This window comes from Gouania willdenowi, chromosome 11 (assembly GCF_900634775.1).
Source record: "Gouania willdenowi chromosome 11, fGouWil2.1, whole genome shotgun sequence".
NCBI lineage: Eukaryota > Metazoa > Chordata > Actinopteri > Blenniiformes > Gobiesocidae > Gouania > Gouania willdenowi.
This window is the reverse complement of record NC_041054.1, coordinates 12,474,380-12,598,409: the sequence shown is the minus strand read 5'-3', so window position 1 is coordinate 12,598,409 and position 124,030 is coordinate 12,474,380. Positions and strand designations below refer to the sequence as shown.

At 37.8% G+C, this 124,030-nt stretch overlaps 6 protein-coding genes across 18 annotated transcripts in view; 3 read left to right on the top strand and 3 right to left on the bottom strand.

Moving 5' to 3' along the window:
- The first annotated feature begins 2,945 nt into the window (after nt 1-2,945).
- LOC114472470 (zinc finger protein 385D-like) lies at nt 2,946-18,155 on the top strand. 8 transcript variants are annotated; one of them, XM_028461729.1, is made up of 9 exons: nt 2,946-3,070; nt 5,372-5,487; nt 9,373-9,429; nt 11,619-11,729; nt 12,749-12,917; nt 15,445-15,693; nt 15,775-15,956; nt 17,483-17,584; nt 17,799-18,155. In XM_028461729.1, the coding sequence occupies exons 1-9, from the start codon at nt 3,061-3,063 to the stop codon at nt 17,997-17,999; spliced, it is 1,197 nt and encodes a 398-aa protein (XP_028317530.1). In that variant the 5' UTR covers nt 2,946-3,060; the 3' UTR covers nt 18,000-18,155. The 8 variants fall into 8 exon arrangements, with proteins under 8 accessions (XP_028317530.1, XP_028317532.1, XP_028317529.1 ...); XM_028461728.1 differs by having other exon boundaries at nt 2,949-3,070; nt 5,379-5,487; XM_028461731.1 differs by lacking the exon at nt 9,373-9,429.
- Nucleotides 18,156-26,767: 8,612 nt separating this feature from the next.
- On the top strand, nt 26,768-35,364 carry sgo1 (shugoshin 1). 3 transcript variants are annotated; one of them, XM_028461015.1, is made up of 10 exons: nt 26,768-26,885; nt 27,054-27,212; nt 28,441-28,649; nt 28,742-28,794; nt 28,864-28,928; nt 29,039-29,878; nt 33,622-33,747; nt 34,115-34,270; nt 34,368-34,545; nt 34,620-35,363. In XM_028461015.1, the coding sequence occupies exons 2-10, from the start codon at nt 27,068-27,070 to the stop codon at nt 34,777-34,779; spliced, it is 1,932 nt and encodes a 643-aa protein (XP_028316816.1). In that variant the 5' UTR covers nt 26,768-26,885; nt 27,054-27,067; the 3' UTR covers nt 34,780-35,363. The 3 variants fall into 3 exon arrangements, with proteins under 3 accessions (XP_028316816.1, XP_028316819.1, XP_028316817.1); XM_028461018.1 differs by having other exon boundaries at nt 28,867-28,928; nt 34,620-35,362; XM_028461016.1 differs by having other exon boundaries at nt 26,777-27,212; nt 34,620-35,364.
- Nucleotides 35,365-35,581: 217 nt separating this feature from the next.
- Nucleotides 35,582-60,571, bottom strand: kat2b (K(lysine) acetyltransferase 2B). Its single transcript, XM_028461014.1, has 18 exons — nt 60,212-60,571; nt 57,884-58,010; nt 57,664-57,809; nt 57,490-57,576; nt 56,145-56,326; nt 55,882-56,073; nt 53,535-53,638; nt 53,305-53,430; nt 52,298-52,434; nt 49,189-49,397; nt 48,409-48,535; nt 48,200-48,310; nt 45,835-45,978; nt 45,640-45,754; nt 45,528-45,558; nt 45,371-45,434; nt 45,200-45,284; nt 35,582-36,816 (listed from the first exon to the last, which is right to left on the bottom strand). The coding sequence occupies exons 1-18, from the start codon at nt 60,410-60,412 to the stop codon at nt 36,623-36,625; spliced, it is 2,382 nt and encodes a 793-aa protein (XP_028316815.1). The 5' UTR covers nt 60,413-60,571; the 3' UTR covers nt 35,582-36,622.
- Nucleotides 60,572-62,903: 2,332 nt separating this feature from the next.
- On the bottom strand, nt 62,904-77,756 carry LOC114472100 (ras-related protein Rab-5A). The gene is made up of 6 exons (XM_028461201.1): nt 77,501-77,756; nt 66,782-67,002; nt 66,549-66,700; nt 65,460-65,582; nt 65,208-65,301; nt 62,904-65,101 (listed from the first exon to the last, which is right to left on the bottom strand). Exons 2-6 carry the CDS (start codon nt 66,945-66,947, stop codon nt 64,983-64,985), a joined length of 654 nt encoding a protein of 217 aa, XP_028317002.1. The 5' UTR covers nt 66,948-67,002; nt 77,501-77,756; the 3' UTR covers nt 62,904-64,982.
- Nucleotides 77,757-79,507: 1,751 nt separating this feature from the next.
- Nucleotides 79,508-85,623, top strand: otud6b (OTU deubiquitinase 6B). Its single transcript, XM_028461243.1, has 8 exons — nt 79,508-79,744; nt 80,867-81,015; nt 82,983-83,081; nt 83,152-83,352; nt 83,466-83,586; nt 84,803-84,864; nt 84,956-85,062; nt 85,190-85,623. Exons 1-8 carry the CDS (start codon nt 79,675-79,677, stop codon nt 85,269-85,271), a joined length of 891 nt encoding a protein of 296 aa, XP_028317044.1. The 5' UTR covers nt 79,508-79,674; the 3' UTR covers nt 85,272-85,623.
- A 30,729-nt stretch (nt 85,624-116,352) lies between these two features.
- runx1t1 (RUNX1 partner transcriptional co-repressor 1) overlaps nt 116,353-124,030 on the bottom strand; it is a 75,394-nt gene continuing 67,716 nt past the window's right edge. For 2 of the 4 annotated variants that reach the window (XM_028461150.1, XM_028461151.1), the window contains exons 10-11: nt 121,127-121,359; nt 116,353-119,879 (exon numbers count right to left, since the gene is read on the bottom strand). In XM_028461150.1, the coding sequence (XP_028316951.1) occupies nt 119,556-119,879; nt 121,127-121,359 (557 nt within the window). In that variant the 3' untranslated portion in view covers nt 116,353-119,555. The remainder of the gene's footprint in view (nt 119,880-121,126; nt 121,360-124,030) is intronic. The other 2 variants (XM_028461152.1, XM_028461153.1) reach the window with 1 other exon arrangement.

Below are 124,030 nucleotides of genomic sequence, written 5' to 3'. Positions count from 1 at the left end.
TGTAGAGCCCACAGGTGTTAGTTTTTATAAAAGGGGCGGGGCGAACAGAGCTTGTTTGCGACTCAAAATGGTCCCAAAACATCAAATGATCTTGTTCTCAGCCAATAGCAAAAAGCAATTGTAATAGTCAGGTTTCAACCCATAGAGGGCAGTGACTCTGACATTTTGGAACGAAATATGCCAAATTGAAATACTTTACCTATTTTAAAATCTTGGTTTGTATTTGATTGATCGTTATTATTACATTACATGATATTATTGTATCCTGTGTATCCATAATGTCATGTCGCAAGTGGAGTTGAATGAATAATATTGGGGGTTCCTTGCCAACATTTGAGTATCTAGAGTGCAAAAGCACACATTAGAAGTGTTTAGTGTGTGTGTCAGTGAGAAGTTGTTTGACTGAAGATTTCCTTTCGTTTAATCCTTGCAGAACTTTACATTATGGGAACACATGTTGTCCACTGCACAGATACTGAGATGAAGCATGTTTTGGCTTGAAATCAAGAAGGTTTAGACACAGTTACTCTGCCAAAGGCTGCATTATGTGTGAATCCTGTTGTTGTTGTTGTTGTTGTTGTTGTTGTGTGTGTGTGTGTGTGCGCGCGTGTGTGTGTGTGTGTGTGTGTGTGTGTGTGTGTGTGTGTGTGTGTGTGTGTGTGTGTGTGTGTGTGTGTGTGCGTGTGTGCGTGTGTGCGTGTGTGCGTGTGTGCGTGTGTGTGTGCGTGCGTGCGTGCGTGTTGAAGTCAGAAAGGTCAACAGGAGCATGCTTCCTTCCATATGAGACTACCTGAATGAATTGGATATAGCAATTTATCACTGTGCAGCCACTCAATATGATTTCTAGCCGGACTGAGGCTTTACTGTATGTGTTGTGTGTATTTTCCTCTCCTGGCTATGAAAGCGACAGGATGCATCTAAAAATATCTTGAGCCAAGAGGAAAGGGAACGTGGATGGGAAATCATTTAACAAAGAACTCAGGGATCCATTCTTCAAAAGCCGCCCAAAGACAAAGGGGTTGATTTTCTGTCAGACTTGTGATTTCTGATCTCAGTAATCCTCACACAGGTCAAGTCCTAATGCTCTCCTGCCAGCAAGAATTTAAGTCAAATGAATTACTTGCTCTTTATTATTAAAGCACTTTATTATTATTTATGGACCATATCAGAAACTTCTGGAATATTGGAATAATCCACTCATCAGTTGCTGAAAAAGAAATGTAACAAACCGAGGTGTAAAGCATAGATGAAACTGAATTATGTGAAGTCATATTTATATTTTGCAAACAGAATCAAGTGCTTAGAAATGCTTTGTTCGCAAAGACCAACATCCACTAGGAAAGTCCAGAGAAAGGAAAACATGCTGATCTGGGTCATGATGACTCACGGATGCTTGTAGGGAGTTTGGGGGAGATTGATGCTCTGATCAAGAAATGACAAACTGTAGCACATGTGTCAAACTAAAGGCCCGGGGGCCAAATCTGACTCATAAGAGCATAAAAAATTGGCTCGCAGATGAAAGTAAAAATTCTCAACAAATTCCGTTTTAGATATCTCAGCAGCACCTCCAAATACACAAATTCAAGCTCCACCATATTTGCAGGGCTCAGACTTTTCCCGTGCGTATGCGTCATGGCGGTGGTTTTTTTTTTTTTATCTCAAATTACCAAAAACCGGTCAGTTCTTCCGAAATCCTCCCATTTTCCTTAAATCATTCCACAAAATTTCACAAAATCAAGAACATTTAAGCGAAGTTCCCGTAGAGACTGATATCTGTCACTTATTGCTTGGATATTGCCTACATTCTTTGGTCCACTTTGGATCAAACTGTTCTTTTTTTGGCCTCTGACCTGAAATGAGTTTGACACCCTTTTTCCAGCAGAAATCTTTGAAGAAATGAATACAGGTTTTGGTGTTGTGTCAGTTAAGGTAACACAGTGAAGGGCAGCTCAGTCAGGATGCATATTCTGAACCTTGTCCATCCCTGAATGGAATAACAATAGAAACTGAAACACACAACCTAAAAGTTTTGGAATAAGGAAGATAAGGACTGGAGGCTTTGTCTGATAAAAGAGAATAAGTTTTCTTTTATGTATTGCATTGCATTCGGTTATAAAGTGAGTATGTGTGTGCATCGTTTGTCTGGGGAACATGTGCGATCAAGCTGCAGGATGTGATTCTACTCAATTCTATTTGATTTGATTTAAATCCCAGTTAGCATCTGTGTTGGCGTTACAAACAAACAAATCCATTGCAACAGCTGGTTGCAGATATCACAACACATCTTCAGCGGTCTGGGGAGAGAATTTTTCAAGTCGCCCCCTAATAATGCCCACGTCAATTAATCACAGTTTACTGTTTTTTGCAGCCCTGAAAGTGATATCATCTTTAGACTTAAATATTAAGAGTAGAAATCAACCTAAAGAGTCTACTAATACTAGCCTTTTGTATAACATAAAATATGTTAAATACATTACCAATAAACAAAATATGTGCACATTTATTTTAAAGATAATTAAAAATTGGGTACTTTTTTTTTTTTATATAACCATTGAGACAGTCTTTGCACTACTTTGTTTCATTGGTGCATTTTTTCTTCTTCTTCTCAGTTTTATACAGTTATTTCATTATAATATTTTCCGGCCCCCCTCCCAAGCTATGTCCTCGACTCCTCGGACCCCAGTTTGAGAAACACTGCTCCAAAAAAATTCCAAACTGTGTCAATAAACTGATAACCAGAGGAGTGTAACTTCATTTCTTAATATTAAAGGACCTATAGTGGTAAATTAAGGTAGAATAAAATTTTAAATAATATTAATTAAAAAAAGTATGATTCATGTAGCAAAAGCAGACTTTGACAGGTGGGGGAGGAGAAGGTAAAGGAGGAGGAGGAGGAGGAAGAGGAGGAGGAGGAGGAGGAGGAGGAGGAGCCCGTAGTGAGAGGGAGGCATCAGGCTGCAGGAGACAGTCACAGAGGGACCGGAGGAGAAGCCTGGTTGCTTTAGCCTGGAGATGTGAGAACCTTCCAGTTCACCCTGAGCTTCATGTCCTGGTGTCACCATGTATTTTGGTGAGTGAACCTTCAGTGCATGTCTGGATGTTGATAAGGAGTCACTTGTTGCTATGTTAGATTGGAGAGTTTAGTGCAGCTGTGGGCATCTAAATCACATTATGCCACCCACATCAGGTCATTTGTTATGTAAGACAGAAACTAATGAACTAACTAAACACTCTGAGATTACAGATTTAAGATGATTTTAATATCTTATTGTATGTGTTTTAATCATGCCATACTTCTTTATGGTCCAGTGATTTAGATAAAACGTGCTCTCACCCACTCCTGATATGATTGATGAGCCCCATTCATTTAAACATGAGCCAGATCAGATGAGGCTGCATACTTTCAGCTCCTCTGATCACGTGATCCAAAGTCTTTTCATTAAAAAACAAGAATAACCAGGCTAAGTGCGTGCAAGGCTGACTTACAGGCGATCAGACTAATGGCATAGTGGAAGGGTGTGTGGGGATTTTGATGATGATAATTATACAGGCGAGCTGCAATCAGACTCAGAGAACAGCAAGACTTCAGGATCAGGACTCAGACAACAATGCATCAGGGTATGTGTGTGTGTTTTTAGTCTGAGGCAAGTTAATGCTTACAGTAAAGCTATAATAAATCAGCAAAAAATCTTACATATTTATGTATGATTGTATTATAATGTATTTGTCTGTAACTAACTAACTAAAAACTGTTTAGTTTAATTTCACCAAACACCCCTGTGAGTCAAATACATCATGGGCATTTCGATTGATTGGATTTGAACCACCAACCTGTGTATATCTGTGTGTTTTTAGTTTGAGGCAAGTTGTTTGTTTATAGTGAAGCTCATTTTTTTCCTTTTTAAATTAAATATTAAATGACAAATATAAAATAAATAAATAAACATTCAGTTTATATTTGCAGTACATTTTGGACAGTTTGGATATTGGGATTGGAACCACCAACCTTTCATATCTGCACTCCCTCCCGAGTGAAAGAGGTAGAACGCAGAAAGGACAAAACACGAGCTATAAGAGAGAAATCCAATAAACAATAAAATGTATGCATGTATGCAAAGTGATCATTGAAGAGGCCAAAAACAAACCAACACAATATAGGAGATCAAACTTGAGCACAATGCGTTTAAAACTGCACCTGTGAACAGAGAATCAGTGTGAAGTGCTCCTGTTTCAGTCCCTTTATCTGGACCTGAGCTGCATTTTTTCGAGAAAGCTTCTTGGTTCTTACTTTGGGACCCCGACGAGGAAGGCTTCACAATGCTGTAGCTGCAGCTGCAAGCCTGGAACAATCAAGAAACACTGCCAGAAGTATCAACTAAACATGAAGAGTGGACTGATTCCAGGATAAGCTGGAAAAAGTTATGTGGGACGTCGCGTGCAGTGCTTAACGTGACTAATGAGAAATTCACCCTATAAACAACCTTTATGAATTGAGCTTATTTTAAAGATACAATATGGAGGAAATACATATTCTTTCCCTTCAATTCCATCCACTTCAATATGAAATTCAGCCCATGCAGGTATTTTCAAGCTGTATGTCAGCATTAATGTGTTCATGAGAAGGTGCAAAGTTATAGAAAACCTTAATACACTGCAATGTAATAACTTCTATTGTATCGAAAGGCCACAAAAATATACTTGTCTGATCTGAGGGCCACGTTATCATCATTTATGTCAGCATTTATAATATTAATAACCAATCTGAGCATCAAAATAAGAAAAAAAACAAAGGGTTTGTGGGTCTTTCTTGTCATTTAGTGTGTTTGTAGCCTTTTGTGTTTTTTTTAAATAATTTGTTGTTTATTTTTAACTCATTGTGTGAGTTTTTGACGTTTTTTGCTGTATTATTGAGTATTTTTAAAGTTATTTAGGGTGTTTGCTATGTTTTTAAAGTCATTTTGTACGTTTAGCTTGTTTTTTGTTGTTGTCATTTTCATTTTATTTTCAGTTTTTCAGTCATGTGTCAAATGAACTTGTTAATATACAATTTTTGAGGGAAATCAATTTGGGGCCTGCATGCAATAAAACCAAGGGCCACATGTGGTCCCCTGGCCTCCAGTTGCCTATGTCTGCCTTAATACATCTCTCCAGTTAAAGAGCACAAACTTTGTCCATCCAGGCTGAAACTGGGACCATTTCAAATGCACTGTGAAGATAAATTTGTTATATATACAAAAAAAAAAGGTTTGAAATAGATTCAGCCTGAGTGAGGTTTGAGCACAGATTTACACCATCGCCTTCATCCTGAGTGATAACCTTCATCCTGTGAGTCACTGCTGCATGTATTCATCTCTCTGTGTCTGTTTCTCAGGTAATAGGTGCCACAGTGTGTTGCTACCTCTGGCTCGCCCCACGCTGGGCAGAATGCAGCCCTCCCTCGAGCAGAAAGCCCTCCTCCCCATCCACCTGCTGCCGGCATTCTGTGACGTGAGTAAGCTACTTGTCAGTCATCGGCGTCGTCACGGCAGCAATCCCTTTTCATTAAGTTCAAATTGTTCACACTGGAGTTACACCCGTGGAGGAGTTAATGTCATGCCTGTGGGGAGGTACAATTTCAGCACAGAGACGTATAAGAGTGCAATGCCCACACCTTCCCAAATATATCACCTCTGATGCATCAAGCTGTGACATTTCCACTCTACCTCCGGGGGTGGAGCGGGTTCTTTGGTATTCCTCATGCAGAGCTGTTCTTCGAGCTGTCTGCTCTGCTGCTGGTGATGGGTGAGGGAGGAGAAACCTAAAGCTTTGCCAAATCTGTCGTGTGGGGAGCCGCGGTGGCGAGGCTGGACTGACGTGTAGTTTACAATGGAATCAGTGCGTTATGTCCTCAGTCCTGGCACTGCCATAAACAAATCATTTCTTATGTGTGTGTGCACATGTGTGTTTTGTTTCGTGCAACAAATCATGGTGTGTGTTTGTTTTTGTTTCCACACATAAATGATCCAAATGAGCCCAATAGAGAAGCTGAATAGACTCAAACAATGGCGCGAAAGCCTCCCACAGGCCTTTTGTTTAGCCTCAGACCAAATAACTACCTTCAAGCATAAAAGCCATTTTCCCCCTTTGTTGCTCTCTTTTTTTTTGCACTGATGACTCCTATAAAAAACAGTGATGGGCTTTTCAATGTGAGAGACACAGAAAGGCAAATTGCTGGTTCGAAAAAGAAAAAAAATTCAAAACAAAACAAACCATGTATGTCTTTCAAAAGTTGCCGACAGTACAAAGCGCACTGACCATGTGTGTGTGCCTTGTCATAAAGCCTATCAGCTGCCTCCAGTGTCCTCACACGCTCCTCTTCCTCATCTCTCCAACTTTCTCATCCACCCCTTGCACTTTCTCCTGCTCCATCTCTCTCGCCGCCTTTTCATTTTCACATTGTTCTCTCGCTGTCACCGATGCTCGGCCTCTTTTTGCACATTTTCTTTTCTCATCTCTTTGTCTGTCTGGCTGCCTTTCATTTTCAGTTTTCCTTTTATCCATACAAAGTCATAGTACTACCCGGTGTACAAAACGCCAGAGTGCTTATAACGTTACGACAAGCAGGAATTTTCCCTCCATCATCCCCCTCACAATACTAAGCCGTATCACCTCCCACCTATCTGTAGGTCTGCTCTCTCTCTCTCCTCTTTCATTTCATTTCATCACTTATTTCAACATTTTGACTTCAAACCCTTTAAAAAAGTAACTGGGCTTTTGTTGCCATGTAAGGGTTAGGATTAGTCTGCAATCTAACAGCTCTTTTTACCACGAGACATAACAAACAAAACACTTCCCACCACATGATTGAACTTTTTTTTTTTTTTTTATCTGAAGAAAAGATTTAGAGCTTTTGAGTTTCCCAATCTTTTTGGCTTTGTTGTGTTAATCGTACCATTCCAACATTGTAAGAGAGACTATTACTTCCTTTGATACCAATTTAAAACATTGAAATGAAATAATGAGTGTGAAATAGTGTCACAGGAGCACAGCTTTTCCTCAGGAAAACTCATCTTCGCTCCTAAAATTGAAGCTATGAGTGTGAAATGGTGTAAAAATGGGCACACGGCTGAACTCAGCTGCAGTGTGTTTCGTGTGTGTGTATGAAGGTTGATGTCATGAGTGTTGGCTTCTATAAAATGCTGTGCAGAAATTGGTTTGGTGCCTATGTGTGTGTTGTCATGGTTACAGGATTACACACACCACTCCTTCTCTCTCTCTCTCTGTGTGTGTGTGTGTGTGTGTGTGTGTGTGTGTGTGTGTGTGTGTGTGTGTGTGTGTGTGTGTGTGTGTGTGTGTGTGTGTGTGAGACAGCAAAATGCACAGAATGTCACAAAAAGTTACACAAAGTAAGAAAAAAAAAACACACACAAAAGATCCCAAAAATACACAAAATACAGAAAAGGGACACAAAATGATGGAAAAATACAGAAAAAAACAACCAAAATATAGAAAATTACTCCAGGAAAATGCACAAATCAACAACAAATACACACAAAATAATAATAAAAACACACATTTCCACACGAAAAGACAGAAAAATACATAAAATGAATCCAAAAACACGCAAGATAACTAAAAAAAAACCCTCACAAAACCACAAAAAAGACAACAAACAAAGAGTAAACCCTTTGTTCTTTCCTCTAGTATAATGCTCAGATTGGTCTTTATTCTAAATGCTGACATGAATGTTGTTAATGTGACCCTTGGATCAGACAATCACATTTTTGTGGCCCCAGCTGTGATTAAAGTTGCCCATCTCTGACGTAAACGCTGTAAACTGCTTTTTTCAAGCTCTGTTTTTGAAGGCATTGGAGTCAGAAGTGTGTCAGCGGGTTTGAGAAGAAGAAAGGTTGAGCAGTTGTAAGTAAGACTTTGCTACAGGTGCTGGTTGGTGGTAGAGGGCTGAGTGGGAGTAGAGAGAAGGAGTGAGCCCGGGGGGATGGAAGAAGCTGACTTTGATGAGATGGAGAAGAAGAGGGAAGGTGGAGACTTCAGAGGTAAGCAGATGGAGGGGTGAAGGGAGGAATGCACGATGGAAGTTGAGACGGTCATACAACAGCCTGAAGGCTGTGAGGACAGGGATGATAGATAGGTGTGGTGGTACTGGTTGGAGAGTTGGTTGTTTACTGGGATGGCAGAAACAGAAGACGCATTCTTAGCCTGTTTTAACATAACAACGTGCTGTTTTACACGTGCAGCCTCTGATCATATTTTTCTGAAGCTTTTACGGTTCTCGTATACTCGACGTTTCCCAAAGCCCTGCTCCTGTTTTCATCAGGGCTTGTTTATGTGGTGCGTATACAAATAGCTGCAGGGAAACACAAAGAGAGATCAGAGACCAGTATATGCAGAGATGCTCCCCAGTAGCTGCACGTACACACATTCTGTTGCATTACTGACGTCTGAAGAGAAGTGATTTCAACTTTGCCAAGACAAAGAAAACTTCAGTGCAGGGCTGTGAACTCACAAACCCTGAACACACTTGGTCTACGGCCCACAACGATACATTTTTGGGAAATTATAGCTTTGGCAGCCATCATGGCCTCCATATAATTCACCTCAGGGTTTTTAGGAGTTTCTTTTGCTTTGCAGAGACGAGGTTGGATTTGGTGCATTGAATCATGTGATCTTTGACCTCTGAAAATAATGTCCTGCTTTAAAGGCAGGGTAGGCCATTTTCAAAAGCTTGCATGATTTTGAATGTAGCCTTCCCGATGGCTCCTCCTTTACCCCCCTTGCCCCTCCCCTCTGTGCTCTGTCTCACTCACATGCACTTGCACAGCTGTTGCAGAAGCAGACCTCAGCTCATCGCTTCTATTGTGTAGAAACTTTGTCGTCTCATGTCTCATTCAGCAGTGAGTAAAGAATAAACTTTATTATTATATATGTTAAAAAACTTGACCAAAAACTGTGTTTTAACTCTGTCAGTGTGAGCTTTAGCATGCGAGGGATCGAGAACGAGCAGGGAGACGTGATTGGTTAAAAAACCGGTTTGTTTTTCTTCCATTGGTCGAGGTTTTTACAGGTTTACAGCTGCTACAGATCATGGATTTTCTTCGTTCCTTTTTCAGAGCACATGAGATCTTAATTTCTGTCAGGACATAAAGACAATCTCAACCAAAAACTTAAAAAGTGTATCTGGAGAAAATTTCCTACCCTAGCTTTAAGTGGTAGTGTTGAAATGTACTACCAGGTTATTACGTTATAATAATAAAAAAAAAAACAAAGTCAAAGGTTGGTCATTCTACATTTATCAGGTAATACAAATACTCTTTGTAAGGGGCTGCAAAGCTGAAATTATGAGACAATGTTTCGTTTTTTTCCAATCCGCAGGGTCAATGTCGTGAAGTCATCTGGGAACAGAAAGCGTCCACCCTGCGGAGTTTAAAGGTTGCTGTAAAAAGTTTGTGGTTTTGTCTTTTATGGGAAACAGAGGCTGTGGTCGTTGGGTGTTTCCTGGTGGTCCGAAAGGACACTGACGAGGACGCGCAAAAAAACAGTAGCAGAAATAGCTTTGTAATACTTTGACTAAGTATGTATTAAAAAGCATTTGACACAGCCTCCTTACATCTCCAATGGGTCAGACGCTGAATGAATAAATTTAAGCAGCGTAATGTATGATAATTAAAGATTTAGACTTTCAACTATACTTTCACAGAGGTCTAATGCACCAGTTTTCACTTGTGGTGAAGGTGTTTCAGTACATCCAGCACTGCGTACCATCCTATTTGTCTCTCACTGACATTGCTTTGGCTTGAGTCTAGGCTGCTATGGATGTTTGCCACCTCTAAGGATTTATTTGCAGAACTGACTGATAGCAAACATTTGTATTTGCATATGAAGCAGTGCAGTAGTTAGATTTGCTGCAAAGTTACGAGTGTAAATGTTTACCCTGTGAATCCAAGCTCACCCCACTGTCATCTTTAAGGATGAACTGAACCGCATCATTTGACTCTTTATTTTCACGTGTGGAGGAGATTTAATTTATGACCAGGGAAATTAGTCACAGTCTCTACAGCATAAAGCTTGTCTTCCACATACTTAATACTTCCAACTCATATGATTCCAAGTTAAAGGCACTAGTTTTCTCTACTGCGTATGACTGAGAGGGAGATTTTCAATCGTATTATTGTTGATTTAATGTTTTTCCTGCTGATTTTAATATTGTTATTGTTTTTTAAACTGTTAAATGTTTTCCGTTGCACTTTTTACACTCGGCCTCGGCCGAAGGGTATTGTCATCAATTCGTCGTCAGTCTGTCCACCCATCCGTCTATCTGTCTGTGTGTGTGTGTGTAGAGTGGTGTAGGTCTTTTAATGCAATACCCACCAACCATTCTCACACCAAAACATTGTTAATAGTGGGGGGATTCCAGGTAATGAAAAAGAAATTCCAGTCGGTTAATTTTTGGTGAAAAAACTTCCGTTTTTGATGATTTTGAAAAAAACTTTGTCGTGGACTGATTTTAAAGAAGGAAAGGAGGTGGACCATGGATACCTTGCTGTAAGGTAACATGCACTCAGGGCTTTAATTTAGTGCAAAATTTTTCCGATCTGATCATTTTTGGCGAAAAAATGGCATTTTAAAAAAAAAGTCTATTTTTGGACTGATATTTTATGTAGGTGTAAATCTGAATTCATAACCCAGCAACAATTCATGCTACAAAACATTGGTACTCATATGGGGATTCTAGGTAATGAAGACATTTTTGACAATTTTTGGTAAAATCTTTGAGGATTTTTATCATGGACTGATACCTTGCTGTAAGGTGACATTCACTCAGGGCTCTTGATTAGTGGCAACATTTTTTAACTTTACTACGTAATAAAATTCTGTGCATAAACAGGTGATTAATCATATTTAATAATGTTTTATTCCCCTACCGGTATTATAAATGTAATGGACGAACCAATTTTCAACTATAAATAAAGTGACTATTTTGAGGATTTTTCAAATATCAGGCCGAGGGTTTTCAAGTGCGGGCACGTTATGTTTAATCATGTAAAGCAGTTTTCGTACTTATTTGGCTCAAGTGCCCCCTTTTCTCTTAGTTCTGAATCCAAGTATCCTCGAGCAACATTTTTTTCAGATTTCTATGAGACAACAACTATAGATCATAATGATAGATTGACTAAGTGATAACTCACATTTTTTTCAAAGTAATATAATTTTGTAAATAAGTGGAATGAAACAGTGTTTATGCAGTGGTTACAGCCTAATTTGGATCCTGACCACATTTTTATATAAAAAATCTCAGGCAACTCCGTTTAAATTCCAGGCATCCCCACATGGTGTCACGACCCAAAGGTTGAAAAACACAATGATTTAGTGCCTCCTGAGTAGATTTATCTCAATAAATCTGCCTTGCCGTTAGCTGGTTTGTTGTCTCTACGCCAGTGTGTGTGTGTGTGTGTGTTTAGCCCATATTTGATCTTTATTCAGCATCTTTTCATTGAATGATTTATTTCCACTAATAAAATACCCACACAATCTCAAAGAAGACGCTTGCTAACAATAAATGTTTTCTTACATTCCAGGCCCAGTTGTGTTCTGAACATTACACATGCTGTTTGTTGCAGATGGATCGCATCCAAAAAGCTCTGATCGGCCCAGCCTCTGGTCTAACCTCATTGCCTCTGAAGAGAAAGTACAGTTCCTGCAGAGTTTGTCGACTGAGATTCAACTCTGAGGTGTGTGGGGTGTCTTAATCGAAACTTATAATTGTTTTGTTTTTTTCATGCTGTTTGTGTTTTTCACACACACACGCCCTTCTTTGGCAGTTGAGGGAATGGGAATGAGTTTGTTTGCTTGTTTGGCTGCTCCACAGGTTCAGTAAGGTGAGGAACCTGTTCCGTTTAATAACAGGGAGGTGTTGCTCAATGTCTGACCTTTGCAGGAAAAAAAAACTGCTGCTGCAATAATGTACAGATTAGGTACCTTACATGACATTTGCTTGTTTGACTATGATTAAACTTTTCATTAATTCCAGATATGGTCATTTTAAAATCAAACAAAATGTGTTTGTATTAGGCTACTTGCACATTTTGTCTTGTTGAAGGTGCAGTCCGCGACTCTCAGATCACCCCCCCTCTTGCCCTGCCTCCAAACTTTCCAAAGTCCCTCCCTCAGAGGAGCTAACAAGCTAACGTTAGCCCAACAGCAACATCACAGTAATATAACATGCTCTGTTAAAAGCATAAGCGCTTCTCTCTCTCAATGTGCACACACCTCAGGAGCAGCAGCAACAACAACACAGTGTCACTTACAGCAGCCCACACAGAGGCTGCTGCGCGCACATGAACAACACATGCACCACAGAGTTCTAGTGTAACAATTACAAATCAAACATAATGTAAATCAAGCAGCAGTAATTACCTTTCAAGCATAAAAGTCACCAATTCCATCTTCTACTCCTCCAGACCATACACTGTAAAAAAAAAAAGACGGCGCTCCAGCCCAGGAAAGGGGCGGGGCCTGTGAGCAGCAGCTGTCAGACAGTCCATCAAACACAATCCTGGCTCTGATTGGTTCTTTTTGCTCGGTTGCGGTGCATTCTGGCACTCTGTCACTCTGCCACACAAACTACTAGTTTGTTGTAAAGCTGTCCTTACATAGTGACAGCTTTAGCAAATATGACTAAAAGTTTCTTTTATAAGAGTTGCAGACTGCACCTTTAAGGATTTTCTTTGCATTTGTTCTTGTCACCCAGGCTCAGGCTTCTTCCCATTTTAGCGGCACAAAGCATGAGAAAAGGCTAAAGGCCCTGGAGACCTCGGATTCAAAGATCAGGACCTCTGAAGGGGTCAACAAGGAAACCAAATCCCAGCTCGTCTCATCAGGCTGCTGGCAGCCCTGCAGCTCTGATACAACCCCAGGAGGTGTGTGTTTCTGCATGTTCACGACTCCCCTGTGTGTAACTGGGTGTGTGCTCACATCAAATGCATGACGGCGTTACATTTATGAAAACTTATTTCCCCAGTCACGTCTTTAAACTCTTTGATGTAACTTACGAGCCTCCTGCTGCTTTGGGTTGTCGAGTGAGGAGATTAAAGGTTGAGCTTTATCTTTGTGTCTATATTTTCAAACCTTTTTCTGCTGCTTCTAGAGATCAAAGGCACATTGAGGAGGCTTTGAATATGATCAGTGGGTAGCTGTAGTGTGCGTGTGTGCGTGCGTGTGTGCGTCATTTAAGGGCATTTAAGAGAGCTGTGTGTGGAGGCACAGCAGCGTAAGCGTGGAGGTGAGTCAAGGCACTCACTGCTTTCCAAAATATGTGCTTATTTCTTGTCCCACAATAATACGCTGCTTTTGATTGTGCGTGGGCATGAAAAATGAATGATTTCATTTCAGCGTAAAAGCAAAAATATGTGAATAATATTTTTCACATCACCATCGTAAAACGTATTTGTGAGAGCAGACATGTTTCAGTTTGGTGGAAGTAGAGCTTCAGGGTTAGAAGTTGGAAATTAGCAATAACAGTGAGCTCGACAAATCACTGTTATTAGCATTGAATGGATTCTTACATCAGCTTTTACTACGGTGAGAGGAAGACAGAAACACAAAAGATAACAGGACAGAAATTTTAGCATGCGGTCCAAGTGCTTGCAGATGGATCCCTGGGGAAATACCTGATTATTAAAGCAATTAAAGAGGTTGATAGAGCTCATAATCATTTGTGGCTTGGAAGGTTTTTATCTTTTCATTAAAAAACTAATGAACTTGATGCCTCTTAAAGTTGAGATGCTTACTTTTTTAGCATCTCAACTTTAAGAGGCATCAAGTTCATTAGTTTTTTTGCTCAGCTAGTTGCACCACTGCTTTCTTCATGAACTCCCTAATTTTCCGATACTTATATTTCTGTTATTAACGGTCCAGTATTATGCTAATTTTTGCTCATCTCCAATTGTTCTAGGAACCACAACAACATAGTATTTGAGGTTTATTTTCCCAAACTCACTTGTTTTCTGTTTTGCTTGAGCCCTCTGAAAAGTCACTTTCCTGACACTTCTAAAAACAGGCTGTTTTTTTATGCATATGTATGAGTAGGCGAATACACACACGCTGCTTCAGCGTGTGTGTTTATCGCAGCAACAGCAGCAGTAAATCATCAACAGTCTTCCTTCTCCTCCTTACCTTTGCTGACCCCCGGAAATAGTCTCTTTCAGACAATAGTCCATTGTTTTGTCCAACCGCTGCGTCGCATTTTGTCACAAACATGTCAGATAATCCCATAAAGGTGATGCAAGGCAGTATAACTGCTACTAAAAGTGAAACTGTTGTGAGAGCTTTTCGGTTATCTATATACTGAACGTAAAGATGTTAAAGCAGAACTAAGTAACTTCTCCACTTTAATAAATCCTTCTCATAGTCCCTGTGAGGATAATACAAATGTTTATGGGGTTATTGGGGGGTCTTTCATCTCCCCCTGCTGTCTCTGGCCAGAAAACCGTACTTGCAACTTTCCTGTCTCCGACCCGGTGGCAAGACGTACTGCCTTACAGCAGCCCAATACCAACGAATGCTAGATTATGATCAGCCCTGTGGCTGCACACGGTTGTCTACTAATTAACTTTTCTCAAACTTATATCATGGCGGAGCCAGCAAAAAAAAGGCAGAGAAGACCTTTGTCTGAGGAACGGAGCAACTCCATGCAGTGACAGCTCAGCAGCAACACACAGCAGTCACACACACTGTCGCGACGGCAACAGGCACACACACACACTCGCAACAAAGCACTCTATCAGGCAGGCCACATACAAATATCCATCCATCCATTTCCACACTTTCCATCCGTATTACTCCCACATCATTAATTTATTTTACTTGTCTCTCTTCCTCATACTGTTCATATGGTCACATGGGACTATAATGTGTGAAAGCACCCTTAGTGTCACTGTTGTATTAGGATTTTTCAGTGATCAGTTGCTTCCGTCTTGGTAGAGCAAAGGTGCGCATGTAGCTGTGGGGTGGGGCAGGCGGCGAGGGGTGCGGAGTGTTTACGACAGTGACATAACCAAAAGGGGCCTTTAGGGGGAGCGCTAAGTGCAAGTTATTTAGTTCTGCTTTAACTGTAATATCAACCTGCCTCCGCTATGTTTGTTTTATCTCTGAGGTAGTTTTAGAGGGAGGAGCTCACATTCTTATGTAAGGTAGGAGGAGCCAGGATTGTCAGTAGGAGGAGTTTACCCATTATGACGTATTAGTGGGGGGAAAATCAAACTCGCCCGTTTGGAGTTGATCTTTTACAAAATGTGGAATAACAAGGTAGGGATGGAGGGAAACAAACTTTTTCAAATTTGGCCCTTTGAATGACGCAAAAGGGAATGTCACTGTAGCAAAACCATCATAAAGTGAATTTTTCATAATACTGCCCCTTTAACACTTCTTTATTTGGTTTCATTTCAGACTCCTCAGCTCCAAGCCCGACCACTGAGATGACACTATCAAGCCAAGACTCAAGTGACACTTTAAATATAACTCCAGACCAGTCTTTGTCACCAAGTCCTGGAACTACAGAGAAGGAAACACTAAAAGATGGTGAGACTGAAGCTCCCGAGGAGGAGACGGAGGAGGAAAAGGCTGTGCGCCTCCTCTACTGCTCCCTCTGTAAGGTGTCTGTTAACTCTGCCTCCCAGCTCCAGGCACACAACAGTGGTGAGTGCTAATACTCACAACGCACACGCACACACACACCATGTGCTGCGCTCTGCTGATTTTAAGTTTTTGTCTGCTCAGGAACAAAGCACAAAACGATGCTGGAGGCGAGAAGTGGTGAGGGAGCCATCAAGTCCTTCCCCAGGACGGGGGTCAAAGCCAAGATGGCTCCACCGTCAGAGACATCAACCGGACTGCAGAACAAAACTTTCCACTGTGAGATCTGCGACGTGCACGTCAACTCAGAAACTCAGCTCAAGCAGGTCAGTCGGGGATCTGTTCTGTGTAAAGAATTTCAAGTTTTCCACACATTTCAGCCATCACACAAATGTCACATTTGGCTGGGAGGTGAGCTGGGCCGAAAAATCCCAGAAAATGTGTAATTAAATTATTGCGGCTGCTTTATTCAGTGCCACTCACAATCCTTCTCACACTGGGTCATTATGTCATATTTATAAGTATTTATTTTTCAACTGTTCATTTCTAGGTTCTCCCTGAAGAGAAATGAAGCTGTTTCTCATCTGACTTTTCTCAATCTTTGGCTGATCTCACTTTATTCTCTGGTGAAAATAAAGTTGCTAATAGTTTATTTTAGGGGTTAAAGGTTACATATTCCATTAAGAAAAAAAAAAATGTTACCTTATGCATGACATAGTCTAATTGTGTGTGTGCCTCAACATAAATGTATAAAATAACAAAAAAAAAAAATACACGCAATACACACAAGTTTCTCCCAAAACACAAATAAATTGTATAAAAATACACACAATGAATCCAAAAAGCATACAAAATTACACAAGGTGACGAACATGATACAAATATACAAAACAAAATGTGAGAAAAATAATACAAAATAACTCCTAAAAACACACAAAACAACAGAAACACAGACTAAACCCTTTGTTGTTTCCTGTGTTCATGTTCAGATTAGTCATTATTCTAAATGCTGACATGAATGTTGATAATGTGGCCCTTAGATCAGGCAATCCTATTTTTGTGGCCCTCGCAGTCAATGTGTTTTAAGCTCCTATTTACTTGTTTCCAAAATGAAATGAGGACTTACAAAAAGCCTACAAAAAGCAACAGCTGACCTTCCGATACAGTGCATTGGTCCATGTGTGCGCATTGACCGCTGCAATACATCGATTAAAAACAACTGTTCTTCCAAACTTCCTGATGAACACTTTATTTTGTTCACAAATAGCCACAAAAATCACCCCTTACACAGTTGTCATCATTAATCCATCCATCAGGCGTTGCCGACAGAAACCTTAGGTCCCTTCAAACTTGATTGGAAACATCAGCAGGACTCTCTCACACCTGTCTGAAGTAAAAGTCCCTGATTTTTCAAGTTAATGAGCCTTCACTTAGAGCTACTATTTCCACCTGATGCTAGCATCTGGAATCGTGACGTGAATTCACAGTGTTGGTCTTTCCTGTGTGACAGCTCAGAAGTTAACTCTGGCCAGGTGCTCATGAATACAGAGCAGCCTACTGCTGATTGTGCGCCGCACAGGCCGTAGCCATCTGTTTTGTTGCTCGTCAGCCAAATGAAAAGGCTTTCCAAACCTGCCCCTCATGAATATTTCTGATATTCAAAAGTCGTCGCCAACAAAAAAAAGTAATAGCACTCGACCAGCAAAGACACAAGACAAGGTTTGATTAAACCTTTCTTTAATTTCTTTTGGACTGATTGTCCAAGATACCAAACAACGCAGATTCCTCTTTATCCACATTTGTGTCTGTTTCAAGTTGGTTTGGCCACATGTTTGTCTCTCCACCACTTCAGCACATCAGCAGCAGGAGACACAAGGACCGAGCTGCAGGTAAACCGGCCAAGCCCAAGTTTAGCCCCTACAGTCCGACGCAGCGTCACCACAGTTTCCAGGCAGTGAGTACTCTTTTACCTTTCATTCACAAGTTCTCTACACTTATTTGACTTGACGTGTGACTCAGGTATAAGATCAGCTTTGGGCAACATTTGGACAACCTTCGATCTGTTTTTTTTTTCCTAAAATATACATTTTGACTTTTTTTTAAGGTGTTTTTTGTTTCATTTTTTGTTATAAGGAAAACAATTGTGTTTGCTTGATTTTGGCGCACAGATAAGGCTGACCCTACAGAAGAACCAGGACCTGAACAAACCTCTTGCCTCTTGCCTCCTGCAACGTCAGCTCTCCATAACCACTGCTGCCATGGCGACCATGCCTCCCTTTTCACTTCAAACTCTTCCACAGGCACTGCTGCGTCCAGCACCTGGACCCATCTGTTCAACACACACCTCGATGCTGTTCAGCCCCTACTGACACTGCTCCAGCACAGCTACATGCTGATTCATGATGTGATCCCGCACACAAAGCGGACTGGGACTAAAGCCTGGTGCACGGGTTAAAGGGGAAGTGAAACCCTTTGACAAATGAATATATTTTGATTAATTGGTAATAAAGCACTAATATTTCGTTGTTAGTTTTGGTGTTTTTTTTGTTAATTAGGAGCAATGAGAGCTTTTTGAAAGTTGCCATTTTTGATACTACAATCAGCCATTTTTAGTGTGACGTCAACAACCACAGCAACATGGCCTTCAACAAGTGCAAAGAAACACTGGTTTTAAGTGATTCAATGAGCCATTTGCAGTTTCACTTTACCAAACATGTGTACTTAGACTAGGGTGAACAGATGTTTTAAAACTCAAAACCGGGACAGTGATTTAACCAAAGAAGACAACAGATTTTCAAGAGAAACTATTTGCGTATGCTTTTATTTGTAATGAAAAAAGATGACATAAATTACACTTACTTTTTCTTCCTTTTGGATGAAATCTATTATTGCAACGGCTGAACCAAATCAGTAAAAAAAAAAAAGAAAAACATTTTAAGTTAACATAAAATTGTTTTGAATCATGAAAAAAACACGTTTTTCGTTTTTGGTATGTTTAAGGAGAAAGCATGAGAGGGAGCAAACAAATAATATTGTCAATGTCATCGACCAATCAGTATCAAGACTTTTGAGCTTTTTAATTGGTTTATATTGCAAGCGCTACTATGGCAACTGTTGTGATTGACAGCTCACAGTCCACAGAGATATCGTTTTTAAGCGAAAAGCAAAGCTGCTTTCAGGGTTTTTTCTGTCAATGGCAACAAACGTCCATTTCTTAATAAATGGACAAACGGGACTGAGTTTGTTAAAAACCAGGACAAATCAATGGTTTGGGGGAAATTGACCAGGACGTGGGATGTAACTCTAAAAACCAGGACTGTACTCGGTATATCGGGACGTCTGGTCACCCTAACTTAGACTTTCATTCATCTTTGAGACAAGCTGCTAAAGCTAAGCTATCAGGCTAAACAGGTGCTCGCTAACAGCCATAGACATAGCCTACCACCATCATGATAGTTCAGATGCTGCAGGTATACTTTAAAATTTGTGTGAAGCAGCACAAAAAAATGAGGAAATCGTGTTGGCACCAACGGGACAATAAGAGTCAAATACGTGACAGGGTCAAAAATCCCGTGAGACTGGGTTGTAGTAACAGTATACAGAGGTGTATGGTTTATATGCAGTAAAAGCAAGAAAGGAAATCATTGATATTTTTATATAAAGGAAATAATCTATCTATAAAGCAAGAAAGTTCTGTATGCATGTGTGTGTGTGAGTGCGTGTGTGTGTGTTTGAGGAGCGAATATCTCCCCAACGTGGTGTCTGTTCAACCTGACACTTTTTTAACAGCTTCCACATAGCCCGAGTGTGTGCATCGGTTATTTTGGACTCATTTGGTGATTTCAAAACATTTATTTTAATTTTATTTCGCCCGGATGGCACATTCATGTTCACCAAGAAGTAAAACCTATTCAGCTTTTGACCTCAGCTTTTGACTGTTCCTTATTTGGTGTCAAAACGTTTATTTTTATGTTTGTTGGCCGTTCGCTGTTTAAGTTATTGGCGGGCAATGGCCACGGCTGTGTTGAAAGCGAATGGCAAAAAATGCTAATATCTCGACGGATACGGCATTATAAACGCTGATATTTTCACCACGTGCTATATAACCAAATGCGCACCTTGGATGTACATGCTGAACAGACAGAGAGCCATTCAGAGAGAGTTGCGACAACGGAATAGTTCCCGGAAGTTTCAAATATTTCCCGCGGGTCCGTTTTTTATTTTTTTCTCGACACGCATTTGTACGCAGTATGTGCATGCGCGGCTGATGCTCGTGCGTGTGTGTGAGAGAGAACCCACGGAGGAGATGGAGGGAGTCCCACACGGTAACCAGGAGGACAGATAGCGAGACACACACACATCTCAAAACACGCCCTCACCACACATACGGTATTTAAAATAAAAATATACTAAATGAGCAAAATAAAACAAAAAACAATAATTATGCAAAAAGTACACAAAACTACAACAAAAATACAAAAATGGCTCCAAAAATACACAAAATCACTCAAAGAATACATACATTACAGAAAAATACAACAAACGACAACAAAAATATAAAAATGACTCAAAATACACAAAACTAAATATTTATACAAAAAATACACGAAATGACAACAGAAATGCACAAAACTACACCAAAAAAGATACAAAAATACACAAAATGACTCCAGAATCACACTACAATGGCAACAAAAAACAATAATTATACAAAAAATGCACAAAAACACAACAGAAAGATACAAAAGTACACATAATGACTCCAAAAAGCATACGTTAATAAAAAAAACACCAAACAAAAAAAGAAATATTAAAATGAGTAAAAAAACAACACATTTATCAAGCGCATGTCCCTTTAAACCATGGAAATCGCACACGCTATTTTACTTTGCACCCGCAAATAAACCCCTTTATAACACTACAGAGTACAGAGTATGTACACCTCTTTGTACATCCAACCTTCAAACACATTCTCATTTGGCCATAATTGACAACTCTAATTACGCTCCGACATGAATGAATACTTCTGACGGGCACTGTACTAGTTGTTATAATGCACATAATGTATAATAAAGACCCCAATGGACTTATTCACAGACTCTTGTTGGGAGTATTTCACTTCATCTTTCAAGTTGTGACTGCAGAATATTTTTTCAGATGCAAGAGTGTGTGAGTGGCATACACCGTTGTAACACTTTTCTCTATTTTAATTAATTGAGGATAAAAACATAAAAACATATTTTGTAGTTCCTGTGACAGTATTATGATGACCGTGCATAACTGTAAACCCATTTCATATGGACTCTGTGCAAATGTCTGAGATAAAGTGGAGAGAAGTATGATGACCACCTGAACTTTTCTTAATATTGTTTAATAATAATAGACAGATGGAGGGAATACTTTAATGCTAAGCGGGTAAAAACATCCATGTGGGGTCAAAAACATGTAGAAGTGCTCCAGCTCTGGTGCTAAATGACATCGTATAGTCTGAACATGATTACACAATGCACATTTACTACACTGCCACAATACAGTTCTATTCTGACCCTAACCCTGTTCTTTTTCCAGATGTTATGTAACAGATTGCCATTCTCTGATTGGTTTTCACATATCTACATTAGTAAAACAAAGCTAAAGGCTTACGTCTACACCTGTGGGACTTTGACTCTACTTTGATTGTGTTTGAATTCATGAAAACAGGACATTAGCAGGCGACCTACACTGCTGCCTTTTAGCACTAGGTCACATTCTAAAACCTTAGGGCAGGGGTCTGCAACCTGTGGCTCTGGAGCCTCATGTGGGTCTTTTAGTCTTTTGCAATGGCTCCCTATAGCTTTGAAAACATATTTAAACAATGAATTATTATTTCTTACAGATTGTATCGATGATTAATGACATTAAGTTCAAATAAAATTATGGCAAAAACAATTTGTTAACCTGAAAATAACTCGGCCACGTTCTTTCTTCACCTCCTGTAACCTCTACAGACCATTAACTTTCCTTGTACCTGTGGCTAACCTTAAGTTTTAAATCACTGGTAAGATAACTAAACTAACAAAAAGACTATTCTGGAAGAAAATAGGGACTTTATTTGTGTGGGGACAGATTTATTTAACTGTCAACATGCCGGTGTCACGTACTGAGTTTACCTCCGTATTGAGATTATAACCCCAACCCTAACCTTAACCTAATCCAATAAACAAATAAAACATGTCAGTTCACTTCGAAAACAAAAATAAACAAAAATGAATTCTTTTTTTTTTTTTTTAGCAAAAATTCATTTTCCAGGTGTGTGCATGTGCATATATGCGCATATACAATCTCAATAGTACTATGCAGTATGCACACTCAGTACATGACACCGTCTTAATGTGCACGCTTGACATGTTGCAAGAAATTAGCATGTGTTGACTGACATGATCACGTGTTCTCAAGTTCAAGGTATATTTTCTAGGTTTATTCATCTTCATTGAGAAGGTATTTTTTTCGGCTCCAGAAGGACTTTAATCCAGGAAAAATGGCTCCTTTGAGAGTAATGGTTGCAACTCTATCACAGCGAGGGCCACAAAAATGTGATTGTATCTGATCCCAGGGCCACATTATCAACATTAGAATAATGATCCATCTGAGCATTAATACAGGGGGGAAAAGGGTTTAGCTTTTTTTTATAATGTTTGTGGTTTTGTTGTTTTGTCAGTTTTTAGTCTTTTTGTGTGTTTTTTGACTAATTATGTGTTGTTGTAATTTTGTGTATTTTTCTGTCAATTTCTGAATTTTTGTTGTCAATTCGTGCGTTCTTGGTATTATTCAAATTATTCTCTCACTTCGTGTGTTTTTGGTGTCGTGTGGTAGTTTCTTTTATCGTTTTGTATGTTTCTCTGTTATTTTTGTGTATTTTATACTGATCTTTCTCTCATTTAGTGTCTCTTTGTTGTTGTTTTGTGTGTTGTTGTCACTGTCTGTATTATTGTCATTGTTTTCTGTGTTTTAAGTTTGTGAGTCAACATAATTGGAGCTATTCTGTAATGTGTTTGTGTGTGTTTTTGTGTACTTTGCTGTCGATTTGTGTGGGAGTTATTTTGTGTATTATGTCGGGCTTTTTGTTCCTTCCCACTTCTTGAAATACGTTTTTTGGGGATTTGTTTTGGGGGCGGCAAAAAAAATAGAACGAGGGCCACATACTGTATGGCCCCGGGCCACCAGGTGCCCACGTCAGCCTTAGAGGTATGGAGAAAATGTGTGTGTGTGTGCGTGTGTGTCTGCCACTGCTGATATTATCTAAATGATGGTACATTTCTCCTCTCGGGGTCGACAGCAGGTCAGAGGCTCCTTCGCTTACTTTCCATGACCCCATTTGCTTCTTGTTTTGGCTCCTCACCTGCCAGCTGACACCAGGCTGCTATCATTCATCAGATGTTTTATTCTTGTGTCTCTTGCGATCCTTCCAGAGTAAACAACTCATCAGCCAATTCAAATAATTATCACCTAATCAATCAGATGCCCGCCGATCCACTGAACTGCAACCGGAGTCATTATTCCAACAATTATTAATCATCAGGGGAGATGATTTAGAACATCTGCATGTTGGCTATACTCGACTCTCCACAGACTGCTGAACTCCTCTTGCCAAACCCTCCCAGCATTTACTTCTTCACCCTTTGACATCTTTCTTTGATTATCGTTCAACAAATTTATGGCATTTTCTATCTCATTCTTATCCATCACTTCACAGGAGGGCCTGAGTGCATGCACACATTACCACGTGTCAGCAAGACAAAGAATTGCCTCGGTTCTTTTATTCATCTTCTGTTATTTGGAGAGACTACAGAGGTGCAGGACGGAGCTCTGTATGCCATGTGCGGGTCACCGTCCATGCCAATGTCATAAATTAGAACTCTGCTTTTATTACAGGCTTACTAAGTGAATTATTAAATGATACACACTAGACCACTGGTTCCCAACTTCTTAGTCTTATCAAAAGTAGCTCTTATTACGTACACATCAGTAAAACTTTTTGATGTTTTTATGTGTCAGAAGGCTCCCGTTAACCTTCTTCAGCTCCGTACGCAAGAGGAACAGAAGATTTAAGCTTAATGTCGTTTTCACTTTTTCTTCTAATGTGTCTTCAAAGAGTTTGGCCATAATTTATTGATGTTGTTAGGAAGAAGCACATGTGCCTTGTTTAAAACGGGCCCTTAAAGTCACTGGGAACTTGTTTTGTTTTGTTCAATCAAACAAAGCAACAATCTTTACTAAGTAATATAAACTTAAAAGTAGAACTTTGGGGCCAAGTTTTTCAAAAACTTCATAATGATCACCTTGTGAAATATCTTTGTTAGCCTCATATTGGGGAGGAAACAAGATTGATTCTGGGGTTCCTGCAAATGGGAAGCTCATACTGGAAGAGAGCATTTGCTCGTACACTGGATATGAATACACAAGCAGTCTGTCTGTGTTTATGAATAATGGAAAACCAATATGTCCATCTATATTCTAATCCCGGCTAATTTTGGCACAAGGTGGCGCACTCCTGGGCTGGTCACGGGTCTGTCTCAAGGTCAACACTTAAACACAACTATAAGCACACACCTATTGTTTATACAGTGGGATTATAAAGAGCTAAGAGATAACCTAAGGTGAAAAAAGGCCTTAAAATATAGTTTTGGAAATTTCATCTCATGCTTGAACTGTAGCATTCTGACTCAGTAAATATTGGTGCGGCCAGCCTCTGCTGCCATATAGATAACCTGTCATTTCATTTGCACTCACCTTAGTCTATTTGATCAACTATCCTTGCATTTTAACCAAGGTCAGACTTCCAAAGCATCTCCAGCTCCTGTGGGCACAGACAAGGTGAGCTGGTCCGCACTCCTCCACATTATTATTTATAATAAAATGTTTGAGCACGTCTCTCCAACTTTCAACATTAGCCACAGATCCACACTCGTTTTGTTCAGCCACTTGAAGGCTTTCTATTCGGCAATCTATTGGAAAAACAGACCAGTAAAATGAAAAAGAGTGATGTAAATGTCTCAGTGGGGTTTTTAAGAGTGGGCTGTAAGTCATAATGGTTATCTGGCAACCTGTGGTGATGTGATTTTGAGTCTGGGCCTCAGCGCTGCTGCACTGCTTCTCTGGACAATGTTTGTTAGCAACGGGGAAAGGAAATGTCATTCTACAACCCATCCAAAATATTTGGATTCAAAACTTCAGCTGAAACTTTATGTAATGCTTCAGAAATAATATGAATGTGTATTTTCAGTAGAGTATGTTTGAAGCTAACAATCTGATTCACTTCTCACAACCTATGGTTAATTAGAATAGACTCAGTGTGGCTCCTACTTACACTTTCTATTTTAGAGTTTAAGGCTGAATATTTGAGGTGAGAACACAGACAGTTTATTTCTAGAAACGGCAAAAGGTTTTTTCTTTAATCTTCATGTTTTCCATATTTCTCCAGGTGCCACAAAGCACCTTCTCCCACCTTTTGTGCCCTTAATAATAAGTTTCTCTGCAGGAAGCAGACATGTGGAAGGTAAAGGGTGGCAGAAAATCACAACGAGACCAATTTGTGCAATAAGGCAAGCTGAGCAAAATGAATACATGTGGAGTTTCTCTGGCTGACTGTCTGACTTTAGAGACATATCCCATCTCTCGTTTCTTTGAATTTTTAATCAGACATACACAAAACTCAATATTTTTCTGTGAAGGAAACTCTGCGACTAGCATCACAGGCTGAGTTATGAGGGTTTTATTCAAGAAAGTGTCTATTTGTATGGTTGCCATAGGGTTAGGGTTAGGATTTAGGATTTAGGATTTAGGTTTAAGGTTTAAGGGTTAGGGTTTAGGTTTAAGGTTTAGGTTTAGGATTAGGTTTAGGGTTTAGGTTTAGGGTTAGGGTTAGGGTTAGGGTTTAGGTTATAACTCAATATCGCAACAATTTTTAGGGTTAGGGTTAGGTTTAGTTTTAGTTTTAATCTAAGTCTTAGTCACGCGACCTAAACTGGCCAATGACTGACTTATCACGTGACCTAAACTGGCCAAATAGGGGCACTGCGTACAAATAGAATGTTGGTATATTGATTCGGCAACTATGCGGCTAGCCACTGCCTTTATTCAAATCCCTACTCAGACTTTTGTCATTTTGTCAACAGTTGTGTATAACTACTCTCACGTAGCAGTTTCTACAGTGGCAGATTTGGGTTCCAGCCCTAGGGTGTACACTTGGGTCCTCTCTGTGTGGGGTTTGCATGTTCTCCCTGTGCTGCGTTTTCTCCGGGTACTCTGATTTCCTCCCATCATCCAAAAACAATGCCTGTTAGGTTGATTTGAGTCTCTATATTGCCTGTAGAAGTGAGTGTGAGTATCTTTCTGTGTGTAGGTTTGCCCTGTGATGGACTGGCGGCTGTGCCCAGGGTGTACCCCCGCCTAGCGCTTGTTGACAGCTGGGATAGGCACCAGCAGAACCCCATGGTCCTGAAAAAGGAAAAAGGACTTTTAACAGTGCCTTTCTTTTTTTACATAAGAGAAAAAGACAACCATCACCTCCCATGGGGCCTCACAGTCTTCAATCAACCTAATAGATGTTGTTTTGGAATGTAAGAGAAATCCAGAGCACTCTGAGAAATCTCACGCAGGCATGGGGAGAATATCCAAACTCCACAGGGGAAAATTCCATATTGTCCCCCACCAGGATTCAGACCGATGCACCACTGAGGGTTGTAAAAGTTTTGCAAGTACAGTTCATCCAATTAAATGGATTAACTGCAGAGTATATCCACAAATAAAGTCAAACTGTACATCTCAGACATCTTATACTTTTTTTTTTATTTTACTTTATTCATTTTTAAATTAAAAAAGACCTGGTGGAAAGCAGCTGCTGCAGAATTGCCTAGTTTATGTTAATCCAATATGTTTTTTCACTATAAAAGAAGATTTTGAACACTTCATTGCAAAAAGAATATAGGTATATAAAGTTAAACATTCCGTCATGATTTAGTAACAAAGTGCAGCTCTGTGATGCCTTGTTGCAGTTTTCTTTCTTTTTATTGTACCGTGTCGCCCTCTAGAGAATTTTATTTTTATTTACACACCGGAAGTGACGACATCTGAACTTCCACCAATCAGCAGCTGCGGCTCTGATTTTGAACGTTACGGAAGCAGCTGCAGCGGTTTGGTGATGTGTTGTTTTGTTGCCTAAATTATTCACGTCCTGTATTTCTGTGGTATTGAGGAACATTGCTTAGGATACTTCGGTAAGTTCTACTTTAGACGCTTTTTTTTTAGTGGCGGAGTCTCAGAAAGTTACACTGCTTATGAGAGAGTAAATAACGTTCACTACTAGCATGTTAGCTTAGCTTCGGTCAGCTGTCCGATTTCACCCTCACGCCGCTCTGCTTCAATAACTCATTGCTGGATTATAGTGGATTAGTGAGCCATGGTGAAAGAGCGAGCACAGAAGAAATGCATCCAGCAGAGTCTGGAGGACATTAAGGTGAGGATGAAGGAGAAGAGGAACAAGCGGCTGGCCAGCGCCTCAGCCCCGGGCCGAGGAAGGTCCAGGATTATGAGCCAATGCAGCGGTAAGACACAGATAGACGGGCTTTTACATATTTCCTCCTGTGTACTGTCTAACTGTCCATTAAATACCCCGCACCTCTCTCCAAGTAAGTAGGGAAGATGAAAAAAACAGAATATAAGGGACGCCGGTTGTAAAGTTGCGCATGCTAAAATAAATAGCAACTTTTTTGCATCATTTAGCAACAAACTTTACAAAACCTGTGATCTTTTTTCTAATAGTACTTTTGACCAGATTTACAGCAATATTTGTGTTGTTTCTTCTCTCTCGTAAAAATATAGTCAATGTTAAATTTAAATGTTAAATCTAAATGTTGCATTTAAATATAAATGTTAAGTCTAAATGTTTAGTCTGAATGTAAATGTTAAAAGCTAAATCGAAATGGTACATTTGCATATTAAATGAATATTTAGTTTTACCCGTGACATTTAGATTTAAATTTAACATTGACACTTTTTTTTTTTTTTTTTTAAAGAGAAAATAAATGTCAGAAATATTGCTGTATATCTGGTCAAAAGTAACATTAACATTTTTTTTTAGCATGCACAACTTCGGCACCCCATATGCTGTTTTCTTAATAAATAAATAGTCAGACATCACTTTACCTACAGTTTATCCATTATCTTGTTGTTAGTCGGTAGCTTTTGAAAAAAAAAAAAAAATCTACTGCTGTGTGAGTTCTCAGTTGTGATTAAAATGTAGGTTGACACCTGACAGAAACACACAAGCTCAGAGAGAACATGCAAACTCTTGAGATTAACAGGTTTTTAGTAAGTCAGTGTTGAGAACAGATTGGCCATTGTGTTAAAAAAAAAAACCAGAAAAAATATTCCACCCTTTCTTAAAAGTTTTAAATGATCAACTTTGTTAATTTTGGTAATTTTACAATATATATATATATATATATATATATATATATTTTATTTTTATTAAATTACTGTAAATGGTCTATGTGCCAAACAGGTCTTTAGAAACAATTGGTAAATAAGTGCAATTGCACAATAGCAATAGTTTTAGTCGACAAACAAAAAAAAATTACCTTTTGATCACAATAATTTAAACTAAGATTAATAAGTTTGTAGAGATAAAAAATGAGCATTATTTGCCACAGGTTGATAACAACAAAAACATTTTTTTTTGTTGTATAAAAGTTAATTTCATTATTTTCATTTGCCTTCTCTGACTCAAAAGGTTTGAATGTAAATCAGACAGACTTTTTTGATTTGTCCCAGGATCTAACTCCACCCACAGCATCCTGATGGGGGTCCAGCTGAACAACAAGGCCCTGGCTGTGGCGGTGCAAGCTGAAAAAGAGAAGGTGCGCCAAGCGTCTGCAGTGATCCTGCAGCTGAAGAGAGAGCAACAGGCCATGTTTCTGCACCTGCTGCTGCTCAAGAAGAAGCTAAAGGAGCAGAAAGCTCTGACTGCCTGTGCTTTAGAGGTAACGGGTGGAACCCAGGTGTAAAAATCATAGTTATCTCAACCTAGAGAATCAGCTTTATTAACCTAATACTAATGTCTTTGCTGATCTAGAGAAAATCCCCCAAAAGTTTTGATCAGCCTCAACAGCACATGCTGTCGGAGAGGTAAGTTTAAGAGAAGAAAAAAATGTCATTTGCTCCATTATGAAGAAGCTAATCGTTTCTTTTTGACAGTAGAAAGCGCAGTGGGGAGATGCTGGATGAGCTCCAGCTGTGCAAAGCTTCCCCAATTTATGCAGGTGAAAATATTTACTGTAAACTGAGCATCTCGTTTTATTGTTTTACCTTCAAAATACTGACCAAGGCTTATGTTATTGAACTCCTAAAACTCTTGTATTGCTCCTTGTAGACCATCAGCACTCTAAAATGAATGGGGAACTGGACAAACAGGTGCCCTTACCTTCTACAGTGGGGGTGAGGCATCGTAGGGCCGAGGCCAAAAGCAGGAGGAGGTCTGAGCGTGTGCGAGAGTCCATCCAGCAGAGTCACGTTGGCTTTGTGGCTTTAACGTCCAGTCCTATTTTCACTGACCCTGAAAGTCTGGCTCCAGCGTCACAGCAAGCAGAACCAGAAATGGCAGCTCCATGTGACACTGTGGAGCCCCAGCACTCCACTCCCGAACCAGCTCCACCACAAAAAACCCAGAGCAGAAAGCAAAACCAGCACCACACGCGCCCCAAACCAGAACCAGCTGCAAAGAAACCAGAGAGAGGCCGCAAGCCAGAGCGAGGTCCGCTGAAGAAACCATGGGAGAATCCTAAACCCAGAACCCGGTCAAAGAGTCGGGACCGCTCTGCTACAAGGGCCAAAGCAGCCCCTGCATCACAGGGAAACAAGCTCAACACCTCACTGGGATTTAACGACACATTTAACTTTGACTGTGAGGAGACGGTCCATGTGACGCCGTTCAGAGCCAAGGTTGATGACGGTCAGTCCTCCACACCTACCAGAGAAGAGCTTTCACAGGAAGAACATGAGCAGGCTGAAGCTGCACCTGCAGCTCTCAAAGTGAGCGAAACCGGAACAACATCACCATCGTCTGAATCAGAGGACAGTCTTTATGTCCCACAGAGGACCAAACACAGACGCTCCTCTCCAGACAGGATGAAGAGAGTCATCACCCGCAGACGCCGAGACTCCAGAGAAATCCAACCAACGCAGAGCAACGCTCCGAAACAAGGGTTTACAGGTGAGTAGATATGGAAGAATATTTGAATTTCAATTTATTTCGGCAGTCTTCAGAAAAACAAAACAGAACAAAAACTCAATTGTCTAATTCTTCAGACGAAATGGTGCAGGTTGAAGCAAGGCTTATACATACCTCCTCCATCACAACAGAACAAAGTGAGGTTCTCTAGATAATACACTTATATTACTATTGTTACATTATACGTTAAATATTATGGCTGGCTGAGACAATCACAATACCCTTTTGTCCTGATTCGATTTAAATTGCGTTTCTGATTTTACAAGTATTGCGATTTTACAGTGACGATTATCACGATTTATTCCTTATCCAAACACAAAAGTTGAATCTTAAACTATAAAATATGTCAGAGTTCTAAAAAACAATGCACATCACATCACATTCAGTCATTCACAAATTTATCATTATTTATTCAGTGATTTATTATTATTTTTACTGAATTAATTAAAACCTCCATCAGAAAAGAGGTAAACAACATGTACAAAAAAACAAATGTGTACATAACTTTTTGAAGTTAGTCAACTGAAACGTTTAAAGTTCATCATCAAGCTAGTGCTTGGGAGTGTCTAGTTTTTGTGTAGGAACAGGATCTGGTCAACATTAGGGTTGGACACCGAGAACCGGTTCCTATCGTCCGGTTCCAGAACCGTTACGAAGATGTTTGCATTTTTATTCTTTTTTTCGATTCCTAAATGCCCGCACTAGTTTGTTTCCGCGGCTTACTCTGTTTATGCGGGGTTTTTATAAGATGCGTTCAGAACGCGACTTTGGTGCGTGTGTGCGCGCGTCTGGCTACGGTTTCAGTTTGGTCTGGCGGAGCAGAAGGGAGATAGGAACTAATCACCGGTAAAACAACAGGTAAAATGATAAACTGGTGATATTACAGCCTGTGAATGCAGTACAGGGACGCATTTACTCCGACTCTGGGTCCTAGTGCCAGCCTCCCGGTGAAGCCTGTTCCATTTACCGAGGTCCGTGTGTGTTTAATAAATGTGTGTGTCCGTGTGAAAGTCTGCATGTTTATGCCTCTGTCCATCCACTCTTTTCATTATATCCATGTCTTTTACGGCTCTTGTTAAATAGTGTCGGCTGTAGTCCGGACCGGCGCCATCTTGGATTATGTCGTCACAGCGCGTCATCGCCGCAAGTCGTGAAAGCGCAGAATGACCCAAATAACTTTAAAGAGGTCTTATATTAGTCTATTTTCTTTAAGTGGTGTTTTTTTTTTTGTGGCTTTAGACTCCGATTACATTTATGTATATATTATCTTCCCTACAATATAAATAGGTTCACAATATAACTATTTTTATAGTTTCTGTTTCCACTGTATCTAGAATAACAATAATCTTTCTCAACAAGAACTGTTGATTGATTTTCACATGACTGTTCCAACGTTTGAGTTTGTTTTATTTAGTTTTATTCAGACTGCTGACAACTTGTTTGTAGTTTTATTTCAGCAAGTTTCACTGTTTACAGTTACAGTTGGGGACCTTTGTAACTGAATACCCTAGTTACATTACAGCAACCAAATTAAAGGGGACATATCATGCTAAATCCACTTTTTTAACCCTTAAATGCATTTTGATGTATATTTAGAGTGTTTAGAAGTACAGAAAAGTTCAAATGAGTCTCTTCAGGTGCTCCGTTGATATCTTTATATTCTGTTTTGGTCATATTTTTCAATCGGTTTCGATTTTTCTATTCTCTATTACGTTTTTTGAACAATAATGTCACAGTATTTGCAGCGGAACTGCCAAATTAGGACATCGACTCCAGGCCCAACACTTCGAGCAATCCGCCATTTTTATTTTTTGCTTTTATTTTGTAGTCCAAGCTCAAGGATGCCGAAGTTTCGAGAGGATGAGTAAAAATGTTCGGTTGTTGGATGTAGTAACCTATACGCTTCATTACACCGTCTCTCAGCATCAGAACCTTTTCAAAGTGCCTGGTTGAGTTTTATTTTTCACGAAATTGTACCCACATCTGTGGGTAAGGTCATTTTTGTGTGCGCGAAGCACTTCAAGGATGACTGCTTCGCCAGTATAAAGAAGGATTTGCCGAAAGACTTTGTCTGATCGAGGGGTCAATTCCTTCTATCTTTGGAGACGACGAACAGAGCACTTCGGTAAGCTGTAAATAACGCTAAAAAGTGTGATAAGACGTCCCTGTCATTGTTTTGTTAGCATTAGCAGTTGCACCGTCTTCATATGTTAGCGCTGTGTGCTCGTTTTAGATCCTTGACGATATGGCCTACGTGGTTTAATTTAAGTCTAAAGTTTTCATTAGTCATTTCATTTTGCCGTGTTTGTCTCCGAAAAGACTGTATTAAAATGCATTTCATGACGTTAGCTTGGGGCTAGCGTTAGTTCGGTGCTTGTGTTAGCGCACTTGTTAGGGTTCTGCAGGTTCATCATCTTCATTTTCATCTTGCTCCGCCAGGTCAGACTCTGGCTGTAACATGTAAGGCTGGATGGACAAGTCTTCCGTTGTTGACATTTTATAAATAATGTGTGAATAAACATTTTCTGCGCCGCTAAATAATCGTATCTCTTCTATCAAACTACAAAAATGGCCGAATAGGGTGGAGTTGAACCGAGTGTCACCTCTGCAACCTGGAGAGGGTGCGGGGTATGAAGTGTCTCATTTGCATTTAAAGAGACAGCACCAAAACTAGTTGCTCTCACAAGCACATCATAAAGGGGTAGAAAAGGGGCCTGTGGTGCTATAATCTGTTGACCTGCACAACTCAAAGAATCGGAATCGAGAATAGTTTAGAACAGGAATCAAAATTGAGTATCGGAATCAGAATGTTATTCTGTCAGAGTGACGACAGAATAACATTTGTGTGGAAAGTCTGATTTTATTAACTTCTTACATTCAGAAATGATCAGCGCACATTAGTCGTCATCATCATGATGTCATCAATGTTACACTTGTTATTTACTCTGTAGTGTGATCAAACTGTGGCTTTACATTGGACACAGTGTTAAAATAGTTGACCAGCGTGGCCATCATTGTGCTGTCTGTCAGAGTTTCATTTCACAAGCTGCAGCTGACGTGCGCACCGCGGCACACAGTGGATTTGCTCCACGACACAGCAGCCACCACCCTTCCAAGAAAAGGAGTCCGGAGCAGAGTTTAATACAGCTTTGGTTATGGCTAAATCCATTCGCCATGGAATCGATCATGATTTAAATCGTACATGTGCAGGTTTAATCACGGTTGTTGGTTTGTTTGCTAAAGGGAAATCCCACACTGCTGCAACTCTTCTTTGTGTTTGCACTCACTTGTTGGTGAATTACCGCCACCCAGTGGTTGCCCACGAAAATGTGAAAAAGACAATTTAAAAAGAATTCGATACTGGGAAGCAGAATCGATTATTAAAATCGGCACCCCAAAAAATCGCGAGAACTCACTCACACTTGCTGTCCCTCAGAGGAGAAAAAGACAGCTGCAGCTGTTTAACGGAGAATTTACCCTTGAATTGTATTTCTGGTAAGACTTTATTGAGTTAAAAATATCAAGATTTATATCGTACGTCGCTATTTTGAGGAAAAATATATATGAATTTTGGTCCATATTGCCCAGTGCTATGACAAAGTATTTTTAAAATTGTATTCTTACATTTATGTATACAAACATTTTTGGGTGATAAAATTACATGACGGCCTCAGTTTGGTCTGGGGATCTTATAAAGCTCATAAATAATATTGTTTTGTCGTTAGTTTTCACAGATGAAGCATCTGGTCCTATAACTGCTGAATGTAAAAGTGGAAAAGCTCATCTTCATCCATCAGCTGATTTCAGCTTTTCTAACAGTCCTAACAACACTGAACAGGAACAACCGATGGGTGAGTTTTTATTCATTCATTAGCCTTTATTTAGCCAGTAAAACCACATTGAGATTAATACTTTCTTTTACAAGTGTTACCTTTAGTTTTTTAAATCTGTCATTTTATAAAGCTTTGTGAAAATGTGTTATTTATGCTTGATTAGTGATAATTCAACTGAATAATGATGGAAAACAGATCACAGTGCAGTGCTAACATTTTTGATATTTGGAAGAAGTAAAATTACTTGTAGGAAAACCTCCACTCCAATGCATGGCTCCTTATTATGTCTATTCTCTTTGTGTTTCACTAACACCATTGCGTACAGGGCAGTTTCATCTTATTTCTGCAGATAAAATACATTTATTTGTGTTTTGTGGTTTTGCAGAGCCTGTAGGAGGAAATCTGGACAACTCTTTGCCTGCCGTCAGTCCTTTGGTGATGCATTTGGACGGCGTCCTGTCTAATTTTGGTGAGACTTCTTGTGAAGCTCCAGCCGTCTTAGCTCATCAAACACCCCAGAGGCGCAAAAAGAACAAGAAATGTAAGCCATCTTCTAAAGTTTCCCTGGTGTGCACTTTTTGATTTGAACTTAAACTCCTTCCTTCTCTCTTTTCACGTCTTCCTCCACATTCCTGCAGTTGGGCTCGGTGTGAGGTCAGCAGGGCGGGGCTTGAGTCTTTGTGATGTGACCAATCTGTCCCCCGCAGCCTATCGCAAGTTCTCTCGCCCGTCTGACGCCCGCTCTTCAACCCCCGTCCCTGCTCGCAAACGGCGCTGCACCATGACGGTCAACTACAAGGAACCATCGCTAAGCTCGTATGCTCCACACGTTCAGGCAGCTACTTTCAGTCTGTTTGTGTCCTGTGCTAAATGTTCTCGCATCTTTCCAGGAAACTAAGGCGAGGTGACAAGCACACTGACCTGCAGTTCCTCAGCTCTCCCATCTTTAAGCAGAAGTCTGACAGGAGATCTGTGCAGAAATCCAGGAGTTCACTGAGTGGCCAGCCACCTTTCAACAAGTACAACGAGTCCTTTGTTGGATGTCGCTAAAAGCAGCAACTTTTATCAACCCTGGAAAGCTGGTGTTAGCGTGAATCATCAGTGTTTGAAACGTCATCATTTGGTTTAGCTGAAGTGGTTTTATGAAGCGTAAACTTTACAAATTCCCTCCACCTGACTTATGATCTTTTATTTCCAATATCTTTTTTTGTATAAGCTGTGCAAGTGTCTATTAAATGTTTAATCACACTTTGAATTTTATGTTTGCAATCGAAGTATGCAATGCATGTTACTTATTTTAGATGCAACAAAAGCAGCCTATAAAGTCTAAAGTTCAAGTGCAGGTCAATCCAGTTCATTTCAATGTGTTAGTGTCCTTCACTATAGCAGCTAATGCTGTATCCTGGTGGTGACTTTAAGGCTGCTTTCACACCAGGATGGTCCCGACTCAGGCTGAAAAAGGTGGAAAGCTGCTGATAATTTTATCACATTAATTTGGCTCAGTTTATGTTCAGAGCAAATTTTTTGTTCCGCTCCAAAGTGACGAGGAAAATCACATAAATACAGTGAGGATGTGATTATCAGCAGTAGAAAGAAGAACAGGGTGAAGGTAAAGCTTCTCAGTGACTTTACAAAATGATCCAATCTCTGAACAGGATACTTTGTAAAACATTGTTTACAAACAATGCTAAAATGAAGTCCATTTACCATTTGTTTCATGTATTATTACTGTTTTGTGTATTAGTGGTGTCATTTTTGCATAATAAATAAATGTCACAATTGGATTAAGCCTTTTAAAAAAACCAATAGGAATTAGGTGTTAGATGTATAAAAAAAAATTTGATAAACCTCAGACGGATTAACCTGCGATTTATTCAGTCTAGAAAATAGGCTAATGCTACCTTATTAATACTATTGTACAAAGAGCGTGAGATAAATGTTCCAGACATTTTACAAAATCTTATTTCTCAAAAGTTTGAAAAGTACAAACACCTTTTTTTTTTTCCCCCAAAACAGCAAAACTACAGTGTATTGCACAGTCTTTTCCATTATCTCCAAAGTATAAAGTATCAATCTCCATCTGCAGGACAAAAATAAGAAAGAATAAATTAAGACTTTGTCTTAAGCGCTAAGCGTCCTAAAATTACATAAATAAGAATAAACTCTAGGTCATTAAATTAGTCCTTAGTCAACAGTGTAATCTCTTGAATAACAAAATCTGCAGAAGATGCTCTCAATGATTTGAACTAATACTTGGAAAAATAAAAGTGCATTTTGATAGTCAAACTGCCTCAGGTGGCATGATGGAAAAGAAAATATGTTATGTACACATTTATAATATACAATGGGTATAAGTGCATTAAAATTGTACAATTTAGAATTATACCTCTAGTTTTGGCAGCCTGAACTCGTCACAGAGAAACACTTGAGCTCATTTACATCGTGCATACATGTGGGGAACCTCAAACTCCTCACAGCTAAAACGTAATGACATCACCCGCCGCAGATGAAGTTTGACCTCATCACATCTCTACCTGAGTCTGCTAGGAGGAGCCAGCAGTGTGGAAACAGGAGATGGAGAACAAGTCCAGAGGAAGGAGAATCTCCAGTCAGCTGCCAGCATACAATCAGCAAACCTTCTGCACCCTGATTGTACTCAGGAGTCCTTCCTCTCTTCTTCTAACCTCATGGCCGTCTGGGAGCCATGAGGGAACACAAAGATGCAAGAGTCCTCTTTGAAATCAGTTTTACTGTCTCTGAGGATTCACCAACTGATTCAGAATCACCATCAGTGAACAGTCACTTCCTCATCTTCACATTCCCCCCAACTCAACTTTGATCATTCTGCATTTCAGGAGCATCATGTCCTTAATGTGGAGAAACTAAATCTCATCTACTTCTCCATGAGGCCAGCTTCTTTGATCTTGGTGTAGAAGAACTTCTCTAGTAGATTGGCACACTTGTAGTACTCGCTTTCTGGAGGGTTGTATTCCCGACAGTTGGTGAAGATGCGCTGCATGTCTGCCATGAACAACTTGCGCGTCGTGTAGTACCGGCTCTTCAGACGCTCACTCATTGTCTTCAGGTCTGTGGAGGAAAATAGTAAAAAGGAAAAATATTTTATTATATTTTTGAATATAGTGAAGCAAAAAAAATTGGAGGAAAACATTCACAATTTAAAAGCAAAGGCATAGAAAAGGCTATAAAATTTGAAAAAAAAAATAGATTGTCACAAAAAATGACAGAAATCAAAAAATCGCCCAAAATCGGAGGTAAGGCTAGAGTAAGGCATTTTTTTTTTTTTCAAAAAAAAAAAAAATTGAGTTAAGAACATCATTAGATCGTAGACACTACTGCATATATAGTGCACATATTTAAAATGGGCTAAAAACACAGTAAAGCACAAAAAATGATAAAAAATCAACAAAAATCGGAGGTAAGGCATTTTTTTCAAAAATTTCAAGAAATAAAAATTGAGTTAAGACCATCATTAGACCCTAGAAACTACTGCAAATATTGTGCACAAATTTAAAATGGGCTAAAAACGCAGTAAGGGACACAAAATGACAAAAAAAAAAAAAAAATCGACGAAAATCGGAGGTAAGGCTATAGTAATGCATTTTTTCCAAAAAATCAAAAAATAAAAATTGAGTTAAGACCATCATTAGACTCTAAAAACGAATGCAAATATAGTGCACATATTTAAAATGGGCTAAAAATGCAGTAAGGCACACAAAATCACAAAAATAAAAAAATCGACGAAAATCAGAGGTAAGGCTACAGTAAGGCATTTTTTTCAAAAAATAAAAATTGAGTTAAGACCATCTTTAGACCCTAAAAACTACTGCAAATATAATGCACATACTAAAACAGGGCTAAGAAAGCAGTAAGGCACAAAAAATGACAAAAAACTAAAATCACCCAAAATCAAAAGTAAGGCTATAAGGCATTTTTTTTAAAAATTAAAAAACAAAAAAATTTGAGTTAGGACCATCTTTAGACCCTAAAAACTACTGCAAATATAATGCACATACTAAAACAGGGCTAAGAAAGCAGTAAGGCACAAAAAATGACAAAAATAAAAAAATCACCCAAAATCGGAGGTAAGGTAAGACATTTTTTTCAAAAATTTCAAAAAAAAAAAAATTGAGTTAAGACCATCATTAGACCCTAGAAACTACTGCAAAAATCATGCATATATTTAAAATGGGCTAAAAACGCAGTAAGGCACACAAAATCACAAAAATCAAAAAATCGACGAAAATCGGAGGTAAGGTTATAGTAAGGCATTTTTTTTCAAAAATTTCAAAAAAAAAAAAATTGAGTTAAGACCATCATTAAACCCTAGAAACTACTGCAAATATAGTGCACATATTTAAAATGGGCTAAAAACGCAGTAGGGCACACAAAATGACAAAAATTTAAAAAATCGCCCAAAATCGGAAGTAAGGTTATAGTAAGGCATTTTTTTCAAAAATTTCAAAAAAACAAAAATTGAGTTAAGACCATCATTAGACCCTAGAAACTACTGGAAAAATAGTGCACATATTTAAAATGGGCTAAAAACGCAGTAAGGCACAAAAAATGACAAAAATCAAAAAATCACCCAAAATCAGAGGTAAGGCTATAGTAAGGCATTTTTTTTCAAAAATTTCAAAAAATAAAAATTGAGTTAAGACCATCATTAAACCCTTGAAACTACTGCAAATATAGTGCACATATTTAAAATGGGCTAAAAACGCAGTAAGGCACACAAAATGACAAAAATTAAAAAAAATCGCCCAAAATCGGAAGTAAGGTTATAGTAAGGCATTTTTTTCAAAAATTTCAAAAAAATAAAAATTGAGTTAAGACCATCATTAAACCCTAGAAACTACTGCAAATATAGTGCACATATTTAAAATGGGCTAAAAACGCAGTAAGGCACACAAAATGACAAAAATTTAAAAAATCGCCCAAAATCGGAAGTAAGGTTATAGTAAGACATTTTTTTCAAAAATTTCAAAAAAAAAAAAACTGAGTTAAGACCATCATTAGACCCTAGAAACTACTTGAAAAATAGTGCACATCATTAAAATGGGCAAAAAACGCAATAAGGCACAAAAAATGACAAAAATCAAAAAATCACCCAAAGTCGGAGGTAAGGTTATAGTAAGGCATTTTTTTCAAAAATTTCAAAAAAATAAAAACTGAGTTAAGACCATCATTAGACCCTAGAAACTACTGGAAAAATTGTGCACATATTTAAAATGGGCAAAAAACGCAGTAAGCCACAAAAAATGACAAAAATCAAAAAATCACCCAAAATCGGAGGTAAGGCTATAGTAAGGCATTTTTTTTCAAAAATTTCAAAAAATAAAAATTGAGTTAAGACCATTATTAAACCCTAGAAACTACTGCAAATATAGTGCACACATTTAAAATGGGCTAAAAACGCAGTAAGGCACACAAAATGACAAAAATTTAAAAAATCGCCCAAAATCGGAAGTAAGGTTATAGTAAGGCATTTTTTTCAAAAATTTCAAAAAAAAAAAAATTGAGTTAAGACCATCATTAGACCCTAGAAACTACTGCAAAAATCATGCACATATTTAAAATGGGCTAAAAACGCAGTAAGGCACACAAAATCACAAAAATCAAAAAATCGACGAAAATCGGAGGTAAGGTTATAGTAAGGCATTTTTTTCAAAAATTTCAAAAAAAAAAAAATTGAGTTAAGACCATCATTAACCCAAGAAACTACTGCAAATATAGTGCACATATTTAAAATGGGCTAAAAACGCAGTAGGGCACACAAAATGACAAAAATTAAAAAAATCGCCCCAAAATCGGAAGTAAGGTTATAGTAAGGCATTTTTTTCAAAAATTTTGAAAAAAAAAATTGAGTTAGGACCATCATTCGACCCTAAAAACTACTGCAAAAATAATGCACATACTAAAAACAGGGCTAAGAAAGCAGTAAGGCACAAAAAATGACAAAAAACTAAAATCACCCAAAATCAAAAGTAAGGCTATAACAAGGCATTTTTTTTTTAAAAATTAAAAAAAAAAAAAATTGAGTTAGGACCATCATTAGACCCTAAAAACTACTGCAAATATAATGCACATATTAAAACAGGGCTAAGAAAGCAGTAAGGCACAAAAAATGACAAAAAACTAAAATCACCCAAAATCAAAAGTAAGGCTATAACAAGGCAATTTTTTTTCAAAAATTTTGAAAAAAAAAAATTGAGTTAGGACCATCATTAGACCCTAAAAACTACTGCAAATATAATGCACATACTTAAACAGGGCTAAGACAGCAGTAAGGCACAAAAAACTAAAATCACCCAAAATCAAAAGTAAGGCTATAACAAGGCATTTTTTTTTAAAAATTAAAAAAAAAAAAAAAAATTGAGTTAGGACCATCTTTAGACCCTAAAAACTACTGCAAATATAATGCACATATTAAAACAGGGCTAAGAAAGCAGTAAGGCACAAAAAATGACAAAAAACTAAAATCACCCAAAATCAAAAGTAAGGCTATAACAAGGCAATTTTTTTTCAAAAATTAAAAAAAAAAAAAAATTGAGTTAGGACCATCATTCGACCCTAAAAACTACTGCAAATATAATGCACATACTAAAACAGGGCTAAGAAAGCAGTAAGGCACACAAAATGACAAAAATAAAAAAATCACCCAAAATCGGAGGTAAGGTTATAGTAAGACATTTTTTTCAAAAATTTCAAAAAAAAAAAAATTGAGTTAAGACCATCATTAGACCCTAGAAACTACTGCAAAAATCATGCATATATTTAAAATGGGCTAAAAACGCAGTAAGGCACACAAAATCACAAAAATCAAAAAATCGACGAAAATCGGAGGTAAGGTTATATAGTAAGGCATTTTTTTCAAAAATTTCAAAAAAAAAAAAATTGAGTTAAGACCATCATTAAACCCTAGAAACTACTGCAAATATAGTGCACATATTTAAAATGGGCTAAAAACGCAGTAGGGCACACAAAATGACAAAAATTTAAAAAATCGCCCAAAATCGGAAGTAAGGTTATAGTAAGGCATTTTTTTCAAAAATTTCAAAAAAACAAAAATTGAGTTAAGACCATCATTAGACCCTAGAAACTACTGGAAAAATAGTGCACATCATTAAAATGGGCAAAAAACGCAATAAGGCACAAAAAATGACAAAAATCAAAAAATCACCCAAAGTCGGAGGTAAGGTTATTGTAAGGCATTTTTTTCAAAAATTTCAAAAAAATAAAAACTGAGTTAAGACCATCATTAGACCCTAGAAACTACTGGAAAAATTGTGCACATATTTAAAATGGGCAAAAAACGCAGTAAGCCACAAAAAATGACAAAAATCAAAAAATCACCCAAAATCGGAGGTAAGGTTATAGTAAGGCATTTTTTTCAAAAATTTCAAAAAAAAAAAAATTGAGTTAAGACCATCATTAGACCCTAGAAACTACTGCAAAAATCATGCACATATTTAAAATGGGCTAAAAACGCAGTAAGGCACACAAAATCACAAAAATCAAAAAATCGACGAAAATCGGAGGTAAGGTTATAGTAAGGCATTTTTTTCAAAAATTTCAAAAAAAAAAAAATTGAGTTAAGACCATCATTAAACCCAAGAAACTACTGCAAATATAGTGCACATATTTAAAATGGGCTAAAAACGCAGTAGGGCACACAAAATGACAAAAATTAAAAAAATCGCCCCAAAATCGGAAGTAAGGTTATAGTAAGGCATTTTTTTCAAAAATTTTGAAAAAAAAAAATTGAGTTAGGACCATCATTCGACCCTAAAAACTACTGCAAATATAATGCACATACTAAAACAGGGCTAAGAAAGCAGTAAGGCACAAAAAATGACAAAAAACTAAAATCACCCAAAATCAAAAGTAAGGCTATAACAAGGCATTTTTTTTTTAAAAATTAAAAAAAAAAAAAAAATTGAGTTAGGACCATCATTAGACCCTAAAAACTACTGCAAATATAATGCACATATTAAAACAGGGCTAAGAAAGCAGTAAGGCACAAAAAATGACAAAAAACTAAAATCACCCAAAATCAAAAGTAAGGCTATAACAAGGCAATTTTTTTTCAAAAATTTTGAAAAAAAAAAATTGAGTTAGGACCATCATTAGACCCTAAAAACTACTGCAAATATAATGCACATACTTAAACAGGGCTAAGACAGCAGTAAGGCACAAAAAACTAAAATCACCCAAAATCAAAAGTAAGGCTATAACAAGGCATTTTTTTTTAAAAATTAAAAAAAAAAAAAAAATTGAGTTAGGACCATCTTTAGACCCTAAAAACTACTGCAAATATAATGCACATATTAAAACAGGGCTAAGAAAGCAGTAAGGCACAAAAAATGACAAAAAACTAAAATCACCCAAAATCAAAAGTAAGGCTATAACAAGGCAATTTTTTTTCAAAAATTTTGAAAAAAAAAAAATTGAGTTAGGACCATCATTAGACCCTAAAAACTACTGCAAATATAATGCACATACTTAAACAGGGCTAAGACAGCAGTAAGGCACAAAAAATGACTAAAAACTAAATTAACCCAACATCAAAAGTAAGGCAAGACAAGGCAATTTTTTTTCAAAAATTTTGAAAAAAAAAAATTGAGTTAAGACCATCATTAGACCCTAAAAACTACTGCAAATATAATGCACATACTAAAACAGGGCTAAGAAAGCAGTAAGGCACAAAAAATGACAAAAAACTAAAATCACCCAAAATCAAAAGTATGGCTATAACAAGGCATTTTTTTTCAAAAATTAAAAAAAAAAAAAAATTGAGTTAGGACCATCATTCGACCCTAAAAACTACTGCAAATATAATGCACATACTAAAACAGGGCTAAGAAAGCAGTAAGGCACACAAAATGACAAAAATAAAAAAATCACCCAAAATCGGAGGTAAGGTTATAGTAAGGCATTTTTTTCAAAAATTTCAAAAAAAAAAAATTGAGTTAAGACCATCATTAGACCCTAGAAACTACTGCAAAAATAGTGCACATATTTAAAATGGGCTAAAAACGCAGTAAGGCACAAAAAATCACAAAAATCAAAAAATCGACGAAAATCGGAGGTAAGGTTATAGTAAGGCATTTTTTTTCAAAAATTTCAAAAAATAAAAATTGAGTTAAGACCATCATTAAACCCTTGAAACTACTGCAAATATAGTGCACATATTTAAAATGGGCTAAAAACGCAGTAAGGCACACAAAATGACAAAAATTAAAAAAAATCGCCCAAAATCGGAAGTAAGGTTATAGTAAGGCATTTTTTTCAAAAATTTCAAAAAAATCAAAATTGAGTTAAGACCATCATTAAACCCTAGAAACTACTGCAAATATAGTGCACATATTTAAAATGGGCTAAAAACGCAGTAAGGCACACAAAATGACAAAAATTTAAAAAATCGCCCAAAATCGGAAGTAAGGTTATAGTAAGGCATTTTTTTCAAAAATTTCAAAAAAAAAAAAATTGAGTTAAGACCATCATTAAACCCTAGAAACTACTGCAAATATAGTGCACATATTTAAAATGGGCTAAAAACGCAGTAGGGCACACAAAATGACAAAAATTTAAAAAATCGCCCAAAATCGGAAGTAAGGCTATAGTAAGGCATTTTTTTCAAAAATTTCAAAAATTAAAAATTGAGTTAAGACCATCATTACACCCTAAAAACTACTGCAAATATAGTGCACATACTTAATATGGGCTAAAAAAGCAGTAAGGCACACAAAATGACAAAAATCAAAAAATCGCCCAAAATCGAAGGTAAGGCTATAGTAAGGCATTTTTTTAAAAAATTTCAAAAAAATTAAAATTTAGTTAAGACCATCATTTTACCCTAGAAACTACTGCAAATATCATGCACATATTTAAAATGGGCTAAAAATGCAGTAAGGCACACAAAATGACAAAAATAAAAAAATCGACGAAAATCGGAGGTAAGGCTACAGTAAGGCATTTTTTTCAAAAATTTCAAAAAAAAAAAATTGAGTTAAGACCATCATTAAACCCTAGAAACAACTGCAAATATAGTGCACATATTTAAAATGGGCTAAAAACGTAGTAAGGCACAAAAAATGACAAAAATCAAAAAATCGCCCAAAATCGGAGGTAAGGTTATAGTAAGGCATTTTTTTCAAAAATTTCAAAAAATAAAAATTGAGTTAAGACCATCATTAGACCCTAAAAACTACTGCAAATATCGTGCACAAATTTTAAAAAGGCTAAAAACACAGTAAGGCACAAAAAATGACAAAAATCAAAAAATCGCCCAAAGTCGGAGGTAAGGCTATAGTAGGGCATAAAAATTGAAAAAAACTTTTTTTTTTCTGAGAAAAGGCTATCACAAGACCCTGAAAACTAGTCTAAGTGTGATGTGCACACTTAAACTGGGATAAAAATCCAGTACAGCATGAAAAATGAGAAAAAGTAAAAAATGACAAAAACCCCAAATCAGAGGCAGAAAATTGAAAAATTTTCGATTTTTTTTTCTGAGATAAGGCTATCACAAGACCCTAAAAACTAGTCTAAATATGATGTGCACATTTAAACTAAGGAATAATAAGAAGGAAAAAAGTGACTAACACCCAAAATCAGAGGAAAGGCTATAGTAAGGCATAAAACTTTAAAACTTGGCCACAAATTAGTATTTTTTGGCCATAAATTAAGTTTTCCTTTACCATGTCATGCCTGGAGCTCCGTAACCATAACTTGCCAGGTTGAGAATGACTTCCACTGTGAATGTACTGCCATCTAACGGCAAACATGATCTATTATTGATAGTGAATATGGCATTTACACTATTGTAAAGCCATTTCAACATAAAGATTAAACATGACACAGTCACGAAACAAGTGTTTTTGATTTAGTTTTAGTCGGAGTCTGTTGACTAAAATGCAACTTAGTTTCACTCCAAATTTAGTGATCAGGACTTTCAGTTAAAGTCTTGTTTTAGTCAACTAAATGACATTAGGATTTTAGTCGACTAAATCTGTTACAGAAATAATCAATTTCAATATACTGCATAAGAGTTTATGCATTTTTTACAGATTAAATTACCACTGATCAACCTGATATGGGATTATTGTTTGTAAATACACACAGACAGATTTGATGTGATCAATGTATAAGTGCACATGTGTTTTAATTGGATTTAGTCCCATGTGATGAAATTAAGGTTGAGTTTTTATTAGTTGAGGAAAATAGTTTTAGTTTACATGTATTTTTTGAATTAGCCATAGTCTTGTTTTTGTCACTTAAAAATCAGTAAGTCAACAAAATGAACACTGCATGGAACAGATGCTTCTATAATCTGATAATCCGTTCCGAAAACTAGACGGTACAGTTTGAGACATGAGAGGAACTTGTTTAACTGCTAACTGCTCAGTGTGCTCCTCTAAAACCTATTTCCTGTGGTCACAATCATACATACCCATAGGAAAGCGGATGACTTGGTAGTACCCGGGGGCCTCTGTTTTCTTCACAGGTTCCATGAAAGGCCAGGCGTTCTGGTGACTCTGGGATGAACAGAGCACACTGGAATGTGACACGTGTGTGTTTGTGTCAGAGGAATGTAGGCCTTACAAGTGTGTTTGGCTCCTACCTTCACATGTTGCAGGATGGTTTTCAGGGTGCTGTACAGTTGATCTGGATCCTTGAGTTCCTTCCTGAAAATAATGTTGAATTAAGAACATGTCAAATCGTCTTTCGCCTTAAATAGGTGTTGACTTGTAACATATCAACAATGTGTGTGCACTCACCCCTTCGCCACAGGCTTCCAGCCAGTTTCACCTGTTGATTTAACACAAAGTCACACACATTACACTAAACCCACCCACACAAACAGAAACGTGACAACCTGAGGTAACTTACGTATACCAGGAATGCTCTCAATGGGAATCTGCCTGACACCGTCCTTAAAACAGGAGAGCCCCGGATAAACCTTTCGGATCTGCGCCTGCTTCCTCTCTATTAGCTTCTTAATAATCTGAGGTGAACAGATGAGGATAAAACAGTGAGAAGTCACTAAATGGAGAATATTTCATTAAAAAAAAAACTTAAACATACCTCCTTCTGCTTCTTGATGATGACAGAGAACTCTGTATACGGGATGCTAGGATTAAGTTCACAGCCCATGAGCGTGGCTCCTTCATAGTCCTTGATGTAGCCAACGTATTTGGCTTTAGGGACCTTGATATCTTTTGAAAAACCCTGAAAAAGAACTGATATGCATGTTTTCCTGCAACAAAGCAAATACTAGGAAAATCCACACGCTCACAAACAAATGTCTATATTATTTTGGGACTTTTAAGAAACATTTCCTACATATATTTTATATATAAGATATTAGACCACTGTTAATCATCTTAGTTTAGCTCTACTGATGATGTGTTGTTGTATTACTGACTTCATTTTTTTAAAGCAGCCAAATATATTTTCAACCTGTCGAGTGATTCAACTTGTGTTTGATTTGTTTAAAGTTTTGCTGAACAAAGAAATATTGACTGATAGCTGTGATGCTAACGCTACATGCTAAATCCCATTCATTTATGCTAGCTTGGGCAAAAAGAACAGTGAGCTGTCGAAAGCAACATGCAAGTCTTAAACGTTGTGCTTCTCCCTGTGTCTCACACAGGTTTCATCAACGCAATTCATCTAAAGACTGTTAGCTTAAGACAACTTAAAGGGCCCATGTTACGCTAAATTAACTTTTATGTGCTTTAAACATGATAAAAGTGCTATTAGGGCTTCATACACATGCCTAAAGTGTTTTTTTCATTGATTCCGTCAATCGTTAGTTAGAAGGTGATTTTCTCCTTTCTTACTGCAGGGTGAGCCCCAACACCTCACTCCAATTTGATGAAGCATTTCCGCTTTGATGACGAATTTGACGTGACACTGAACTGGAGAAGCCGCGCCTCCAGGAAGCTCTCTGCCGTGATTGACATGTAAACAGACACGCCCACAAAGGTGAGCATTTCAGCGTCCTTCGCGCAGTGCTATGTATGTATTTTCTACAGTCTATGTATGCACCGGCGAACGCCCCGCCCACACGCTCTGTCTCGTGTTTTTAAAGCAGCATGAGCTCGGCTATGAAGTGGGTGGGAGGAGGGCGGGTCGTCCACTGGCCCTACGTCACCGTATGCATAAGTAGGACGCAAATCAGCCTGTTTGTGTGAAGTTGCTCAAAACGTGACTCAGGAAAACAGGCGAGTTTGGGAAAATAAACCTCAAATACTATGTTTTTGGGGTTCTTAAAACAAATGAAGATGGGTGAATTATAGCATGAGATTATTCCCTCCTCTAGTAAAGAACCCCGGTTTAAAAGTCGCTAAATTTGGCTCCACAACTCAGAACTATCTAGAACCATAATGGTAATAGGTAATGTTTATTGGCTATGGTACGACAGCGTATTTCTTTTAGAATAAAAGAAATCTGGGCACTACGAGATTAAAGTGGTAATATTTCGAAAAAAAAGTTGTAGTTTTATGAGAATAAAGTTGTATCTTAATAACATTGTACTTTTATGAGACGATTAAAGTCACATTATTTCAAGATTAAAGTGAGATTAGAGTCGTAATATTTTGAAATTAAAATTGTAATATTTTGAAATTAAAATTGTAATATTTTGAGATTAGAGACATAATATTTTGAGATTAGAGAAGTAATACTTTGAGATTAGAGTCGTAAAATTTTGAAATTAAAATTGTAATATTTTGAGATTAGAGTCATAATATTTTGAGATTAAAGTTGTAATATTCTGAGATTAAAGTTGTAATATTTTGAGATTAGAGTCATAATATTTTGAGATTTAAATTGTAATATTTTGAGATTAGAGATGTAATATTTTGAGATTAGAGACAAAATATTTTGAGAATACAGTCATAATATTTTGAGATTAAAGAAGTAATATTTTGAGATTAGAGTCATAATATTTTGAGATTTAAATTGTGATATTTTGAGATTAGAGTGGTAATGTTTTGAGATGAAGTCATAATTTTTATGAGAGTAACATTGAAATACAAACAGGATCTTGTCTGCTTCTCTTTAGTGAGATTATATTTCGCTTTAGGTTTCACACATGGCAAAATACTGAGCATTTATGCCCATCATCACCACACTGTTATCAGTTTCAGCACTTTAAAGCAATTTTTCAGACGTTTGCGTTCGTTCCGACTAAAAAACAGACTGATTTGGAGCAAATAGCTTTTTTTGTGGAGGAGGAACTGTTTGGAAGTGGTCAATTTAAGGACTATCGGTGCTGCAAGTTTATTTAAGATCATTTTTAAATAAAACTACAACTTTATTCTCGAATTATTACGACTTTAATCTGGTAGTGCTCAGATTTCTTTCTAACTTTTTAATCCAAATTGAACAGTGAAATATTCCCCCCCCCCCCCGATATAAAACATCTGTGCAGTGACCTGTTTACCTGTTTCTTGAAATAACCAATTGCATATTCGTCAGCATAAGTGAGGAAGTTGAGGATTTCGTGCTTTATGTGATATTCCTTGAGATGGTTCATCAAATGTGTTCCATAACCCTGAAACAACCCAGATAAAGAATGATAAGAATGGCCATCTGGAGCGCGTTTGACACACACTGAGAAGGGAGACAAGCGGGGGGGGGGGGGTGTTTCACCTTCACTTGTTCGTTGGAGGTGACAGCACAAAAGACAATCTCTGTAAATCCTTGTGATGGAAACATCCGGAAACAGATCCCTCCGATCACACGGCCGTCCTTGATGAGAGACAGGGTTTTATGCTTCCTGTCAGGAAAAGAAAAAGAAACACATTGGTTGACGTGAACGTCGAGCAGGGTTGGGGTCAATTATAGTCGAAATTGCGGTAATTGACAATCAATTACAATTATGGCGTAATTATAATTGCTATTTTAAAAAATCTGTTGCTGTTAATTATAATTTCACAGAAAACTGGGGAACCATGTTACAGTTCTATGTACAGTTCTACACATATGTAGTTAACAATTATTAATACATGTTTCATATCACCACCAAAAATATTAAAACCTATATTTTCATTCACCAAGCAGCCTAATAATCAATAAATAGAAAAGAATATTAGTTTTTAATGTATTTTACAGCTGATTTAGGGTTAGAAAGCGAACACAAGAGGAAGCTTTGATTAGGTTATTTATTACAGGCTCAGTAATAAGTAAGTAATTGTAATGTAAGTAAGTAATTGTAATGAATTATAATTTAACTTTAGGCATTGAGAACATTATTGTAATTGACTTTCTGAGGATAAAAAACAACTGAAATTTAATTGTGATTGGAAATAATGCTGGTAACTGTTATCATAATTGAATTGTAATTGAACATGAGTAATTGAAAACGTAATTGTAACTGAAAAATGTAATTGACCCTGATGTTGAGTGAGAAAAAGCCACAGTTTGACTCACGGATCAAAGACCAGGCGTGTGATGTACTCCTTGGGCATACGGGGAAGCTGGTGGGAGAACACATTCTGAAGTCCAACGAGCCACATCAGGATCCGCTTGTTGGGTTTCTGATTTAGTGAGTTTCCAATGACGTGAAATTCAATCACCCCCCTGCGCTCCTCCAGGCGGGCCGCCTCGTCTCGTGCAGAGTGAGCTGACAGCAGACTGGTCTGCACAGGAGGGAGCAAAGAAATAATGAGGATCACCTTGTTTCCATCAACGCTGTCAGAAGACACAAGGGGACAAAGAGCTGGATGTACTGTCCAAAAAGGGAATTATGGCTCACCATATGGCCATTAGAGCCGTCCTTGCAGAGACACCACATACAACATGACCTTGTTTAAAGACACACATACTTTGATATTTCCCCGACTAGAAATCCAAGGGTCAAATAAAATGTTTTACAGGAAACAGGAAACAGATTCTGACGATGCATTTTCATTTTGACAGATGTTTGTTTCCTTTTAAAAATAATAATGATCTTTTTGTCAGAAGACTAAATCTAATACTGACTAAGAGATGATGAAGGGCAATGTTTTCTGACACTGTGAGCTACTTCATAGTAGGGCTGCCATATTAAGACAGGCTTGAAGCACAAGCATCCACTATTGAATCAATCCTTTTTCTGCACAAGAACATGGATTATCCTTATATTTGATATGTGGATTATCTAAATAGATCAACTGCTGTCTCTGGTGCCACGGTGCACACTGCGCACCTTTGTTTCCCCGTGCGCTGACCTGATGTTGACGTCAACAGTTTATTGAAGGCTTACCACTGAAACAAATGTAAATATGTCATTTGTATGAGGAAAAAATAGGGTTTTAATTGTGGGTTTCAGGTCTGGCACGGATATAAATACCTCATGTCTGTCGGACCTGTCGGTTTTGCTTTTGCTTTGTCGGGTTCTGATCAAAGCTTGAATAAGGTTCATATCATAAATGGTTTGTGTCTAAAAGCAAATCGGCACCGCAAAACGCCAAAACAAAACATTTGTCTCTCTTTTTCTTTCTCCTCGTCCTCCTCTGCACCTGCTCATTCATTTTAGGCAGTGGCTATCCATACGGTCGCCGTATCAATGTTAGCAACATTCTATCCATACGCAGCGCCCCTATTTGGCCAGTTTAGGTCACGTGATAGGTCAGTCATTGGTCAGTTTAGGTTGCTTGACTAAGACTAATCCTAACCCTAAGACGCTACGTACGTGTTCTTTCGGTAACCGTACCAATAGCACCAGGAGTTGTCCATACGACAACCGTACAAATAGACACTTTCTTCATTTTATGTTTTTTTTTCTTTGGTCAATTACTGCCATAATCTTGGTCGACCAACCATTTCCTTGGTTGACTACAGCCCTACTTCATAAGTACTGAATCGTCTGAATGGCTGCCAGATAGAAAAGCACAGTTTCACTTTGTAAGATAATAAGGAAGGCCAGCAGTAACTTAAAAAGGAAAGAAATGTTTCAACATGCAACACTTTATTTTTCCTAATTCATGCAATTGTTTAATTTTCATTACAAATCATCATCTTCCTATTTCACCAGCAACTAACAAACAACTTTTAGCTAATTTTCTTTTTTTCTTTTTTTTTTTACATCTGTTTCAATTACTCTACTAAGTATATTATCTTTGCAAGTTTGAATCCTGGAAAATAAATGAAGTTTCAGATGAAGCTCATTGGTGACTAGAGCTCCTGAGGGTCCATCACATGGTCCATGCGAGCGACCTGGTCCAATAAAATCTATAATGTAAAAATGACCAGTAGCTCCTCAAGTTTTAATCATGGGACTTTATCAAATGAACCTACACTGGATCAAATGTTGTTTTGTTTCAATAATTTTTTTTATCAGATTAATACATACTGTTGGCACGATAGATAATCAATCAAAGATCATTTGCTTAAAGAAGAAAACATGTAAAATGTTGAAATTGATGCTGAAAAATTTGTTTTGATCTCCACTTTAAACACTTTAAACACTTTAAACACTCCGTTTATTGACGTTTTTGAACAAGTTTGGGACATTGGCATTGTCGGACGTGGAGGCCTGTATACGGATGAATAGAAGTGTTCTTACTTTGTTCTTACCGTGATTTCAGTTCACATCAGATGTTATTAAAGATCTACGCACTTTGGTTTGATCAGGATTCTTAATGTCAAACTAAAGTGGAGCTTTGAAAGTGAAAAAGATCATTTTTATATACAGTATGTACAGGGCAAAAAATGACTTTGGCGAATAACATTGTAGTTCGTAGCCATTTTGGCTGGTGAAGAATGAAACAAATACCACTGCGTCTGTTTGAATCGACAGGCTGAAGAAACGATGTCGCAACATTGTTGCCAGATTGGGCTGTTTTCCGCCGAGAAATTTGAGGCTTTTTGAGTGTGTTTAGATTTTAAAATGTAATGTATATCTGGCAACACTGCTGGTTGTCCTAATCCTACATTTCCCATTAACACTATGTCGTGACAAGTCATACAACAATTGGTTACGTTAGCGTGACTGTTTTGGTTCGTTATCGGACTAGTCAGACGGAATAATGATGTCAAAAAAACAAACAAACGTGGAGATATTTATTGGGTGTTGAAAAACCTAAACTGCAAAAAAGGAGCCGACACAGGGGAAAATGAAGATAAAAGAAGTTAGTAGTTGATTCTTTCTAACTTCATACAGTGTTCCAGGGATCCAATTATCATCTGAGTTAAGTTTGTTTATTAAGTTATGAGAATATACTTTATAAAATATTTACTTCTCCGACACACCCAAAGTTCCATATTGCACCTTTTAGGCATTGTTACAACATTTTTTTTTTAAATAAATGTTTATATTTTTACCATTTGAATGTATTTCTGCAAATCAACTAAATTACAAACTATTAAAAAAAACAAAAAAACAAAAAAAAACAAACATGAACGCTTAAATCTATTCTGTGACACTCATAAGGAAAAAAAATTTAGCTGGTGGAAAATGTGGTTGGCTAGTAACTTCTCTACTAGCCATGCTGGCTGGTGATCTAAAAAGTTAATTTAAAGCCCTGGGTATATGTAAAAAGAGGACATAGATGCTTACCTCTGGAATAGCAGCTGGATCAGTGATTGTTGCCATAACCTCATTGACGAGATCCATTGGGATGTCCCCAACAACACGGGGTCGCTTGTTTTCTTCATGGTGAAGAGGCTCGGACGCTTTACGCTTCTCACCGACAACTGGAACAAACACAGGATGATCAGCACCTGAGAATGAACTAATGAATGCTTTTAAAAAATCACTGAGGTCCCTCCCTCTTCAATAAGTGATGGTAGCAGTTACCCATGTTCAATTACAATCCAATTATGATTACAGTGACCAGGATTTTTTTCCTGATTGCAATTAAATTACAATATTTTTTTTAATCTTCAAAAAGCCAATTACAATTACATTATTAATGCCTAAAGTTCAATTACAATTAATAACAATTATTGAGCCTTTAATAAATAACCTAATGAAAGTTCACCTTCCTGTTGTGTTAGCTTTCTGTTAGCACCTTAATCAGCAGTAAACACAGTAAACACAAATATCTATCAACTAATTTCTCCCGTATCTATTGGTGACCTAATTAAGCTTCCTAATCAATTAAAATATAGTTTTTAATATTTTTGATGTGGGCGTCTGTATACCCCCGATTTCATTTTTTTTTTTTTTTAAATGGTGAAATGTGGGAAAGCTTGATATGAAACATATTTGAATAATTTTAGCTGCATATATGTAGAACTGTACATAGAACTGTAACATGGTTCCCCAGTTTTGCCTTAAATTATAATTGACAAAGTTTTAAAAATAATTTTCATGGCAACTACAATTACAAAGTGAATGATCTGAACTCAATTCCAATTTAATTACGATGACGACAGCAAGAGAAACAGATTTTTCAAATTACAATTAAAATCACGCCATAATTGTAATTAATTATCAATCACGCAATTCCATTTACAATTTACCCTAGCCCTGTCTAAAAGTGTGTTAGACTTCAAACAGTCACATGGATTCTGATTGTTGACAGTCAGACGTTACATTAGATAACTTCATGTCTGCGTTACCAGGGTTTGGCTCCAACACTGAAGCTGTTTTCCTTGCTGGACTGACACTGCCACAGTTGGTAGAGTCCACAGACACTGGACTGGTGCTGTAGTACAGCTGTCGGGCCACAGGGGGAGCACTCACAACTGTAAAAGCAAAAATCACATTGTTGCTCTTTAGGCTGGCTTAAGATCAGAGGGTGTGTCTGTGTGTGTACGTGTGTGTAGAGACACAGGAGGGTGCGTGTTACCTGTGTGAATAGGAATCTGCCCTCCTGTAGCTCCTGCCAAGAATTCTTGGCTCCAGATTGGAGAGCTGTTACTGTAAACCTCCTCCTCCAGCATAGACAGGAACCTAAGCACAAACAAACAAACAAATAAATACAAACCTGCTGATAATTCTACCTACTCATGAGTAAGTAGAAGGGTATTGATATATCATACTCAAGTAGAAGTACTGTTACTTCATTGAAAATGTACTCAAGTACAAGTAAGTCATACATAAAACACTCCAGTACAAGTAAAAAGCAGCTCCATTAAACAGCACTCAAAGTAAAATTTACTAGTTATTTTCACGCCCACATTTATTTTTGGTAATAAATCTTGCCACGGTTCCCTTGCATACAGTAAACATCTCATTTATAAACTTGCACAATTGAAATTTCATTTATTTTCCACAAAGGCATCTGCATGAAATAAAAGTTTTGGCAAAATTCTTCTTCTTTTTTTTTTTTTAAATAAAATAACATCAATTAATTCAATTCAAAATTAAAAAAAAAAAAAGATCAGGCTCTAAGTATAGTTACATTTATTAACTCTGAAACTGAGAAAATAACATACATTCAATCCTGTTTTGTTGCCATGCGTTACGTTTAATCTGATTGGTCGGCTATGGTGTGATGCATTTGATTGTTGTCTGGTTATTTCATTTTTTGAAGTTTCACAATGTCCGTTGATCATTTTAAAACAAAAAATAATACTTTACTTCATGACGTTTGGGTGTAGGAATGTAATGAATTACTTTACTTCTTTTAAAAAGTACAGAAGTACAAGTGAAATTAAGGATTTAGAAATGTACTCAAAAAAAGTACGAGTACCCATAAAAGCAACTCCATTACAGTAACACGAGTACTTGTAATCAGTTATTTTCACCTCTGCTCATGGCTCGGTTTATGTTTACTCATAGGTTTATCAGAGGGGTATTTCATCAAACCCAGCTCAGGGTTAAGTCCAGGTTTAACCTCAGAGTCCGGCTCCGTTAAACCGGGTTCTAACTGGAACGGCGGTTTTATCAAAGAGAAAACACCTTAGTTACCATAGTAACACAGTCTGTGGATCAAACGTGCTTCTGACCAGGTTTAAGCAGCAGGCTTGGCTTAAGCTACAGATGCACTCTCATTATAAAAGAAGTCATTAAGTGATGCTTTAAAACACTCAATAAAGATCTACAAAGGAAAAAGGAGTCAAAAAGACTTCTGTATACTTTTTTTTCTAAATACCGCTTTAATACGGTATTTTAAAAGGAAATTAATCAGAATATCATGGTAAATGTTTATATATGATTTTAAATTAAAATGACGATAGAATCATTGTTACTTGTTTAATGTGTACCGTATTTTTAATTAGATGATCACAGTCTATGTTTTTAAACCATCAGTATAATTTGTCTATATAAGGATACGTGCGTGTGCATTGCCTCCTTTTATCGTACGGTACAAATGTCCATTTATTGATCGGAGATTAATAATGAGAAAGCTTTGAATACAGAGGGAGGGGCTGTTCAGGGTCAGTCACAGGGCAGAGTAAAGGCTCCCCAATGACTAAAATACACTATCGCTTTTCAGGTTGTTTGAGCAGTGCACGCTACGCAGTGCTCACCTGCACCTGAAGCGTCTGTAGTGTTGGGCACGTGACATCCAGCAGCGCACACAGCACTGCTGAGATGCTCCCTCTGTTCATTTAACGTTTAGTGCTGAGTTCAACAAACCATTCATCAAACACTCACAAGTCTCATAAATTACATATTATTTAACTGTGAGTTACAGCATCTCTTTTATTAAACACTGACAGGTGTTAAAAACTTATCAAACTCAAACGATCAGTGTGTGATCACATGCTTCAGTTGTTTTCTGTGATAAATTGACTAAAAAAAACACCATGTTTAACTTTACTACTTTTAAAATATTCAAACCTCAGAAACTTTTTTTTTTTTTTTTAACGTGTCCGTCCTTTATTTTCACTGCTCAGTAGCAGATGACGTCACATCCTGTTGGTCTCAGAATTGGTTTCTATTGGCTGCTTATTCATCGTAAAAGCTGCAGCGCATGTGCCCTCACTCTCTAATCATTAAACCTGCGATCGATCTTGTGGGTCTTATGAAGACGTGCACTTAAGCTAAACACGGTCAGCTGGCTTGGCTCAGCTGGGGAGCTCCAAGCTGAGAGAAGTTTGATGGACTGGGAAAAGCCAGCATGGTCACAGACGGCTTAGCTGAAGCAGGTTTAAACCGTAGGCCTGGCTCTACTAAGAACACTTCGATTAAATGCCCCCCCCCCCCGGTTGTTTCTACAGGTGTTGTGATTGTTTGTGCTCCCTTACTTTGGAAAGTGGGTGAGAATGAGGGTGCGTTTTTCAGGAGGAAGTTTGTCCTTCTCCTGTCTGGCCTGCTCCAGCAGCTGCTTCCTCATCACGGTAAACACAGAGCGTAACAGCGTCCGGCCGTAGATCTGAGTGGTTTCGTAGCGTGGCAGGCTGTCACAGAACTGAGGCACGTTGCAGTAGCAGAGCCATCTGTAACAAACAGCACAGGAATTGCTTTAGTTGAAGGACAAAAAAAAAGTTTTTGTTGTGTGTGCTGCTACCTAGTGTAGTTGGCTTTATAACCGGCTGCGTCATCGTTGGGCACCCGTTGGCGTCTCTGTGAGGGCGTTTCCAGCTGCCAGTAGTTGATCTGGTTGAGAAACATCTTAGCCAGCTCCATGATGGTCTGACGCTCCTTGGATGGCAGGTGGCTGAACTTGTATTGAACAAAATTGTTCACTCCCTGTACGCGGAACACATTGAATTTTTTTCATAATATGTTAAGGTTTCGTTTATTCAGACAACTTTTTTCTTTCTGGAAATTCGATCTCTGACATGTTTTCGACTGCCAACTGTAAGTCTTCCTTAGAGGTGATTGCTTTGATGTATCTCTACGGGTATGGAGGGAGATTTGTCTCTATTGTTCAATCGGAAAAAAAATTAAAAATCACCTCAATCAAAAAAAAGTTTACTTAATGAAAAGTAAATATTTTCAATCAACGAAAAAAGTGTTCAAACGCATTTTTTGAGGATCAATTGTTTTTATGCGTTCAAACACTTTTTTTCTTTAATTGAAAATATATTATTTCGATTGAAATGTTTTCTTTGAATGAAATGTTTTAAATTTTTTTATTGAATAATAAAGACACAAATGTACTACCCGCAATATGGCTCAAATACAAAAAAAGATTATTTCAAACTAAAAAATTTTTCTATATAAAAAAACCTTTTCAATAAAAAACAAAAAAACCAGTGTTAAAATGCAATTACTTGGGTCTCAATTTTTTTTTTGGTATTTGAACACTTTCTTTCTTTGATTGAAAATGTTTATTTTTGATTGTAAATGTTTTTTTGATTGAAAAAAGGTTTTTTGATTGAAAAAAGGTTTTTTGATTGAAAAAAGGTTTTTTGATTGAAAAAAGGTTTTTTGATTGAAGCTATTTTATTTTTAATTGAAAAATAAAGAGGCAAATCTACCAAATACGAGTTATTTCATAAGAAAAGCATCAAAGCATCTACTGACGGCTTTTGTGTGTCCTCATGAGTTTTTTCCTGCTGCCTGATGGTCTTTGGGGAAGAGAATTCCAGGTGTGGGAGAAAAAAAATGTTAAAAGCTCCGCTTCCTGATCTCGATGGCTTCTTAGATCCAGCGTTTGTGTTTGTTTGAAAGCATGAAAACATATGAAAGCCATCAGTAGATGCTTTGATGCTTTTCTTATGAAAAAACTTGTAGGGACTCATCAAAACAATCACCTCTGAGGAAGACTGATACTTGGCAGTCGAAACATGTCAGGAGATAAATTTTCCTGAAAAAATGTTGTCTGAATAAACAAAACCATAACATATTACTCCATTGAAAACACAAGAAAGTATTTGAAGTAATGTTCATTAACGATAAAGATGTACCTGCTCGATGCTGGGCTTTTCAAATGGGGGGCTCTCCTGTGCTTCTAACATTGGTTTGCCCATCTGTAGGATGGATTTCCTCAGCAACTGAAGAGTCAAAGAAAACAATAAGGGAATGTGATGCATGTTAAAAAGCTGCCTGTGCAGCCGATTGTGAAAAGGCAAAAGAGTTACTTTGAATAGTGAAAAGTAGACTTGTTTAGTGTCTGCATCCTCCTCCTTGTGAACACACGTGTAAAGATACTCCACATCCAGCACGATCCCCAGAAGTCTGTTCATTTCCTCCTCCGACACGTTTTCTAGATGGGTCACGTGATCACCTGGGAAACAAAGCCATCTAAACAGTGCATCCTATAACTGTAACGTAGCTTTTTCTGTTGCCATGCTTACGTACCCAGTGTGTGGGAGCAGCTCCGACAGGGCTCCTGCAGGTTGACTGTGTTGGACTGATGGTCAGTTTGAGGGGGGGTAGGGGGCGGGTTCTGACTTTTCCAGCCGTTGCACTTACAGGCTCCCTCCGCCTGTAAAGAACACAGTGGACATTAGTGTGAGCAGAAAGAGTGGATAAAAACACTAACTTTCCTCATTTTTCACTTGTGTGCATGTTTTCCTTTGATGTTGGTTAAGACGAGTTTCTAGTTCCAGTGAGATTCATTTCGTCTTCTTTTTTAATAGTATGTTAAGTTGAAACAAGGTTTTTCAGGAAATTTTTATCGCCTGACATGTTTCGATTGTCAACTGCAAGTCTTCGTCACAGGAGTTCTGCTGATCGCCTTTGATGGTTCCTTTGAAGGTTCACTTGACTTCCATGTAATAGTTTCAGCGAGATTCATTTTGTCTTCTTTTTGAACAGTATATTAAGTTGAGGTTTTGTTTATTCAGACAAGGTATTTCAGTAAATTCTTTATCTCCTGACATGTTTCGACTGTCAACTGCCAGTCTTTGTCAGAGGAGTTCTGCTGATCGCCTTTGATGATGAGAACTGAACAGAAATTTCCTGAAAATCCTTGTCTGAATAAACACAACCTCAACTTAATAAGACAAATTTAAATTTTTTTAAACTCATATTCTATATACAGCAGGTGAAATATGACCCAAAGGTAATAGATTGAATTTACTTTTGCAAAAAAACTGTAATGCATCAGTTTGCCCTGAATTTACATTTCTTGTCAGTTTTGTTCAGTTATAAGGTCTGTTTCCTTAACCTCGATCCCTGAGAATGTTTAAATGACAATTTGTCAAGTCTTTTGTGCACAAAAGCACCAAAATAATGTTGGTTTCAAAACTGGCATGACGTCAGTAAATATAAGATCCTTTTCTTAATTTCACTTTCAAGTGTCAAAAATATTCACTTTTATTCACTTGATACAAATTGTTGCCCAAACTCTGGGAATAGAAACATGTAACAACGAAAAGAATAAATTCATTTAACTATTCTGTACAACATACTTTTAATCACACAAACATTATGGCCTTTATTGTAAATAGTATCTTGGTCAGTCATGTTTTTTGACATGTTGCACCTTGTCAGTCTTCCTCAGAGGCATCTAATGATTGTTTTGATGTATCCCTACAAGTTATTTTTCTCTTGTAAAGGGACAGCACATGTGAGTGAGTTCTGCAGTGTGGCCTGTTTAGGGGAAGGTCTGAGTTAAGATGTACTTAGCAATCCACTTAATTGTGCTTTTCATGTTGTTCTGAAAAGTAACGAAAGCAACGACTCCTTAGACAAGTATTTTAATACAAAAATAAGCTATAAAAATGTGTATATCAATATAGGAGATATTGTCATTTTCTTTTATGTAGCCAAAATGGAAAACTATCAATATATCGCCCAGCTCTACCTGACAGTAATGTACTGTTACAAAGTAATACCTTGTTTATACTTCAAGTGAAAAGCATTTATTGTAACTAGTTTGTTTGTTAGACCTAACTGCATCATCATGTACAGTAGCACTTCCCCGAATAAGAGAATGTATTCACAAACAAATTCCCAACTAAGCATGAATGTTTTCCAGGAAACATAATCCTGGTGTTATTCCCTAATAACGACCACAGTAGTAATAACTCAATCAGGCCGGCCCCTCGGGTTATTGGAGATTTGTACAGACAAGTCTGTAGAAACTAAATGTTTGAGGGTGTTTTTTTTTTATTATTAGGAGCTGCAGAATAGCGCATGCGCAGAAAGCATCGACAAGCTCCGCCTCTCGGCAGCTGTCACCCTGTCAAAACAAAGACCCCTGATCAGCCGCTGCATGAACCCAGTGTTAGTGGCACACACACACACACACACACACACACACACACACACACACACACACACACACACACACACACACACACACACACGCACACACAGTGAGATAACCAAGCACCAAAGCTAGTGTTTACCTCCACCCACCCCCACCGTGTCAGAAAGACCAGAAAACACCAAAGCTGTGCCTGTCAGTGCTGCAGCTGGACACACACACACACACACACACACACACACACACACACACACACACACAGGTAATAACTGTGCTATATATGCTGTCTTATTGATCAGTGCATGTCACATTAAAACAATGAAGTGCGCCAATGGCTTCTGCGCTTTGCATTTTTTTTTTTTTTTTTTGGAAACTATTACAACCAAAGCCCAGGAAAAGGCGGTTCTACCACTAAAGAGCCCGAAAAGCTGGTCCCATGTTTGAAAAGCGTGCATTGTGCAGAGGCAGCATACTTTGCAGGAGGAGTACACTCCGAGTTTTTCCAGTTTCTTGGGCCGAGGAGATGAGCGGAGTTGCGCCTTCTTTACTGCGATACGTGCGGATCCTCCAGCAGCGCCGGAGCCCTCCGCCCCTCCGGCTCCGGGAGCGGCCGGAACCAAACCCGCGGCTCCGATGGCCGGTGAACCCTGCTGGATCCCAGCGCTGTCGGCCATGATCCACACCGAAAGCCGAAGGGACCAACCGGGCCGGGGGATTTTCGCTCTGCCGCCCGCTCTAGCCCCGCAGCAGCAGCAGCAGCAGCAGCAGCGGAGGATCAGACATGGCGCTCATCCTTATTATTTTCAGTTTGTCGGTGCAGGCTCGTTTTCCTCCGCTAGGGGGCGTAGGAGGGATGAGTTAGTTATGTTAGGCCTGGGCCAGGCCTGCTAGGGAGAGGTCACCAAATTCAAGCATTTTCAGCAACATTTCAAGGTCACGCATGGAAATCCGTTTTAACATTTAATCAATAGGGATTACTAGTGCCAATTTTAGTTTTTTACTAGTGGGAATTACATGTTGAAATGTTAATTTTCTATATCATTTTTGACATGTTACAAATATATTTTCACGTGTAGTAATTACATTTTGACGAGTTAAAACGTATTTACAGATATCATAGATTTGGAGGTAGATTTGTGTCTTTATTATTAATTCAAAAATATATATATTTTCAATCAAAAAAAAACCTCAATCAAAGAAAAAAAGTGTTCAAATGCAATTATTTGGGTCTCAAATATTTTTCGCATTTGAACACTTTTTCTTTTCTTTGATGGAAAATATTAATTTTGATTAAAGTAAACTTTTTTTAATTAAAGTGATATATTTTTGATTGAATATTAAAGACACAAATCTGCCTCCATAATATCAGTAATTATTTTTTCCACATGTAAGAATACCAATTATAGATACACTACCGGTCAAAAGTTTTAGAACACCACACTTTTTCCAGGTTTTTTTACTTAAAATTATTCAGTTTATTGTGGCATTGCACTCTGAAATGAAAGCATAGAACAAATAAGCAATTTGAGTTGAAAAAGAAACAATGGACTCCATGAACAATACTGTTCGCCTGATGCTCATGAGGGTCTGGTACCACAGTGTGTTCCAACACTGCTTTTATGCAGACAGAGGGGGTTGGAATTAACCAAGAAATGTTGGAACACCTGTAGGAATTAGTAGCACCAGCTTTCAAGGGTGATTCAACCTTTATTGCTGCAGAACTTTGTATAATTCTGAAATATACATTATTTTTCAGTTTTGGGTAACCAAACTTTTTTTTTTAACCTCATGCTGTTCACTATTTACCTCCATTTCAAGCTATTTATTGGACTTGCACGACGTTAATTGCAATAAATAACTGGAAAAATTAGGGAGTTCTAAAACCTTTGATCGGCAGTATCTCCAATTACATTTCCACATGTTAAAAAGCAATTGTCACTAGTGAAAATGTATTTTCTCATTTTATACATCAACAATTGCATTCTGGACATGTGGGACAACAATTATGGTTGGTTGTGTTCCACATCTGTGCACACACCGATGGAAGTGTTGCAGTCAATTTAACAGTGGTGAAAGTAATTGATTAAAAAATATTCACGTTACTGTAATTGAGTTGCTTTTATGGGTACTTTTGAGTATTTTTCTAAATCAGTAATTTGAGTAGTTTTCAAAAGAAGTGAAATAACTTGGTACATTTCTACACCCAACCGACAGCAGCCATGTTGAAAGTCTCATTTCAATCTGAGCCTGATTCGCAGAGATATTTAAGGAACACACAGACAGACGGACATTCCTTGCTTTATAGATAGATTCACTGGGGAAGTTGGTCGCATTATCAGGAAGTATAGTGAACCAAGGATTAAGGCATTATAAATTGCAAAATAACAATAATAAATTATAGTTGCTGCACAGCAATGGTTGAGGCCATACAACAGTATAGGCAAAACAGCAGCTGTCAGTGTTTAAAGGCAGATTTTAAACAGCTGGCAACAATTCAGATGTAAAGACAAAGATTTGAAAATACACTTATTGCTAGACAGGATTTTTAACAAGGCTTTATTGCTCCATATGTGGAGAAACTGATTAAAATGCCTTTTTTTGCAAAGATAATCTACCATGACTTCAGAGAGTTTTGTCATTTTTCTAATGAACATTGAGAATGTATTAAGTAATAATTCAGAAGTACATATATGTTTACATTACTGTTTACAGTCAAAACATTTTGATTATTTGTAGGCAAAACCTTTTGATTATTTACAATTTTAAAAATCTTTATGCATTGTTTGTGTAGGAGAGTCTGAAGATGTGCTGTAGCAAGTTTTTTTTTTTCTTTCACCATGTCACATCTGGGGCTAGGTACATACTACATACGATTGTTGGAAAATTTCAAGATGTTGAATTTTGAATCACTTTTAGTACTATTGGCCTGGTAATTACAGCCGAGGTAATCTGGGATGAGACTGTTCCTTTGTGTAAAATGTAGTGATTGAGCATGGTGAGTAGGATTTCCTCAGAAGAAGAAAAAGAAGATGCAGCAGAACAATTGAGTCCATCTCCTAATGATCAAATTTATTTCAGTATTTATTTGGTCATTACATAACAGTACCACAGTACTGTAAAATGCTTGCATTTAATATACCTTCACAGAGAAAAAAAAAAGACAAATTTTAAATCCCTATTACACATTTTTTTATTTTCCATTCATCATTGTGTCACCAAATAAGCTGTTTATTGTTCTTACAAATGTGTGTTACAAAGAAGCAGGGTAATGACATTCTGCTCTGGTGGCAAGACATGTTCACCTGTGGTCGATCAGAGACAGAAGGACTGGAAAATTCTGATACCAAAGTAAGAGGTGAAATGGAAGAGATCATGTTAATAAAACAGAAACACAATAATTTCATTTTTTTTTTTCTTTTAAGAAAAGGTGCCGGACTTACAACCTGATAAATGTATTTTCATTTAGCTGTTAATATCGACACAGACGTTCATAAAGACCACCGGTGATTATAACTTTACTATTTATGTGGAAAAACAAACAAACAAACAAAAAAAACCCAACAGGAATCATACAATCCAGATTCCTTCACTGTACAGTATTTTGGTGAGTGATTATCTCAATGACTCCCTAGCAAGCATTAGTCCTGTCACCTTTCAATTGAAAAAAGCTAGACTACACTGCAACACCATATTTACAGTATATTATTCATATATTTATAAATTTATATCTATTTATAACACGCATGGTTGAAATTATGACAAGATATCATGAGCATTATTAGTGCAAGGCATGAGAAAATCAAACCTGTTAAAAAAAAAAAAAAAACGGTTATTGACCAGAATTTCTCTAATGTGTACGTACGTGTGTGTGTGTACGTGTACAATGCAAAGTGTAAAAGTGAAACAGGAAAGAGTGTGTGCTCAACATGTGTGAATGAGATGTAACAGGCTGTGTGTACGTTGTGTATACGTGTGTTCTTGTGCAAATCTATTTCATCTTCTAAACATACACACACGCCAACTGTCCACGTGAGAGAGAAAAAAAAAAAACTACAAGGCGGATCCCAGGCCCCACACTGACACACAATGGTGTCTAAAGCACTAATCAAGAGATGTCTCTTTTCTTAAGATTTCAGTATAATTATACATCGACAACCACTGCCATCATCTTTGTTTTTATGACCTCGATCAACCCTCGCAGCAGACCAGCGACATTGACACGCACGCACACGCACACACAGGTGATCACATAAAACAGTCAATGAAAAGCAAAAATACACCAGACTGACCACAACTGGAAGGACAAAAAATAAACTGTGTGAATAGACTGAGCGAATAGTGACACTATTGTGTAACTCAGAACTTTTTGTGCCTCAACATAGAAAAAGTGTGAGGTGGGGTTTTTTTTTTTTTGTTGCTGTGCTGCATTGGTACTTGCAGTAACTTGACTCACAGCGTAAATACTGAGAATAATTGCACAATGCCACTAGACAGCTACAAGCAGGAAATGGCTCAGACTGGAGCCTATAGGTCACCTATAAGAACGTACATACGTGCCAGTTAAGGGTTAAATGGGCACATACGGATTGAAGAGTAAAATATGGAATTGATAAGCCTTCAACAGATCCTAAGTCTATTTTTTTTTGTCACCCCATCTCTCATGTTTTTTCTTTTTTTGTCATGATAATGCAAACAAATGGTAAAACAGATTTTGTTTGACTATTTGTGGCTTTGAAAATATACAACTATCTATATTATTAATTCTTAGGTCAAAAGTAAAAATTAAAAAAATGGACAAAAATAGAAGATCGGTGTAAGAATTCAGTAACAAAGTCCTAAAATAATATCCAAAAAGGGGATGTTGATCTCATTTTCTGAAGACACTTTAATTCACACATCTGAAAATAGATGGAAGGCAGAGTGCATTATTCATTCTAACATCTGTAACCCTTTATCTATCAATATAAATGGACAGATGCATGGCAGAATATAAGACAGACTGGTTAGAGCAGCAGAACCAGAACAAAAAACATAATAGACCCAGAATAACCAATCAGATCGGCTCTTGTCAATTAAAGATACAGACAAAAAAGCAAGGATGTTGAAGCCATGGAGAATCTTATTGTGTGTCATTAGTTGGGTGACATGTTTCCTCAATAACTGTAGTGGCCTTAGGGGCCACTGGCCACATGAGTTTCTGCTGTACTCTACAGGTCAATTTGGGGGGGGGATTAGTTCTTTGTGTTAGTTACTGCAGCAGGGAGCCTTCACTGGCTGGGCAGTTTCTGTCAGATCCACTCCTCGGTTTCTTCCACTGTTGGTGCTGCTTGCAGCCTGAGGCTCATTTTTTGGCAATCTCTTTGCTACATAGAGGAAAAAAACAACAAGCACACACAAAATGAATCAGTTACACCTAAAGCTGGTTACTATGACACTAATGAAAATGAATATAAATCCAGAATAACATACCGATAGCCATAAATATCTCATTCACGTTCATAGATGTTTTGGCTGATGTCTCCATGAAGATTAAGCTGTTGTCATCTGCGTATGACTGTGCATCCTACAAAACACAGCACACATCGATATTACAGCACGCTGATGGAATGTATTATCACTCTGTTTGCCATGTGTCCTCTGAGTAGAATCCTAATAAACCAAACCAAAGCAGAATCACTGCTGAGCCCCAAAGAAGGTACAAAAAGCGTGACGTGCACTGACCTGGAACTCCACAGCTCTCTTGTTGGCGAGGTCAGCTTTGTTGCCTGAAAAAGCAATAACTATATTGGGGCTCGCTTGTCTTTGGAGCTCCTTCACCCAATTCTTTGCCCGTGTAAACGACTCCTGCAAAAAAGAACAGTGTCATCATTCCAGTAAGTTCATTTTTGCAGGTGATAAAATTTCCTGAAAAACCATGTCTGCATAAACAAAACCTTAACATATAAAGAACAGTGTCCAATCTAAATTATAACACGTGTGTTAAGGCCTACCGTCTGCATCTTGTTAGTATCACCAATACAACTCAAAGTGGGGTACACATAAAGATAATCAGGTTGTTTTTGTCCTGATTTCCCTCCTTCCCAGGCCAAGGACTACCAATGCCAGATAATTTCATGTTTTATAAGATTATCTTGTGGTCTGAAGCTGGGTTAGGAGTGAATTGGTCTTGATAATCGGCTCTGAGATGAGTCAATGCCGACAATCGCAAATATATTTACGCCCAAAACTCCTTGTGTCTGTGGGGAAAGCCCACGACTCCTGACCCTATGATTTGTGACGTGGAATGGAATGTAGCCAACCAAGAAGCGAGCTAACAGAGAAACAAGTAATGCTGCGTTCAAGGCAACTCCGAACCCTGCATTTCTGACTTGAACATTCCAATCTGCGAGTTCAACGGCAGCATTTTGAAATATCTCAAACATGACTGGCCACTATAATATTCGATTTTTCCCCCAGACTTTACTGAGTAGGAGTTCTTACTTCAGGTGGCGTTCCAAGTCACTTTTTCCAAGTAGGAGGTCGGAAAATCTTGAGTTACATTAGCTCACGTTGCCAGATCTCGTTTGATTACGCAAGACTCTGGGCTTGAAGGAAGATCGGTGGTTTGACAGACTCATTATGAGTGTGGTGTTGAAATTATCGGAGCGCACACACGAATACAATCAAAACTGTTCAATGCTTGATCTTTTATCTTCATGTGTGGGGTCTGTAACCTATAAAATATCTCTTCAGATTTAGAAAATCCTTATGTGTGTTCCCAGCTTTAAGGCAACTAGGATTAGGGACCAATTTATTGTTTGATGAACTTGCCTCGTTTGTGATGTCATAGACCACAATGGCGGCTTGTGCTCCTCTGTAATACATGGGAGCCAAACTGTGGTAGCGCTCCTGACCCGCAGTGTCCCAGATTTCAAACTTCACTGTTGTGTCATCCAGACACACCGTCTGGGTGAGGAAGGCCGCTGGAAGGAAAACATATCCACGTTACACCCTCCGTACACACACGAGTAGGAAACATCCTGCTTTGATGATGTAACACTCACCTCCTATTGTGCTTTCCTGGAATTCATGGAATTGGCCCTTGACAAAGCGGAGAACCAAGCTCGACTTCCCGACAGCTGACTCTCCCAGCAGCACAAGTTTAAATTGGCAGATCTTGTTCCCAGAATTCGGTCCATTGGGTCTCGTTGCTCCACCTCGATTGGCCATCTTAACTGATTCCCTGCTTTTATGTTAGCCAAACCTCCCAACTGGAAATATAAACCTAGAAAAAGGCAAGAGAACAAACTTACAACACAAAATGTATCAGTATGTGAAAACATTACCTATTACCTAATAAAGCAAATGAGAGAAATCCTTTCTTGATGCTGAATTATATATATCAGAATCAGAATCAGAATCAACTTTATTGGCCAAGGGTGTATGAATACACACGAGGAATTTCTTTTGGTGACCTGTGCTCTCTCAGGTAGTGTAACAATTAAATAATAACAATCAACTAGAATAAAGAAAAATAAATAAAATAAAGAAAAATAAGTAAAAAAAGAAGTATAAACATAATTATAAGAGTAGTTAGACTAATATGTGCAAACTAAATAAAATAACAAGATAATAATAATAGTAATAATAATAATAATAATAATGAAATAAAATAAAAATACAATAATAATAATAATAAGATAATAGTGCAGTAGTGCATTGATGAGTAGTGCAGGTGAACATTTAAATGAAAAAATTATGTCCATGAACATTTCGCAGTGACAGGTTGTTCCAGGGTTGTTATGTTTAGTTCCAGGTTATTTCACAGTAACAGAAACAGGTCTGACACTCTATGACTGTTTAATGTTGATCAGAGTGACAGCCTGGGGGAAGAAACTGTTTTTATGGCGGGTAGTTTTGGCGTACAGTGATCTGTAGCATCTGCCGGAGGGGAGGAGTTTAAACAGATTGTGTGCAGGGTGTGAGGGGTCTGCAGTGATGCTACCTGTCCATTTCCTGACCCTGGACAGGTATAAGTCTTGGATGGAGGGCAGATCAACACCAATGATCTTTTCTGCAGTCCTGATTATCCTTTGTAGTCTGTGTCTGTCTAGTTTGGTTGTAGATCCAAACCAGACAGTGATGGAGTTGCACAGGACAGACTGAATGATGGAGGTGTAGAACATGATCAGCAGCTCCTGAGGCAGGTCGAACTTCCTCAGCTGTCGCAGGAAGTACATCCTCTGCTGTGCCTTTTTCCTGGTTGTGTCTATGTGGGAGGTCCACTTCAGGTCCTGTGAGATTGTGGATCCCAGGAACCTGAAGGAGTCCACGGTAGCCACTTTGCTATTCAGAATGGTAAGGGGGGTGAGTGGGGGGGGATTTCTCCTGAAGTCCACTGTCATCTCCACAGTCTTGAGCGGGTTCAGTTCCAGATGGTTCTGACTGCACCAGAGAGCCAGCTGTTCCACCTCCCGTCTGAAGGCAGACTCGTCCCCATCCCTGATGAGACCGATGACGGTGGTGTCATCTGCAAACTTCAGGAGTTTCACAGAGGGGTCCCCTGAGGTGCAGTCATTGGTGTAGAGGGAGAATAGAAGTGGGGAGAGAACACACCCCTGAGGGGCGCCAGTGCTGAGTGACCGGGTGCTGGATGTGATGCCTCCCAGCCTTACTTGCTGCTTCCTGTCAGTCAGGAAGTTGGTGATCCACTGACAGGTGGAGGCCGGCACTGTGAGCTGGGTGAGTTTCTGGTGAAGGATGTCCGGGATGATGGTGTTGAACGCAGAGCTGAAATCCACAAACAGGATCCTAGCGTAGGTCCCTGGGGAGTCGAGGTGATGCAGGATGTAGTTCAGTCCCATGTTGACTGCATCCTCGACAGACCTGTTTGCCCGATAGGCAAACTGCAGGGGGTCCAGCAGGGGCCTTGTGATGTCCTTCAGGTGGCTCAATACCAGCCTCTCAAAGGACTTCATGACTACGGACGTCAGGGCAATGGGTCGATAGTCATTAAGTCCTGTGATGGCAGGTTTCTTTGGGACTGGGATGATGCTGGAGCTTCACACAGCTCCAGTGATGTATTGAAGATCCGTGTGAAGTCTTTTGTTACCTGCAGGGTGGGGGGAGGGTTTCCTGTAGTTGGTAACCTCACGCAGGCCTTTCCACACTTCTGAAGGGACTTTGTTTGAGAAGCTTTGATTTAGCTTCTCAGTGTAGCACCTGTTGGCTACTCTGATCTCCTTGGTTAGTGTGTACTTAGTCTGCTTAAACAGGACCCAGTTCCCACTCGAGTAGGCTTCCTCCTTAGCCTGACGCAGCATCCTGAGTTGAGGTGTGAACCAGGGTTGTTTATTGTTGTATGTGCAGAAAGTCTTGGTCTGCACACACATGTCCTCACAGAAGCTGATGTAAGATGTCACAGTGTCAGTCAGTTCATCTAGGTTGTCTGATGCAGCTTCAAAAACACTCCAATCAGTGCAGTCAAAGCAGTCCTGTAACTCCTGCTTTGACTCCTCTGTCCACCTCTTAACAGTCCTTACCACAGGTTTAGCAGATTTAAACTTATGCCTGTAGGTCGGGATGAGGTGAATCGGACAGTGATCAGAGAGCCCCAAAGCTGCACGGGGAACAGAGTGATATGAATCCCTTATTGCAGTGTAACAGTGGTCCAGTGTGTTAGCAACCCTGGTGGGACACTTTATATGTTGTCTGTATTTAGCGAGTTCGTGGGTTAGATTTGCTCTGTTAAAATCCCCGAGAATGATAAGCAAAGAGTCTGGATGTTTTTTCTCCACGTCTGCTATCTGGTCGGCCAGGTGCTGTAACGAATACTTTGGCAAGAAAGCCATAGTAAATACATGACAGCCTTACGACATAGTCGATCTACATACTATTCCTCACTAATTGAAGAAAATAAAAATAATCCGAGGTACCTTTTCAGCACTGTAGCCAGGCTAACACAAAGTCAGAGCTCTATTGAGCCCATGATTCCTCTAGCCCTCAGCTGTGAGGACTTTATGACATTTTTTAACGATAAAATTCACAAGATTAGAGATAAAATTAGCCACTCCCTGCCTTCACCTGGGCCTGCTGTACCATTAAATGTAAATAGGCCTAACCTAAACTGTTTCACACATATAGGACTTCAGGAACTTAACTCTATTATTTCATCCTCCAAACCATCGACCTGCCTTTCAGATCCGATCCCAACTAAGCTGTTTAAAGAAGTTGTTCCCCTAGTCTGCCCATCTTTGTTGGAGACAATAAATATATCCCTATCAATAGGCTACGTGCCACAGTCCTTTAAAGTAGCTGTAATCAAACCCCTTCTCAAAAAACCTACTCTTGATTCCAGCACTTTAGCAAACTACAGGCCTATATCTAATCTTCCTTTTATTTCAAAGATTCTTGAGAAAGTTGTGGCAGCTCAGCTCTGTGAATTTCTTCAAAACAACAGCCTGTTCGAGGACTTCCAGTCAGGCTTTAGAGCTCAACACAGCACAGAGACTGCTTTAGTTAAAGTAACTAATGATCTACTCTGGGCTTCAGATGAAGGACGACTCTCAGTGCTGGTTTTATTAGATCTTAGTGCAGCTTTTGACACTATAGATCACTATATTCTACTAGAGAGATTAGAGAAATTACTTGGAATCACAGGGACTGCCCTAAACTGGTTTAAGTCCTACCTATCTGATAGGTACCAGTTTGTACACGTGAATAATAAGTCTTCTGTGTACACTAAAGTAAGCTACGGGGTTCCTCAGGGCTCTGTGCTAGGTCCAATCCTCTTCTGTATCTATATGATCCCCCTTGGTAATGTTATGAGAAAATACTCTGTTAACTTCCACTGCTATGCTGATGATACCCAACTGTATGTATCAATGAAGTCAGGTGAGACAAATCAGCTATCTAAACTTGAGGCCTGTCTAAAGGACATTAGGGCCTGGATGGACCAAAATTTTCTTCTTCTCAACTCAGACAAGACTGAGGTCATTGTACTGGGCCCGCGACACCTTAGAGAAACCTATGCTAGCCTAACTGCCCTAGATGGCATTACTCTGGCACAAAGCACAACTGTTAGAAACCTTGGGGTTCTATTTGATCAGGACTTATCCTTCAACTCTCACATAAAACAAACTTCAAGAACTGCCTTCTTTCATCTCCGTAACATTGCTAAAATCAGATCTATCCTGTCTCAGGGCGACGCCGAAAAACTAGTCCATGCTTTTGTTACCTCTAGACTGGATTATTGTAATTCTCTTTTAGCAGGCTGCCCGAGCAAGTCGCTTAAGACACTTCAGCTGGTTCAAAATGCTGCAGCACGTGTACTGACTAAAACTAGGAGAAGAGATCACATTACTCCTGTATTAGCCTCTCTGCATTGGCTTCCCATAAAATATAGAATAGAATTCAAGATTCTTCTTCTCACTTATAAAGCCCTAAATGGACAGGCACCAGTCTATCTCAAGGAGCTTGTAGTGCCATACAATCCCCCCAGAACACTACGCTCTCAAAATGCTGGACTACTCGTTGTTCCATTCATCTCTAAAAGTAGTATAGGAGGAAGAGCTTTCAGTTATCAGGCCCCACTTCTCTGGAACCATCTACCAACCACGGTTCGGGGGGCAGACACCCTCTCTACCTTTAAGGTTAGGCTCAAAACATTCCTCTTTGATAAAGCTTTTAGTTAGGAACCAGCTCATAGCTCATAATTAAGATGCAATAGGCATAGACTGCCGGGGGGGGGGGTCTGGCATGCTCGGTTGGAGAGAGGTTGGAGAGGGCGTTAAGAGAGAGGTCATTTAGGTTAGAGAGGGACCGGAGAGGGTCCCATTCCTCTTTCAAACACTCCCTCTATGTCTGCTTACTCCCTTGTGTGTTTGCTCCTGTACTCCTTCTGGCTTTTGTCTTGCAGGTCCGTGGGATCCTCAGTGTGGAGTTACAGAGACTCAGCGGCTCTGTCTCCACCCTTTCCTCTGCACACACCCAACACAGCATAACGTGGATGGCTGTTCATCATAGGAATGGGATCCACACAAGGTTCCTGCTGCTTAACAGAAGGTTTTCCTTGCCGCCATGATGAATTCATGTTGGGTGTGGGATACATATGTATGTGTATATACGTATATATGCATATGTGTGTATCCATAAAATGAAGAGTCCGTCCTTAAGACTGCTCTACTGTAAAGTGCCTTGAGATACCATTGGTTATGATTTGGCGCTATACAAATAAAGATTGATTGATTGATTGATTGATTGTAACGCCTCTGTTACACAAGCCTGAGGTGGGATGTAAACACCGACCATAACAAACGAGGAGAACTCCCGCGGAGAATAAAACGGTTTACAGTTTATGAAAAAACTCTCCAGATTAGGGCTACATGTCTGCTTCAACACTGTGACATCTGTACACCAACCTTGGTTAATGTAAAAGCATATTCCGCCGCCTCTCGTCTTCCCAGAGAGCTCTTTTACACGGTCCGCTCTGAGGAGCTGAAAGTCCGGTAGATGTAAAGAGCTGTCCAGGATGAGTTCACTGAGCCAGGTTTCAGTAAAAGACAGGGCGGCGGATCTGCAAAAGTCCGAGTTTCTAGTGTTTAGGAGCAGCAGTTCATCCATTTTATTTGCCAGAGAGCGGACATTCGCCAGGTGAATGGATGTAAGCGCAGTGCGTAATCCCCGCTGCCTCAGTTTGACGAGCGCGCCTGCTCGTTTACCCCGTCTGCGTCTGCGGCGTCTCCTGCAAATTCCATAGAGAGCTGCTGCTCCTCCGGTGAGAATCTCCGCATGACTTTCTGGTTCAATGAGAACCGGTGAAAAAAGATCAGCAGAGGACTGTCCAACGTTTATTAGTTCTTCTCTGGTGAAAGAGACCAGAGAAGGGGAGCAAGAAACTACAAAAAGAAGAAAACCGCAACAACTACGAGAGAGCGCAGTACCGAGGCAACCATCTGCGGCGCCATCTTGGTGATGGTGATATATATATAATATAATACATTACAATACATAAATATAAACACACACACACAGGTGCTGGTCAAAAAAATTGAATATCATGAAAAAGTTGATTTATTTCAGTATTCCCATTCAAAAAGTGAAACTTGTCTATTATATTCATTCATTACACACAGACTGATATATTTCAAATGTTTATTTCTTTTAATTTTGGTGATTATAACTGACAACTAATGAAAATCCCAAATTCAGTACCTCAGAAAATTAGAATATTACTTAAGACGATACAAAAAAAAAGATTTCTAAAAATGTTGGCCAACTGAAAAGTATGAGCATGTACAGCACTCAATACTTAGTTGGGGCTCCTTTTGCCTGAATCACTGCAGCAATGCGGCGTGGCATGGAGTCTATCAGCCTGTGGTACTGCTCAGGTGTTATGAGAGCCCAGTTTGCTCTGATAGTGGCCTTCAGCTCATCTGCATTGTTGGGTCTGGCATCTCGCATCTTCCTCTTCACAATACCCTATACAGTAGACTTTCTATGGGGTTAAGGTCAGGCGAGTTTGCTGGCCAATCAAGTAAAGGGATACCATGATCCTTAAACCAGGTACTGGGAGCTTTGGCACTGTGTGCAGGTGCCAAGTCTTGTTGGAAAATGAAATCCGCATCTCCATAAAGTTGGTCAGCAGCAGGAAGCATGAAGAGCTCTAAAATTTTCTGGTAGATGGCTGCGTTGACCTTGGACCTAAGGAAACACAGTGGACCAACACCAGCACATGACATGGCACGCCAAACCATCACTGACTGTAGAAACTTTACACTTGACCTCAAGTAACGTGGATTCTGTGCCTCTTGTCTCTTCCTCCAGACTCTGGTGCCTTGATTTCCAAAGGACATGCTAAAGGTACTTTTATCAGAGAACATAACTTTGAAGCACTCAGCAGCAGTCCAGTCCTTTTTGTGTTTAGCCCAGTCTCTTGTTCAAGAGTGGCTTGACAAGGAATGCGACGGATTAAACCCATGTCTTACGTCTGTCAGTGGTAGTTCTTGAAGCACTGACTCCAGCTGCAGTCCACTCTTTGTGAATCTCCCCCACATTTTTGAATGGGTTTTGCTTTACAATCCTCTCCAGGGTGCAGTTTTCCCTATTGTTTGTACACTTTGTTCTCCTACATCTTTTCCTTCCCTTAGCTTCTCTATTAATGTGCTTGGACACAGAGCTCTGTGAACAGCCAGCCTGTTTAGCGATGACCTTTTGTGTGTTGCCCTCCTTGTGCAAGGTGTCAATGGTCGTCTTTTGGACAACTGTCAGGTCAGCAGCCATTCCTCATGATTGTGTAGCCTACAGAACTAGACTGAGAAACCATTTAAAAATCTTTGCAGGTTCACCAGGTGTCTTCAATATTGAACCTCTCCACAATATTCTACTTTTCTGAGATACTCAAATTGGGGTTTTCATTAGTTGTCAGTTACAATCATCAACATTTGAAATATGTCAGTCTGTGTGAAATGAATGTATACATTAAACAAGTTTCACTTTTTGAACGGAATTACTGAAATAAATCAACTTTTTCATGATATTCTAATTTCATGACCAGCAACTGTATATAATTAGTCATAAACCAGTAAAAAAGTTGGAAGCAAAAGTCTTTATGTTGAATTGATTCAATGAGCCAGAACCAAAAGTCACTAAATTGAGAAACATCAGGGAACTCCATATCTTCACAATGACAATATATTTTGCTTACTGTGTTGAAGGGGTTAAATGACAATGATGGGCCAACATATGCAACATTAGGTTGGAAAAGTGGTGGAAAGGGTTTATACTGTATTAAAAAAAAAAAATCACAATAGTCGCCTTATACTTTAATATCGGGACATATCGTATCGTATTGTGACCTATGTATTGGGATACAAATCGTATTGCCAGATGCCAGGCTATACACAGCCCCAGTACATAGTGTTTTAGGGTTAGGGTTAGGTTATAACCCAATACTGCAACAATTTTTGGGGTTAGGTTTACGGTAAGGTTTAGTCTTAAGTCACGTGACCTAAACTGGCCAATTACTTACCTATCACGTGACCTAAACTGGCCAAATAGCGGCTCTGCGTACGGATAGAATGCCGGTATATTGATACGGCAACCGTACGAATAGCCACTGCCTAAAATCAATGTGCTGTGGCTCTGCAACAGTTGAAAAACACTGATCTTGATGATGAAAACAAGTAGACATGGTCATAACTGATTACTTGGAAAGACGTCTCTTTCTTAACAAGTGCAAATTGAGACTGCAAAATTAATTTTTCATTTTTCGTATACGATCACTTCTGTGCATCACAGCTTCACAACAATCCACCCACAACTCACAGATTTCCATTAGCTGTGCCGTTACTTTCATTTTCCACATCATTGTTAATGAAATTTGAAGCGCTAGCAAATAAATAATAAATCAAGGTTTAAAAAAAAAAATCATCTTTACATCTTTTCAATAATATCATTATCATACACTACTACAGTCACATTTGCATGTTTATTCTGCCCAACATAACCTCATTTCTGAACCCTGCAGCGTAGTCATGGACCACATGAGTGAAACTCAGTGGAAGATAAATTCTACAGTGTTAGGGGCTGTATTCATGCATTCCATGCATTTCTTACTAACCCATTTAGGAATCAGCTGCAGACCAATTACAATAAAAAAACAAATGGCTGTTGTCATGAGTACCACCAGCCTCAGTCTCAACACTGATGGTGGAATCCTTTGATTGACAACAAACAAAACCATTATAGCCCAGGTCAGAATTACATATGCTGTATAAAGCTAAATATGTGATTAACATTTAGCACATTTAGCTACGGTTAATTTGTTTTAAATGAATGAGGCTAATAATAATCCCAACTCTATTCTATAGGAGTTTCAAAAAATGGGATCAGACACAGCTGTAGCTTCAAATAAACAACACTCATCTCCAGTGGTGGCGTGACATTTTGTCAGACGTTGGTTTCACGCTGACTCAGAGCAGGTTACGCAGTGAGTTTTGGCAGTTTGAATCCCTCTATGTCACTGTCTTTTTGTCCATGGTTTTTTTTTTTTTTAAAAAAACCCTAGCTTCCATAGCCTGAATACAAATGGTTTATTACTGATAGTCAGAGGGGTGTCTGTTAGTAACCGTACCTTAGCATGACTGATGTGAAAGAATAAGGGTTTCTGTAAATCTCTAGGAGTGTGATGAAAGGTGCTAAAAGCATGATCAACATTCTACTAGCAATTAATAACAGGCTACAAATGGGGTGAAATACTGTAATAAAACATCTTAATAAAAACATTAAACAATCAAACCTCATTGGTTTGTTGATTCAGTCTAAATGTTTCATATCGGGATGCAATGAATATTCAGTAACCAAATATTGCAAAAAAAAAAAAAAAAAGCAATTATGTTTTCTTTCTTTATTTATTAGTATTTATTTTGTTTCCTCAGACAAGTTAAAAACTAATATTTTCTTTAAAAAAAAAAAAAGATAAATATTTCTTAAAAAAAAGGGAATTCAAAAAATTAAAGGATTTTATAGGACCCTAGGTTAACATTATTAGCCTATCTACTGCGGCTTGGACAATGATTCATTTGTTGTGGGTTTATCCATTTTAATGCATTTTAGTTTGTTTTGGAATGCATGTTTTGTGTAGTTTGAAGGGCTAATATAAATGAAAAACTGGAATACAGTATTTTAAAAAAAAATGTCAGAATATTCAATAAACAATTGCTTTCTTTAAAAAAAAAAAATGCCTAAAAATGTATTCTAGGCTATTTATGCACTATTTAAAAAAATTGTGAAAAACTTAACTGCATTTGATATTCAGCCAAGCGTTTATATTCTATTCGGCTTCGACCACAAATTTTCATTTCGGTGCATCCCAAAACTCACAATTCCAAGTTAAATCAGTTTAATAAAAGATAAATGACAATGATAATTTTAAATATGAATTTATACAAATTTTAATCGTTTTGAACAAACCAAAAAAATCTGCCAAGGCCTACATGTGTGTCCCAAAAGAATTTATAGCTATGTTTTGAAAAAATAAATAAATCACTTTTTATTTTTCCGATTACAAATGTGAATGCTATGATGAATCTTGCAGGGATCAGTACATCCAATAATGTTAAGAACCACTGCCATAGAAGTTCCTGTAAGATTATTAGCAATGCAGCTGGTAATAATCCCAGAGGCATGAGTGGATTACACATTTACTTTCTCACACTATAAATGGAAAAAAGTTTCAAAACACGAGTTTCTGGATACACAAAGATTTACTAAGACTCTTAATGCGGATTGTCAACAAACACTGGTTATGACTGACTGCTCCATGCCAGGATGCCACTTTAAGGATGTAAACACACACTCTGACGTCAACTAAAGCTGTTTTCACGTTGTTGTTTTCCTTTTGCCATCATAATCTGTGTTTGTTTAGTGAATATGACTAAGTTCTAAAGGTAGTTATGACGTTGTGTCCATGTTAAATGCCAATGTTGTTACCACAGACTAACTCACGAACACTGACATTACCAGTTAGCATGATTAGCTTTCGGCTAGCTACCATTACAGAACCGTTGACCTAATGTAACTGCATATAATGTCTATAATAACCGTATGGCCCAGTATAACATGGCATGGGCCTGGATATCACTAGCATTCGCACATCAACGACATTAGCTGATGTCGGCTAGCAAGAGCTATCAGTATCACGGATGACAACCCGAGCCGACGTTCCCGTCTGCCCCTCGCCCGCTGGGAACCACCGCCGGTGGGACGGAGCTCAGAGACGGTACCTGAGAGCCGGGGCGATGCTTCCTACAGCACAAACCGGCGAGGCGAGGCGGTGCTGGAGAACCTCGAAGATAATGTCTACAGCCCCGTCACGTCTCCTCCTTCCTTTCTTCTCGCAACTTCCACTTGAACCAAAACACAAAACAGGCTCTTCCGCTGCCCCGTGCCACGTCACGCAGCGCGTCTGCGCTCCGAAGTGAGGCTGACAACAAGACGAGAAGCTCCGATCAATTCCGAACATCTCCGACGATATCTGACCATCTCCGAGCGCTCCCGAACACATGTATGTGCCCTGTGACTATCAACGACGAGGGATGCTTTTATTAAACATGGAGCGTTGGTTGGCCGATATACAAAGTTCACGATATACGATATTAGGCTCACGATACGACACAATATTTTAAAAAGGGAGAGCAAACAGCAAAAATGTATTTGATTTTAATTGTGGATAATGTTTACATACTATGCAGGGCCGGTGTAGTGAAAAATAATCCTATGCGTGAAAGCCTCCTACAGGCGCATTTGTGCACTAATAGCGTTGTAAATATTTACGTACAATATTTTTCTACCTTAAAATTTATGATAAACACAAATTCTAACTCTAAAAATTCAAGGAAATATTCTTACTAAATAGTAAATGTTAAAAAAAAAAAATAGATAGCTTTAAATAGCACTTTTATGACAAAGTAGTTCCAAATTGCTTTACAATATCAGCTCATTCACACAGGATTATCACTGAATATGTAAATACATTTACAATATTATAAAACAAGTTGTATTTACGAACTTGATTTAGGAATATCACTGAATTAGTCATTAATGTTTACAATAATATTAGAAGAAACCCACTTTGGTCACAATCATTGCTCACTGCGGACATCTGCTGGTCAATATTTACGGGGTCTTTTAAGGATATTTATTCGTCCCACTTTTGTCGTTTCTGTCAGTCCTTCGTGCAGTCACTGTTAGATAGCTCTTATCTGCACCAAAAGAAAATGAAACGTCATTATTTAGAGATTAGCGTCCTTTATATCAGTGGTTCTCAAACTTTTTGGGGGCTTAACTGTTGCCCCTTTTCTCTTATTTCTCAATCCAAGTCCCACATTTGTCCATCTTTAATATTTTACTCAAAGTACTATGAAAAATCTACTGTTGAGTTTAATGATGAATGAATGCGTGATAACACACATTTGAAAGAACCTTATTTTGTAAATAAATGGAATGAAACAGTATTTAATACGGTGGCCGGTAGGTGCCAAACGCTCAGCCACTGATGAAATGACAAACATTTAGTGAAACGCGCAGCATATTCAGAAACGCTGCACATTCAAAAACGTTTGGCACCTACCGGCCACCGTAGTTTAGTGCCTCCTGAATAAATGCATTTCTATTGTTTTTTGTTTTTATCAAGATCTAATCAAGATACGTTCCATTACCCTGCACTACTCATCAATGCACTACTGCACTATTATCTTATTATTATTATTGTATTTTTATTTTATTTCATTATTATTATTATTATTACTATTATTATTATCTTGTTATTTTTTATTTAGTTTGCACATATTAGTCTAACTACTCTTATATTTATGTTTATACTTTTTTTTTTTAATTTATTTTTCTTTATTCTAGTTGATTGTTATTATTTAATGTTACACTACCTGAGAGAGCACAGGTCACCAAAAGAAATTCCTCGTGTGTATTCATACACCCCTGGCCAATAAAGTTGATTCTGATTCTGATTATCATGATTATAATGTTGAACTAAAAATAAACACTATAAAACCCCATATTTGTAATTATTTCATTTGTTAATTTTCCACACTTTTTCTCGTACCCCCCCTTTCAAAAAACACTGCTTTATATTAGTGGTCCAGGTCTCGTGAAATCAAATTTGGAGGCCCCTAAAATATAATATTTGACCCACCTGATGTAGAAACATGATCAGTTCTCTTGTAGTACTTCACCTCACCCACATGGGGCGACAGAGACATGTTTTCGGGGTTTGTTGTAAGCGAGGAAGTAAATCATCTTGTTTTCCGGCTGAGGCCCTTCGCTTTCAGCACGTTTTATCTGATCATTATCATTCTGTGTCGGTTGTGAATGATTTTGCAGCTGTTGCACACATGTAGCGCAGACCGCAGACCTCAGCTTGTGGAGCTTCATCCAGTCAGTGATGGAGGAGGTGGAGACACAGGAGGAGGTGCTGGTGAAGCAGCACCGCAGAGAGAAGAAGGACCTGCAGGGTAGGAACAAGCTATGGACAGCTCTATGTCACTGGATGTACTTTCACAACGCTTTAGATAACTATATTTAAATGTTTTTAGGTCGCTGTTGCATTATTTTTTTGCAAAACGGTTCCTTATTTTGTTGTTTAGTAGTTGTTTTGGTAAAGTTGACTAAATCTGCCTAACTCCACTCAAAGTAAAGCTAATTTTGATTCATTTAATTTTCTATATATTTAATATACTTGCAGTTAATCACAGGAATTATGGAATCTGTGATTTAACTTGAACTAGTGAAGTGCCCATAGGAATATGTATATATTTAGCACTGTAATACAGGCTAGCATAAATCTGCAGCCTGCTGAGAGAGAACTACAAATTAACTTTCTAGGGATGTCCCGATACAACCTTTTCACTTCCGATACTGATATTGCAGCCTTGAGTATTGGCCGATACCTATATTGACCTGATACGATATCAGCACCAATCACTCATACTTCTATTACTTATTTTATAGTGTGGAATGTTAGAAAAGTCTTGATCAAGTGATGTTACTCAAACAGAGAACAATAGTCAGCAACAGTAGTTGTGAGGAAAACTGACGCATTTATTATTAACCAATTGGTTACAGACATTTTAACCTTCAACATAACATCTACAGTTTTCTACAATTGAATAAATTTTATATAATATTATATCAGATATTTTAGCTGCGGTCCGATAAAATCCAATGTTCGTTTTTCTGGCTGATATCGGACCGATATCCGATATCAATATTGGATCGGGACACCCCTAGAACTTTCTTCTGTTGATTCTTGTTAAGAGGCCATTACGTCTCAAAATAAATTCACTAATCAATCGATCTTTAATTGTATAGCACTAATTCATAGCACGTTTTAATGCAAGACACTTCACAGGAAGCAGGTAAAATACCTTACTGTTTGGTATCTAATCATGACTTTGATGCTTTAGACTAGGGGTGCTGGACTCCAGTCCTGGAGGACCAGATTCCTGAGACTTCGAGAAGTGTCCCTGCTCCAACACAGCTGGTTGAAACCAATGTGTCGTCATCAAGCTCTGCAGAAGCTTGATAACGAGCCATTGAGTTGATTCAGGTGTTCTCTTTGTGTTTTTTTTTTCCAGCTAAAATCCAGAGTATGAAAAATAATGTCCCAAAGAATGATAAGAAAAGAAGGAAACAGTTGACGGAGGACATCGCTAAGTTGGAGGCTGATCTCAATGAGAAGCACCAGGAGGAACTCAGGGAGCTCAAATCAGAAACTGACACAAAGGTTACTGCTATTACTGTTCTCATCCTTTGAGCTCCTCCCTTCAGGACGCAGGTTACACTGTCCAACCTGTAAGACCCAGAGAAGGAGGGCCACATTTGTCCTCCTGAACACTAAGGGCCTGTTCTACGAGTCTAGATAATTATATCCTGGATTAATCTCTGTTAGCGGGCTTCAACTAACCAAACATTCCCTGTCAGAGAGAAGCTGTCTTACTATGGTCGATAAAAACACACTAATTTAAGCCAAGTGTTTTCAGCCTGCTACGTGCGCGTACGCTCCCAAAAAAGGGGTGGAGACTGCAGCGTCTGACCAATCAATGGAGAACCTGGCAGAGCAGCCGTCTTTGGAGGAATAGCTTATGATCTTCAACAAATATAATGAATATAACAGTAAATCCATGATGGCAGTGCACAACAGGAGGCAGAGCTTTTATACTCGCTCATATCTGATCCACTTCATTACTTCAGCTTAAGTTTAAAATGATGAATAATTAAATTCATAATGCAGACCAAAAACAACACGGTTGTTACAGAAAAGGCAGGAATGAAAGAACCCAGACAGGAAGCTGCTGACACCGTTAATGCATAAAAGCGTGAGATTATTTATGATATCAATCTATTGGATGATAAACGGACAGCGCTCTGATCACTTTCACTTTATTACAGCAGATCAGATCCACACAGTGACGTGTTCACACCTCACCTTTTATTGGACAGCTCGCTTTCTAAGAGAACTGATTGGTCAGGAGGCGGAACTTTAGCACTCGCTCAGATCCTAGCCAGAACAAAACCTGCTCCCGACCAGGTTTGATTTTGTTCAGCATAAGTTACCATGGTGATTTAGCTCCGTGAGATGTTAGCGAGCTTTGTAGTCCAGCACGCACTGATTAAAACCTGGAAGTTAGCGCGATAAGAGGTCATCTCACTTTGTAACATAGGCCCCAAAGGGTTACTATAATCACTCTTTTTTTTTTACCACTATTCAGTATCTGCCTGCTGGTCTGCCACTGTCCTAAAGATAAAATAAAGTATATATACATGTGTAAACAGATTTTTTTTTAATTCATTATAATTTTTATTTTTTACTTACCCGTATTTTTCGGACTATAAGGCGCACCTGATTATAAGGCGCACTATCAATGAATGGGTCTGACCTGGTCTATTTTCATACATGAGGCGCACCGGACTATAAGGCACACCGGTTTGTTATTATTATTAGTATTATTAAGGCTCATTAAGCGAAACAAAATAGTCAGAAAGGTCAAACTTTATTCGACTCATTAACAATAATTCTCAACATTGTTCAGGTTTAACACAAAATACAGAACATTACACTCACTCTTTCAGTTCAGTATGTTGAAGCACAGTACTGGTACATATCACTCCTGACTACGGTAGCCCTAAAGCGCCAAAAATCCATCAAGTGGTGCAGCTTCATAGTTTATCAAAGTTGTACTAAAACATTTTGACATATTTCATACATAAGGCGCACTGTTGATTTTTGAGAAAATGAAAGGATTTTAAGTGCGCCTTATAGTCCGAAAAATACGGTATATATAAGCATTCGGCACCTTATCATTAATTTTCACCTTGTTATTCAGTTTACTATTAGTAGTACTACTGTTTTCATTTATTATTATTATTAGTATTTTTTTCTTAACATGCCTCTCTTTGCCTTTCTAATTTTTTCAAATTTTTCTGATGAAGAGCTTTTCCAAACATTTAGTCATGTTTTCTGTGTGTCTGATATAAAACCAATGCACACACAAAAAAACAAAAACATGCATAAAAAACTCGGGTTAGAAAGAAATGCACTGGTATATTTATTTCCCTAACTGATAAAACCAAATATATGATTGATTGTATTGTTTTGCTATGAGTGAATTAAAAATTCACAACTTTGATGTTGAGCTTGTAATTATAAATCTCATATAATATAACTGTTGTCATTATCTTCAATGCTCTAAGGTTCAAGAGGTGATACATGAAGTGAAGAGCCTGAAAGTGGAAGGTGAAGCAGTGGAGGAGGTTGAACAGCCACGAGTGACCAAAGCCCAGAAAAGACGGGTGAGATTAACCAGAATAATTGTTCACAAAACGCAGCATTGTTTAAGCGTTGTTTCAATGTCGTACAAAGGACAAGAAAGCTGCTCAGGAGAAGGAGCGGGAGAGCAGGATAGCGGAGGCCGAGGTGCAGAACCTGCAGGGCCTGAGGCACCAGGAGAGCCTACAGCTGGCCCAGAAACTCGCCCAGCAACAGCTTCAGATCAAGGAGATCCCATCGGACGGTCACTGCATGTACCGTGCCATCGAAGATCAACTGGCAAAGCGAGCAAAGGTGCAGCATTGTTGCAGCTGTAGTAAATGTCTCTGTGTGAGATGCATCGGCTCCATTCTAAGCTTTGCTTTAATTGCAGAAACTAACCTGAGAGCATTTTTGCTTTACTTTAGCCGGGTTTGATGATGAGCATGAAGGAGCTCCGGTCCTGCACTGCTGAGCACATGAAGAACAACACAGACGACTTCCTGCCCTTTCTGACCAACCCTAACACTGGAGACATGTACACAACAGGTAACAGCATCAACTAGGGCTGTGCAATGCCATCAATCTGATGGCACGATTCACTATTTCCATGTGACGATATCCCGATACTAAACAATACATTATGCATCGCACGATATCAATAATTACAAATTAAGTTTAAAGTACCAATATAAAAAACAAGTGCTATGTTTTCGGGCTGAGCAATATCTTGATATATTTTCTCAAAATGGCGATATACGATATAAATCTTGATCATTTTAATTCAAATGAAGTCTGACCAGAAAGACAATTCAAAGTTAAATTTGCTCATGCAAAATGCCACACAGGCACATTTATTAATAAGTCAATTCGTCATAGATTAGGGGATACGATATATTGCGATATTTCGTCTTGCAGTACGTTATTGATACACTCCCGCCTAATATCTTTAAAGAAAATTTTTTTTTTACACAAGTACTAAGCACAAGGTTAATGTTCTCAGGTTTACAAGAACACATTTATATTAGTATTAGCACTGAAATGTACAGTATGTGCAGTCTGCAGTGCAGGTTTAAGTTAAACTTTACACATGGTGGTAAATATAAGTTATGTGTGAGTGAAACTGTTCTGAGAAGTAAAAAAAAGTGTTTTAAAACAAAATAAACTACAAAAAAAAAATATATATATATGAATATAGGTGATACTGTAATTTTCTATATCACCACTAACTCGATCTATCTTGAATCTTGATATATCGCAAAGCTCTAGTATGTTTATCAAACTAATTTTTGCTTCTACAACTGATTCTGTTACGTTCTTAAATTCTATTTTTTTTTTTAAAGTAACCACTTTACACAATATACATCTATTAAAGTGCTCGGTATGTTTTATTAAAATAAAGTACAAGCAACTTCCAAGCTCAAATACATTGAGGAGTGAGGTAGTTTAACAAGGTCTGATGTGGTTCACTGACCAGACATTAACGTACTATGCATCGGTTTAAATTTAAACGTTTTTTTGTAAAAAAAAAAAAAAAAAAAACATGATTAAAAAATGTACTTGGAAATGTTTTGAATTGATAAGATAATCGCGCAATGAAATATTGCAATATGTCGCCAAGTCAATTTTTTCTTACAACCTTAGAATCAACATGAAGGCTTAGAAAAGCCAACAGGTGTAGATCTAACTATATATGAGTGGAAAACACAACGCTGCTCCTTCATTTTAAACGTATACCGATACCTAAAATGTTCTTTGCTTTCAGATGAATTTGAAAAATACTGCAGTGATGTGGAGCACACGGCAGCTTGGGGTGGACAGTTAGAGGTACTTTTTCCACTCTTCCCGTTTATCTTTGTTTAATTTTGCAGTGCCTCGATATGATTTTAATTTTATTACTTCTTTCCTACGTTTACAGCTGCGAGCTTTGACTCATGTTCTTCGTTTGCCAATTGAAGTGATTCAGGCGGACTCCCCTGCCATAAAAATTGGGGAGGAATATAAAGATGATCCCATCACTCTTGTGTAAGAGCAGTGCTTTACTGTATTTCTTCCTGTTTTAAGTGTAATATTAACAAAGGTTATTCATCTTTAAAATTGTGAAACTTTCTGTGTAATTGTACATGTGCATGGTTTTACCTTTTGTTTGCAGCTACATGCGTCACGCCTACGGACTAGGAGAGCACTATAACACTGTGGAGAGCCTCAAGGATTCAGCCAATGAGGAGAGCTGAAGGATGACCAACACGGAGTCAGGCCTTCTATAGGAAACGGACTTAAATACTGACTTAGTTAAAGGCTGATCTGATCACACACACTGTGGGGCAACATTTAGCAAAATGTGTTGCTGTTTGAATAAAGGTAAGGTGAGATTTCAGCTAGTTATTGTGTAGGGCAGGCAGCCAAATGCAAGAGCGCAATGAAAATCAACATTAACAGAATAATTAACCTTTTTGTGTTGTTGTTGATGGCTGAGTTATAAAGTTCATTTCATTATCAGCTGCAAATTCACTTAAAGTGAAGATGATTAATGTTGAAACTTCAAATGTTAAATTAAAATCACCCAAAATAAACAAATGCATCAAACTGTTTGGTCATTATTTTATTTGTGTATTTCAGACAATGTTTTTTTTTGTTTTTTAAGTCTAAAGGAGAGTTAAGCATTTCTGTTTAATTTCACGTGTGAGTGAAATAGTGTTATGATTCTAATGGATCCAGAATGAACCTTTGTGTCCAGCAGTTTAATAATAGTGCAGTATTTTAGCCTCCAACACTGCCAGTGCACACCCATTCATTTTTAAAGACACTTTTCTACACTACGGTTGAGTAATTATTTCACACATTGAATTTATCAACTCATCTTGGAAAGCCAAAGAAATAAATGTTATATTTCTTTGAGAGAAAGTTCCATTTTTAAACCTAATATTTTGACATAATAAGAAATGGGATAATATATTAATTAAAACCTTTAAATAAATACATATTTATATGTAACCACAAGTGGCCTTTGCCTTTGAGCTACTGTGGTTCCAAGGCGACTGCGGTCAAAAAAACAGCAATAAACTAAACATTCTACAATGTGTTAATAAATGTGTAAGTTCTCAACAGTATCACCGTAAATAAAAACCTGAATTTGCTCTCAGCTCATCCTCAACTAAGGTCACACCTGTAATCTTTCATTCATGCAGATTTGTGATTAAATACATCCCTCTTTAATAATGCCTGCAAGATGGCAGAGCTGGATTTGGGGATAATAAGCTTGCAGGGACATTCCAGCTGTTCTGGCCCATCTGGAGTAAAAAAAAAAAAAAAAAAGCTCATTCACAAACCAAATCACTGTTTGTATTTTTTCTATGATTAAAGCCAAACATGCTGCAACTTTGTTATTAAAAGTGCACAATGAATCTTTTACTAGATGTTTATTCTAATCCGTCTTTGAGTCCCTTGAAAAGCGCTTTTTGAATTTTTAAATTTTAAAATAAAAATGTATATTATTGTTTGTCCTCAATCTACTTATTTGAATCTACCAATTAAAGTTGAACGAAGTACAACACTATCATTATAGCTCTTTAGGGAACTTTGTTACACTGATTATATCCAAATAAATGTATGAGGATGACAATTAAAAAATATTCACCACAACCTTGTTTTTTTTTAACTTTCATTGCAAAAGATTAACCATCTCAATATATGCTGACATAAGCTGATAAACTGGTATAATACAGATTAGAATAATTTGTCAAATCCACACTTTTTTTTTTTACTGAGGTTATCTGAGATTATCCTTAGTTTATCTAGTTTTACATTATATTGGATTTTTTTAAAAAATATTTTCTCCCTTATACATACTGTATAAATCTTAATTACTTTTTAAATTAATATAATTGTTGTTATTATACTATTGTTTTCTTTGTTTTGTTCTTTGTGTCAAAGTAAGATTATGTTTCCTTACCATACGCATTAATAATAAACACTTTTAATTTGAATTATGGGTGTATTTTATGTGTCTTTTACCTACTTGTGTTATGTCACAGTTGGCCAACTGGCCGGATAATGCTTACAATTCTACAAATAGGCAAAGGATAAATAAAATTATGTTTGGCAATTTAGGACCGCTATTAGAAAGCACAGTCACTAGATGGCAGCAAGAGAACACTATAGTAGAATATAATATGTGATTACAGAATATCTCCTGGTCAGTTCTGGTCAAACTGCCCTAACCAGGCCAGATACCATCATACTGTTAACATTTACCAACTTGCTTATATGAGCCCATCCAGACATTACAAATGAACAATTTTAAACTCTTTAAACACAACAATTCTCAATTAAATTTGATACATTCATAATTTCCAACTCCAAATACATTTTCTTTAATAACTTATTTTATTGATTTTATTTTATTTTATTTTTTTAACTTTTATGACAACACTGTATATGCATTAATCATTTAATCAATATTTGAAAGTAATATTATTAAATGTAGATAGTGTGGTAGTTCATTTAAGTTGATCATTAAGATCGTTTCAGATTTTTATTCCAATAACAGATACACTTGACTTCGTCGTCTCATTTCATTCAAAACCGCCACAACAAAAATAATAATAAATAGAAAAATAATATTTAAAAAAAACTGTATGTATCAGTGTAGATAGAACTGTACATAGATATTGCATTGCAGATATCTCTATCGCCCATCACCGCTCATTGGCATCTGTTCAACCTTCCAGACAACAGAAAGATAGAGACACGGAAGGAGGGATAGAGAGAACTTCATTTCTCGCAAATTAATTTCCCATCCACGCCTCTAGAGCTTACAAGCTTCATTGGTGAGCTGCTGTGGCCGCTGCTGTGTGTGTCTGCTGAGTTGGAGACTTATGCATAATGCATCAGGTTTAATTGCAAACCCAGAAACTAATGACTTTGGACTGGTTAACAGCAGGGGAGCCATACATCTCGAGCAAACTGAATGAAAAATCAGCTCAGAGGAGAGGAAAGAAGGCGCCTATCCTCTAATTGATGAATAATTGAAGCGGCGAGCTACAGGGCATAATTGTGACATTTTGTTTCAATCAATTTTCCAAGTGGTGTGGGCGAAAGTGCACTTAAAGAAAAAAAAAAAAAAAGGCGATGACAATGAATGAGACGGAAAGATAGAGACAGCATGAGTGGATGGTGCCGGAACTGGACGTTATGTTGTCATCGGTCAACGCCTTGACATTTTTCAGAAGCAGAAGGTCTGGAAAAGAATGACTTCCATTCATCTTTCTTTTACTTTGTAGGATTGTTGTTAGATTCTGCAAACAAGTTCACTTTTTATCTCGACAAAGGAGTTTAATTTGGAGTATAGTTATTTCCAGGATGACCCTAACTGGAGGCCCAGAGGCAAAACACACAAAACAACTGCAAAAGTGTAGGTGGAGTTTGAGATTCTTGGTGTCGAGATTCATGCTAACCACAATGTGTGTAACATTCACAATAATGCAAAAATTATTAGTAACATAATTGATAATGTTGACTATAAAAATGTGCGTCGAAGCGTCGTTTAATGTTGTAAATTCATGATAAAATTAGGCCAGCGGCGGCTTTCTGCTTCATCTGCGCAGCGTCGCTTCACCATTTACCTTGTGTAGAAGAAATGCGCAACAGAAGAACCAACCTAAAGTCTCAAAAGTTTGGGAGCATTTAAATAAACACTTATTATACAAGTATTTTTTAGAACAACAAATGAATTCATATATATTTTGCACAGTCACTGTAGTCACTCAGAGAGCACAAACCACCAAGTGCCATATCTCCTCTTTGCCAGATATTAGCAGTCATCTGATCGGTGATCCTGATCATGGTACCACGATCATTAACACTTTAAAGGCGTGAACTACATTTCTATCCACAATAATAATCATACAGTAGGTCCAAATATATGGGTATGAGCATCCCCATTTTATTTTCTTCAAAAAAAATCATGATGAATTGCGCAGTTCAAATCAGATCCAGATGAAACTCAATGGAGAAATGAAGAAACCAACCCAACGTAACTGAGTCAAATTTCATAAAGTTTGACATATATTCACCAAAGAGAGATAGGGATTTTTAGATTTTTTAAATCGATCCAGAATGAGTACATTGATCCAGTGACCTAAAATGTAATGTTCCATGGTGTAAGGTCTATTTTTATTATTATTAATAATAATAATAATAATAATAATAATAATAATAATAATAATAATAATGTTAAAAATTTTATCATGTTCCTTGAAGTAGTTTTGAGCTAATCCGGCTAAAAAACAAACAAACATAAATAAACGTTGGTGAAAATAGTACTTCTGTTCAGTGCATAAAAATACACAAGAATAAAACAAATGCACAAAACCATCACAGAAATATCAGAAAAATATGGAAAATGACACAAAAATATAATTCCTCCACGAAAAATATATAAAAGGACACACAAAGCAACATAAATACAGAGAAAAGCTGTATTAATGCTTAGATTGGTCATGTGGGTCTCAGCTCAGTAACATTTTTTGTGGCCCCCCACTGTGATAAAATGTGCCCATCTGTGCCTTAAGCAGATCGCTGGTCAATCACAGGTTCTAAAGCCTCAAACCCCAATTAAAGTTTGACATTTAAGGACATTTATCTGGGTTTAAAAAATAGAAATAGAAAAAAGTTTGTAATTTTTCTAGCAATAACATTTTAATATGTAAAACTTTTTTTTTTTACTGTTGCTGTATAATATAAAGTGATATTCTTTCCTGTGTTATTGTTGGCTCACACTGTTCAATCCTTTTATTGTATACATTTCATAAGCTGCATTTTCTCTCTTTTACAGTGTTTCCTGCCTGGAACAAATAGAAAAGTCATATAGCTCCATCTGATAGGAGTTCACTAGGACTTTTGTGCAGAAAAATACAACATTGTTACATCACTCCTGAGGATGTGCTCCGGCCTCTGGCACAGGAAGAAAACTGTAGGTTCAGTAATCTGCAATCCAACTTTTTAAGGACATAATTAACATTCGGAAGATTACACAGACACAGTTTTGTTCTAATCTGGGGGGAATTGTAACTAATGAAACATAGCATCAAAGCAGGATCCCTGGGCTTGCATAACAAGCTAACAATAGATGTGAAATAAAGTGAAGAATTAGAAATGGGCCAAAAATGAGGTTTCTAGAGCCTATATTCTGCTGCTGCATGAAATCACTGTTTGTCAAATGGGGATACGTGTATTCTTAGTACGCGATGGCACTACAGGGGGTACTTGAGACAGAGATAGGAAAATTAGTAAATGAAAGCGTTAAAAATATGGGGTTTTATCATGTTTATTTTTAGTTAAAAATGACAATCACACTGAATATTACCAGCAACTCACAAAATGACAACAAAAACATGCAAAATAAGAGAAAAATATACTTAATAATAAAAAGAAAAGACAACAAAATTACACCAAAAACATACACATTAAGAGAGAAAGATACTTACCACCAGCAACACACAAATACGACAACAAACACACACTAAATGATAGAAAAATACTCCAAATCACTGCAAAATATGCAAAAATAACAGAGAAACATACAAAAACATTCACACGGAGAATCATTTAAAAAATACTAACGACACACAAAAATGACAATAATAAATGCACACAAAATACAAGAAAAATATACTGTATACACTAAAAAAAAAAACAGACAAACAACAACAAAACACACAAAATGACACAAAAAAACACAAAATGATGATGAACATGAACTGATCATACCAAGGTCAATCTTGGTCCAACATAAGGAGGGAGATGATGATAAATGATAAAAACTGTAGAAATAAATCTATCCAGGAGGCACTAAATACTGTTTCATTCCACTTATTTACAAAATAAGATTCTTTAAAATGGGTGTTATCACTCATTCATTCCATCATTATGCTCTATAGTGGTTTTTTCACAGAATTCTGAGCAAAATGTGGTAATACTAAGTACTAATAAGGGGGGTACTTGCATTCAAAAGTAAGAGAAAGTGGGTACTTAAGCCAAAAAAAGTTTGAGAACCACTGCACTAAATGGTAAAAGGCCAAATGCATGTACATATATATCCAGCTCACTGTCCCCAGGACTCATGTCTGATGTTAACCCTCCATTCATGGGTCGTCTCTGACACACTGAAGAGTGGAACAGCTATGTCACAGATTTCAGGTTAATGACATAATGTTGCAACGATTTCCATTACGTACGGTAGTTTACCTCTGTGATGTGGGGTGCACAGCCCCATATTACAGAGCTGTCCAGCATGATTACTATTTGAAAAGCGTTCTCTGCATTTGTGCTCAGTGTTTCTTAAAACTGCAGTTCAGTGTGATTGACGTGTATGGAAATGAGGAGGTTGCATCCACAAAGGAGACACCATACGGATGGGAGCAGCGCACTGAAAAAGGCATCTAGAAAAGATGCTTGTAAATTCCTGACATGCCTAACATATGTTAATGAGCCATTCTCTCACTCTGATATAATTACTGCGAGGGGACTTGGCCTCTGTTGGAAGTATCTGCCTCGCACGATGCATGGCTACCTTGTGGGGGTGAAAATAGTGAGGAATGATAAAGTAGGGAGTGCATAAATTCTCATTTACCACGATTGGAGGTAAAGACAGTGATGTGGGCCAATTCACTCTGAATGATACATTGGGTTGAAGGCACTTAGTTACTTTGTCAAAGACATTGGCGCTGCCTTGCGTTGCTTTTTAGGGGCTATTTTTTTCTTCAGCTTGTGACTTTTACTCAGAGGAAATGTGAGATAGGAGCTAAAAATAAAAGAAATGAAATGAGGTTTGATTGCTTTAATTAAACCTAATCCACAAATGCTGGTGAAGGCAGGACAGAGAGGCATAGACCAGGAGAACACACACTTTATCAGCTCCAGAGCTACTTCTACCACGGACAGCTCTACATGATCTACTGTGTTGAGGGGTTACAATTGTAAATTATTTGATTTTAATATTTACACTATTACAATTATTCAACATTTGTCATCATATTTGTACATTTGTATTATTTTTGTAAATATCATCGTCAATATCATATTTGTATATAATTATATTAGTATATATTTGTATTATTGATAATCTTACTTTATTTTTTACTACTGTATTGTGTGTGTATCTGATCCTTATTTTTTAATAGTCTTTAACTTAATTATACACTTATTTAAAGTTTATTCTTTCTTTCGTCTTTGTTAAACATTTTATTCTTTTATTTGTGATTTTTTTTTCTTAAGTGGCTGTAACGACAGCAATTTCGCCCGGGGATTAATAAAGGAATTCTGATTCTGGTATTAAAATACAATAATAATATTGAGTTAGATTGAAATATATTAAAAAAAAAAATGTAAATAGAAACAAGAATGATTTTTTTTTAAATGAGGTTTGTGAAAGAGTAAAAATGTAGCCTTTTCATTTCATCATGGCAGAACCAAAACTCTGAAAGTGTGATGGTCATCTCAGATCATCTCACAGTTTGAATCCACAGAAGCACCAAACACAGCTGATCACTTCATCGCAGACCCACAATAAAATGCACATTTAGCGCTGCTAGTCAGTAGCACACAGAGAGTTTAGAAGAACTTAATGGCTTCCACACACGTAGGTACAGTATGTCTGAAGCTAATAATTGTACCTGGTCTACAGCTATGTGAGTGACCGGCTTTGGACCAGAGGAGGGTCTTCTTCTACTTATTATTAAGTAGAAGAAACTAAAGTTTATACTGTACAGTAAATGGACAGATTGGTGGGCTAGAGACCCCTCAAATTGAGCTCAGAAGTGGAATTGTTTGGTTTCATTTTTGGTATATGTGACCGTGCCATTCTCTTTTATTTATGAAGACTTGCAGCCAACGTGCGCGATCGACACAAAGTACTTCCGCGATGGACGCATTGGGCACCCCTAGCCCACACCTTACAGGTGAAAGCTAGTGAAGACTAGGTGGATACTATAGCAGCCAAACATCTTAATATGTTTTTCCTGATAGCACCAGCAGCTTAAAGCACGTTCCCCATAATTGCTCCTGAACATCAGGGGGTGTTAAACTCATTTAGGTTCAGGGGCCGAACACAGAGCAGTTTGATCTCAAGTGAGCAGCAAATTATAGGTGAGAAAACAAGCAATCTCAACATTATTGTCCCCTTGTTTGCACTTCCAGGTATAAATAATATGTAAAGTATGTACAATAACCAATCAATATTTGGTAATGTATTATTGTGATCCCCATTAGCTTTAGTCAAGACAAAAGCTAGTCTTGCTGGGGAATTAATTCGCTGATTATACAACCATCAGTCTTAAAAGTAATCCAATAACAGGAGAAAATATGATACATGCTAAAATATGTTAAATACAAATAATTTAAACTCCAAATGAACCAGAATCACATAAATATTATGTTGTGGCTCTAGAGATTAGTACAGGATTATTTGTTAACCCTTGTTTTAACTTTTTCTTAAAATGGATTTTGTACTTACTGTGTATTCTTTATTAAATAAGGAAATACATTCCATCGGGTTATGACTCGATAAATAACAGTAGATTTAAATAATTCTGTTCTTGTTTAGGGGAGGTTCAATATAACCTGAACTGTCTTGTCTAGTCATGTGGTTAAGTACATCGAGAGAGATGGAGAATCTATATAGTTTCTTCTCAACAGGAAGCCATGAGTGATAAATATCAGTCCCTGCAGGATCTTTGCTTTAAATTTCCTTAATTTTGAAATGCTGTGGCATAATTTGAGGAAAATTGCAGGATTTTAGATGAAATAGTAGAGCTTTTTTAGCTATTTGAGATTAAAAATGACTGTTATCATGTGATATATGAATGGGAAACTCGTGAGCTCTGCAAATAGTCAATTTTCATTGAACCTGTGTATTTGCAGAGACTGAGACATCTACAACTGCATGAGTTGGTAATTTACACAATGACTCATGTTTCTTGTGTCATTTTGACTTTCTCCTGCGGGCCGAATTGGATGCTATAAAGGGTCGAAGATGATATATGATAGGCTACATTTCTCTTATACTGTATTTCTAACCACAACCAAGCATGTGGTGTCCACAGTAGTACTTTCTTGTATTTTATGAATTCTATTACTGCAATCCATGATTGTGGTCATCACCTCAGTGGAATGACCCAACACTGGCTGACCCTGAGTCCTCCTCTCACTTCAGGGCAACAGTGCAAATTCTTTTAAAGAAGTTCAAATGAGAGGCATTGATTCTTGCAGTGAGTAGGCAGAGAAAAGCAGCCATTCAATAGTGAGCAGGTGGGCCAGTGTCATAGCCAGGCCTGCGCACTGCTCCAATCAGTCCAATCTATTGTCATGCATTGCTGCCCATGACAGATCTTGGTTCTGAGCCATTGGGCACAGCACCAAGGTATTTTCTGCTTGATGGCTGCACAATCAACAGTGTGAGGCCTGTGGGCACTAGAGGGCAGTGTGGTTCTCTGCTGACTGCTGCAAAAATGAAGAAATAGGTGCATTGGGGTTGTGATTTTTCAACTGATAACACACAGCTAATAAAATAATAATTAAAAAAACAAAAAACAATGACATGTTATTGGATTTTAAAGATAAATAGAAATCTTATCACCACACCAAAAACATTGAAATTAAAATGAAAGGAATGACTTTCTGATTGAAAAAAAAAAGGCTGAGGTTTGTTTGTGCTCACTGTTGCACATCAGGAGACAATTAGATGGGGAAGAAACCAGATGTGCCAGACAAATAATGTACACCCTTCATGTCAGCGATGATAATGCAACAAAAGCTTGCTTTACTAAATGGAAAATAAGATCAATAGAAAGATGTTTGGATGAAGCTTTAGCCTGGATCAGCAACATCGCCACCCCCCTGCCCCCACACCAGTCCCACATTCCCATAATCCTTCATTTCTCTTCTTTTTCTCCAATTTACATTATCTATTTCTTTAGAAAAAAAGTGTCTTCATACCAGCAAGTAAAATATCTTCCCTATGAGATACACGGAGTGTGTGATGTCGTCACTGAACTGTTCCTCATTAGGGGAGTTTTGGGACCAGAGCCCACCCATCAGACCAGCTTCTGCTTTCTGGCATTTCTGGGTCACCACAAACCACACTGCAGACCATTACCAGCACCGAAAAACACTGCTGAGACTTCAAACGGGAAAATACATCTTTTATCTTTGTATCTTTGAGAAAGTTTCCTCTAATTTGATAATAACATTGACTAGAAGAAGGGGAAAGGGCTTGTGTTTGTGCTGCAGAGAGAGAAAGAGAGAGAGAGAGAGGGGAACTGTTTATTTACCCTGGGAATGAAACTGGAGGCTGAGTCAAGGCTAAAGGAGCTGTGGATGCTGCGTTATCCTGTTTGAACTAAGTCACTGTGAAATATTATATTATAATGCTTTTCAGGTGCTGCTGTTTTTCCTCCCATAATTATTTCCAGTGTGCGCTTTTACATATTTTTCCCTTTTGGAAGAACTCCTCCAATATAACATGGCAAATAAAAGCAGCCTGTAAGACACGCAGAGTAGACTTTTCCATTTCCACTCTGCTATGTCATTAATATGATTGACAGCGCACAGTCCCAAACCCTCAAACCACACTTTTGAGGTCATGTGCTGTCCAATGGACCGTGCCCAACATAGTGGGGAAGGAAGCGGGTTGAACACCAGGTAGCAGCATCTGGTCTGTGAGTTTTTCTAGAGCACAAAGTGCCTGTGGCGCTGCAGGCTTGGCTGGCTGAACATCTGTCTGTGGTGTGCAGGCCGGCTGGATGAGCAGACCCACAACCCACCTACGCAGCCAAATGAGTGTCCTGCTCACATGGATGTCCTTCAGGAATAACCACGCTAATGTCTCTGTTATCATAGTGGGAGTTTTGTTGGTTCCTTTCTATCGTTCTCCTTCAAAGTTTGTGTTTGTCTGTGTGTGTGACGTTGGCACGATGAATGAAGTCGCATTGGCGAGACGTCTTATGGAGAGCGTTTGCTCATTGGGCAGACGTCACGGAGACATCGACGATGGATTAAAGATGCTCAGCGCGGCCTCTCTGCAGCTTTATTTAGCTTGGATCATTCACTTAGTATAAATATCTCCATATCCATAGTCGAGTATTTACTTAAATCAAATATGAATATGGCAATGTCACAACAACAACAAAAACAATATACCACCACTAAATAGCGTATTCTGTGTGGACAAAATAAGGAGAGACACAGTTCTTGATCATAAATGTATTTTCAGCAGTATAGCCAAAAGAGCCCCAGCACAAAAACAGCTTCATAGAAGTGACAATTTCCAGTTCTACAATTTTATAAGTGGCATCACCCATTTTGGAGGAAAAAAACACACAAAATGACGCATTAGGAGTAGAATGCCGACACACGATCTGAGGCCGACATCTGCGAGACGTATGCGTGCTATCTGGGATGATGCAGTGTTTGTATTTTTTTACAAAGTGACATCCATACACTTAATAAAGAACAATAATAATCTGTTTCTGTTGTTCTCTCGTCTAAATATTTTTGCCTTTTCGAGCCCATTTGGTTTGCAAAACAAACAACTCGAGATTTCGAGTAATCAGGATTTAACTTTTAATACTGCGTTATTGACAGGTGGCGGCACTCAGCACATCTGTGCGTGCTTCATGAAAGCTTGCATAAGACATCTTTTTATCTAAACTGAAGTCAAACAGAGAGCCATGCTTACACTTTGGTGAGGCCCTACTCTCTTGAGGAAAAAAAAAAGATTAATGTAAATTTTGAGGGTAAAAAGTATGCATATGTTGTGTTAAAAGTAGAATTGCCATCTAAGGATCTCAAAAAATATTTTGCTAAATCCTAATCAGTGTGCACTGTTTTTAATCGATGCACTAAATGACGCTCAAATGTGCAGATCGGAGGCACAGCTAGAGTTTGGAGACTACTTTTGATTCACTGTGAATGACAAGGACCCGCTGTGAGACTAAAGACAGCGTCGCTAACCTTGGCAGGATAATTGAGGAAACTTTGCAGTCACTATCATGTCAATCATTGTCACCCAGTGAAGCAGGTAAACAATTCCATGATTGTTCTCAGAAAATACAATGTGACAAATAGAAACCAGTTACACGAGGATATGATAAACCTCAGCTCATCTTTATTGAATATTTCCTTTCGTTTCTTAATTAGAATTCAAATCTGGTTTACTTTGTGGCTATTGCTATATTAAGATATATATATATATATATAAAAGATCCATAATAGCTTAAACAGCTCGAACCAACAGGAGCGTGATGCATCGGACTCATTTTCCCTATTCTAATCCAGTCTCACTACAACAGATGGCCGTCTCTCCCACAATGCCGTGCGGTCGTGGATGTCAACAGAAGAGGTGACAAACACTCTGCAGGTGTCTGTCCCTCTGCATCCGAGGTGTGTGCGCTTGCATGTGTTTGTGTGTGCAAATGGGGGCAAAGAGCATCTATCTTGCAGGCAGAGCAGAGTGTAATTGATAGCAGAGGACAACCTGCAGGAAGGAAGTGCAATCATATGCTAAATGGATGGCTTGGCACAGTCTGGTTAAAACTATTAGGTGGAATACAAGCCAAAAATGCTATGAATGTCTTTACTTGAGAAACTATGACGTCTTTATCATTACTGAAATTAGAAATGTATAAAACATTCGCAAGGGCTTGAAAGTAGGTGAATTTTAGGCTAACAGTCACTTTTACAGGATGTTGAATAATTATTGTCTTTTCAAAGGTAATAAATAATTGATATGTGACTCATTGATCAGCAGATACAGGGAGGAGAACTGTGAAAAACTAAAATGTGGCTAACAAAGTTGGGGTCAATGACATTTTCAATTACCCATGTTCAATTACAATTCAATTACGATTACAGTGACCAGGGATTTTTTCCCCAATTACAAATATTTTTCATCCACAGAGCATCAATTACAATTATGATCTCAATTACTAAAGTTCAATTACAATTACATTAATCACAATTACTGAGCCTGAAATAAATAACCTAATGAAAGTGAACCTTCCTTTTATGTTAACTTTCTGTTAGCCTCTCATGATAACGGGTCCTAAATCAGCTGTAAAATACACTAAAAACAAATATCTATCGTCTAATTTATTTCCTATCTATTGGTTACCTTTATTACTGGCTATGTAATCAATTAAAATATAGGTTATTAATATTTTTGGTGTGGGAGTCCGAGCCTTTTTTGTGTCATTATAACCCTAGATTTATTTTTAATTTTTTAAATAGTAAAATGTGGGAAAGCTTGTAATGAAACATGTTCTAATAATTGTTAACTACAGATACATACGTGTAGAACTGTACATAGAACTGTAACATGGCTCCCCAGTTTTGTGTTAAAATATTAATTGACATTATCTAAACTCAATTACAATTTAATTACGATAATGGCATGTTTTTAAAATTACAATTATAGTTATGCCATAATTATAATTATCAATTATGCAATTAATATTATAATTGACGCCAACCCTGATTTCAGTCTAACATTCCCTTTTCCATTATAGGACGTTAAAGGTGCAGTCTGCAACTTTTATAAAAGTGACTTTTTGTCATTATTGCTAAATCTGTCACTATGTAAGGACAGCTTTCCATCACACTAGTAGTTTGTGTGAAAAAAACAGATTCATTGAGCCCCCCCTCGCTGCTCCTGCAGCCTTTGGCAGATTGCCAGAATGCACCGCGACTGAGCAAAAAGAACCAATCAGAGTCAGGATTGTGTTTGATGGGCTGTCTGACAGCTGTTGCTCACAGTCCCGGCCCCTTTCCTGGGGCTTGAGCGTCGTCTTTTTTACAGTGTATGGTCTGGAGGATGTAGAAGATGGAATTGGTTACTTTTCTGCTTGAAAGGTAATTACTGCTGCTTGATTTACATTATGTTTGATTTGTAATTGTTACACTAGAACTCTGTAGTGCATGTGTTGTTCATGTGCGCGCAGCAGCCTCCGTGTGGGCTGCTGTAAGTGACACTGTGCTGTTGCTGCTGAGGTGTGTGCACATAGAGAGAGAGAAGTGCTGCAGTTATATATATATATAAAAGTCGCGGACTGCACCTTTAAATAATCATTGTAATAGATAATTGATATGCAACTCATTGGTCTGCAAATGCAGGAAGGATAATAAGGCTAATGCAAACACTCTATGACGTTGCGCTTGTGTCGCTGAAGCACCAACATTGTATCTGTTATTTCTGTCCCATTCTATGCTTGAGTGTTGGACTGTTTGTGGTTGGACTGTGCACTCTATTCCCCTTCGTTGACTGTTGGCCAGGCCAGGTGTGCTGGTTGGCAGAGGGCTGCACAGCCAGGTAAGCTGACTGCAGGCCAGCTACCCAGGAGACTGACTCCATACCAGATGGTTTAGGAGCACCAGCAGACAGGAAGGTCTACCAACACACACATTAGAAACACACAGGAAAGTGGACCATCCTGCCCACATTTTACATGGACACACAAATGTTCTACCTAAACTGTTATTTTAAAATATATATATATTTATTCATAGAAATAATGTAATAAAATATGCATGCATTGTTTAGCATTACATTGTGTTGCTTGTGATTTTTAAATTTTTTTTAAAAAAAAGAAAGCTCTACAAGGCTATATTATCAAGTGCATTATCTGAAAAGATAGATACCAAATTATACCTGTTTTTGTTGTGGTTTTTTTTCCCAAATATGATAAAAAAAACCTTGGCTTTTAATGATATATCTATTTTTGTATCAATGCAGAAATGTTAAGGTATTAATGAAATTTGTTGAGGATGGATTATTTTATACATGATTTGCAAGGTTGATTTATCTCTGACTTCTAATTTTTAATCTTTGGTTACAGACAGAAAGTGTTTTTCAAAACTTACTGAGGATAATTACTGTACTTACTTACCTACTTCAAAATGAATAACCGTGGTCTGTTACGGCTTATATTTAGGTAAAAGTTGAGTACTTTTTTGTTTTTTGGCATGCCATACTATAGGCCTACTGATGTTAACACCATCGTCCAGCAGCTGATAAACAATACAGTAAATGCATCACATAAAAGTTGCTCTCAAGGTCCAGAGCAGGAATGAATCAATATAGTTGTTCAAAGTAGCTTCCAAAGATAATTAAATGATCTTTTCTTTAATACATTATGGATTGTGAAACAGGTTTGTTTAAAGGATGCTTAAAATGCTTATTTTTTTGAGAGAAATATTACATATTTATTGTAATACATAATCACATCATTGAAAATATGTATTGAAGCAACGGTTTGCATGCCTTTTGCTCTGTCTAAACCAGTGTTTTTCAACTGGGGGTACGTGTATCTCTAGGGGCACGCGATGGCACTACAGGGGGTACTTGAGAGAGAGAGAGAGAGAGAGAGAGAGAGAGAGAGAGTGGAAAATCAACAAATGAAAGCATTAACAATATGGGGGTTTATAATGTTTATTTTTAGTTAAAAATTATAACCATACTAAAGATTACCAGCAACTCACAAAACGACAAAAAAAAAATACACAAAATGACACCAAAAACATACACATCAAGAGAGAAAAATACTCACTATTACAAGCAACACACAAAACGACAACAAAGACACACTAAATGAGAGAAAAATACTCAAAATACACAAAAATAACAGAGAAATATAAAAAAAAAACAACATGAGAAACAACCAAAGATAGAATTAAAACATTAACAACACAGCAAAAACGACAACAAAAAATTACACAAAATGACAAAAAACACAAAATGACCAAAAAAAAAATGATGACAAAAATGATCTTGCTTAGAACATGAACTGAAAATACAAAGGTCAGTCTTGGATAAAAACTATAGAAATAAATCTATTCAGGAGGCAGTAAATAGTGTTTCATTCCACTTATTTACAAAATGTTATATTAACATTTTGTAAATAACCCTAAATGTGTCTCAAATGTTTGTTTCCTGAGGCTTAATCTACACACTCAAAACAATGTGTAAATTATTTAAAAAGAATATATCATGCAACTTATACAGTATGTGATTACTTCAATAGTAAATAAATAGGGTCTCCTTTGTAAAAATGTAGCTAATTATTGTCTCCTATAGCCAAAAGTGTGATAAAATGGCCTCTATAGAATAAAATAATCCTGTTTGAATAATATATAATATAGTATATAGTTATATAGTTATATAGTTTGTGGTGAATTTGCTCAAAAAAAAAAAGCCTAAAAAGGAACTAGGAACATTTCCCAACAGTTTTTAATCATTTGTTAAATCTGTCCGAGTACCCCCAGCAATGTGCTCATGTACCCCTAGGGGTACACGTACCCCAGTTTGGGAACCACTGGTCTAAACGACACCTTTTAAACTGTACTACAAAGCCATTGCATGTTTGTGTTAGCAATGACACAAAAACTATCGTCTTTTCAGATGAACAACTTTAATATGGAGTCAGAGAAATCCTGTTTTACCAGCGATGGTTTTCTTTTGCTTACATTAATGCCAAATAAATCAAACAGTGAAAAGCCAGGCACAGAACATGTTAGCTTCTAGCTACACGTTAGCCTTCTCGGCTAGACTCTGGTGATGAGAGAATCAGAGGAAAGGATTCCAGGCAAGAGCTGGACAGCAATATCAATAGGTACAACATGTTGCTTTGGGTTGGTTTTGAACTAATTAAGAAAATAAATAAATAAATAAAATAAAAAAAAATTGTAATTCATCACATTTACTCTTCCATTTGCCAAAAGGTTCCCTCTAAATCTGACAAGGTCTGACGGCTTTGAAGCAAATAACACAGCAGTGCCTCTATAGGTTTATGCGAAGGCTGTTAAAACTGAGAACAAATGTCTACAAGACATTCTACAAGCAGCAGATCCTTGAATGTATTAACACAACAGTGTTTAATACTTGCACACAGCTGGTTGTAATAGAAAAAATGAAAGACATCACTTTCAGCTCCCACTCTGAAACAATCAGTGAGATTATCTCTGCTTTTCACTGACGGTTCATAGATCACACTCTCAGGCTCGGCCAGACGAAGACGGATTGACCATCTGTAAATATTTATTCAGCATCTCTATAATTAAACAGGGCAGTGCATCACAAGGCATACACGTCTGACTGTCCGGATTCACACACGTCGCTGAATAATACAGTGGGGGAACAGCTTGGTCAAACATTTGTTGTAGATCTAAGAAGGAAGTGATTGTGAGACAAACTGAGAGAAAGCAATGAAGTGACAAGGGATGGATAAGTCCAACTTGTACATTGTGAAATTATAAATGCAAGACAGGACTCGAGAATATGATGCAGAGAATAAATCATTCAATAAAATGATAAATACAAGATGCTGCAGTAAACCATGAATTCAGAGAGCCAGAGGACAGATGAAGCGTGCCAGACGAAGAAGAAGAATTCTGTGGGAAGTAAAAGTTCAAGAATACCATGGGAACTCATTTGCCTCATTATCTGGACATTATCATTTAGAGGCAAGTTAAAGTTTTTATTTTTTTAACTGGTGCGATCTTTGAGAGTAACGTGACAGCAGTAACACATGTGTGGGCGATTGTGTGGGAAGGGTTAGGAAAGGTTATTTGACTTGCCAAACAGATCCTTTTAAATTTCAAACAAATTTGTTGTAACTTAAAATGTAGCGCTCAATAGCTGCTGTGCAAAATGGAACATTTCACGAATAGAATTTACAAAGTTTTGAAATCGGTTTCAAATGTTTACATCCAGAGCTGTTCACAAACGTTCCATTTCAATACGGCATAGAAAGAGTTGTCTTCTTTACGTACAGGTTTTGAGGCTGCTGTAAGTAAAACCACCTGTATTTTGGGAGATGAGGGTTATGCTCACTTTACACTGGAAGGGCAAGACCTTATTACCTTATCTTATTAGGTAATATTTTCACTGGTGTTTGTTTGTTTGTCTGTCTGTTGGCACAGGATTAGGTTAAAAGTACTTTGGTAACACTTTACTTGAATATTTTTATACATTTTGCTGTCACTATAATGACATGACACCTGTTATTAACATGAATAAGGTCTCATGAAGGTTGTAATTAAACCCCCAAAACACTTTTATAGTATTTCCATTTGGCATATTTTATTATAAAATGTCAGAATGACTGCACTCTATGAATTTAAACCCGCTATTACAATTGACTTTTGCTATTGGCTGAGAACAAGATTATGTGATGTTTTGGGACCATCTTGCATCACAAACAAGCACTGTTAGCCCCGCCCCTTTTATAAAAAAATAGCACCTGTGCTCTACAATCGGTGGTGAGTAGGTTGGATTGAGAGAAGAGTGAATAGAGAGGTATATATATATATATATATTTATTTTTTCTACTTTATCTGCACATGCTGTCAAAGATCAACACCGCAAGAAGTGCAATCTTTTAAAGACAGCAAAGCATGTTTTGTAGGGATGTAACAATTAATTGTAAGGCTGGCGGCCGGCGGAATCTGCTAATACTTTCTTTCTGGCCGCCTTCTACTTTTAAACATGTTCATAAATGATTCCTTACCCCTTTAGCACCAAAAAATATCTGTAATATTATGTGAATATCTGTAAAAGTCACGTTTTCTATTAGCTCTGTCTGCTAGCATAGCATCTCTTCTTCACTGCAAGATATCTGCATGCCAACCGACCACTGGGTTACCAGCGCCCTCTGCTGGTCCAAACAAATATCTGACCTAAATACAGGGAAATTACTGTTTTTTTTTTTTTAAGTCCAATTGTTAAGGCACAAAATACATTTTCAGTTGCACTTTTAAAAAGAACCATTATGCAGTTTTGCATTGTTTACTATAGAACCAGAATATAAATTAATAGGCTTCTTCTTCATTTGTATTATTCCTTTATTTATTTAATTCAAGATTTATTTTTAGTTAAATTGCATTGTTTTAAATAGTTCATCAAGGAATTCTTTTGACAATGAAAAATAAAAGGAAAACATTATAGTTTTTTTTTATAATTTTTTTCCCCAAAAAAATAAAGGACTATTTTTCAGTCATCATTTTTCTACAGTCCCATTTTGTAAAATAAATCGTAAGAGAATCGTATCGGGAGTTGAGTGAATCGTTACATCCCTAATGTTTTGTTATCGAAATTAAATAAATGAATTTATTTTATTGCATAATTGTGACCATCACCAGCCCTCCCTAAGGAAGGGTAAGAAACACTTTATTAAAAGGAGAATGTAAAAAGAGAGGGCAGTGTTACACCTGGGTGAGGGGGGAGGGAACAGGGAAGAGATCCCAGGCCGAGAGGCAGCCACCGCCCCCCACACACACACCCTAAAAAGCCCCAAGGAGCCGAGGACCCAGCGCACCCCGCCACCGACCCCAAGGCTCCACGCTAACTGTGCCTCGTGTGACATAATAATAAAGCTTGTTTGGGTCACACCTCTTGGTTACAATGAACATGATAAGTGGATATAAAGGTTAAATCAATAGATAGATGAATGGATGAGCTGCATAAGGAGAATTGATCGACCAGATTCATGTAGGAGGCAGTAAATACTAGCCTAGTCATATACAGTAACTACATTAAAAACAGACATCCTCACACATACTGCTTGTTTTAGTTTTGTATATTAAAAAAAGTAAATCATAAGTTACCCATAGTTTCTATCTGTGTAAATGTCTATAAGTCTCTGTCTGGGTGCAGTTTGTTTTCTACTATCCCGGCTATGTCTGGCTTTTAATCCATAAGGGAGCTGCCATTTGCGTTCCCAAACATTTCATGCAGATAGAGAACAAAACTGCAACCTCTGCCAGTCCCCAGACAACAAACCTTGGACAATCTTCATTCATCTTCCTTCCCTCTCACACTAATCAATTGTGTGTGTCAAGGGAGTGCAAAGAAGTCGCAAGTTTATTTCAACCAAAAAAATATCTCAGCCAATCTGCATTGCAAAACTCTGAGGAATGTGACATTTAAAATGAAAATGTGATTCCACAAACAAAACACTCACGAATAAATTGCTTTTAATCAAGACATTGACCTGGCATGCATGCAGGGCCTCCATTATATTTAAACTTCTTTTTACTATTAAAATCAATAAGAATATATTAATATCTTATTGTCTACAGCAACGTCATTTGTTATTCCACAAAAATTATTCAACTGACTGCATTGAGTTTATTTAGCCTTTTCTTTTTTTAAACTTTATTTCAAATTAAAGCTCAAAAAACATAGGCACGTTGATAGATCATACTTGATCATATTGTTATGACTTTGTCAAGGTCAGATTTCCAAGGAGTAAAAAGTAACATGTGCTTTCTGGTAAAGGAAATATTAATTAAAAAGAAACTTAGAACAAAAACTGAGCCTTTGTTGTTGTTCAGGACAATACATTTACTAGAACAGAGTTACTTCTACGTTCCATTCATGTGCAGTTTCAACAAAACAAAAAATAATCACTATCAATCGCATGACTTAATGAGTTAATTGCCTAAAAAAAATGCAATCACATGACTGCACTAATAACACATATTTGTGCAGTTCAAGTGATGACTATAGGACAAATGTAGAGGAAAAAGCAAAACACAATGCTACCAAAGGAGGGCAGTGGAAAAACCCTCATAACTCTTTCTATGACATGGCATCATAGTGTAGAATAATATCACTAATAAAATACACTATACCCTACTGCCCGCGTCAAACTCATGGCATGGGGGCCAAATCCGGCCCTTTGGAGCATCCAGTTCGGCCCGCAGGAGAAAGAAAAATAGGGAAAACTTGAATCATTGTGTGATTGAAACTCAATATTTGCAGGCGCTCACAGTTTCCCTGGTGCTTATATTGCATGATTGAAGTAATTAAAAAAAAATGTTTAACAGTTTAAAAAAAAAAAAATTATTACAAAATTCTTTAATTTTCCACTAATTATGAAATATTTTTTTCCCTTAATCTTAAATAAATTGGTCACAAAATCAAGGACATTTGAGTTAAGATCCTGTTGGATATGGTCGGTTTCTTACATATTTTGTATACGTAGAAGTGCAAAGTATGGCACAATAATGTATTCCTGCATAAAATCTGTGGCCCACTCAAACTGCTCCATATTTGGCCCCTGAACTAAAATGAGTTCGACACCCCTGCCCTATGCATTCATTCATTGGTCTACATAGACTCACACACTCCCATTTACTCCATGTTCACCCCATAGGGCTTGAGCCCAGAACCTTCTCGCTAAAGCAGACAAGCTGACCACTGCACTCTGTCATTATTTATTACTTGATAATTACAGTATGTTACATATTATACAGAACAAATAACTCAAAGTAATGGTAAAGATGTTGATAGAGGAAAGTTCATATTCCATGTTTCACAACATGTAGCTGCGACATTCAGCAATTAACTCACAACAATATACTATCATATACAACAACACTTTGACATCATAGATGTGTTTCAAAAAGAACTCACAAACACACAACGACATCCAACAACAGCATGGCTTCCTGACATCATACAATAACAGTGTTGAATGGTGTCCAAATAGACCATTATCTATAATGGGGCTGCACTGCCTCATAGAATCAGAATCAACTTTATTGACCGTGTAATGTATGTTATACACAAGAGGAATTTGACTTGGTAAACTGTGCTCTCTCTAACAATGTAAACATTAAATAATAACAAGCAACTACAGAAAATATAAACAGTAGGTAAAAACAAATATGTGCAAAACTAAATAAAATAATATAAGAAGATAATAATAATTTTGAGTGACGTCTCTGCACACCGACAAGCCTTTTCACACAGAGGAGCATTTTAATAACATCTAAACTGTCAATATTTAATATCTCTGTCTTGTGATGTTACTAATTATGTGTTTCTATGTTCTACTATTACGATCGGCAAGGAGGTCATATTTTCACCTGAGGTTATTTGTTTGTACTTAATGGATTTTGGCTAAATGTTAACCATGTCATGTAAGATTTCATTAAATTCTGGATTAATTTACAGATTCTGGATCAGCTTAAAAAAATCTAAAATTCCCTATGTGTGTCTCTCACCATGGCGTTCCTAAGGTAGCAAATTTACATTATTTAAAGATACAAACTGGTAGACTACTCTTACATCTGATTCCATTCTGTTGACAATGTGTTTTATGATATTACTGCACAGCTGAGCAGGATCACTACTAAAACAACACACTGTTTGTAGGACATTATTCCTACAACTGTAACACATCACCAGATGATAGATAACCTTAACTTGCTTGTAGTAGGATTTACATTTTAGATCACCTGTGATAGTCATACATCACCCTCACGTTTATTTAGGATTAAAAAAAAAAAAAAAAAGTCGTTGAATCTGTGGCAAAGCTGCACAGACGCAGAGCCCTGTCTGTCACAGTTCCATCCACAGCTTAACTGCAACCATTACCTTCAAAGCTCACACAGGCAAAGCACACAAAAAAAAAAAACACACACGCACAAACACGCACGCCAACATATGCTCCCTCGGAGAGATGGATGGCTTACGCTCCTTTTTCTTTCCAAGGCCAGCATCCAGGTGCACAGCAGCTGCAGGAAGGATGGTGGAGGGGTGAGGAGGGAAGGAAAGCACAGACCTCGAGAAGAATAGATGGAGGCAGGGCTAGGGGGATAGAAGAACTGCTATATACACAGGGGTATTCCTCCTGATGGTTGTGACATCTCCTTGTTTTTCTTTACAGCAAATGCAACCTTTGGTGATGCTGCAGGGTGGTGAATGATCCCAATTTTATTTTATCCTGCAGTGCTGGGTAGGGTTGCACGATTATGGCCAAAATGATAATCATGATTATCTTGATCAATATTGTAATCACAATTATAATCATAATCATTTATCATATTAGGAAAAAAAAAATCTGTTTTTATTGCACTACTTTTCAACAAGCAATATGTGTACAGTTTACAGTGCAAAATAAAGTTTTAAAATGTAAAAACTTAACCCAATAATTCAAAATGTACCAAAGGCAAACTGAATAAATACAGTAATACTAGTGCAGAGCACGTACTTTAAATGTAAATATTGCCGACGATCAGGTTAATTTAATCGTGGCAACCAAAATATTTTTTTCTTGTCTTTGGGATAATAGAAACAAAATATATTAAAATATTTTAAAAAAAGAAAAAGGGCAAAAAAAAGATCTCAAAATTTGGTGTTAGTCCATGTTGGGTTGACTCTTCTGTTGTTTTTTGCTTTCAGTGACTGTTTACCAAAGCATGTGACCGAGCTCTCATTATTACATTGTTTCAATATTTGTTCTGCACATTTTGGAGAGGATACGGTTTAAACATGCTGAATATATTCAAGAGTTCACTGAAAGCAAAGCCGACAGCTGCGCACCTGTAGTCAAACTGATTGATGCCTTGTTTTTTAGGGTTACTCATAGTTTGTCATAGAAAAAGATTGGAGTAGAGTAAATAAGTAGAGTATTTATAATTCAAATATTGATAAAACAGGACAAGATGCACTAAACTCCTGCAGTGAAACAAGATCCTATCACAGCGTGAGGAACTTGTTTCAAGCTTGTGTTTTCTCAGATGCGCAGACGTTCAAGGTTAAGTTCCATATGGACCGATCCATCACTTATCATACCAACCAGGAGGATAAAACACAGGCTCCCAACTATAGCCATATGGTTGCAGGGTTTCTTTGAGCCTTCCCGCTGCGTCTATAGGGGAAGCCTGTGTGCTGTTTGAATGAAATGCTAAGGATCCAGTGAGTGAGGAACAGTGGGGTTCAAGAAGACCAATGGACTGTGATGTCCCACTGTGTGTCACTGTAAACTGTTTTTGGAAGTGATTTGACTCAGTTGGTTCAGTAAAGGAAGAAATACCGGGAAAGAAAATGTGTTTTGTGAACTACTGCCATTGTCACACATTGAAGAGATTCTCAGAAATGAGTCATTGTTGGTGTTTGAAGCAGTCAACAGAAGATTTATATACACAGTAAGTGTTTTAATATTGTAACAGGTACTGTTATTGTTGTTAATGACTTGTAAATGTATTGTCATGCTTGTATTTTAATGCCTTTTTACATCTTGGCCAGGGGACGACAGATGAAAAATAGCCTTCTGGCTAATTCTGGCTTTTTTAACCATGTTTGTTCATGTGTTATATGAAATTGCACTTTTCCCGTTTCAAATAAACCAATCTAAAAAACATATAGTAAGAAAACTGTTACGTGTTTTATATCATGATACATAAATAATTGTTAGGGAACTCAACAACCCAAACAATAGAAGCTAACACGTGTGTAAAGCACATGTGTCAAGTGTTGTGATGCATCATGTAGAAAAATCATAATTAATAACACTGCTAAACTTGAGCAACTTTACTCTCTCCTTTAAGTTACAGAGGTTGCTGAACATTTCAAGCTGCATTTTGGATTTATTTTGGTAGGTCCATAATGCAGCTTTCAAAACTTATGTTATAGAAATAAGAACAATCTCTCTAATAAATAAAGGAAATTCTGCGTGTGTGTGTGTGTGTGTGTGTGTGTGTTTGTGCGTGTGTACGTGTTTGTGGAGCAAAGAACCCAAGGAGAGAGTCTCACACGGCAACCAGGAGGACAGGTAGCGAATAACACACACACACGGTATTTATAATAAAAATATACTAAATTGGTAAAATAAAAAAAAACAATTTATACAAAAAGTAGTCCACAAAATGACAACAGAAATGACAAACACATTTATCATGTGCATGTCCCATAGAATTAAACCAGAGAAATTGCACACGATTTTACTTTGCAGCCACAAATAAACCCCTTTATAACAGAGTATGTAAACTTCTCTGTACATCCAACCAATCCAATCAAACACATTCTCATTTGGCCATAATTGACAACTCTACTTAAGCTCCACTATATGAATACATACTTCAGACAGGCACTGTACTAATAATAATAATAAAAAAAGTTAGATTGGTACATTTGTTTTCATTCCTTATTTGTGAAGTGAAACTCGAGACATTCTATAGATTTTATTCTATATTCTATAAGAATCTCAAACTCCGCCTATAGCTAACGCCCCATTTTTACACTCAATTGTCTAAAATTTTGTCAATTTTTGATTTAGGAAGTTTCTAATAACACTACACACAACATTTGTGACATAAACACTAAATTTAAAAATGTACATATTTTTCACATTTTATTTGGCATTTTTTTTGCAATAAAAACACATGTCCCTCTCTTAGAACAGTGTCATACATGCATGTGAACTGTACATCATACATGATGTGGTAAAGCCACAGGAGGCAGTACAGTGTGTTTGACCTTTGCTCTTCATTCAGCCCTCATCAACCATCAATCACCTCCTCTCCACACGTCACATCTTAGCAACATGTTCACTTTGGCAGCAAAATTCAAACTCATTCATTCATTTAAGCAAAACCACATTTACCTTAATTTTGCTTCTGGTAGCAGCGCCATGATGAGAAGAATGTAAAGAGTGACTTGATGCTGTAATACTATAATAAAAAAAAATAACAACAATTGTATTAATGACTAATCTTTCCCAGTTCGAAGCATCAAATTACAGTTTTACTATGTTTTGTCTGCTTTCATCCATAAGAATGGATTTTATTCCAATGTAAACAGTTCTTGTAGATGTTTTTTTTTATATCTCTAAGGCCTAGGTTCCCAAAGTGGGGTACGGGTACCCCCAGGGGTACGCAAATTGTCATGGGAGTACGTGAATGAAAATTAAAAACACTGACAACATTGGATACTAGAATATAAATAGAGCAGTTAATGTTAATGCTAGGTTAATGCTAATGCTAGGTGAATGCTAATGCTACGTTAAAGCTAATGCTAGGTCAATGTTAATGTTAGGCTAATGCTAACACTAGTATAATTCTATTGCTATGTTAATGTTAATGCTAGGTAATGCTATTCCTATATTTAAGCTAATTCTAGGTCAATATTAATGCTACGCTAATGCTATGCTAATGTTAATGTTGATGTGAGATTAATGCTAATGCTTGGTTTTTGCTATTGCTGGGCTAATGCTGATGATAAGTTCCGATGGTTCTAAAATATATAAACAAATTACAATCTTATTCAAACAAAAGTACAATAAAGTGTAAATATAAACATAAATACAGGTTATAAGTTAGATGTTGATCATTCAAATAATGTAAAGTTTTTATTCATTTATATATTGCCACACTAAAATTAATTGATGATATTTGTGTGGCAGATATTAAATAGTATAATCATATTATGTACATGTCATGTACATTCAGGTGTATGTTTGATGTGTATGTATAAACTGTGTATTTAAAACTTGTGCAGAATATATACAGAATGTACCGGTATATCATAAAACTTGTACTATAATGAAAAAATAAAAAATGTCTGTGATATTATCTAGAGAACCTTGTTTTGTTTTGCAGTGATGGGGTAGGTGTGTATAACCTACACCCTTTCAGCTGAAGAATTAGACAATCCAGTATTGTTTGTTCCGGTTTTTGTTTATCTGAGGACAGTCGACACAAAAATTCTAATTCAAAAAAGAAAAAAGTCAAAATATCCTGGTCAAAACTTCATTCCCAAACAACAAGAATGAACCATTAACTTAGCTTAATCAAAAACATAATCTTCACTATTAAATGAAACTTTACTTACAATGAAGTACTTCAAAAGACACATGGCACACGACACCAAACAATTCCAGCTGCAGGTAAAGAGGAAGTCCCGCCCATTCAGGGCTGTATCAGTAGTGATTGGCTGACCCAAGGAAGAAGATGGGAATGATTGATTTGAGCAGTTGTTCCACCATGTGGAGTGGAGGGGAAATGAAGTTTGTAGTTTTTAAAAGTCACACATACAACAACGTACAGCAACCTTTCTGTGTCCAAACACTCTAACAGCTAATGATTGAGGGAGGCTAATCAGGAAATGAAGCACACCTGGGTGCAAAACAGGAGAAAGCCTAATCACTCACAGCACACACACACTGACAAGACTTAAGCCTAATTTAGGGTTCTGCGTATCATCTCCCGTCGTAGACGCATGTAGGTGTAGACCTCCTCCCCAGTAACCTTACACTACTGGGGAGGGGTTAAGTCGACGCCTTGACACGTAGTCACCTGGTCACTGCCTTTTCCAGTCACATGTTTTCACTTTTTGCGGAGCGATACGAGAGTTGTTTCTCCAGTGGATTGTGTCAAAGAGAGAACCGAGACGGACTAAAAGTGCCGGGGTTTTATTATTTCCTTTGATGACGTTATGTTTAAAGCGATCTTTACGGCGCTGTCCCGCTCCAACTCCCCACTTCTTGGAACGTGGACCCGGTTTCTTCGCTGCTTTCTCTCTCCGCTCTACGGCGGGGTCGGGGCTCCCTCACCCCCCGGCGTGACTCTTGACCGGAGCGGTCGACAGTCCGCTCGATACGCTTTAATACTTTGTTTACGATTTTTGTATATGTTTATATTGAATAATAAAATGCACGTTTTGAAACCATTGTTTCACGGAGGCTGCTGTAAGTGACAGAGACACTGGAGAGACACTCGCAAATCTCAGCAAAAAGAGTTTTAAAAAAGAAAAGACAGCGATGTGATGGACCAGGAACTGGCTGGACAGACATGGGCAGTACAGTCCATCAATTTTACAGCGGTCCTACGGTGTTCGCGCATGCGCAGTGTGAGCGTTTACGGTAAGCCGGTTCGTGGCACTGCTTCAACTGCGAGATAACCTCACGAGGAGCGACTGGATTTCAAACATGTTTGATTTCCTTTACGACCATACGATTGCTGATCGGAAGCTGGTCGTGAGGTGTTAATCGCTTCTCGTCACCCCATGTATACTACACGATGCACGACACACGATCTAGCAGAGACTTGCATGATCCCAAAAAATAGACGCACAAGTGAAAAATCGGCCAAAAATGGGTCAAAAATCGCACAGTGTAAACCTGCCTTTAATGTATATAAGTCCCTCCTTCATCCTATAGACCCCTATACAAATGGAAACGATCGCAGAGTGTGCCCAGCCATTAGGCTTCGACTTCGTGATTTTGAGTCTGTCAATCAAAGTAAATGTGGAACTGTGCACGGAAACAAGACCGCGCGTCACAACAGCAAACAGATAAATATGATTTTGGCTCTTACCTGACCCATAGACATATATCAATGTGACCCGATGTGACCTTGTTATGTTCCTCGATGCAGAAAAGTAGAGGCGTGGCTTTTGGTAGATTGGAAGAGGCAGTGGGAGGAAGTGACGCTGTTTAGGGCGGGACATCGAGACATTTCTCAGAAACTTCGGATATCAGCTTTAATAATGTCATTGGTTGTTGTGTGCACTAATAGCAGATTACCCTTGGCCCAGGGCTGCCTATCCATGTGCAGCAAATAGATAACCTTGTGTTTTGGAATTTAATATCAACAACACTTCCCCCTCTTTTTTTTATTTTTTATTTTTACAGCAACCAAAAAAAAGCAGTGTTTCCCCCTCTGGTCTTATTTCCCTAAAGAAGAAGAAAGATAGTGAGTGTGTGAGAGAGAGAATTACATGATAGAAGCTACTTTACAATTCCTTTCAATCTAGAAGTGTGGAAAATCTTCTGTAGCCTCTGAATATGTAAACAGATTTTTATTGAATTTCCATCGGATTCAGAAACAGCGTGTCATCATAAGGCCTGTCCATGTTCCAAACGCTTTCCTTCTTCCCTCTGTCATAGACGCTCACATTCACGATGAGAGTAAAGAGGGATTTTTCTGCTCCTTTCGTCAGATTTTTTGAAAAACTGGGTGAGAGGGGAAACGATCGACAGGAAGTGAAAGAAAAGGGATAGAGATTGACTTTCTAAAGAAACATGCTCCTACAAACTCTAGCCATATACGCTCCAACTCTTCTGAAGTGAATCACAATCCAACAATAGGAGCCAGATCACACTTGGTGCTGCTGCTGCCCTTTTTTTTTTTTTTACTGCTGCCTGTGAGCTCGGCAGGAGCGAGAGGGCCCGACAGCACAGTCCTATCACTCAGCGGCACTCCCTCACACCAGCATTACCACGCCCTTATCTCATCTCCTGCAGCCCGCCACGGCCAGCCGCCTCTCAGTCCTCCAGGCTGCTTTACTAATAACCTACTGCTTATCAGTCACTGTGCACCTCTGCCTGTGATCAAAGAGCCAATTAATGGAGCGGGGAAAGGTGAAGCATTCAAATAATGGAGACAGCTGTTTTCCTCTGTTTGAGAAATTCCATTCTGTATTGTTATCGGCTCCAAGCAGCTTCTCCCCCGACCAGCGCTTAATTCAAGCCGCTGTCTGCGTCTGCCCGGCTTGATAAGAGTGAGAAAAGACAGGGGGGTGAGCAGGGGGAAGATGAAGGGATGAGAAAAGGCCTGGTCACAATGAACTTTATGTGGAAGAATGTGGCAGGAAAATCACAGCAGTCCGACTCATTCCCGGAGCTTTATCGCCTCTAAAGTGGCTCAACACAGAGATAAGGACAGGGGATGGGGTCATAAAAAGGCAGAGCTGACAAGAACTTTTATGGCCGAGCAGTCAATGGGAGCAGCTGCATCGAGCTCTTTGAGGCCCAACACAAAAACCCGAGGTTAGTCACAGGTAATTGTGTTGGTATCAGAGCAGCACTTACAGTACATACTGTACTGTAGTAAATAGCTCCATCAAAGGCCCATATCTGAACTGCTTTGTGTTACATGTCATTTAGCTGCTTCGCTGTTTTTGGCCCCATTTAATTTGAATCTCAGGATATTGCCCCATTCTTAATTTGTAGCAAATGTTTTCACTGCTGCATCATGTACTGTAAACTGCAGTCACTTAAATAATCAGTTTAATATTCAAGTTGTTATGTCATAGGAATAGACATCAGGGATAACAATAAACACAGTGATTACAACTTATGAGGAGCATGTGCCAGGCTTTAAACATTATATTTAAATCTCATAACCGGTGTAGGCCAAAAATAATTATTACCAACAAATAATACAGTGTATCCATTTTCATATGTGTATTTTGTCTTTAAGCTTATCTTTGGTACCTTAAAGAGATTTGCCTGAAAGATGTTATATATTTTTTTTCTTCTTGTATTTTATTAATGGAAAACAATGATGGTAAAAAAGCAAAAAAAAAAAAAAAAAAAAAAAAAAAAAAAAAAAATGAAAAACCTATACTGTTGACCCTAAGTGTAAAATATTGTATCATCTCACAACATGATACACAATAACGTAAATACAAAAAAGTTTTAAATGCCATAATCAGAGAGTAAATGAAGAATTGCAGACCAGCTGTCATATTAAATAAGATGGATTATTAAATGGACTAATGTTCTGTAATCCTTTACAGAACTGTTCCATCTTCTATTATTGTTACACACACGTGGCAACACATTACATCAGTTCTTGTGTTTGGTGTTGCCATGTAACGTATTTGGACTGTACATAAATTAGGCCCTTTGCATTACAATAATGTGTTTTGTCTTTTTCTGTCAGAAACCAACAAACCGGTTGAGACTTCATTAGTGGAGTAGAGCTGGCTTTCTGTTTAGAGCCGTGCAAGCTAATGCTAATGCTAACAAAACTGGCACGTAGCGTATTTCCTAAAAAAACACACTAAGAAAATAGTTTCTTGATGACATTTGAGAAGTGTGCAAGGGATTATCTTCAAGCTTGAATTGACTATTTAGATATCGGTGATGCTAGCTCGCACATTTCGACGCCGTTGCTAATCTTGTAGCGCAAAAGTAACAAGACTCGACTCATTAGGCAGGAATTAACATATTTATTACACTGTAAAGAGAACAACAATACCAGAAATATACTGCAAAGTTTCACAGACTGACAGACCATAGTTTACAGCCCCAAAAAATGAGTCAAATCAATAAACAAATATAAACAAAAATCAACAAGAAACCACAGTTCTGACATAGTAGACTGGAAAGCTCTCTAGAGGACACTGACCCGAAGCGATGGAAAGACCGCTTAGAGTCAGCCTACCACTAACCTGTGGTTTTCATGTCTTAATTAAGTATTGCACAACAACTTCAAATCATTTCACCTCTTTTTTCCACAATATATCTTCTCAAGAGAACAGAACATTCCTTCCCACCCTTTAAGTTAGTTAACTTATTCCCCCCAGGATAATGCTACGGCCTTGGCTTTGCACTGTTTGATCCTAGAACTGTTTACCCAAAGTTTTCAGATAACAAGAAACTTCAAAAATGCATCAGTCTACTTTTCTTAGCCTTATTTTTTTTTTTTTTTTTTAGTTTATCATTTTATCAAACAAGCTTTGCCTTTGTGTTTTTATTCCCAGCTAACAAGTATTTCTGCGAGTCTCCACAACAAAGAGAAGAGGAGAATAGGGTTCAGGGAAACGAGGGAAGAAAAAGAGCAAGAGGACGATTTCTCATCTGTGACCTTGTATTATCGAAATAGGAATCGACAACACATGTATTTAAAATCAGCACAATTTAAAAAAATCGGTTCAAACAATTTGAACTCTTGATGTACTCTAGAAACGCCACAGGCAAAAAGGAAAATAAATGTTTTTTTTTTTCTTATTATTTCTATTTGTTTCTTTTATCTATGAGGTCTGCATTGTTACCAAGACGTGATATGGTTTTGCAGCTGTATGAGCTTTGACTTTGGGTTTTTTATTTTCCTGTTCTCTTGTGCCCATTTGGTTTCGACTAGACCAGTATCAGCACCTTGACTGATGCTCTTATCGTGCTGTAAGAGGTAGAGTGAGACTTGTTTGCCACCGAGGATTTTGTAGCAAAACACACAAAGAGGAGGGAAGAACAAATAAAACAAAAATAGAGATTCTCAAGAATTACTGAGTAGGTATGTCTGTATCTTTTCACAATTAAACGTATATTTTTTCCCTAACAGGAAAGAACACACACGTCACTTATAAGTATACCTTTTAAATACACAAGTGTTAAAAACAGCTTGGCTGTTCCTTCACAGCTTCCGAGATGTCACTAAAAGGGTGTTACACATCTTTTTGGATTGTTTGACTCTTTAATATCAAGAGAACAGGTGTGTACTGTAGAAAGAAAGATAAAGATGAGGAAGTACAGAGGCAGCAAACTGCCTGAAGCATTTTGGGGCCTCCACTTGTTTCTTGAGGTCAGATTTTGTAACGTGTCTTCTGTCGAGGATCAAGGTGTTTGTGAAGAAGCTTTGTGACTGCTGGGGTAAGTGCATTCTTTCAGTGTTTGTAGGTATACAACAAACAGGAAATAATTTAATTAAAGAACTACATAAAAAGAAAAAAAAAAGCGTCACCAACCAATTGTAGAAATGAAAGCTAAAATGGGCCGTGTTATAGACAGTTGTGAGGTAACAAAAAAAAAATTTGCAAAAAAGCAGATCGAAAGCATTCCCATCACTGTTAAAGAAAAAAGATCCTGAATTGTTCACAGTTGGTGTCACATTATAGATATTATTGCTCCAGTTATAATGTAACACTGCTGTCAATGGGCGATATGGTCATTTTCACCATCAACACATAAACTGTTACCGTAGTTTATCCTAAAGGATGGGAAAAATGGTGACACTGATATTGGTTTTGCTGGGAATCAAATAAACTTTTCAGAAAAAAAAAAAAAAAAAAGGTCCAGCTGTGTGGAAGGACAAACCTCTTTTCAGGAATTGTTTAAATCAGGATTTTGGTCCTTGGTGTCAGTCTTTGGCTGTTTTTGGTGTTTTTATTTGACTTCTTGTGTAATACTGTGTGTTACCTGGTGCGATGCTGTGTTAAAGCTGTCAATCGGAGTCTACACCTCTGCATTTGGAAAGTTAGTTTGTTACAGCATTTTTTTTTTGTTTTTTTTTGTTGTGTTTTTTGTTTGTTTTTTTTTTTAAACATAGTTTTTTTTATGTTTTTCTAAAAAATAAACAAATATCGAACGGACGTTCAGTAATGTGCATGCACTGTATGTAACTATCAAAAAAACACATTATGGCTGCTTTTCTTAGCTTGTTGAGTTATGAAAAAAAAAAGATATGGTTTTGGTGATTTAACATTTTTCCATCTCTTCCTACCAAATTTAAGAGATAATGCTAATATTACATAGAAAACGGTCGATGAGTTATGGCTCCATACCAACAACACAAGTATGCTGAAAAGAAGCATGCTGAAATAACTTCAGTGACAGTGCAAATACATTTATGTATGTCCCTTGTACAAAACATTTATGTTAGCATTCCGCGCAACATGCTAGCTCTCAGAAAAGATCTGGGTCAGACTTGAGTAGCAGCTCTGAGATATAGCTTGTGTCTTTTCTTGAGGACGGAAGAGTCAAATCTACAGGATCTATTGGAACTAACCAACAACACAGAATAGAAAAGCAGCTCGGGGAAAAAAATAAAATAAAAATAACACTCAGGTTGTTTTTTTAACCTCTTTTAGCACCAGCTAAAAAGAGCTAGGATGGACTTAAGAGAGTTATGACTGGTTGAAGAACTATGAATTGCCACGCCTGTCCAACACATGTACGATAAATAACCATTGGTGACACACCATGAGATCTACAAAAAAAACAAATGGGATGATGAAGATTGATGAGAACGTTGGGAAAGAAGGAGTTTATAACAGGTGAGTCCAAGGCAGGCTGAAGACTTAACCTCTTCACTTTTCACTATCTACCGTGCAACATCAGTGCATCCATCACATGTGCGTTAAGCATAGTTTTGTATCATGTCCAAGAATTCTGCTTTTAACATCCTTCAGGGAGACGGATTTATATTTCCCAGCCCACTGACCTGGATATCATTACAAGTGAGAGGGAAATAATATTGGCTGAACAGCTGGCTCTGTTTGCAATCTGCTGCACATCTGCCCGATTTCGTGGGAGTATGTGGGCCAGAGATTCAGTCTGTCCTTCGCCCCCTCTCAAGGTAGAAATCTTTCCTCTTCCTCTGCCTTTGTGTCTTTCAGACTCTTCTTTTGTCTTGTTATCTTTCTTTGCCACCAGTATGGGACGCTTCAGTCATTCTGCCAGTTAGTTGTGTTCCTAAGGTATGTTGCTAATCTCTTTCCCCAGGTGCAAGAAAATAAAATGAAAAAATGATAAAGAAAATGTGCGAACAGGTGAGGTCAAATATATTCATCTTGGGCTGACATATCTTTGATGAGTCACTTCATATTTACAGGAGAAAATAAGATAAGCTACAATGACAACATTAACAACAGGTACTACAACAAACAGACGACAAGAAGAAGAAGAGTAAGTGTAACAGTAAATGGCGACTGTATTTAAATTCATTCATTCAAAACAAAGAATATCCTTGTTTTTCTTTAAAGTCATGGCAAGTCAATATGACCTGAATATGGAAATGCTCTTCCTCCTTCAATGGCTGAACAGAACAGGCAGACACACAGCCACCTCTTTCTGTTAGCCACGTCATCTCTGTATCTTTGCAAGGCAATGTAGACAGTCATGCTGTTTGTGAGGTCGTGGGCTTGCTGCTTCGCCTGCAACCCCAGCGTGAGTCTTCTAGCGTGGTGTGCCTTCGAGGGCAGATGAGGACGGCGTACTTGGGGTGGACGAGCGAGGGGTCGCAGCAGGCGGGGTCGCAGCCGGGCTCCCGGTGCCACTGCTCGGGGTGCAAGCGGAGGAGCTGATGGGGGCGGGGGTTTCTGAGCCGGGGATGCCACTCTGCTGCTGACTGGCCTGCTGCTGCTGCTGGGCCTGGAGGGTCTGACCACAGACATGGTGGTGCTTCTCCCAGTCCTTATGCTGGCAGAAGGAGCCGCAGTAGCGCGCCGTGTTGCAACCGCTGCATGTTTCACTAGCTTTGCGGCCGCAGTTCCAACAGCTCTGAGGAAGATTATAAAACAAACGCACATTGTGACTCACAATCCCAAATTACTATAGGACGACAATCAAAAGTATTTGTGTTTGATTATATTGTAATGTTAAGTTGATTTCTGTGGGGCACACGATTTCAATCTTTACACAAGCCTCTAAAACAAACTGCACCTCTCATAAATACCCTTTGAATGGCTTTTATATGCTGGCAAGTGTAACGCTACTATAACTTTTTGTATTGCTAACAGCTTTGAACGTTTCTCTCTGAGGCACTTTTACAATGGATGTCAGCTGTGGGACATTTTTCTTTTTCACTGACTGATCAAACGACAAGGTTTTGATTGGCAAATAAAACATATTCTTAACTCCTTAAATGACTGACATCATACTTAACACTGCTGCTACTCTGATGGAGGACGAGCTAAATAAACACTAACATATGCTTGATTGGTTTGTATGTTTGATTTTCAGTTTTGCTCTCGGTCAGTGTTTCTCAAATAGGGGTACGCGAGGGTACAACAGGGGGTACTTGAGAAAGAGTGGAAAATTAACAAAAATAAAGTGACCAGAAGTGATAAAAACTATATAAATAAATCTATTCCGGCGCCATTCAATCAGTATATACAGTATATTTTGGGAAAATTTATATAGATTTTTAAATGTCTGAAATTCTTTTTCTTCTTTTTAATCATTAAAACACACAATCTTATAATTCTATACTTTCACTTTGTGAAATATAAATCTAGTTAAACTAAAATGTAGTAAAAATATAAAATAAAACAATATCAAAAACTAATTCTGGGGTCGCCAGAAATTCTTGATATCAAAATAGAATCACAATCTCAAAAAATACTAATTCTTTCTACCTATTGACAAAATGAGATTATTTAAAATGTGTGTAATCACTCATTTATTCCATCATTATGCTCTATAGTTGTTTTTAAATAGTGTCTAAGCAAGAATAAAGGGGGTACTTGGATTCAGAAATAGGAATAATGGGGTACTTGAGCCTAAAACGTTTGAGAACCACTGCTCTAAGTAACTGATAAGAACATAAAACATTTATAACTCTTAAAAAAAAAGATCCAATCTTGTTTTCTTTGCATTTTCTTGTTTTTAATATGCATTGTCCCTTAAATAAATTAACAAATCAAAAATGTATCTGTTATGATATAAATGTATAAAACACTTGGGACAGTCTTTTTAGTGCGTGTATATATATATATACAAATATATTATTCGTAATGTGTTCCCACCTCGCTTGAGTCTTCTTGTTGGTTAATTATGGAGAGAGCGTCTTCGGCCGCCTGCCGTTTAGCCTCGGCTACCGTGCGCTCCATCTTGGCCCGTTCAGTGCTGATCATATCGTGAGCTTTGCGCTCAGCCTCTGAAACGGCTTTCTGCAGCTCAGACATGGCCTGACGCTTCACTTCATTCACGGCCTCTTCTGGAAAGAGTGTGGACACAGAGGAAGTCAAGCCTCGGGCACCTGCAACGTAGCGTGCATTACATCACCTTGTCAATGCCACTTAGTAACTTTTCAAATGTAAAGTTTATATTTCCTATTTGTTATACATCTTATACCCTGGGACACAACCTTTTTAATAGGTACAACTTCCTGTTCCTGTGTAATAAATGAAGAAAGAAAAGCGTTAAATCTGATTTATTCCTCTGGCCTTTCACAATAAGAGCCTTGGTTAGAGGTTATAAACCTGGAATCAACAGATAACTTCCACTCCTGTTCACTGTTGAAAACGCTATCGCTTATTTTAAAAAATAACCTACTAAGTCACGATTTATCTGCATTTACATGTTAAACTTCAAATTTAGGATTAGTTTGTCACCAAACTATAAAAGAATACCAAGTCAAACAGTGTTAATCTGAAAGACGTCAGAAAATGTTGATCTACTGTCTCCCAATAAATAGGCATAAACATCAGTGCTTGTTCATTTTGACAATTTAGTCATCAGGACTATTTCAGTTATAGTCTAGTTTTAGTAAACTAGATAACTAGGACTTATTTTTTTAGTCAATAAACCTAACAGTGCTAAATAGTGACAGAAATACAAAAACTAGCTCAAACAGGAACAACTAACCATCAGTCCATCAATCGCTAACTGCTAACTCCTTGGTCACACAGGAAGTTGTGCCCATAATCACATTTACAGCAGTGCCAATAGGAGTAACGGGAACAGAATACAGTCAATAGCATTTCAGAATAAAGAGATTACTCTGGAAAAGTTCACTTAACAGGTAAAACAATAATGATTATTCAAATGTCCATATGAGTAGTAATTAAAGATATTTTATTTTTTTTAAACAATAATCTTTGTTGGACACATTATTCAAAAATACACAAAAAGTCTATTGGACGAGCAAATATAACTTTGATTGTTCCTTCCAGCGTACGACTGCTGAAGGTGTTTCATCTGCTTTACACATCGAGAAGACATAAACTAATAACTATTATTAAAATCTGCCATATTGTGGAGTGTGTGAGATGATAAAAATGACTTGATGTGTCCATGTGTGTTTGACTGGAACAGACCAAGCAAGAAAAAGCATTAAATATAACCCTTTAGAGCAGATATGTGCAACTGGTTGCCAGGGAGCTACATGCAGCCCTCGGTCTAATTTAGTGCAGCTCCCAAAGAAAACACACAATTTGACCCCAAAACACACAAAATGGGAACAAAAACCCACAAAGTGAGTGTAAAACCACACAAAATGACAATAAAAATGTCTCAGAAGACACAAAAAATAACAAAAAATACAAAAATGCACAAAATGACTCAAAAAATGCACAAAATGAGTCCAAAACCACACACATAACAAAAAACGTTAAAATTACCACATAAAATAAACAAAATTGTTATAAAAACACATGAAATGACAAGAAAATACACAATGAGACAATAACAATGCACAGAATGACAAAAACACAAAAATGACTCCAATAAATGCACAAAATTACTCCAAAAACACACAAAATGGCAACAAAGACACACAAAATGACAATAGAAATGTACAAAATGCCTCCAAAGACACAGAAAACAACAAAAAAAAAACACTAAAATGACCCAAAATAAAAATAAGCAAAATAAAAACCCCAAACCAAATACACAAAACCCTTTGTTGTTCCCTGTGTTAATGCTCAAGATTGGTCATTATTCTAAATGCTGACATGAACGTTGCTATTGTGGCCCTTGGATCAACCAATCACATTTTTGTGGCCCCCACTGTGATAAAAGTTGCCCATCGCTGCTTTAGAGAATAATATGCATGATGTCAAAGGGCTCGTCTGTTCATTTTGTATTGTTTATTGATCATTATTTAACCTGTTTGACCCTGTACTCATCAACCCACGTCCTGTGTGTAAATACATTTCATTACAATAATTAATGAGAGCAGTGATCACATATTGAACCTGTGAGGTCAGTGTATGAGGCTTTAATAGGAGCTTTAACGGATCGTATTTAAAGATAAGAAAACAAAAATAAATAAATAAAATAAAATAATTAGAATATCTTCAAGCTAACAGCAGGAGCCAATTAATCCCAGGTAATCACTCATAAATTGTGCTTTAGAGCTGCAGCAGTGTGTTGCTTTACTCTTGTTTTATGGAATGAATAACCTTGCCTTGAGGGTGTTAAGCTGTGGAATTCCAACTGAACGTCAAAGCAAAAAAAAAAAGGGGGCTTTTTGTTTGCTCCCATCAAGCCTGTAACTTGACTAATTGTAAATGCAAATCAGGCAATTTATATTTAAATTATGCATTTCCATTGTGATCCCAGAGGCTCATGCAGTGAAGGGAAGTGGGAAACCGGTAGGACACTGAGCAAAGTGCTTGAATATTTATCACCAACTGTAAACATTTTGCCCATTTCGTACAAACTCTATTGTGTGTGTTTTTTTTTTTTTAAAAATCCTGTTTTGCAATTCTCTCTGGATTACATCCAAATCTGCCTTTTCTCAGGCAGAATACAGGGGAGTGACATAAAAAGGATAATGCTGAGAAGAATGCAGATCAAGTGAAAAAAGGAGCTTCTTTTATTCCACGAACAAAAGATAAAACAGCTTAGTTTATGGCAAATGTGCTCCACTTTACTTCATTTTCTCTCTGCACATCACACTTGTATAACAAATGGTGAATATGTTT

Bases quoted from the DNA above. Each gene is read 5' to 3' on its own strand.
- LOC114472470 (XM_028461728.1), top strand. From the start codon at position 3,045: ATGTCCTGGTGTCACCATGTATTTTG. The intron at 3,071-5,378 runs GTGAGTGAACCT...CTCAGGTAATAG, and splicing joins TGGTGTCACCATGTATTTTG to GTGCCACAGTGTGTTGCTAC. The intron at 17,585-17,798 runs GTGAGTACTCTT...TTTGGCGCACAG, and splicing joins GTCACCACAGTTTCCAGGCA to ATAAGGCTGACCCTACAGAA.
- sgo1 (XM_028461016.1), top strand. From the start codon at position 27,068: ATGGTGAAAGAGCGAGCACAGAAGAAATGCATCCAGCAGAGTCTGGAG. The intron at 27,213-28,440 runs GTAAGACACAGA...GATTTGTCCCAG, and splicing joins GATTATGAGCCAATGCAGCG to GATCTAACTCCACCCACAGC. The intron at 29,879-33,621 runs GTGAGTAGATAT...TTTTGTCGTTAG, and splicing joins TCCGAAACAAGGGTTTACAG to TTTTCACAGATGAAGCATCT.
- kat2b (XM_028461014.1), bottom strand. From the start codon at position 60,412: ATGGCCGACAGCGCTGGGATCCAGCAGGGTTCACCGGCCATCGGAGCC. The intron at 48,536-49,188 runs GTGAGTCAAACT...TTTTCCTGACAG, and splicing joins ACACGCCTGGTCTTTGATCC to GAAGCATAAAACCCTGTCTC. The intron at 45,979-48,199 runs GTAAACAGGTCA...GTTCTTTTTCAG, and splicing joins TTGGTTATTTCAAGAAACAG to GGTTTTTCAAAAGATATCAA.
- LOC114472100 (XM_028461201.1), bottom strand. From the start codon at position 66,947: ATGGCCAATCGAGGTGGAGCAACGAGACCCAATGGACCGAATTCTGGG. The intron at 66,701-66,781 runs GTGAGTGTTACA...TTTTCCTTCCAG, and splicing joins CCAGGAAAGCACAATAGGAG to CGGCCTTCCTCACCCAGACG. The intron at 65,102-65,207 runs GTATGTTATTCT...TCCTCTATGTAG, and splicing joins TGAGATATTTATGGCTATCG to CAAAGAGATTGCCAAAAAAT.
- otud6b (XM_028461243.1), top strand. From the start codon at position 79,675: ATGGAGGAGGTGGAGACACAGGAGGAGGTGCTGGTGAAGCAGCACCGC. The intron at 79,745-80,866 runs GTAGGAACAAGC...TTTTTTTTCCAG, and splicing joins AGAGAAGAAGGACCTGCAGG to CTAAAATCCAGAGTATGAAA. The intron at 84,865-84,955 runs GTACTTTTTCCA...CTACGTTTACAG, and splicing joins CTTGGGGTGGACAGTTAGAG to CTGCGAGCTTTGACTCATGT.